This window comes from Ochotona princeps, chromosome 4 (assembly GCF_030435755.1).
Source record: "Ochotona princeps isolate mOchPri1 chromosome 4, mOchPri1.hap1, whole genome shotgun sequence".
In the NCBI taxonomy this organism is placed as follows: Eukaryota; Metazoa; Chordata; class Mammalia; order Lagomorpha; family Ochotonidae; genus Ochotona; species Ochotona princeps.
In genome coordinates this window covers 75,526,183-75,632,040 of record NC_080835.1, presented here as the reverse complement: position 1 = coordinate 75,632,040, position 105,858 = coordinate 75,526,183, and the positions used below count along the sequence as shown (strand labels likewise).

The 105,858-nt window shown below is 44.1% G+C and overlaps 1 protein-coding gene and 1 non-coding gene across 6 annotated transcripts; one reads left to right on the top strand and one right to left on the bottom strand.

Annotated features, from left to right (window-relative positions):
- Nucleotides 1-25,806: 25,806 nt before the first annotated feature.
- Nucleotides 25,807-89,876, bottom strand: USP28 (ubiquitin specific peptidase 28). Of its 5 annotated transcripts, none has more exons than XM_058663894.1 (26): nt 89,761-89,876; nt 68,781-68,858; nt 65,285-65,417; nt 60,436-60,541; nt 59,133-59,292; nt 55,922-56,008; nt 55,125-55,262; nt 54,086-54,159; nt 53,062-53,138; nt 51,810-51,958; nt 49,956-50,083; nt 47,790-47,885; nt 44,433-44,612; nt 43,811-44,031; nt 42,404-42,474; nt 40,349-40,577; nt 36,007-36,201; nt 35,368-35,507; nt 35,005-35,190; nt 33,898-33,993; nt 32,002-32,180; nt 31,821-31,899; nt 30,329-30,408; nt 29,706-29,829; nt 27,477-27,672; nt 25,807-26,435 (listed from the first exon to the last, which is right to left on the bottom strand). In XM_058663894.1, exons 1-26 carry the CDS (start codon nt 89,815-89,817, stop codon nt 26,260-26,262), a joined length of 3,435 nt encoding a protein of 1,144 aa, XP_058519877.1. In that variant the 5' UTR covers nt 89,818-89,876; the 3' UTR covers nt 25,807-26,259. The 5 variants fall into 5 exon arrangements, with proteins under 5 accessions (XP_058519877.1, XP_058519880.1, XP_058519878.1 ...); XM_058663897.1 differs by having other exon boundaries at nt 35,077-35,190; nt 89,761-89,856; XM_058663895.1 differs by having other exon boundaries at nt 53,062-53,135; nt 89,761-89,856.
- Nucleotides 89,877-101,687: 11,811 nt separating this feature from the next.
- On the top strand, nt 101,688-101,794 carry LOC118759573 (U6 spliceosomal RNA). Its single transcript, XR_004996273.2, has one exon. It is a non-coding gene; the product is annotated as a U6 spliceosomal RNA (small nuclear RNA).
- The last annotated feature ends 4,064 nt before the right edge of the window (nt 101,795-105,858 follow it).

Below are 105,858 nucleotides of genomic sequence, written 5' to 3'. Positions count from 1 at the left end.
GATTAGAACTGACATTCATATGAGATCCCGGCATGTTCAAGGCGGGGACTTTAGCTGCTAGGCCACTGTGCCGGGTGTATGGCTTCAGTTTTAACCCAGATCTCAGCGGCCCTACCCAAGCTGTGGCTGCAGGCAAGTGTCTCTAAAAGCAGCAATCGCATTCCTTTGCTTGCCCCACAAGCACTGGCAGATTCTTTCCTGACTACCCCACCCTGGGTCTTCCTCGGGCATTTTTGCAAGTACTAAAGGAGCCTCACATTGCTCATGAACCTGTCTGTCAGCTGCAACACCCTGCATATCCACCCTGTGTTTGTCTTTTTTGTTTTTGTTTTTGTTTTTTTTTTTGAAAGTCAGACATACAGCGAGGAGGAGAGACAGAGACAGAGAAGAATATCATCCGTCCATTGATTCACTCCCCAAGCGGCCACAATGGCTGAGGCTAAGCCAGGAGCCAGAAGCTTCTTCCAGGTCTCCTATGCGGGCACAGGGTCCCAAGGCTTTGGGCCATCCTCAATTGCTCTCCCAGGCCACCAGCAATGAGCTGGATGAAAGTGGGGCCACTGGGACATGAACCGGTGCCCATATGGGATCCCAGTGCATGCAAGGCTAGGATTTAGCCGTAGGCTACCGCGCCAGGCCTTCCATGCTGTTTTCTAATGACCATTTATCATTTGAAGAGTCATCACAGACCCAGCCAGCAATTTCCCCTGGAGGACAGCTGTTGTCATTGATCAATCCCCATTGACCTCAGATTGGTCACTTCACATACAAAGGCCTGCTGCAGCCCTCACAGGGCTGGCCAGACCCCTCCCGCCCCAAGCTGGTGCTGCACTTGACAGCTTGGCCCTGAGGTCCCAGGATACCCCTCGCTTATCCATGAAATAGTGCCACCAGCATGAGATAGTTACTGCTCCAGCAAGACTGCACGCACCAACCCAACAGCAGGCAAATTTGCCACAGCACTGCAGGCCAGTTCCTGCTGTGGAAGGTATCATTCTGTCCTGAGGAAGTGGGATCTGCACAGCCACAGCTTTGCCTCCAGCAACTCTGACCTTCTGACCCAAAACAGTTTCTCCAGAAACTCCCTTTTCGGAAAGTATGCTCTTATATACATATCCCCTTGACAAACAAGGGGGCTGGGAGTGGAGCACAGCAGTGAGGACCCGGCTGTGGAATGTTCACATCCCATGCTGGAGGGTCCGGTTGGAATTCTACATCTGCTTCTGACCCGTTTGCCTGCTAAAGCGCCTCTGGGAGACAGTGGTGATGGCTGAAAATTTTGGGTCCCTGCCACACATCTAGAAGACATGGATGGAGTTCCAGACCCGAGGATTCAGCCTGGCTCAGAGCTAGCTACTGCAGCAAACTAGGGAAGGGAGTGAACCTGAAGTGGGGTGATGTGTGTGTGTGTGTGTGTGTGTGTGTGTGTGTGTGTTTCTCTTTCTCTAAATAAGTGTGTGTGTGCATGTATATGAATTTCAAATAAATAAATAAATAAATATATTTTTTTAAGAACAAAACATATCCAAATACATCTGAGTACAAAGAGGTGCAAAGCTCCAAAGCTGAGCTGAATACAAAGCTCCAAAATGTATTTTGCCTTTCTCTGGTAAGACAGAAAATTGCTCCCAAGGACTGTTTTCTTAGCTAACCCTTCTCAATGCTTTCAAAAGCCTTTGGATCAAGTTTCAGGCAGAGATGAGGTTCATATATCCAAATGTTTTCTTGCCACGACAGAGTCTTCAGGAAGGAACCATTTCATCACTCATCCATCTGATTGTTAGTCTTCCATTTAACAATGATTTATGAAGCACCTAACAGCTGCCTGACCCTGTGCTAGGAGCCAAGGATATAATAATAAGATTGAATGTCTCCCTGACCCCTTTTCAGACAGGTAAGGGAGAGAGATAAGGCGTATAAAACCCTTCAGATCAATGTCAAGTGCAACTGTGACTATCTGACTGGTTTGGCCAGGTGTATAAGATCATGCAGTTAGAGGAATGTGGCCTAGTCAGAGGTCACAGATGGACGCTATGTATCCTAAGAAAGGAATTGCTCTCTGGGAAATAAAGGAGAAGAGGCATGTGTTCTATATGAGGAAGAGAGAAGCAAATATGCGAGGTGAGACCAGTGAAGTAAGGAGCCAGACCTTGCAGGGCCTAACAGGCCACAGTAAGGAATATTGCCTCCATTCTGGGGCCCATGGGAAGCCACATACATGTGCAGGCTTAGCAAGAGCTCACCCTCCACCCTCCATTGACAGCGGCACTCAACTGCTCCTGTACTGCCAACAGCCTGGCCCCGAGCAGTTTTCCTATTATACAGTTGTGTAAAGCTTGAGAGCTTACACACGACCTCTACGCATCTTGACAGTTCCATTAAACACATCCTGAGATGTTTTGTTTTTATGTATCGTATTTATTTGAGAGCTAGAGCGAAGGCAAGCAAGAGAGAGAACGAGAGCTTCAGTGCCCTGCTTCCCCCCGCAAGGCCACAGTGGCCAGGGCTAAACCAAAGCTGCCATGTCGGAGCTCAAGCCAGGTCTCCCACATGGGTGGCGGGGACCCAACTGCATAAACATCACCTGCTGCTTCCCAGGGTATGTATCAGCAGGAAGCTAGAATCGGAACCAGATCTGGGATTCAAATCCAGGTAATCCGATGTGGGCTGCAGGCAACCCAAGAGGTGTTCTAAGCACTATGTCAAACATCTGCCAACCTCCAACCTAATTTTTTTTTTTATATGAAGAGAGAACATAGTAATACTATATTCATTCTGCTTGATGAGGAAATCCAGAGTGGGACAATTTAGGCAACGTGTTCAAGATGAGACTTTGGCTGAGTTAGGACTTGAACCCGAGTGTCTGATGCCAGGACTTCAGTGCCATGGGGTAGGTTTCCTGGATGATCTACCAGACCAAACAAAACACTAACACTGAAACAAACTGGAAAAAACCAAAGACCTATGAAGAAAATTTTCCTCTGCACCAATGTTGAAGTCTAAACAAAGTCTTTGTTGTCAGGCAGTTCACCTGCTCCTGCCAGCATTTTACAATCCACACTAATCCAATAGTTACAGGTGTTTCTGTATTCCTATCAGCAGGTGATTTTAGAGTCCGGGGCGTTGGGTGGGGGGGGAGGTAGAGGAGGACAAAAACTATAGGCTAAGAAAATGCTCTGCCTTCTCAAGCTCCTTATAAAAGACACAATTGCGGCTCAACGTAGTAGCCTAGCGGTTAACATCCTCTCTTTGCACACACCAGGATCCCATATGGGCGCTGGTTCTAATCCCAGAGGTCCAGCTTCCCAACCAGATCCCTGCTTGTGGCCTGGGAAAGCAGTCAAGGATGGGCCAAAGCTTTGCAACCCTGCACCCTTGTGGGAGACCCAGAAGAGGCTCCCATGGATCAGCTTAGCTCTGGCTGTTGCGACCACTCGGGGAGTGAATCAAAGACGGAAGATTTTCCTCTCTTTCTCTCCTCTCTGTATATCTGACTTTGCAATAAAAATAAAATAAATCCATTTTTTAAAAAGACACAAATGCATTTTGTTTTCAAATGAGCAGAGGGTAACACACAATTATTAATTCACAAATAGCCACACACGTCACCCCTAGAAGCAGTGGTGCATCATGGTTAGAATCCACTTTTAGAGAAAGAGTTTGAGGAAAGAGACATGATGTAGTCAAAGCTGCCACTTTAAAAAAATTTACTTGCTTAGAAGGGGGAAAAGAGAAACAAAAATAGCATTGGGCCAGGCGTGGTGGCCTAGCAGCATATCTGACTTTGCAATAAAAATAAAATAAATCCCATTGTGTGCAAGGAGAGGATTTTAGCTGCTAGGCTACCACTCAGGGCCCCAAAAACTGTTATTATGAGCAAAGTATGAGAAGCGAAGTCACACAGGGAATGACCACAGTTGATGCCGTTAGCACTGTGTGTCAGTCACTGCTACCCTGTCCACCTGCCTGTCTTGGGTCCGCAATTTCCACCATCAGTGGTGAAGACATGCTGCAAGATCACTACTGAACTCCTCTGTCACTCTTCTGAACCTTGAACAGGCCAAAAGAGAAAGTCCTAAGGAGACGTGACATGAAGAATTCCCTTGGAATAGGAGGAAAGGCAGAAGTGGTTATGTGGGCTTGTCACCAGGAGCCGTGTCTTAATCATCAGGGCAGTAAAAAGGCCAGGAAAATGTTTGCTTACAGCCACTGACTCTAACAGGAAACTGAAAGAAACTGGACTTCCCTTTCTATCAACCATTGCTGTTGTTGTTATTATTATTGCTATTTAAAAGGTGAGAAGATCAAAGGTATAAACACGTGGAGCATGTTCAGGGATGCACAGGCTCTTCAGGGCAGAGGTGGCACAGGGGGAAATGTTCTGCCTTTCATTCTGTGTCCACAGGAAGAGAGACATGGTCTTCATATGACCTTGTGAAGGGAAATGATTTCATGATGGTGACCCAACTGACCTTTTTTTTCTTTAAAATTTATTTTATTGAAAAAAATTATCTTTATTGAAGAAAATTATTTATTTTATTGAAAAGGCAGATTTACAGAGAAAAGCATATACCTAGAAAAAGATCTTTCATCTGCTGGCTCACTCACCGTTTGGCTACAATGACCAGAATGGAACTGATTTGAAGTCAGGAGCTTCTTCTGTGCCTCCCATGCAGGTGCAGGGTCCCAAGGCCTTAGGCCATCCTTTGCTGCTTTCCCAGGCCACAAGCAGGGAGCTGGATGGGAAGTGGAGCAACCAGGACATGAATCAGCAATCACATGGGATCCTGGTGCTTTCAGGGTGAGAATCAACCAAGTGAGCCATTGCATCAGGCCCAACTAATAGGCTTTTTAAGCTGTCCCTTTTTTTTCCCCCTCATGGCCCCACCTGTGTTTACAAAGTGTGGAATTTTGCAGCCTCAGAGCCATGTCTCATGGGTGATCTGTCCCTCATTTTCTCCAGGGAAAGCTGAACACACAGGTACTAAGAAATGCCAGCCTTCACATCCCACAGCACACAGCAGAGAAGTGTCCAGATTGATTCGGCAGGTGCATCTTCCTGAAAGGATACTGCAACATTCTCTTCCTGTGTTCTCACTGAGGGATGGATGGGAAAAGGGCCTTGGAGACCCAGCCATAGGTCAGAGTCGTTCCCAGGAAGAAACACTGGGCCTTGAGGCACATGCCCTCGCACTGCTTCTAGGTTGCAGGAACTCCCAGGGCCGATGCTTGCTGTGAAAGCCTGATTTGCTCACAGGGGTCTAGAAATGTGTGGCCCGAATGGCCCACTGCCACTAGGGCAGGACAGTAGCCTCACACAGCCCAGTGGCTGCTAGGAAGGCCATCCCAGCAACATCATCCCAGAGGGTGACCAGGGCAGTAGCTGAAACACATGGGAAGAAGTCAGCAGGAAAAACCAAATGCCACCAGGGATTGAAACATGGAGGCTTCCTATTGGGTTCTCCATGAAGCCCATAAAACACCCCACAAAAGCTAATGATTGGGCCCGGCAGCGTGGCCTAGTGGCTAAAGTTCTCGCCTTGAACACGCCAGAATCCCATATGGGCAACGGTTCTAATCCCGGCGGCTCCACTTCCTATCCAGCTCCCTGCTTGTGGCCTGGGAAAGCAGTCAAGGAAGCCCAAAGCCTTGGGACCCTGCACCCGTGTGGGAGCCCTGGAAGAGGTTCCTGGATCCTGGCTTCAGATCGGCATAGCACGTGCTGTTGTGGCTCACTTGGGGAGTGAATCATCGGACGGAAGATGATCTTCCTCTCTGTCTCTTCCCCTCTCTGTGTATCTGACTTTGCAATAAAAATAAATAAATATTTAAGAAAAAAAAAGCTAATGTTTGGGGTTTTGTCCTAACACAAGATAGCGAATTCAGAGAATATTACAAAATGTTCTTTTTTAAAAAAGTGAAATATTCTTTGCCTGCTTCTCCCATGCACTCTCCCTGGAGGACCCAAGTTGGGGTGAAAAGAGAAATGGAACAATGGAAGGCTTTCTTGGCTCTTCCTTACTGCTGCTGCCTGAACTTCAGGGAAAAACCTGAACTAAGGGCAGGGAGAAGTACCCACACAGATGGTTGAACCTAAACTGTGGCTATAAACTGGGCTGAACACTACTTACTACTGACAATGAAGCTGTGAGTTTTTTCAAGATGCTATCAAGCAGCAGAGCAACTGAAATTCAAAAGTTCATACAAAACCAGCAGTGAAAACAAAACTGAGTTTTGAGGGTGAGTGTTTCATGTAATGATTAAAATGTCTTTTGATGGGGCCCGGCACAATAGCCAAGTGGCTAAAATCCCCACCTTGCACACGCTGGGATCCCATATGGGTGCCAGCTCATGTCCTGGCAGCCCCATTTCCCTTCCAGCTCCCTGCTTGTGGCCTGGGAAAGCAGTTGAGGACGGCCCAAAGCCTTGGGACCTTGCACCTGTGTGGGAGACCTGGAGGAGGCTCCAGGCTCCTGGCTTTGGATCACCTCAGCTCTAGCTATTGTGGCCATTTGGGGAGTGAATCAGCAGACGGGAGAGCTTCCTCTCTGTATATCTGACTTCCCAATAAAAATAAAACAAATCCTTAAAAAAAAAAAAAAAGATGTCTCTTAAGGTGCCCAGATCCCATATCAGAGTGCATGAGCTTGAGTCCAAATCTGCTTCTGATTCCAGCTTCCTGGTAATAGGCACCCTGGCAGGGAGCAGGTGATGGCTCAGGTACTCGGGACCTGCCACCCACCTGATAGACACGGACCAAGTTATGGACTCCTAGCTGAGGACTGATCCTACTCTGCCTGGTGGGGGTATCTGGGGACAATAAGTCACTGCATGAAAGATCTTGCTCCATCTATTTTTGTTATTGAAGTAAGCAGAAAAAAATTTTTTTTAAGATTTATTATTATTGGAAAGCCGGATATACAGAGAGGAGGAGAGACAGAGAGGAAGATCTTCCATCCGATGTTTCATTCCCCAAGTGAGCTACAACGGGACGATACACGCCAATCCGAAGCCGGGAGCCAGGAACCTCTTCCAGGTCTCCCACACAGGTGCAGGGTCCCAAAGCCTTGGGCCGTCCTCGACTGCTTTCCCAGGCCACAAGCAGGGAGCTGTATGGGAAGTGGGGCTGCCGGGACCAGAACCGATGCCCATATGGGATCCCGGGGCTCTCAAGGCAAGGACTTCAGACGCTAGACCACGCCGCCGGGCCCGAAGTAAGCAGAAATTTTAAAAAGTAAAATTACAGTTAAAAAATATAAAGCTATTCCCTTCTGGTACCCTTACTAAGTTTAGGCCATTTAATAAAGTTATTAAAGAACAGGAATGTATCTAAATCAGGAGAGAATCAGATAGGAGATGTTGTAATGCTTGAGCAATGATTATGTCAGTATCGCTCTCTTCAAATCAGACTGGCTAATATCAACCAGGCCTTGTAACCCCGTGTACCTATTTTATGCCCCAATTATTTAGAACTCACCTATGGTCCCTGCACAGGCTAGGACAACACTTCAAAATCTTGCTCTGTGTTAAACTCTCCTATGGGAACTGTGTCTGGAAGTCTACGTTACTCTGAGTCATTACTACTCCCCTGTTTAAACACAACTACAAGGCTAAATATTTTCTTGGGTTGTAGACCACAAAAACAGGTCCAGCTTGTATTTAAACTTACATGCATCAGATTTCATTGTCAATATTCTCTCCATGAGCCACCTTTTGTCTCTCTCTCTCTAGATGTGTGTGGGCGTACGTGTAAGGCAGAGAGACACATACAGAGATCTTCCATCCACTGGCTCACTCTCTGAATACCTACAACAGCTGGAGTTAGCCAGCCTGAACAGGAGAACCTGAAACTCCATCTAAGTCTCCCATGTGGAAGGCAAAGACCCAAGACTTTAAAAAGCCAGAGTTATAGGGAGACACAGAGAGAAAAGGCTTCCTATTGGCCAGCTCTCTCCGTCAATGACTGCAACTGTCAGGATTGGGTCAAGCCAAAGCTAGGAGTCTAGAACTCCATCTGGGTCCGCCATACAGGTGGCAGGGTCACAGACATTTGAGCCATCTTTTGCTATTTTTCCCAGGCCATTAGCAGGAAGCTGGATCAGAAGTGGAGCAACCAGAACATGAACTGACTCCCATATGAGATGATGGCCTAGCAGGCGGTAGTTTTACCTACAATGCCACAATATTGGACAAGACATCCAATTCTTTAAATATATATTTGTTTTTACTTGAAAGGTATTTTTAAAATTATTTTTTATTAGAAGGGCAGATAAACAGAGACAGAGAGAAAGATGTTCCATCTGCTGGTTCACTCCCCAGATGGCCACAATGGGCGGAGCTGAGCTGAACTGAATCCAGGAACAAGGAGCTTCTTTCAGATCTCCCACATGGGTACAGGTAACTAAGGACCTGAGCCATCCTCAACTGCTTTTCCAGGCCATAAGCAGGGAGTGGACGTAAGTTGAGCAAATGGGACATGAACTAGCACCCATATAGGAGACTGGCACTTAAGGTGGAGGATTAGCCTGTTGAGCCATAGCACTGACCCCTAAAAGGCATATTTTACAGAGAAGGAAAGACACAGAGAGAGGTCTTCCATCTCTCAAATGGCCACAATGGCCAGACCTGAGCCAATCTGAACTCAGGAACCAGGAGCTTCTTTCAGGTCTTCCACAAAGGTGCAGGTTTCCAAGGACTTGGGCCATCTTCCCAGGGCCCAGGGCATAAGCAGGGAGCTGGAGAGGAAGTGGAGCAGCCAAGATGCCAACGGGTTACCAAAGGGGATGCCAACACCCACATGAAGGGTTAGCCTGAAATGTGATCACACCGGCCATTAAAGCCCCAATTCCTTTTTGTTTTCTTAAGATTCTTTATTGGAAAGGCAGACATACAGAGCAGAAGGTACAGAGAGGAAGATCTTTCATCCAGTGGTTCATTCCTCAAGTGGTCTGAACAGCCAGAGCTGAGCCAATTCAAAGTTAGGAGCCCGGAGCTTCTTCTGGGTCTCCCATGTAGGTGCAGGGTCCCAAGGCTTCGGGCCATCCTTGATTGCTTTCCCAGGCCACAAGAAGGGAGCTGGATGGGAAATGGACCAACCGGGATTAGAACCAGTGACCATATGAGATCCCGAAGCATGCAAGATAAGGACTTTAGTCATTAGGCTACCATGCCAGGCTCTAGAGACCCAATTCTTAAGCCACCACTTGCTGCCTCCCAGATTGGGCCTTGGCAGGAAGCTGGATAAGAAATGGAGGGAACCTGTACTTGAACCAAGTACTCCCAAATGAATGCCAGTGTCCCAAGCAATGATGAAACAGCTGTGCCAAACACCTGCCATTGAAACCCATCTTTTAAGAGACATGCTGACTCAGCATGACTTATAAAGCAAGAAGCCGTGATAACTTCTGAATGTAGCAGAGTGCGAGTAACTTTGTGAATGATGGCACTTGAAGGTCATCAGGAAGACTCTTCCTTCTGTTAAGCATCTAACCACTCATCTGGGAGGATGCATGGCGTGACAACGCTACCTCACTGCAGACAGAAACCTGGCCATCCTGCCATGCAAACTATAGCAGCAGAACTAGCACACATTGAATTTTCTTTTCTTTTTTTTTTTTAAGATTTTATTTTTTTTATTGGAAAGCCAGATTTATATAGAGGAAAACAGAGATCTTCCATCTACTGGTTGACTTCTCAAGTGGTCACAATGGCCTAGCTGAGCTGATCCAAAACCAGGAGCCAGGAGCTTCCTCTGCGTCTCCCATGCAGGTGCAGGGTCCCAAAGCTTTGGGTCATCTTCTACTGCTTTCTTAGGCCACAAGCAGGGAGCTGGATGGGAGGAGGAGGAACCAGGACACAAACTGGCACCTGTTTGGGATCCCAGTGCATGCAAGGACTTTAGTCAATAGGCTACTGTGCCAGACCGCCACACTGAATTTTCAAAGTTCACCACTGGTAGATCTTGGGTACTTTTGTGCCAACTTTCAAATTTTATGTCATCTAAGATCTTTAGACAGTTTCTATCACTTAGCAGTCGTCAAAGTCAGTATTCCTAATTTACTTCTATTGCCATAAATTCCAATCCTGCTGGCATAGCAGGAACATCCCAGGTTAATCGTATTTTTAGAAAGGAAAGAGATCAGTCCTTGAACAGGTTCTGTTCTCCTGTCAGTAAGCAGCTCACCTGTCAACACAATGAAGGGGTGGAGGAGTCATGAACAGCCAACAACCTAAATGCCAGTGGAGCTATCAGGCGCGTTGGAACGAAAACAGGAAAATGTCCTTCTAGAACTTGTGAGCCAGAGCCACTTTGACTTATAATAGATAAATGAGTCTGTTTATTATTCAACAACTTTAAAAAAGCAATGGGCAGAATTTTCTTTTTAACGTTCAGGAAAAAGTAACATACTGCTGGAACACCACAGAACTTAAATTTGTGAACAAACCTTAAGAAATAGATATGTCCATTCATGAAAATTAAAGGCTGATGATATGGAACATGGTACATTCTTCTGTATCTCCGTCAAACTTGCGTAAGTTAAAACACACTAATTCATCCAGTATAGAACCTGTAATACCTGAAGCTTCTGCAGACTTGTAATAAAACCACAGAATTCACAGTGTTGGTCACAATGTAAAAGCCACTTCCTTAGGCATGCAAGGGCTCAGAAGGCGTGGCTCTCAGCTGTGATTGTACCTGAGACTGCCTGTGATGCTCGTTAAACATAAAAGCAACCAGCCAGGCCTCTAGGCTTCGGCAGTAATGTTTCTTAAAGTGACACAGATAGGACCCAGTGCGGTAGCTTAGTGGCTAAAGTCCTCGCCTTGTACGTGCCAGTTCTAATCCCAGCAGCTCCACTTCCAGCCCAGCTCCATGCTTGTGGCCTAGGAAAGCAGTAGAGGATGGTCCAAAGCCTTGGGACCCTGCACCCACATGGGAAACCTGAAGAAAATTCCTGGCTCCTGGCTTCAGATCAGTGAAGCTCTGGCCGTTGTGGCCATTTGGGGAGTGAATTATTGGATGGAAGATCTTCTCTGTCTCTCCTCCTCTCTGTATACGTGACCTTCCAATAAAAATAAAATACATCTTTAAAAAAATTAAATGACACAGCTGACTCTGGGTTAGGAACCACTGCCAGGAAGCTTGGATTTAAAGCAGTCCAAAAACTTACAAGGGAAAAATAAAATAAAAGATGCTTCCTTCGAAAGATTAACTAATAACTGCCTGAAAATGCTAGCCAAAAAAGAAAGACACAAATCTGTACATCAGCCACTATTTGTGTGGAAAGAAGGAAAGTACTGCAGATTCCAGAGTCATTAGGAAAAAGATGCAATTATGAACCTCCTGCCAAATTTTAAACTTTAGACAAAATGGACAAATTTTAATATCTCCCAAAAACTAAGTAACTGGAAAAATATCTGAAAATTCCATGTATGAAAGAAACTGCATCTATCATTAAAGCATTCTAGCAAAGCACACAAGAACAAAAACTCCAGCCTCAAGTGGTTTCAACCATGAATTCTCCCCAGTATCATGGCACCCATATAGGATGCTGGTGTTACAGGCAGGTAGCTTTACCTGCTTTGTCACAATGGTGGCCCCTTGTCATCACCTTTATGTTTTTTCCCTAAGATCTATTTATTTTTTATTGGAAAGGCAGCTTTATAGAGAGAAGGAGAGCGAAGATCGTCGGTCTACTGGTTTACTTCCCAAGTGGCCACAAGGGCTGGAGCTGAGTCGATCCAAAGCAAGGGGCCAGGAGTCAGGAGCCTGGAGCTTCTTCCAGGCCTTCCATGGGTGCAGGATCCTGAGGCTTTGGGCCATCCCCTACTGCTTTCCCAGGCCACAAGCAGGGAGCTGGATGGGAAATGGAACAGCCGGGACATGAACTAGTGCCCATATGGGATCCTGGTGCGTGCATGGAGAGGATTTAGCCACTGAGTCATCACACTGGGCCCAACTTTCCTTTTTTCCCTCAAATCCATTTTTACATGAAAGGCAGACAGAGACCAAGATACAGACAGGAGAAATCTTCCATCTGATGATTCATTTCCCTACTGCCTGCAATTCAAGCACTTTCCAGAAGAGTAAAATTAAAGGTCAATTTCTTACATGAATAAGCATGCAGAAATCCTGAATGAAATGTAAAGGGAGAAATTCAAATTACACATAAGAAATACATCATAGCTTCTCGGCCTTTTGGCTAAGATCAAGTGAGGAAATACGTCATGAACAGACTTTTGTTGTGACAATGCTTGACTGACTTAACATCTGAAACCAACAGCATAAAGGAAACATACTATATTTAATCATTTTAATATATATATATTTTTATTTCAGCAGGGTTTATTTTTCTCTCATGTTTAACTGAATCAACTTTGCCATCTTACAGATTCTTTAATTAATTTTTTAAATTATTAATTATTTTAATTTTTGATGATTTTAACATAGTTGATTGGGCTGATTAGGGTCAAGGGCTGCAGGAAGGTGGGTGAGATCATAATGTCCATATTCTCTTTTTTTCTTTCCTGTATCTGGAAGAAGCGGAGGGACAAGGACAGAAGCCACACCCAGCCTCCCAAATGCCTCTATAACTCAGGATGGAGGACAGCCACCCGACACCATCCCAGGGTCCTTGATGTGGGGCATGCACTTTGCAGTTAGACCATGGAACCTGCAATTCTCTCCATGATTGGGGTTCTGGGTCCAGCAATTCAGTTGGGGGGATGCCCATAGAAACTTCATCTAAGGTGATCCCAGACCTGATTCTTGTGTTTGCACAGACTCCAGCACAGTCCATTGCCCCAATCGCCTTATGCATATGCGGGTGGTTGCAATTGTTGGGTCAGTTCTGCCTCCAGCCCTGTCTTCTACACAAACCAATGGGTGTTGCAGTCATTGGTCCTGCCCTCCATACACTCGGCCTTCACACAAACCAGTGGGACCTGCAGCCTAGTCAGAGAGACCCTCAATAATCTCTACTAGGCCCACCCCCTACCCTGATTCCCATGTTTGCCAGTATGTACAGCAGACTGGTCCAGTTTATCCCATATCAGCTCTCATACATATTCATACATTCAGCTCTCATACATATTAATGGGCATTATAGCCTAGTTCAACCCAACCAGCCCCCCTATCCAGCCCATACACTTGCTGGCAGGTGCTACTCTCTGTCTAGTCATGCCTACCCCAGTCTAGGTTCTCATGTTCACCAGTTGGAATGGCAACCGAAGGAAGGTGGCCACTACTTCCCTACTGAGCCCATTCCCAGATCTTGTACTCTCCAGGTGGTTCTACATTAACTTCACAGAATTTGCCCCCCATGCTAACATCTGCCAGCTTATGCTGCAGCAAACCCCCATCTAACCCATACTCACTCTGACTTATGTATGCACCAGTAGGAACAAGTCAACTCAGCCTGGATTGCCCCGATCCAGCCCACAGGAGGTCAACATGTATTGTAGCCCTGCCCAGTCTTGTCTTCCCCCTTCCCAACTCTGATGCTCTCCAGTGGAAGGGGTGGTTCAGCAGGAGAGCCTTCCATAGACCCTCTACCAGCTTTGTCCCCTCCCCACATAGGTCTCACGTGTGCTGGTTGTGTGCTGTTGCTCAGTCTGGCATGGTCCACCTCTCCTCAGCATTTGCTGGAGGATGCTGTAGCCTGGCCAGGCCCGGCCCACCCCCAATTCCAACTCACATTGGTGGGGGCTACAGCCTAGCCCTGCCTAGCCCTGCCCAGCCAGCACCCAGTACTTCCCTCATGTGAACTGGCTTGTGTTGTGACCCAATCCAGCCCAACTCACACTCCATTCTGGTGATCAGATTTGCCAGCAGGTGATACAAACTGGGCCAGCCTGATTCACCCCCAACCTGTGCTAAATGTATGCCCATGGGTACCATTCTTCGGCCTGGTCTCGGCTGCTCCCTACTGTAGTTCTTGCTCTCACCGGCAGGGACTGTGTCCCGACAGAGGAGTTCCCCAAGCTCCTCCATCAGAACCTCTCCTAATGCCAGACCTCGTGCCCATTGGTGGGTCTATGGGCCAGCGCTCCTTAGTCCACCTCCTGTCCTAGCAAGAACAGTGGACTTTCCTGACTGGCCTTCACCTATTCTGGTTTTTACTGTTGGGTGTTACAGCCCAGCCAAGCCTGATTCACACCCAGACGCAGCTCACACATGGCTCAGCAAGGACTAAGACCTAGCCCAGCCTGTTCTACACCTACCCTGGTTTTCATGAGCACCAGTGGGTGCTGGGGTCTAGTCCAATCTGGTGCACCCCAAACCCAATCCACACTTTTGCCAAGGGACACTGCAGCCATACACAGACTAGACAGCAGCCCCCATTCTGGCCTTCACACTCACCAGTGGGAACCCCAACCCAGCCAAGATGTCCCCTTAGCTCCCCAACCAGGCCTGTTCCCAGCCATAGATCTTGCGAGTGCCAGTGGTTGCTCTGACCCAGCTTGGCATAGCCACACATGTCTTGGCCTTTGCCTTTGGATGTTGTAGCCTGGACTGATCTGGCCTGCACCCAGTCCCAACTCTTGCTGGAGGTTGCTGTAACCTGGCCCTGCTCAGTCTGCTCCCATCTCTGGCTCATGAAAACTAGTAGGTGTGACAGCTAGCCCAGCATGACCTGTGTTCCAGCCTGGTTTCTGCACTTTCCAGTGAGCTAAGGTTTGCTCAGCCTTGCCCAATCCACCCCCTTCCAAAACCAACCCACACATTAGCCAACTGTTACAGCTACCTTGCCCAGAACACCCAGCTCCCAGGATTGGACCACATACTCACCAGTGGAAGATATGACCCACTAAGGGAGTTTCCCAGGTACCCCCACTCAACCCACTCCCAGACCCAGACCTCATGCGTGCCAGAGGATACTAGGCCCTTGCCCGCCATAGCCTGCCCCTCCTTCTTGGCTGGTGTAGAGCTGGTGAATGTTGCAGCCTGGCCCACCCCACACCCTATTTTAGGATGCACACGTGGGTGCTGCAGCCTGGACCTGCCCAGACTATTCTTGGTCCTTGTATCCGTGAGAGTTGGCAGGTTCCATGGTCACACCTAGTTCAGCCCTTCCCCACGCCAACTCTTGAGCGAACCAGTAGGACTTGTATTTCCACAGGGTTCTGGCCCACACAATCTACCCCCCAGACCTGGTTCACTCACGTGCTGGTTAGTGTCATGGCCTTGCTTAATATGACCCTTCCCCTGTCCAGACTTTTAGTCAGCTACTGGAATGAAGCCCTGCACCCACATGGGAGACCTGGAAAAAGCACCTGGCTTCAGATCAGATTAGCTCCAGCCTTTGCAGTCACTTGGGGAGTGAACTAGAAGATAGAAAATTCTCCCTGTCTCTCTTCTGTATGACTCTGCCTTTCAAATAAAAATGAAATACATTAAAAAAATTAATGAACATGTTGTCAGTAGTTATTTTGAGTTAAGGAAATGAAAGGTGAAAGGAGTCTGACATTTACATTACTTTACTTACATTACTTTAGGGCTTCAAAATCAAAAACATTTTTATAATTGTTCTTCACTATTGTTCATCTCTTTATGTGCCTAATTTAAACATTCAACTTTAAAATATAATAATAAGTAAAGATGGGGCTAGCACAGCAAACCAAGTTTCTGCTTGCAACACATGGCACCCTGTATCAGAGGACTGTTCTGCTACTGTGTGCTGTTTCTCACTCAGTTTTCTGCTGATATACCTGAGAAAGTAGCAGGAGGTGGCCAAGGGCTTGATGCCTGCCACCCACACGGGACACCAGGAAGGAGCTCCTGGCTCCTGGTTTCAGCCTGGCTCATACCTGTTTCTGGCAACTGGGAAATGCACCAGAAAATGGAAAACCTCCCTCTGCCTCTCAAATTAAAAAAATAATAATTTTAAAAAGATTTGCATTTATTTTAATTGGAATAAAATAAGGTTTACAGAGAGGAGAGACAGAAAGATCCTCCATCCACTGGTTCACTCCCCAGGTTGCTGCAATGGCTAGAGCTGAGCTAATCAAATGCCAGGAGTCAGGAACTTCAGCTGGATTTCTCACGTGGATACAGGGCCCCAAGGCTTTGGGTCGCCCTTGACTGCTTTCCCAGGCCACAAGCAGGAAGCTGGGCGGGAAGTGGAGCAGCCAGACATAAGCCGGTGTCCATATGGGATCCTGAGCATGTGAATGGCAAGGATTTAGCCATTACACCATCACACTAGGCCCAATAAATTAAAAAACAAATAAAACCCCTGTGAGATAGACATAAACCTGAATAGCTAAATTTAAAATATTGAGTAACTGGAAATTCTTATAATTATTGGTAGGCAGTTAAGCTGGTATTAACAACCTTGGAAAACTGGCAGTAGTTAATAAGTGTATCTATATACATATGATTCCATCAGCCATTATTCCTGCTAATTATATCCCAACATAAACTCAGTTGTGTGGGGCCCGGTGTGGTAGCCTAGCAGCTGAAGTCCTTGCCTTGCATGCGCAAGGATCCCATATGGGCACCAGTTCTAATATTGACCACCCCATTTCCCATCCAGCTCTCTGCTTGTGGCCTGGGAAAGCAGTCGAGGATGACACAAAGCCTTGGACCCTGCACCCGCATGGAAGACCCAGAAGAGGCTCTTGGCTCCTGGCTTCGGATCAGCTCAGCTCCAGCCATTGCGGTCACTTGGGGAGTGAATCATTGGACAGAAGATCTTCCTCTCCATCTCTCCTCCTCCTCTCTGTATATGACTTTTCAGTAAAAATAAAATAAATCTTTTTTTTAAAAGCTTTATTTTATTTTCATTACTAAGTCAGATATACAGAGCAGATACACTTTCCCAGGCCACAAGCAAGGAGCTGGATGGGAAGTGGAGCTGCCGGGATTAGAACTGGCGCTCATATGGGATCCTGGCGCATTCAAGGCGAGGACTTTAGCCGCTAGGCGATGGCGTCGGGCTCAATAAAAATAAATAAATCTTTTTGAGAAATTCAGTTGTGTGTGCCAGAGAAGACATGTGTATGTATTCATCATAGCATTAGGCATAATAACCAGAAGTCCACTCAAATGAAAACTTGCAGAACAGATTGTGACAGAGACATACAGTGAACCAAGTCCAGAGTCCCCCACAGCCATGTGAGCTCTGGCAGTGCCCACTCCCCCTCTACCCAAGAGAGACCCAGAAGAGGTTCCTGGATCCCAGCCATTATGGCCACTTGGGAAGTGATTCAATGGACGAAAGATCTTCCTCTCCATCTCTCCTCCTCTCTGTATATTGCCTTTACAATAAAGATAAATAAATCTCAAAAACATATATACAGACTGGGGGTGGGGTGGGCCAGGCAGGCTAGCAGCACAGCCAATCTAGCTGCCATCTGGGGTGCCTGTGTGCCACACTGGCATCCTTGAAATTTAATCTTGCCATTAATTCCGAAGGACATGGGTCCCTGACACACATGGGCACCTTGGAGAAAGTTCCTGGCTCCTGGCTTTGGCTTGGCCCGATCCTGGCTGTTGTGGGCACATGAGTGAACGAGCAGATGAAAGACCTCTGTGTCTCAGCCTATCAAATAAGGTCAAGTTTAAAAGACCAAAAAGCAAAAAACCCATAGGCTATGAAGTCAGACCAACCAAGGATTAGTGGCTTACTTCCACTGCTAATGAGATCTTCGACCCTGGAAAAAGTACCATCCCTGTCATCCCATGGAGGTTATTAACAAATGAAATAACTGAAATTACTGAATACTGAAACATGCTACTCAGGAACAATAGTGAAGCACAGCCTTTGTTCTGCCGTGAAAACACGGCTTGGAATGCCAGCACCCCGTATTGGAGCGACAGGGTCTGACTCCGGATATCCCCCTTTCTGCTAACATGCTCTCTGGGAGAGCCCAGTTCATGCCAGAGTAGCTGGGGTTCAGCTACTCACACATGTGAGATCTGGACTGAATTTGCTGGGTCCCAACACTGGCTCCCATCATTGGGGGAATTTAAAGTCAGTCAGTAGATAGGATGTTCTAATCCAGGCAGCCCTGCTTCCCATCCAGCTCCCTGCTTGTGGCCTGAGAAAAAAGTCGAGGATGGCCCAAAGCTTTGGGACCCTGCACCCACATGGGAAACCTGGAGGAGGCTCCTGGCTCCTGGCTCGATTGGCTCAGCTACAGCTGTTGCAGCCACTTGGGGAGTGAACCATTGGATGGAAGATCATCCTCTTCACCTCTCTGTATATGCACCTTTCCAATAAAAGTAAACAAATCTTTTTTTTAAAGTAATTTACAAAGTAAAAGGCAAGTGGAAAACTGAGGAATTATAAATAGTGAAATGAATGCATTCGTAAGCTAAAGGACAAACTTGAATCAAATCCTGGCAATGCACTTTAAAACACAAAGCGCCTCAGAAAATCCACGCCACATGGCCTAGCACTAATTAAATCAAGGTGCCAGAAATTGTTTTCCGGAAAGCCTTTTTGCTTTTTAACATGTTGAGTCAGGGGTGGGCATTGGTGAGTGGTTAGCAAACCAGAGTGGCTGGCGGCAAGTCCTGGCACTGCTCCACCCCCAGCTTCCTCCTGAGAGGCAGCCCATGGTGCCGGAGTCCAGCTCCAGCCGAGGTTCGGAGCTCGGGAAGGGTGCGTGGATGAGGCGTGAAGAGAGAAAGAAAGGAGACGGACCACCAGATTCCTTGATCGTAGTGGACAAAGCGAGAAAGCTGTCCGCTTTATTTATACAGAGGCAGTACAAAGTTTTTTCTTAGGGGCATATTAACACAGCTTCAGGGGGGCACAATTTACAACTTCCTGAGGAAGGATTGAGGAAGGATTCCACATTCCTTGCTTATCTTGGCTTGCCAGTCTTCATCTGCTCTCCTCAGGTCTGGGCTATAACCTAGGCGCCATCTGTGTCAACCAGACCCCTACCTTGAATTACGTATGAGTTAAAAGGACTGGGGCCTTGGTCTGTGGGGATCAGGGTTATTGACATTAGTTGGCCATAGGTCTGTAAGCTCACAGTTTGTTAACCAAACAAGTAAAGCAAGGGTAAAAACGGCGGAAAGAATTGCAGTTAGCAATGAGCTAAGTTACTCTATTTAAGTTTCAACTCTACAATGGATGAGCGAGTGTTTCCAAAGACAATTCTACAAATTGTTTCAGTATTAGGCAAGGCATTATCCATTCCAACGTTGCAACCAAGAGTTTTTCAGTAGACAACACATCTTATGCAGTAATACACTCCTAATACAATTCTTGTTCTACAACTTATCTATCACTAAATGGGAGAAATACATCAAGAGAGAAAAAACATGAAGATCTAAAACAAAAAGTTATAAACATTACATTCCTCTACAACTGCAGGCTCTACAACTTCATAAGTGATCAAACAATAATCAAAAATATCTCTTTATGATGTTAGTGAAATCACCCTATATTTCCTTTAGCTAAAAATTTATGAAAACAACTAAAACAGCTACATTTTCTATATTCTAAAGAATTGCAAGGACAGGCTAACCTTTAAGACCACAGTAACTATATTTTTTGCCTTAGCAGGATAGGCTTCAGGGTTACAGTAGCTATATTCTTCGTCATAGCAGTATGGCCTTTAGAGTCATAGTAACTATATTCTTTGTCATAGCAGAATGACCTTTAAGGTCACAGTAACAGGATAACTTTAGAGTTCCTCTTATCAAGCCATTCCCCGGAAAGCATGATAAATATCTGGGCCAGATTTTATGGCAATGGGTAAACAGCACAGAGTTAATTATACTCCTGTGTGTAGTTAAAGGCCCACTCACCAGGACATCCTCAGTAACATTAACTCTTAAGCTCACATTGGTTGTAAAAGCCATCTCACAGGGGCAGACAATGCCTCAATAGATTACATAGTGGGGTGGTTGAGAGTCCATGCGAGGGGGAGTGAAAACTGCGTCAAGGTGGTCAGAGATGAATCCACTTAGCCCTGCTAAGCAGCTGGTAGCTCCCCGGGCCCTGCCAGTCAGGGAGCTGTTCTCTTCACACCTTCGTGTTATACACACCTACTGCATGGCCTGCATCATTTCCCCCTTTCTTATTAAAATTAAGCTGAAGGATGCGCAGTTCTCTGCGAGTGGCTTGAATCATGGAGCTCAAACGTCGGAAGATGACTGGGCCAAGAAACAACACAAAAAGGAGAACAATTAGCGTGATACCCAAATTAGTAAAGAATGAAGAGAATGTCTTATCAGAAATAAAAGATGAAAGAGATTGTAAAAATTGATTGGCAATGCCTCTCGTGGAAATGGCCTGAAGTTGAGAGTGAGAGATGGCAGAAATCTGGGCATGTAATTCCTGGATGCTAAGAGTAGTAGAGGTACTATTCCATACACCTTGGAGATGAGTTTTAACATCATTCCAAGAGATGTGTGAGTCATTATAAGGGAGAGGAGTGACACAGATCCACTTGTAAATACTGTGGCAAGTTGCACCAAATCTAGTTTTTAAGTGTTGAATTTCATTGCCAATATAGATCACTGCCTCTTCTAATGCATTTATTTTAGCTTCTAAATTTTTATCAATACTTTCCTGGGTAAATAAGGCAAGGCTAACATTACGAGACAGAGTATTAACATGATGAGCTGTATGCACTTGTTGTGTTAAGGCAGTCGCTGAAGCTGCAAGAGATCCAATAAGGGTAATAAAGGCTGTGAGACCTAAAAATAAGGAAACCACAAAGCGTTTAGGACGGGATAAAGCTGTAGAAATTGATTCCAAGGCATAAAGAGCGGCATCATCATACCATGGCTCAGTCAAGTTTACAGGTAACATTACATATGAGGGTTTTTTCAAAATAACAAAAGTACCAGGTGTCAGGGAAGAATTAAGACAATTAGTAACAACACACTTAGTACAACTTACTGTGTATACAGAGCCCTTTCTGGTAATGGAGAGGGAACCTAAGGGTCCCTCTGTGAGGATAAGGAAAGGGGAGGGAAGGCAAGCACGTATATTTTTGGAAACTGGTGTTTTAAAGGGGCGTCGAAAAATGACTGAATCTGTTGCTGCAAATAATTTGTATAGATGAGGTTGAGGAACAGAATGGTTAGAAGGAAGAAGTAAAAAAATAGGAGCTATCCATCCAGGGCTATACCAGTGATTAATTATTGTGGAAGGTGGAAGAAGGTCGTTAGACCAATTAAAATGCTTTGTCAGCATATTTAAATATGGAAGGAGATTATTATGAGGAGTAGAGGTGGACCATTCATATATGAGGTTGGTATCATTAGGTACCTGAAAAGAAACAGTTTTGTCAGGAAATACACACTTATACCAGGTTGGGTAGCCTGTGTAGGGATCAATATGCTCCCAGGCATGAGGAAGGCCAGCAGGGGGTTGACAAGCTGCAATATACGAAGGAGCAGAAACAGAAGGGTGAGCTTTGGCACCTTTAGGTCTCAAAGAATCTGTAACAGAAGCAAAACTAAGAATCCAGAGCAGTCGTGTCTGTTCCCAGGATGGCAAGTGACTTGAGGGTTTTTGAAGTTGATAAGGATTAGAGTTAGGGGAATCTGCAATGACAAAGCGACGAGTTAAAGCAACACAGCCGGGAGTAGGGAGGACACCTGGGGACGAAAAACAAATGGGTAAAGCATCTGCATGCCCTTGATAGTCAAAGGGTTGGGAAATCCTGTAGGTAACAAAGGAGTCCTGACCGCCTCCCATGAGGGAGGAGTCAGAAGTAAATACCTTAATCTCCTGATAATTCCATGTGGTTGGGTGAAGTAAGGGGGGGTCAGGAATATAGGCCCGATATTGTTGGGCATCAGTCATGGGTAGGAAACCCACCTGAATGGTAAGGATGGCAAGCATGGCAACAAACAAATTATCAGGAGTACAGGGGCGCTGTTGATTAATTACTAGTCGTTGGGCTGAAGAGGTTAGGGCTTTGATCTGGCCCCAAGTAGGAGGAGAGACTCGCCGCGTAGAGGCTGCTTGCGGATGTGAGGGAGGAGGAGGTTGAAGTTGTAAACCAGACATGAGGATCGGGAGGAATTCTTCAGTGGCTGACAAGTCAGGCTTTTCAGGCGCAGTGTTGTCAGGAGATGATGACTCAGGCAGGCGTTTCACGAGCATCTGAGGTGGAACTATTGGCAGGAGTGGCTGTTGCTGACGTCTCTTGCGGGACCGAAGCCTTGGTCGTGGCAGAGGAGGCCCCGGGATTTGAGGAAGGTTGGACATGGTGTCTAATTAGTCGATCTGGAATCCAAATTGGTGAGTCTGAGTCCTGTGGGAAAACACAAGCATATCCTCTTCCGGAAGTTAAGAGGAAATCAGGTCCTTTCCACTGGCCGGTAAGGACATCTTTCCATTTCACCAGAGGCTTAGGGGAGGATCCAATATGAGAACAGTGTCTAGAGAATGAGCTCTCACCATTTTGGTCCAAATTAAGGTGGTTAAGCACAAATAAGGCATGATTTAAAATATGTTGAGGTGATGAATGTTTGAATTCACCCTGTTGTAATTTAGATATTTGAGTTTTTAAAATCTGGTTAGAACGCTCAACTATAGCTTGACCTTGGGGGTTATAAGGAATTCCAGTGGAGTGAGAAATAGAAAACATAGAGCAAAATGATTGAAATGCCTTAGAAGTATATGCTGGAGCATTGTCTGTCTTTATGGCTTTAGGGCAGCCGAGCACTGCAAAGCAAGCGCATAAATGCTGTGTAACGTCTTTAACTGCTTCCCCAGTTCGAGCCGTAGCCCAAATTACATGTGAGAAGGTGTCAACGACAACATGTACATATGCTACTCGCCCAAAACTGGCAATGTGGGTAACATCCATCTGCCATAAATCATTAGGCCGTAAACCTCTCGGGTTAACTCCCATCTTAGGAGCGGGATGCACCTCAGGACAAACTGCACATTCTCGCACAATGGCTCGAGCCGCCTCGCGGGGCAGACGAAACTGGAGTCTAAGTGCAGTAGCATTTTGATGGTGAAGAGCATGATTTTCTTTTGCAGCCTGAACTGTGCCCACAAGTGTTTTAGTTAGAGAGTCAGCAAGTGCATTGCTCTCATGCACCGGTCCGGGAAGATTAGAATGGGCTCTCACATGTCCAACAAAAAAAGGCAAATTTCTTAAATGAATTTGGTCCTGTAGCTGAGTAAGCAAGGCAATGATGGCAGTGTGGCTGCCAGTTAAAGGGGTAGTCTCTATATGTGGGAAAAGAGTAGCAATGTAAGATGAATCAGTATAAAGGTTAAAAGCAACATCCTTCAAACGTTTAAATGCCTCAATAACAGCACAGAGTTCCACTCTCTGGGCTGATTTCTCTCTAGTCTTAAAAGAAAATTTTTGAGAATCTATAATTAAAGAAGCCATTCCATTCGATGATCCATCTGTAAAGACTAAGGAAGCAGGTTGAGGCACAGGAGTTGAGGAGCAAGTTTTTTGAAATATAACAGGATGGTCTTTAACAAAATGTAAAAGGGGATTTTTGGGTAAGTTATGTGAAATTTTACCCACAAAGGTTAAGAGAGCAATTTGCCATGTCTCGTCCTCTGATATTAAATAAGTAAGCTGCTCAGAACTATAAGGAATGATTATTTCATCTACATCTTTACCAAACAATTCCTTACTCCTATAACGTCCTTTCGTGATTAAGGTAGAAACTAAAACACAGTAAGGAGTAATAACCTTTTTATGCATAGAAGGAAGATGCAGCCATTCTAAAGGTCCTTGTTGCCACAAGCATCCAGTTGGAGTATGAGCAGTGGGCAGAATAATTAATTGCCAAGGGAGGTTATAGTCAATTCTAAGAACTCTGTTTTGAGATAATTTAGACTCAAACAATTGCAATGCCCTTTTTGCCTCATCTGTCAATAGTCGTGGAGACCGTGGATTAGAGTCTCCTTTTAATATATTAAACAAAGGCTGAAGATCAGCAGTAGTTAATCTTAAATAGGGACGTAACCAATTTATATCTCCCAGAAGTTTTTGGAAATCATTAAGGGTTGTTAAATTATCCATCCTAATCTGTAAAGTCTGGGGTGAAATGAAATCAGAATGTATTTGTCGTCCTAAAAAATTATAAGGAGGTTGTACTTGAATTTTTTCAGGAGCTACTATCAAGCCATGATTAGTCAACACTTCGATTAATTGAGCAAGGGCTGTTTGTAGAAAAGCTCTGTCCTTGTGAGAAATTAATATATCATCCATATAGTGAATAACATAAATTGTTGGAAAGTTCTTTCTAAACTCCTGTAGGGCTAAATCCACAAATTTTTGGCACAAGGTAGGACTGTTCCTCATCCCTTGTGGCAAAACTTTCCATTGAAATCGTTGAAAAGGTTGTTTTAGATTAGTAGAAGGCAGGCTAAAAGCAAATTTAGGCCTGTCACTAGGATGCAGAGGAATAGTGAAGAAACAGTCCTGTAAATCCACAACAATGACATTATCTCCCCTTGGAATAGCAACAGGGGAGGGCAAACCTGGCTGAAGCGCTCCCATGGGCTCCATAACAGCATTAACTTTCCTTAAATCCTGAAGCAATCTCCACCATGGGGCTCATTATTTGGGTTTCTGCCATCCACATGGGGAGCCCCAGATGGAGTTCCTGGAGGCTGATGTTAGTCTGGCCCAACCACAGGTGTTGTGGGTATCTGGAGAGTGAACCACTGGTGGAAAGACCCTTGTCTGTCTCTCTGCCTAAATAAATAAGATGTACCTTACAGCTTAGAGGGAGGCAGGGTGGGGAAGCAACAACACAGCCTTGCAAATTCCAAAGCGGGTATACTTACAGTCAATGCAAATCGCAAAGGTGGAAAAGAACTCATTCACCACTAGGTACTGCTCAAGAATCAACCGGCCTGTTCTTACTCCAAGCGTGGACACTGTCATCCCCATCAAGTTTCTCAACTCATCAATCTTTTTTTTTTTTTAGTATGCATTTCCAATCTTTTTAAGATTTATTTATTTTTATTGGAAAGACACATTTAGAGAGAGGCGAGGGAGAGATACAAAAGATGTTCAGTCCATTGATTAAACTTGCTAAATGGCTACAACAGCCAGAACTGAGCCGATTCAAAGCCATGAGTGCAGGATCCCAAGTCTTTGCGCCATCATCCAGTGCGTCCCAGGCCACATACAGGGAGCTGATGGGAAGTGGAGTAGCCTGGACACAAACTGGCACCCATATGGGATCCTGGCACTTACTGGGGGATGATTAGGCAATTGAGCCTTTGCGCTGGGCTCAGCTTTTTCATTTTGAAGAAAAAAAATTAAAGAGACAAATACTCACCGATTCCATACATTTCCAAACTGGGAAATATAAATAAAGACCACAATGCACACCAGAGGCAAAACAATATCTTTATTGCACATTTATAAAATCTGCATAGTTGGATTATTTTTCCCTCCCACAATTTCTCGATTAATCTTTAAAATTTGGTTAAAACACAATTTTCAATTAGTAATCTTTTAAAAATGGTCAACAGGGGATAGTTCTCTCTACATATACATATACATATAGACATATTTTTCTTTTTACAAATCCACATCCCTTAGTTTTAAAAAACAAAAAAAGGAGAGGGAAGAACCAAAAGGTTTTTGGGGGGCACCAGTAGCCTTAGACACCTGTCTGAAAATTTCCAGATACTAGAAATTTTTGTCTAAATAGTTAACAACTATTAAAACACTATCTTTAGTCAAGTTTCACGATGCTATTGTGTCTGAAGTTTTTAATGTTTTCCTTTCTTTCACTGAGAACTGACTGTGAGGTTTTCTGGTTCATTTAAAAATATAAAAAACAGAAGAAAGGAGAGACAGCGTGAAGGGAAGCTCAGCGCCCCCGCCTGTGACCCCAGCACCCACTGTGGACTCTCCCCGCCTGGAGCCAGGCACGGCCATCCTTCCCATCTCTTGTAGCTATGGGTTTTTACATGTCATCTGTGTTTGACAAAATAACGAGTGGCTGCTCATCTGGTTCTGATGAGTCACTCTTCTACTCTGCTGTCAAAAACGTTTACATCTGCAAGATAATTAGAAAATTGGCAGGAGACTTACAAAAACACAAGCCGTTTGGAGGGTTCAAAGGCATTTCAGGTCTTCTGGCATCGCTCAACACCTTAGTATACTGGCTCTTATCTTTCCCAATAAAATAGCTTTTCTGATTCTGTACCCAAAAGTACAATTTTGTTTTTAATCCTTCTTTAAATACGCAGCATCACTGGGGCCCATACTGGGACCTCATTTGTCCAGTCTTCCCCAGGTGAGCACTGACAAGAGGCATGTTGAACATGTGGGAGCTTATTTCACTGTTACAGTTGAAACGCCTTGAATTGACTCCATGACAGCTGCAAATCGGCTGCAAAGGTCGTAGGGGGAATTGGGTCGAATAGTTGGAGGCTCCTTCAAGACAATGATTTCTGCAGAAGGATCTAGAAGCCTGGGCAGAAACTCCCCTAAGCATAGCTGCAGATTTTCTATGGAAGGAAAATGGAAGGTTACATATACAGCCAAATACATCTCTGGACAAAAAGCAATATGCCTATAAAGGGTATATTATAATATATAAACTATACAGAGGGTCTTTTAAAATGCCATGATTCAACTCTAATGGTCAAAGCATTATGCTGGCCAAATAACAACAGCTTATTTCTTCAGGCACAAGCAAGACTAAAAGACCCACTTGCCATACGCACTCCATACCATCCCTTGTTGGCAGACCAACATTGTATACACACTTCATATGGAGAGGTCTTCAAACCAATTTTCCTTTTAAAATCTGAGAAGTTGGATATGACACTCTGTATTGTAAATATCATGGTGGCATTTTTCTTGATGATAAAACAGACCCGTGTATACACACAGTACTGAGAAAAACTATATAGCACACATTCTCTAATTAAAACTAAAAGCATTAAAAGGAAATATGTAATAGCTAGTTCTTATAGAATTTATAATAACTCAAAATACTGGAACAAGCCAGTGAAATAAGAAGCTGACAGAACTTGGATCAGAATACACACCAAGCTTCCAGGTCCACTCCTCACCATGTTCTGCACAAGCAAGGGTTAATCCATGTGTTAATTAATTCACTCATCTCAAAATCTTCACAAATTATATTTTTATGTTCGCAACTTCAAGCCACAAGAAAATTTACATCAGACACCTCTACGCAATTATACTGTGCATAAACAGGCTTTTACATTTGAACTGTAAGAGGATTCTGACTTGGACAGAAGGCAGGGAGAGAAACTGGACATGCCTGGACAGCGTGTTGGCTGCGCACGGGGCTGCTTCTGTAGTCAGAGGAGGTTAGGGGTAAGTGGGCAGAGGCCCAGGCACCCCACTGCTTATTATAGTAGAGCCAATCTATTGTTAACTTACTTGTATTTTGTGTGCATGTCTAGGAGGGAGACGACATGGTAAGTGCTCTAATTTCTTAAAAAGGTTTAATAACCAGTGAGACCACTATAATTTCTTTAATTTTTAAAATCTTAGATTTTTTACCAACAACATACCTGCAATATCTTGCCCAAGGTAGGAGCACCAATGGTTTCTCATGACCTCAATGGCATCCAGGTCATCCTTGGAGATGTCGTTATTAATGATGAGGTGAATGCAGGGAATGATAAGCTCATTCATCACATTAATGCCCTCAGTAACAGAGTGGTCATCATTTGTTTCAAAGAGAGAAGCTGCTTTAGCGTTTAGCTCCTACAGATAAAAGATAATTACATATTTAATAAGAATCTATTAACAAGTGGTTTCCAAACCACCACACATTGGAGACACCTGAGAATCTTCACAAACTACTGATGCCTGGTCTCTACCTAACACCTGCTGACTTAACCAGTATGCAGGTGACCTGAGTGTTGGGATTTCATCAGTTCCCAAAGAGATTCTTTTTTTAAAAATTTATTTTATTTTTATTGCAAAGTCAGATTTGCAGAGAAGAGAGACAGAGAGGAAGATCTTCAGTCCATTGATTCACTGCCCAAGTGGCCGCAATGTCCGGAGGTAAACCGATCCAAAGCCAAGAGCCAGCAGACTCCTCTGGGTCCCCTGCACTGGCACAGGGTCCCAAGGCTCCTCAACTGCTTCCCCAGGCCACAAGCAAGGAGCTGGATGGGAGGGGGGACTGCCAGGATTAGAACTGGTATCCATTATAGGATCCTGGGGCATACAAGGCGAGGACTTCAGCTACTAGGTTACCACACCAGGCCTGAACATCCCTATTTTGTGGAGCCCCTAAGGTGGTCTGCAAGCTCTGACATGCAGGACCACACAAGGGGATGACAGTTAGTGATGGGAAGAATCTGAATCTCCGTCACTGCACTAGGTAGATGCTGACTGGGGTATTCAAAAGGTCAATTTGTGTTTGGCGATTTAAAAAGAAGTGCATGGGCCCCGTGGTAGCCTTGCATTCGCTGGGATGCCATATGGGTGCTAGTTCATGTCCCCACTGCTCCACCTGCCACCTAGCTCACTGATTGTGGCTTGGGAAAGCTGTCGAGGAGGGTCCAAGGCCTTGGGATCCTGCATCCATGTGGGAGACCTGTAAAAAGCTCCTGGCTTCGGAATGGCTCAGCTCTGGCCACTGCAGGCACCTCGGAAGTGCATCAGCAGATGGAAGATCTTTCTCTCTGTCTCCTCTCTGTAAGCCTAACTTTCCAATAAATAAATAAATAGATAAATAAATATTAAAAAAAAACAAAACTGCATAGGCCTAGCGTGATGGCTGGATTGGTTAATCTTCTGCCTTGCAAGCTCTGATCCCACATGGGTGCAGTTCTGTCACCAGTGCCCACTTCCCATCCAGCTAATTGCTTATGGCCTGGGAAAGCAGCGGAGGATTGCCCAAGTCCTTGGAACCCTGCATCTACATGGGAGACCAGGAATTCCTGTCTCCTGGCTTCAGATGCGCTCCGCTCAAGCTGTTGAGGCCAGTGGAGGACTGGACCAGTAGATCTTTATCCCTCCTCACTATAAATCTGCCTTTCCAATAAAAATAAATGAATGTTTTAAAAACACACTCATATATATAATACAAACATGAGGCTCTAACAGTTTGGATCATTGAAACCTGCAACGCCCTTTTCCTCTAAGTTGTCCCGTCCCATACATAACTGACATCAAACTCAAGCATGCACCAGGACATGCTCCATCCTCACTGGTGCACAGCAATGATGCTCATAGAACAGCAGGACCAATTATTAGGGCACAAGCCTTGTTCCAAAAACTACACTGACAAGTTGCTGATACCCTACTTGCTTAGTGGGGAACAATGAGGAAGCAGGCCTCCTTCTAACACTTTCACCTGCTTCTCACCAGGCATAGACAGCTGAAGGACAGGAGGACCTGTGCTCGGGGAGCACAGGAGGCAGCAGGGGGTAAGCTGACCCAGGTGGAAATACAGGCAGGGTGGAGAATATCCAGCCCTTGGGCTGCAGAAGCCCACAAAATCATTTCAGCAAGCTCTGCCAAGAAAATGGCAGATGGACTCCCAAGTTCACTAACACTGTAACAGGCTGATTTTTAGGCTTAAGGTTCTGCATGGCCCCACACTTGACTCAAGAGTAACCTAGAAGGACCTGCTGCAATACCAAAGTGCTTAGCAGAGTACGGGAAAATCTAAAACTTACTGGAGGTGATGACTGTGTTACAGTGCATCAGACTTCAAGCAGCAGAGGGCACACACACACACACACACACACACACACACCCTCAGCCTTTACAGCAATACAGACCAGCAGGCATTTTCTTCGGTACAAAGCAATCACGGACTCCTTCACACCGCGGCGAGGCCCTTTGGTCAACAGGGCAGCATTACTCTGGTAGGCGTACACCAGGTAGGACAGGGCCTCTTGGTACCTTGGAAATGGAAGATACACAATGGCTCAGCCCTCTTTTGCCAAAATATAGGGCCTAGAACTCACAGCACCTTACTAGGAGAATCTGCTGGGCTACAATCATGGAGAAGGCTAAAAGACCAACAGCATTGTGTCCTGTGAAAAGCTCGAGGGCAACTACTGCGGTCAATGTTCCATCAAACGACCAGGAGACCTGAGCCCAGCCCCCACACTCCGGGGGGGGGGGGGGGGCTCAGTCTTCCTCAGCTTAGATCAAAGCAGCCAGCTGGCTGCTCTCTAGAGATGCCAGCTCAAAATTTACATTCTGGGTTCATCTTCATTTGTCAGAAACTCTTACGCTGTGTCTCCATGTGGTAGCCAGAGCAAAGTGGAAGCACTGGAAGGCACACAGGGACATGGTACAGCTGGGATGCAGTCCACTGTGCGTGGGTGGGCCCTGGGGAGCAACAGTGAATGTCCTGACCTGACAGATACTCTTAGAGAAATCAAAGGCAACATACTTTCCTTTTTGATAGAGTTCCAGGCCTGTCAGGAGGTACACAGACACCTTTCGGAACAAACTATAATCTTCATGCCACTTCTGAAAAGAAATTAAGAGCATCTGAGTAAAATAGGCTGCATTTCCCACTAGGTGAAATTTTAAATTCAAGACCAGTTTATTGAGCACATCTGGCCAGGCATAAAAACAGCAGACACAAATTTTCAGACAAAAACAGTTCAACGTTTAGAATAAAAATCTCTCACTGGCTTTAATTATTCTTACTACTATTTTTTTTTTAAGTGTTTTGTTCCTTCACTTGGGAACAGAAATACTCATTTCACATAAGCTTTAGAATTTCTCATCCCAATTCTTCATATCATGGTCACCGTCAGTCATTGCAGGCTTGAATGACCAACCCCTCAAGGGTTGACTACCTAGACCCCGGGGGACAGAAAGGCCTAGGACCTTTCCCAGCTGGACAGATTGACATTCAGGCCCACAGTGGGCTTTATGTAGAATACAAAGAGCTTTTGTAGCTATATTTGTGGGTTTTTCTTTTTTTTTTGATGTATTATTATTGGAAAGCTGGATATAGAGAGGAGGAAAGACAGAGAAGAAGATCCTCCATCCGATGTTTCACTCCCCAAGTGAGCCACAACGGGACGGTGCGCGCCGATCCGATGCCGGGAACCAGGAACCTCTTCCGGGTCTCCCAAGCGGGTGCAGGGTCCCAAAGCTTTGGGCTGTCCTCGACTGCTTTCCCAGGCCACAAGCAGGGAGCTGGATGGGAAGTGGAGCTGCCGGGATTAGAACCGGCGCCCATGTGGGATCCCGGGGCGTTCAAGGCGAGGACTTTAGCTGCTAGGCCACACCGCCGGGCCCTGAAGCTATATTTGTGTTTTAATGCCTTCCAGAAACTGTATCATTTAAAGTAAATCAAAAGCATCATCTCAAGGACTGTAATGCCTGGGACAAAGCTGAAGTGGGGAGTACTTACACAAAATCAAAGGGGAATTCTCTTTAGTAAACAAAGAGAAATAAAGAGTCCTGCTACTCTCAGGAAAAGAAGAGATCCTGTATCTATTCTTTCCAGGTTTTTGGGGGGCAAGGGTAGAAAAAAAACAGCCTCGGAAAACAGATGTGTCAGTTCTGTCTCAGGAATTAACAATTACTTTGCACTCAGCTATATGTTGGCAATGAAAATACTGTTCAAACGGAGACTATGATGGGCTATGTCAATCAGTGGATTCTCCAACGACCGCATCGTGCTTGGAGTGGTAAGAGTGGCAGCAATTCAGAACTGTTGAACTATCAAAACCACTTGAGCAAGACCCTCAAGCATGCCCCACATCTGGGACCAGGGGTGGATGGGAGACTGGGTGGGGCTTCTCCCTCAAAATCCCCTTTTACATCTTCCTGTAGTGCTTGAACCTTTTTACCCTAATTATGTCAAGATTGTAAAAAAAAATTAATTAATTAAAAAAATTACTTTGCAGACTTAAAGACATCACCTTGTACTCTTCCATATTCATGTCATCTGGACCAATTTCCTTTAGTTTGGCTTGAGCCACCTTCATAATACTGATTGATCTGTAACAGGACAAGGTTGAGGAGAAAATCAGAGGGCACAATGGCACAAAAGAGGGTCCAGAGCTCGACGGAGCAGGAGCCACCAGAGCTGTCCCGTCTTACCTTTCATCATAGCTAAGGTTTTTATCTGCAAACTGTTCCAGAAGAGTCCGTTCCACTACCCTTTTGGGGGCTTCATTTTGGAAAAAGTAAACCAGCACATGCTGAAGTCGAGGGTCGCTGTGGGAGGTGGGGGTCTCCTTGGCGAGCTGATAGAGCCTGGAGTATTCTTCATGGAATGCCTGTTACAGATAGAACAGATGGTCAGAAAGAGGCACAGAACCCCTCTGTGGAAAAGCTCACACATGAGGGCTGCAGACACTGCTCCCCAAGAAATGACATGGGCAGCTACACATCTATGTACGCTACTTGCATTTCACAAGGAGTGAAACTCCTCTAGCATTCTAGTGCCAAAGGAATTCATTTTTCCCATAAGGTTCTCAGTATGGCATGTATTTAGCCATTTCAGATATAGTCTTATTTATTTATAATATATTTTTATTTTGAATTATGTGGTACAATTATGTATAGGTTGGGATTCAGATATATTCTCAAGCCCAGTGACCTGAATTGCAAAAATCCAAACAAATGGGCCTGATGCGGTGGCCCAGCGGCTAAAGTCCTTGCCTTGAACGTGCCGGGATCCCATATGGCACTGGTTCTAATCCCGGCGGCCCCACTTCCCATCCAGCTCCTTACTTGTGGCCTGGGAAAGCAGTCAAGGATGGCCCAAAGTCTTGGGACTCTGCACCAGTTTGGGAGACCCAGAATAAGTTCCTGGCTCCTGGCTTCGGATCAGCACAGCTCCAGCCATTCCAGTCACTTGGGGAGTGAATTATTGGATGGAAGATCTTCCTCTCTGTCTCTATACCTCTCTGTACATCTGACTTTGCAATAAAAATTAAAAAAAAAAAAAAATCCAAACAAATGCAACTTTGTTCAAATATCTTCAATTTTATTACAATATTCAAAAAAGTAAGCCCAGTGCAATGGCTCAGTGGCTAGGATTCTCTCTCCCTGCAGATGCCAGATCCTGTGTGGGTGCTGTTTTGTGTCCTGGCTGCCTCATTTCCCTTGCAGTTTCCTGCCTGTGGCCTGGAAAAGCAGTGGAGAATGGCCCAAAGCCTTGGAACCCTGGAGGATGCTCCTGATTCCTGGCTATAGATCAGCTCAGTTCAGCTCTAGCCATTGTAGCCACTTGGGGCATGGACAGTAGACAGAAAACCTTTCTGTCACTCTTTCTCTTGTGAATCTGACTTTCCAATAAAAACGAATAAATCTTTAAAGAAAAAAAATAACAGGGTGCAGCGGAGTAGACTGGAGGCTAAAGTCCTTGCCTTGCATGCATCAGGATTCCATATGGGTGCTGGTTTGTAACTCGGCAGCCTGGCTTCCAATCTGGCTCCCTGCTTGTGGCCTGGGAAAGCAGTAAAGGACAGCCCAAGGCCTTGGGACCCTGCACCCATGTGGGAGACCCAAAAAGAAGCTCCTGGATCCCGGATTCCGACTGGCACATTTCCGGCTGTTGCATCCACTTGGGGAGTGAATCAGGGGATGGAAGATCTTCTCTGTCTCCCCTTCTCTCTGTGTTTCTGCCTTTCCAATAAAAATAAATAAATCTTAAAAAAACAAAACAAAAAAACAATATCTGCAAAATTAAGGCCTGCTTTTTTATGTGAATGCCCTCACGTTACAGAGGCACAATCTCAGGGCCTTAGTAACAGGTAGCTCCCTAACAACAATGTGCAACCCTCAGGGGCAGCTGCAATGGAGTGGGTGAATCTATCAAAGGGAACAAACGCACAGCCTGCTAGCGATCTGGACAGGTAGAGGTATATTCCATTTTACCTTAAATGAGTAAATTCCCTTTAACCCCATTTTCCCTCCATCTTATAGAAAATTCCTGCCCCAATATTACAATACCTGGGTTGTAAGGGGTAGAATTTGAGAGAGCGATACCTTGATAAGCCCTGCTTCAGACCCATCTCGGTCGAAAGTCTGACGGGCTTTAGCTATGGCCAGGATGACCCCTTGCATGGCAGGGCTCAGCATCACCTACCACACGAGGACATAGGACAGAGAAAAGGGAGAGAAGAAAGGTTCAAAAGACAACTGTGAGAAGAGCAAGGTGTAGATGATGGTGCTCAAGGGGGGCAGAGCAGGCCGCTTCTCAGTCAGCAACAACGGTGCAAGTCAGCTTTCACACACCTACCCCCTGTGGCATGCACGGTCTGTAGCCCTCCACGTTAACAGCAGAACCTTAGCAATGCATGCGTGTCCTACGCGGCACGTTCTATTCAGACAGTGAAGGAAGTTGCGTGTCCAAAGATATCTCCAATAGGCACTGCTGAAGAATTAGCTTAAGTTACAGCTCTCAGCAGGGAGATGTCTGAGACAACATTTCCAATGCAGGTGTACATTTTAAATACAGAAGTGTTTTTTTTTTTTTTTTCAAATTTTAGGAGGAGGAACAGGAAACCAAAAATAATTTGGAAGCAGAAGAATTATACAAATATGACTCCAAAATGAAAACCTTTCAATAATTTTGTTTAAACTCTAAGTTTGCGAGGCAGGTTTCATGACCGAGCGCAGCACAACTGGGCAGGAGATAGGCTACAGATAACTGGGATCCTATAGCCTCTTCTAAATCTTGAGAATTAGAAATGTCAGCAACTTTCATCCATACTTGTTTTGGAAGAAGAATCACTGACGAATACAAAATTGACTAATATAAAATACAAAGATTTCCCACTTAAAGTGAGAAGGCAACTTTTTGTTCATAATACCAAAAAGTAACAATTGTGGTTTCCCGTGCCTTCTGGCCTCTGTGCTGGCCTCCATAAGGATCAGCCTGGGTAGATACATACACACCAAAGAGGAAGAACAAGGCCATCTTTTAAACAGTAACCAAGGTCAAAGCCAGACAGGCCTCCTTGTCATTTCACTGCATCAGTGAGAAAATACTAGCTACAACCAGACACTTACAAAAAGGAAAGTGTGCTTAGTCACAAGAGAGGGAAGTCAAGACTGAGGACAGACAGCTACTTCCTGCACTTTTCTCTGTACCTCCTCATCATATCCATCTGCATCAGATCTAACCAGAATCCTTCCCACACTGGGGATCTCCACTTCAGAGACCTCAGAATTAGGCTGGGCAGCAGGCTCTGCGTCAGGTGCTTTTGGGGGCTGCTCTGACTGCTCTGCAAGGGTTGTTTCCTGGGACATGGGCTTCTTAGGTTCAGCTTCCTTAAGCTGTGGTAGCAGAAGGCGGTAAGAGAGAGAGGGAGAGAGAAAGAGTAAGAACAGGAGAAACAAAGAGGCGTTGGTTAAATGCAGCAGAGATATGGAATAACAGAAATGTGAGAACGCTGAAAGTTACTGCTGAAAACCCAACCTTCTCAACAGTTTGGGCTTCCCTGCCCAGCTCACCTCACTCAGCGCTGCTTCCACGCCACTCTTTTCATACGCATGTGCTGTGTTTGCAATCGCCTGGGCAGTCTGTTCCTTTACAATCACGGCGTGCTCAGAAGACAGGCAGCGGACCCCATGAGCAGAAGTGACAGAAGGCTCTGACAACAAATCGTACAGAGGAATCAGCATCTGAGGACACCTCAGTCAAGAAGAGGATGACAAGAGGCAAGCAGGATGAACACAGTTGGATATACAACCCTACCCTTCTAACATACTTTTTAAACTCTTTTATAAATAAATATCCTTTAGAGAAAAGCGATTGTAAGACATGGTTACTTCGGCAAGAACCCGAAGTACAATTCAAAGTACGCCCACCTATGCTGCATTTCTTTATGCCAATGGCCATCTGCCTTGAGGAAGATCGAGTTGTCATGAAGTCTACCTATCAGACCCACCACAGTTTCTCCATTGCTGGGCAATAAGCATAACCACACAGGTGGCCAAGTCCTTCAGATATGATCCTGCTCATCAGAAGCCACAATCTACAGCTACTATTAATTCCATCAGGTAGGGCAACAGTAACTACACAGGTGTGAAGGCTGTAGCAGCAAGCAGCATGAATGTTACTACACCACTGAGAATGTCCTTCTCAGACACCTGGCGATGCGGAGAAATCCTGTGATGTGGAGCTGCTGGATGATTCCATCTGAGGGATTTTGCAAGACTGCTCTTCTTCCCACTCCTCTACTTCCTGCTCAAATCGCCAGTTATCTTCCTGGATGTAATGCTTCAGTTCAACAGACAGCGCTTCCACCTCCCCTAACATCTGGTCGGACTCATCTGGGGCTGTCTCTGAGGAGAAACAAAGGGACACATCACCTAGGAACCAGAAGGCCAAGAACAGGACGGTCCACCTTTGGTCTGACCTCTAACTAAAGCACATAAATACAAACAAAAATCCTGACAGTATAAGGCCAAAAACCACAGTATACTAATAACAGGGTAACAGTGCCTGACAGTTTGGAGGGAGGCAGTCATTAAATAACCTGTTAAATCAACTCATGAAGGCATGATAAAGAGTAGGGATTTGGAAGAGAGGTCCCTAACATGTCTCAGAAATTTAGAAAATCCACAGATCTAACAGACATTTTAACCCAAATATTACCAGTTTAACCACTGTGCTCATTATTTTTAAGAATTCCCATTTACCTAAAGAAGATCAGGGATACAGCTGAAGCCATTTACACAGCCTCAAGTTTCTTTTTTTTTTTTTAAAGATTGATTTTATTTTTATTACAAAGTCAGATATACTAAGAGGAGGAGAGATAGAGAGGAAGTAGAGCTGCCGGGATTAGAACCAGCAGCCATATGGGATCAAGGCGAGGACCTTAGCCACTAGGCCACGCCGCCGAGCCCCGAAATCTTTTTTCTTAAGGATTTATTGCAAAGTCAGATATACAGAGAGCAGGAGAGACAGAGAGGAAGATCTTCCGTCCGATGGTTCACTCCCCAAGTGACCACAACGGCCGGTGCGGCGCCAATCCAAAGCCAGGAGCCAGCAACTTCCTCCAGGTCTCCCACGTGGGTGCAGGGTCCCAGTGCTCTGGGCCGTCCTCCACTGCCTTTCCAGGCCACAAGCAGGGAGCTGGATGGGAAGTGGAGCTGCCGGGACTAGAACTGGTGCCCATATGGGATCCTGGAGCATTCAAGGTGAGGACTTAAGCCGCTACGCCATTGCGCTGGGTCCCCAGACTCAAGTTTCAAACAAGTACCATCAGAAAGCACTGTAAAATAATGGGTAAATGGTAAGTAATCTCTGGCTCAAAGTTTTGAAAAATGGCAAGGATATCAAAAGCATATCAAATCTCATTTCTCATCCTGTGATCAAGTCACACCTTTACCACAGTAACACAGTCACTTATGGATGTCCTCAGCCAGATGTTTCACAGCGCAAATGTCAGTTTTCATTTGCTTCTTTCTTTTTAATATGTATTCATCTGACAGGTAGATTTAGAAAGAGAAGAAGAGACACTTACTTCATCTGCCAGGGATGGGAGACGCTGAGGCCAGGATCCTATAACTCTTCTAGGCTTCCTGTATGGGTGCAAAGACCCAAGCACTCGTACCATATTCTTGTCACTACTTCCCCAGGCACAATGGCAGGGAGCTAGATCTTGAAATGGAGCAGATGGAACGGGAACCAGCACTATATCAGGTGCTGGTGTTGCAGGTTGCGGATCAACCCCCTGTGCTACAACACCAGGTTGCACTTCACTTGCTTCAATGACCCATGAATGCAATACTAAAGTTTGGATGTACTACCTACAGCCAGCCCAGTCATTGGTACAGTACCTCCCACAGGTTGATGTTCGTGCTTTCACAGTAGATATCCAATCCTGAAGCTCAATCTCTAGGTGATCATTCTCTCCATCCCAACTAGCAAATCAGATACTATGTTGCATGGGCAGAATGCCTGGCCCATTTCTTTTCTTGATAACAAATAAGTTTGGACACTCAAACAAAAGCTTTCTATTTTCTCATATGTACAATACTGGTCTCTCACAGATGATGTGGCAGGAAGGAGAAGATAATCTAAACTGGAATAGCACAGAACTGGAAATCAGAATCAGATCTGAATCTGGGCCTGCCATATGGTTACTGTGTATGACTAGCCAGCTGCAGAACTCCATGGAGCCTGTTAGTTAATTGTAAAATTACGGTAATAATAATTTATCCTGCACCAGAGGAATAGTCTGAAAGCACGCATTAAGGATTAATGTATCAATACAAATGATCAATACCATCAGTAATAACAAAAAGTATGCACAGGAGAATCTTTTTTTAAAAATGTAGTTATTCGGGTGCAGCACAATAGCCTAGTGGCTAAATCCTCTCCTTGTATCCGCCGAGATCCCATATGGGGAGCCAGTTCATACTCCAGCTGCTCTACCTCTCATCCAGCTCCCTAGTTGTGGCTTCAGAAAGCAGAAGAGGACAGTCCAATGCCTTGGGACCCTGCACCAACATGGGAGACCCAGAACAGGCTCCTGATTCATTCAGCCCCAGACACTGCGTCCACTTAGGCAATGAACCAATGGATGGAAGTTCCTTCTGTTTTTCTTTATCTCTGTATAGCTGCCTTTCTAACAAAAAACAAATCTTAAAATACACATATATAGTTATTCTTTAATTCTGGCACAAAGGCAAAGCAAGGTCACGTTCCACCTGCAGTGCTGGAATCCTTTATGGATCTTTCAGGTGCTTCACTTCAGACTCAGCTCCCTACTAATAGCCTAGCAAAGCAGCAAAGGATGGCTCAAAATTTGGGCTCCAGCATAAATGAAGCAGACCCAGAAAAAGATCCTTGCTCACAGCTTTAGACTGCACCAGGCGGGTGTGGCCATTTGGGGGATGAATCAGAGGATGGAAGATCTGTCTCTCTAAAATTCAGGTAAAAATAAAGAAAAAAATTTTTAAATGCAGTTACCACTCAAAAGGCACAAAAATGTGTGTACAAGGATGCCACTTAAAAACCAGAGACTACAAGCCTAGCGGGGTAGCCTAGTGGCTAAAGTGCTCACATTACACATGCCCGGATCCCATATGGGCACTGGTTTGTGTCCTGGCAGCCCCCACTTTGCATCCAACTCCCTACTTTTGCCTTTGAAAGCAGTCAAGAACAGCCCAGCCTTGGGACCCTGCACTTGTGTGGGAGACCCAAAAGAGGCTCCTGGCTCCTGGCTTTGGATCAGCGAGCTCCAGCTGCTGCAGCCACTTGGGGAACAAATCAGTGGAAGGAAGATTTCCCTCTCTGTCTCTTCCCTCTCTGTATATTTGACTTTTCAAAAAAAATTTAAATCTTAAAGAAAAAAAAAGCAAACAAGCAGACTGCTAGATGTGAAAGGAATGAAAGAGGTACAGAATTGAAGTAATAAAATATACTATTTAGGGGAAAAAAATAAGAGGGGGTGGATAACTAAAATCTGGCACATACTTAGAAAGACTCGTTAAGTCCAACTGGGCCCAGTATGGTAGCCTAGTGGCAGAAGCCCTTGCATTGCATGTGCCGGGATACCATATGGGCACTGGTTTGTATTCATCCTGCTCCACTTCCCATCCAGCTCCCTGATTGTGGCCTGGGAAAGCAGTAGAGGATGGCCCAAAGCCTTGGGACTCTGCACCCACGTGGGTGACCCAGAAGAGGCTCCTGGCTCCAGGCTTTGGATCAGCTCAGCTACAGCCTTTGTAGCTGCTTAGGGAGTCAATCAGTGGACAGAGGATCTCTCTTTCTCCCCTTCTCTCTGTAAATCTGACTTTCCAATACAAAAAAACTTTAAAAAAAAAGACTATTCTCTCTCTCTCTCTCTATATATATATATTCACACTATATACATATATATACTGTATATATCATAATACATATACTAGTATATATACTTTTTTTTTAAATAAATCTTTTTTTTTTTTAAGATTTATTTATTTTATTACAAAGTCAGATATACAGAGAGCAGGAGAGACAGAGAGGAAGGTCTTGCGTCCGATGATTCACTCCCCAAGTGAGCGCAACGGGCCGGTGCTGTGCCGATCCGAAGCCGGGAGCCAGGAACCTCTTCGGGGTCTCCCACGTGGGTGCAGGGTCCCAGTGCTCTGGGCTGTCCTCGACTGCTTTCCCAGGCCACAAGCAGGGAGCTGGATGGGAAGTGGAGCTTCTGGGACTAGAACCGGCGCCCATATGGGATCCTGGGGCATTCAAGGTGAGGACTTTAGCTGCTAAGCCATGCTGCCAGGCCCAATGTACTAGTACATATACTTTTATAAAATAAATCTTAAAAAAAAAAAAGACCACCTTAGCAACTTCATAGTGTACACTTGTTGGGGGCCAAGTTAGCTCTCTTATGACATTTGTACTTTAAGTAGTTTATACATAGTAGAAAGCCATAAATTATAAAAAGGAAGTAGAGCTCATGCCCAATCTCTGGTTTTGTTAAGATATCTTTACCTGCACTGAAGTGTGGTAGCTTGTCGTTAATATACATCAGACAGTAAGCACTAACGTTTCTCAGACCCCCATAGGAATCTCTTTCAAGTTCTTCCCAGGAAGATTCGGTAACAGAGATGTCATTGTACTTGAGCCAGATCTGTCGGGGCTGATCATAGATATAGGCCCAGTAGTGTCCAGCGTTGGCTTGACCTTCATGAACAAGAACCGCATGCAAACGATAAGGCACCTGCAAATGAGAACATCCCTGTAAAGCAAGCCATTTGCTAAAATGTATTTTAACAGAATACTAGATTGTTTCCTACCATCAAGCAGAGAAAAATGACTCTTTACAAATGTGTTTCAAATGGAGCTCACATAGAGACATCTCGTTAATCCAAGAAGAACTAACAAAATACAACTTCAGAGTCTATCAATTTTGTCTCAATTCCTCAGTCTTTAAAGTGAGACATCAGATGATTTGTCTGAAGATTCTTTTAACTATAAACTATGCCACAAATCTAAACCAAAGACGGTCTAGACCCATTTATCCTTCCAAATCAAAACTCAGTTTGTCTAAAAAGACCACCTTGAGCACTCTATGTTGAGAAAATATTTACTCTATTTGGAACCCAAAAACAAGTTTAGTAGCTCTCTTGTGCTAAGCTTGTTTGAACTGGAGCCAAAATGAAAGATAGCCACAGGTCCCTTATGTTTTTTCTTGTGAGTGATCACGCATCTATTTGTAGGATAAAGATCCACTTAACTACAAACTTGCTATGTAGTTTTTCAATGTGGAGAAAAACAGTAATGCTTGCCTGTTAAGTTTTAGTGAAAGTAAGGAAAGCCCAGTCATCAAATCAAACCTATACTACCTTGAATGTTGCTACTAGCAGTAGAGATTTTTGAAATAACACAAAAAGAATGGGGAAATCAAATGATTTACACTGCGCACTCGTTAGGCAACTAAACACTGCCTCGACGTTATTCTAAAAACAGAGTTCTCTTCTCATCTTGCCTATTCTATCTACTCACACCACAGACACTGCATGGACATGCCCTGACCACAGCCTCTTTTCCCCTTCAGTCCCAGAATGCCAAAATCAACAAAGACTTACAGGAAAGCCACACTAGGCTCCTCCCTCTTGGCATCAGCCTGGCCCATCCGCAGCTGCTACAAGCATTTCGGGAATGAACCACTGGAGGGGAAAATCTCTCCATGCCTCTCAAAGAAGTAAGAATCAAATACGTGTAAGATTTTTTTTTTTTAAAGTAAAAGATTATCTGCCCTAACTTCCTTTCACAATTGCAATGGAGAATGACCCAAAGCCTTCGGATCTTGCACCAGTGGGTAAGACACTTGGAGAGTGAACCAGGGGATGGAAGATCATTCTCTCTGTCTTTCCTTTGTAAATTTGCTTTTCCAATAAAAATAAATCTTTTTTTTGTTTTTTTTTTTTTGAAAAGATTTTATTATTATTATTGGAAAGCCGGATATACAGAGAGGAGGAGAGACAGACAGGAAGATCTTCCATCCGATGTTTCACTCCCCAAGTGAGCCGCAACGGGCCGGTGCGCGCCGATCCGATGCCGGGAACCAGGAACCTCTTCCAGGTCTCCCACGCGGGTGCAGGGTCCCAAAGCTTTGGGCCGTCCTCCACTGCTTTCCCAGGCCACAAGCAGGGAGCTGGATGGGAAGTGGAGCTGCCGGGATTAGAACCGCCGCCCATATGGGATCCCGGGGCTTTCAAGGCGAGGACTTTAGCCGCCAGGCCACGCCGCCGGGCCCATAATAAAAATAAATCTTTAAAACAAAACCAAACTTGACAGTTTACTATATAACAAATAATAAACACATGGCGGAATCAAAATAATGCTCCAATTCCACTACTGGTTAAAGCCATTCTTTAGCCAAAAATGAATAAACAAAAAATAATCAATTTCAATTTCAAGTTCAATCTGATATTGTGTTGGAGATTCTCATCCATTTTCAAAGAAATCAACGAGATTCACTTTTTTTTCTGATCTAACATTACCATATGTCTTGACCACTTCCCCATCAATTTTTTATTCTACCTGGCGAAGTAGAGGATCACAGTACATCTGCTCAATAGCTTGGGTGGTACTAGCAATACAATTCTTCAAATCTGTTAAAAGAAAAAAAAAAAGGACTTTGTTAGATCACCTTGCTCTGTGCCACAAAGGCTGCTTCTACTAAGCAACAATGCTGCTTTTCCGTACCAAGTATTTAAAATAACATCACCATCTTTCCTTAAACCACAAAGTAGTACACAGTTTAATATTCAGTACTCTATAAAAGGCTCCTATAAAAGGCTCCTATCTCAGTATAATCACATTAAGAACTTCAAAAATTATCTTTTATAATTGACATCAAATTGTGAAAGTACCAACTATCTCTGCCTAAGGTCTCTTAGGAAATACCTTACTGCATTGTTCATTTGGCTGGAAAATATGTGAGGACACTAAAAAAACAACTCGTGGAAAACAAACTTTAAAAAAAAAATCCTTGGGCCCAGCAGTGTGGCCTAGCAGCTAAGTCCTCGCCTTGAATGCGCCAAGATCCCATATGGGCGCCGGTTCTAGTCCTGGACGCTCCACTTCCCATCCAGCTCCCTGCTTATGGGAAAGCAGTGGAGGACGGCCCAGAGCACTGGGACCCTGCACCCACGTGGGAGACCTTGAAGAGGTTCCTGGCTCCCGGCTTCGGATCAGCGCAGCACCGGCCCGTTGCGCTCACTTGGGGAGTGAAACATCGGACGCAAGACCTTCCTCTCTGTCTCTCCTGTTCTCTGTATATCTGACTTTGTAATAAAATAAATAAATCTTTTAAAAAAAAAATCCTTGAAATTCATTGTAGTTTTTCATATTATGGATTTTAAGACCCTATTTATGTCAAAGCTACAGTTTCTGAGAGTAGAACAAAGGGCAGAGTTAAATTTCATCGAATAAGAAATTGGGGAGAATCTATTTTACTTGCCTTCTTGCTTCCTAGGTAAACGCGAGAAGGCCCACAGTCTGTGCTTATGGCAACGAGGCTGAAAGCCCATTCAGAATACGGCACCATGACATTCACTTTTATACTATGTGCACTGCTTAAAGACCCTCAGAAAAGCATGTTTCACATACAAAATACTTTAAAATTAGAAACCCAGGACAACTAAACTTGACATTGGGTCAGTGTTTGGGTTATCTACAATAGGAACAGAAATCACTAGATTGAGACAAATCCCAGCAGAAAGATAATGAGCACCTAAACTTTGAGAAATTCCCAGCTAGTCTGAGCAAGAAACACAGGAGGGCTCTTTCTCCCACAGGTTAGTGGGGACATGGCCCGAACTTATGGAGTCCTTACAGCCACACTTACCAGGCCACATGAAAATCATGGCAAAGGGCAGCCAACCTGCCCTACTTCCAAATAAAAGCAAAGATCAAGACTAGGTGACCAATGATAGAAGAGCCAACCTTGTATATCTTGTTCAATCTCACTCCTCCACCTCTGCAGACAGGTCTTCACAAAGTTCATCTCCTCATCTGTGACAGTGCGAGGAGCGGGGTGCTCGGGCATCTCCAGGGAAGATCGAGAAGATGCCTGTGTCTTACTTATTATCTCAGACTTGAGCGGAGAATCTTCAGGAGAAGAAAAGGGACTTTCAGCATCCTGAGAAGAGCTTTCTGAACTTGTACTGAAGGAAGACAAAAATCAAGTTCATATGATAATTTCCAGACACGTGGCAAGTTGCTCTATGTAAAAGTACAGATGACATTTAGTGATTGTTAAATCTGTATAGTACCGAGCCAAACTTCACATGAATTATGTATTCCAGATATTAATTACTATCTTCACTGTACTGATTACCAACCTAAGCATTAAAGAAATCAAGTAACTTAGCAAAGTTCACCCAAACAGAAGCGACAGACCAGGCTTTAAACCCAGCTCTGGGTTCATGATCTCTAATCATCCAGCATGAAGCCTTCTTATAAAGACAACATCCTCACCAGCGAAGAGAGCTCACAGCTCCCTGAGCTCCATGCACTGAGTGTGGACTAGGTGGAAAGAGCTAGCGAAAAGACCTATTTTCATTACCTTTCCTTGGTGTGCAGGTCAGAACCTGGGCAGTGCACTGAGGAGAGTGGTAATGCCACACATGCGTCACTCTGCGGTGGACAGCTTTCCGAGGTGGGTTTTGTACTGGCAAATTCAATAACGTATTTCAGCATGTCTGGCAGTGGGAACCGGGCTGGGCCCGAGCCGTACTTCACATACCTAAGAGAAAAAACAGTGGTACTCCACCAGCTGTGTCTGCCTTCTACATGAAGATTTGCTGACAAAAGATGAGTTTATCACATGTACAGCCAATGGAGGAGCCTATACAAAGACTATGTAACATTTACCAAGGCATTCAAATAATTTATGGGGAAAAATCTACTGAACTACAAAAGTAAAAAATTACTAACCCTATATTTTGATTTATGACAGGAAACATTTCAAACAGGCTACTAAGCACAACCATGCAATTTATACTTTTCTCTCAAAGTCATGTTCTGGTCACAAAAATAAGAAGTTTCTTCCAGTAAGTACATATTGCTAGCAACCAAATCAGAAAACAATTCTGATGAATGAGCGCCAAAAGGTTTCTTTCCTTGCTGACCTTTATTTTTATTTCAAAGACAAAACTTTCATCTGCTGGTTTACTTCCCAAATGCCTGTAGCAGCAAGGGCTGGGTCAGGAGGAGCCTAGAATTCTATCTATGTGTCCCATTTGGGAGGCAGAGTCTCGAGAATCTGAGCCAACATCTACGTTTGTTACCCTTTAGACCAAAAGGTTTAGAACTGAGCAAAACAAAATAATCAAAGCTGAAAGAGGAAAACTCTGGAAACACTATATGCTATAGCTTAAGACAAGTGGCAAGTCTGTCTTCTCCAGGGATATAAACACACTATCGTTCATACAACCACTAAATCGCATAGACTAGGTATAAATTATGGAAGATTTCTTTAGGATGAATAAAGTATGGACCAAAACAATACCTATTTTAATAACATCCAATATCACTCTATTACCACAACATTACATTAGATTCATTAAGGAAATTTAGTTCAAATGATAGTTCAACAAAGTAAGTGATTTAAACTGCTAGTATATATAAACTGATAATTACTAGATTCCAGAAACACTAAAGAAAGAAAACACGAAAAAAACTTGGAAGAAAATTGTTCCTACAGCAAAAAGATATTATAATTTTAAAATGTGAGGGTATACAATAAAGGAGAAAATTAAGTAGAATCTGCATGCCAGAATCATGGCTTTTATTTAAGAGGATTGCAGATATGTAAACGTAAAAAAATTTTTTCCAAATTCAAGGCTCTTACTGCTGCTATTATCAGCTTCTTTCAACCCTCATCTGCAATGCAGTACTGGCACTGTAATGGGATCTAAGTCAGCACTGTATAGATAGCTCTTCCCAAATTTGCAGTGTTCAATATGATACTGATATGAAATTCCAGGGAAATTTTTTCTGTAAGAAATTTATCTTCAATTTTATAACAAAGCCATTTTCATGTTCTCCAATTGAATTTCTTTCAGTGACTTTTTTAAAATAAAGGTTTGAGGAAGAGACAGAGAGAAAGATCCGTCTGCTGATTTACTCCCCAAGTGGCTGCCACGGCCGGAGCTGAGCCCATCTGAAGCCAGGAGCCCAGAGCCTCTTCCGAGTCTCCAACGGGGGTGCAGAGTCACAAGGCTTTGGCCATCCTCGACTGCTTTCCCAGGTCACAAGCAGGGAGCTGGATGGGAAGCAAAGCTTCCGGGATACAAACCAGTGCCCATATGGGATGCCCTTGTGTGCAAGGCAAGGATGTTAATCGCTAGGCTATTATGCTGGGTCCCATTTTTATTCTTAATAGAAAAAAACTAGTACACAGACTTTGAATGAAAATGTAAACACAAAAAAGTTTAAGTTAGTTCATTATGTAATCTTACCACCATATTTCATTTCTACTATGTACCGATATCCCTATCTATCTTCCCAGGAGTATGTCACAACCAAACAAGACAGACCTCAAACAAACAAATGACTATTTTACAACAAAATTAATACTAAAGAGAATATCCCTATACTCTATTTTAAAACCTAAGTAAGTCAGAATATTTGGTTGGTTAGTAAGCACTTCGTAGTTATTTGGCTACACAAAAGCAATTAAGATCCTCTAGCCTTACAAAGCTTCATTGAAACCTTTAAAGTAAAATTCTGTCACACTTAGAAATCCTGTACACAACTTTGAGGACAGCATCTGAGGAGGTGGCTTGCAGCTCAAGGCTCCACAGTGCATCTTGGTAAGTACTTGGTGAGCCAGAGAAGCGGGTCTGACAATGACAGTGACTGGGCCATCTGGAACCTGGTATGGAAAGTGCTATCCTTTAGGGAAATTAATGACCCAGCAATACAGTGGGTGAAGGTGGGGTGGAGATATGTGGAAAACAATTAAGCAGATAAAGAGGGAAAATGTCATTGTAATGTATATGATTTCCCTTATAAATGCGAAACCAATGCAATCCTACCTAGACTAGAAAGAAATAATACTGACTCTTCCTAAAGAAATCAAGGCGGTTCCACAGAAACAGTCAAGCGCAAAATGAACAAAGCAAAAAATCCTCTGAAGATAAAGGATCTTACAGTCAGAAATACTGGCCCTTTTAATCAGCACACCACTCTAGGCAGAGTAGCAATCTTTTCAGCATTCTTATACAGTTTAGAAACTGCTTTCCCAAAGCAAGTGGATTGGACATTATGAAAGCTCTCTCATGCTGGTGACAATGACGGCAAGGGAGTAGAAGAAGAGGCCGTCAAATCAGAATTCTGGTTCTCCTGAGCACACGGCCAGTAGCTAACCATGTCTGCGATGCTGCTCAGCCTGACCGCTGTCTGCCTCTGAACAACGTTAGCGGATCTGAAAGGCGGCTTCACACTTCACTACTTTTTTTTCCGGCTATTTCATATAACACTCTAGGTATTACATACTGAGTTAATTTTAAATAAGCAAATTATCTCATTTGAACGATTTACTCCTTATTTTCTGTATTTTTTGTTTTTATTAATATCAACAGGACAGATATCATGTAGTTTATAGATACAATCCTACCAATGTACTATTTACCCACACCCTCCTTTCTCTTTTGTCAATGTTTATAATAGATTTTTAACTTACGGTAAACTACAGGGTTCTGCACTGCTTTTTAATATTCTTATTTTCTTAATACACAACTGGGCATATATATGGGATACCAGGTAATACTTCAACATACAATTAATTACATTGTGGAGGGTTCAAACTAGGATAAACTTGCCTATCTTTTTATTTACATTTTCTGTGGCAAATTATCAAATATACATTTTTTAGGTTTTCTGAAATATATCTTTTACATGTCTAAGTACAACTCACCTTTCCAGTTTTTGCTGAAGAACTTTTATTTCTTCTTTCAGCTTTCGAATACATTCCCTCTTACTGCGAATAAGCTCCTTGCTTCTGTACATGTACCTAAGCAAATGGTAATCCCACAAACATTAAATTCTTTATTGCCCATAATCACATCAAACAAGATACAAGGAAACTTTTTCAATCTAAGTAGACACTTTATTAAAAAAAAAATACTCATACAAATGATTCAAAAATCAAGCACATTAAAAAATACTCAATATCATTAGTTTTAAAAACAAAAACACAACAAACCATAGAAATCAAAGATATTCCATATACCCACTAAAAATGCCCAAAATTAAAGTGATCTGTAGCTACAATCACAGGCAAGGATTCTTTTTTTCCAAAAAAAGGTGAATAGAAATAAAATATAAGTTTATTTTGCCATATTTTTGAAAGCTATACAATTTTTATGATACATATTTTCCAAAACTTGGTGAAGAATCCTCATACACATGGATTTCAATAAGTTTTCTGCACCAAGTTTTCCCTCATGTATTCTCTTTTGTCTTGAGAGTGTCTTTCTCTTTCTTTTTTAAATAATCTTAGTTGATTAGGGTACAAAGGGTCAAGGGTACACTCCGACGGTACAGGCAAGGATTTGTAGGCAATAAAGCTGTTGGATACTGGTGGAAACAGTTCAAGCATCTCTCTTTCTCTCTCTTCTTAAGATTTATTGTTATTGGAAAGGCAAATCTACAAAGAGGAAAGATCTTCCATCTGCTGGTGGCTGTAACTGAGCCAATCCAAAGCCAGGATCCAGGAGCTTCTTCCAGTCTTCCAAGTGGGTACAGGGTCCCAAGGCTTTGGGCCATCCTCCACTGTATTCCCAGGCTATAAGCAGGGAGCTGGATGGGAAGTGGAGCATGCAGGACTCAAACTGGCACACATAATGGATCCCAGTGCTTGCAAGGTAAGGTTTTAGCCATTGACTCATCACACTAAGCCATCATATTTTTCTTAATAAAGTTAAACATATACTTGTCATGTAACCTTCATATAACCTAGCAATCCTATTCCTAGTATTTTATCCTACACCACAGTCTGTTAATGTTCATGGTAACAACTTTATTAGTAACGGTGAAGACTGGATTCATCTGAAATATCTGCTCACTCATGAAGGGAAAAATTATTGTCACAAACCTACAAGAAAACATTACTCTACTATAAAAAGGATATATGCACCAACATGGTTGAAACCTCAAAACACTATCCTGAGGTAAAGCTCATAGCCACAAGCATGTACTCACTAAATATTAATGTCACTAAAGTGAAATGGCAAGATTACTGGATCAAAAAGCAAGTGAGTGGCTGCAAGAGCCTGAGAGCAGGAGCCAAAACTGAATGCAAAGATCTAACTGTCACTGCTGACAGCTATTTAATTACATAATGTACCCATTGGCTACATACTTAATTGTGAAATTTTTGGAGTATAAGCTTTCCCTCAATAAATCAGAATTTGAAAAAATAAAAGTCTGTAAGTAGCAATGTAAACTTGTCAGGATCTTTTCTCTCCTCAGGAATACACACATATTCAAATTAGAAAGAAATGTAAGGTCCTCCCCTTGCACGTGCCAGTATCCCATATGGGCACCGGTTCTAATCCCGGCAGTGCCACTCCCATCCAGCTCCTTGCTTGTGGCCTGGGAAAGCAGTTGAGGACAACCCAAAGCCTTGGGACCCTGCACCCACGTGAAGACCCAGAAGAGCTCCTGGCTCAAGGCTTCGGATTGGCTCAGCTCCAGCTGTTGTGGTCACTTGGGAAGTGAACCATTGGATGGAAGATCTTTCTCTCTGTCTCTCCTCCTCTCTGTATATCTGACTTTCCAATAAAATAAATAAATCTTAAAAGAAAAAAGAGAAAAGAAAAAGAAATGTACCGTGGCTATTCCATACACTGTTCCTTACATCTAAAATATCAGCTTTCCTCTGAAGCCCAGTTGCTCAACTGCAGTCCAAAGAGAAGTAGCCCTTAGCATCTCTCAGAAACACAAACTTAGACCACAACATTCCATGAATCCAAATCTGCATATTTATGAAGACCTCCAGGAGACTCCTTGGCCTAGTATACTTAATACTTGCTCATTCTAATGCTGTAGTAGCCAAGAAGACAATCAACCAGGAACTCACCTGTCCATATAAATAATCTGAGGAAATTCCAGCTTATTGTGAATTTTCTCTGGTTGCCCAAGAGACTGATTGAACTCAAATCTTGAGAGTTCAAACGTCAATACTGGAGGTAATTTTGTAAACCAGCGCTAAGTGAGGAGAATAAACAGGAAAGAAAGAAAATAAGCATTAAGACATGACGGTGGTCGCATTTAAAATACTCATCAAATTCCTCTTTCGGTATGGGATTAATCATATTCAAATCAAACTCATACTAGAGCATGTTTTTATCCTAAATACTAATGAAAACAGACATCTTAACTCATATTCTCTTAAAGAATATAGTTAAGCATTCCTCAAGACTCCCAACTTAGCTAATGTGTCAAAGTATTCTTTATTCCACCCTTATCCTTACAAAAATCCACCCTTGAATGTGGGAGCTGCAAGGCACCTACACAACTGATTGAGTGTCATCACCATTCAACAGGGTTTGGAACCCGAGGACAACATCCAGCTGAAGCACAGAGAGAAATTATGATCTCAACAGCACATCAGCAAGGAGACAACTGTCTTTATGAATCATTCAAAAACACTAATGTGGGCAAGTATTCTGTACCATTTATTCAGTCTAGGAAGTCTAACTGGAATCCCCTTCATGTGTAAAATGGAAACTTAAAATACCAAAATGGGCTACTTTGACTCGAGTTTCTGAGACCAAAAAAAACAAAGTCTAAGAATTTTAAGACTATACTGATGTCCTGTAAGGACGAATCAAATACACCTACAATCAGTAATACCATAAAAGTTTCAAGGATAGAATGCACTAGCTTATCAAAGAGATTTCCAACTGTCACTGTTAATGGGCAAGCAAACACTAAGCCAGGAAATGCATTCACCTGTGTGCCACAGATTCCTACAGTGGAGGGTCCCCTTTGCCAAAGGTGCAGACAGTGAATTCAATAGCCTGTTTGATGACTTCATGGCTCAAGCTAAGCAAGCACCAAGACTGTGTTTGGTTCTCTTTTCAGAAAGAGATCCCATCCTTGACTATGCTGGTCCAAGCAGCTGGTGGACACCCCTTCTCTGCTGTGAGCAGGTCAGCACAGGTGGTAACCAAGACAGGCCTCCTCTTTAGGCACTAGTTCTTTCCTTGAAAAGCTCTGTTGAGATCCAACACTGCTCAATAGCTAAAGTACTTTCACATGTCTCATGTTTCGGCTCCTCACTTTAACTCTGGAAAGCTCTTCTTTTTATCCTATTATAATCACTGAGTTTACAGTTTTGTGCCAAAATGTCAGATGAAAGAAAAATCTAAACAGTGCAGTGTTGAAATGATGCCACAAATGCCACTAATTCTTAACCCAATTGGAAATCCGAGGTGTTCCTGTTTCGCTCTCCCTTTGATCTGACCTTTTCCCTTCACATCCTCCTCCCACAAAAATAAAGGAAAATTAAAATTTAAAAATTTTTAAAAAGCAAAGGCAGAATTTACAACTGAGAACAGTACACACTAAAGAGGGAAAATATTCTGAACGGCATACCAGAGGTTTTAATCACTGAACTTTTACCCTCTGCAAATATGGAGGCAGTGGGTTCTCCCTACTCAGGGACAGGTAGGCTTCAACAGAAAGAGAGAAACTTCATCATACTTTAAACATCAGAAGCAGCACACAACTTTCACATGATTAACTCTAATTCAGCACCAAGATTGACTAACATCAAATGATGAGACAAGACAAATTCAAGTTCTGTTAACTAAATACAAAGTTATTTATATTTAAATAAATATAAGAGAGGGAGATTAGCTTGCCCAAAAGCACAGTCTGACTTAACTGGCTCTGTCACTAGCACAGCAAATAAAAATATCCAACCTACCTCTTGTCCATACTTCACTGAATGATCAGAAGGAAGTAGCTCAATGTCTCCTTCCACCATGGCCCCTTCCAAACACTCATCTAAGTTGCGATAACCGTTTACCTGAAGGGGATACTGGCCAAAGGTCTCATTGTTACAGAAGGGCTTTCCTATGCAGAGAGAGAGACAAGCTGATTTTTAACCACATCCCTACAGCAACCTAAAAGTCTGTGTATTGGCTGCACAGAGACAACCTTTTCTCATACTGCACTACCTTCTGAGAACTAGCTAAAAATACATGAAGTGAGCTTTGCATCCTCTAATGAGCCCGTGAGTCCAGACACTGGCCATGAAACAGCTAGCTAATGGCACAGGGAAAAAAAAAAAAAAAATCACACATGCCTCCACCCCTCTCAACAGACTCTCCAATCGAAGATTTTCACACCACCTACAATTCAGTCTTGCCAAATAAAGCTTTACCTGAATTTGGCCAAGCATCCAGGCTTAAACATCAATTCACAGAAAGAGGAAGAAAGAGAAATATATTCAGAGTATGCTAAATATGGATCAAGGGAATAGGAGAAATACTACAGAACCAACAAGCCAGTTCCTTCAGAAAAGACTCTTAAAGGAGAAAAGGGTGGTGGAGGGGGGAGGGAAGAGGTGCCAGACACCAAGAGAGACTTTTAAAGATCAGCCTGTCATAAATGAACCACACTGGTTCCTGACTAAAGCAAACTTCAAAAATAAACTCAATTCTCTAACTGCAGGGAATAATGCTGTTCTAGACATTTGATATTAAAAAGGCTATTTTCCTGAGTGGTAGTGGTACTAGATTATGCTTTAAAAACAGGAGCAGAAGGAAGAGTTGCCATGGTGAGCTGGGAACAGCTGGCTGTGTGTCGGTGGTGGCTGGGTGCATGGGGCTTGCACATGCTCAAAATTCTCTAGTAAAAAAGGATGCTATGCCCAGCATGCAGCTTAGGTATTCTGTCAGAAAACTTACCAGAGACAAAGGAGCATCCCTGTGCATCTGACACTAACACTAAATGTGTGCTCTGCAAACATACAATTTAACGAAACAACCCCAAAGTAAAGACTGCCCACTGCACAGAAGAACAGGATTCAGGAACTCACAGAGTCCTGATTACACAGGCATCAAGAGACAACACCAATAGTCAGACCTGGGTTTCTCTGACAGTGCCCATTAAGGAGATACAGTAAGAAAGACATGGTCAAGGTCTAGAATTAACATTCAGTATATACAAGTTACCTTCACGAATCCCTTCAGTCAGGAAAGTACCATAGAATAGCTGCACCATTGGGTTTTCAGATTTATTCCTGGGACTGCTGCTTTCAAAAAAGGGGAGACAACTATGTATGAGCTACATGTTTCACAAAACCCAAGCCCATCAAAGCCAAATCAGTGCATCTTTATCAATCGTCCAAGAGCCAAGTATGGACTAGAATAGGAAGGAACTGGACAGTTCAAACATTCATTGAATAAGCATATGCCTGACACTGTATTAATGACACAAAGATAAGACATGATAACTGGCTGTAAGGTGCTCAAGGTCTCAGAGAGGAGTCATCCATGCAAACACATACATCTATATGTAATCACTACATACACCTATGTCCAATGCCAAATGTATAAAAGGCACAGAAGAAACTCCAATGTGCAGTTATTGCAAATAAATAAAAAACATTCTAAGTGGCACAACAGAAATGGAACTAAGACAGTTTTTCTCTACAAATTCATCATAAACTGTTACTAACTATGTAAATAGGTATTTACGAAGCTGCTTTATGATATACGTTTATACCCAGAGTCAACACTTTACCAGCTTCTCAGTATGTGTACTAGGTGAGCACTTCACATATTCCTAGCCCTGAATTTTACTTATACCATGACCAAAATAGTGTAACTTCCAAGTACACTGCAGAGGTAGTCAAGATTTAATTCTATGCAGCCACATAGCATCACTCTGTTCACATCTAGGACTTATTTGACCTTTTAGAAAATACATTTTACAGCCCAGGTTATGACTTTAGCAAAGTTGCTGGCTCCAGCCCTTTCAGTCAAAACTACTCACATGTCAATGTTCCTGTATCTGAGACAGCAACAGTCAAAGGGAAAGGAGATTCACAGTGAGGTCGGGCCCAGGGATTACCCCACGACGCTTAGGGAAAACCAGCAATTTTTCCCTTGAAAAGTGTAACTTCTCCCCACAACCATAATTCTCACTGGCCCACTGTGAGTCAGAAGGATGCACAAACAAACCCTCAACACTCACTTAACATTAACAGCTAGCTGGAATGCGTCCTCTAGCCAATCCAGGAGCTTGTGTGTGAATTCACTCACATCTTGCTATAAGAGAGGCACAAATTGCAGAAGAGTTAGATGTAGCACTGTACTTACTGGAAGAAAGATTTGCCCGTACCCCACCAACGAACTAAGATTCTGCTACTATGACCATGCAGGAGGGCCGCATAGTGTGACGCTATAGGACCCTCGAATCTAGCCAGTTCTGGACACGGAGGTGTCTTAGGCAACTTTGCATCAAGTTGTGGAAACAAGGAATCTGGAACTCCATCAATTCCAGCCACATCTTTTTGTGACAAAGCCAAAAAAACAAAAACAAACAAAAAACCAAAAAACAACAAAACAGACACACACACCCAAATCTTCCAATTTCACCTTTTGAAAGAAAAAGCCCCAAAGAACAGACTAGAGTCCTCTAGGGCACTAAGAAAGGAAACCTTTATGAAATGTTTTGAGAATTTTGCAGAATGTTAAGAGAAAAAATGTCAACATTTATATGACAAAGACATTAATATAAACAACTCAGTGTTTTAATAGGAGACAGAAAAAGCATTAACGTCTACAAGAGAAAAAGCATTCAGAAAAGCTGCAACTTAGGTTTAGATAACTTTAAAAATAGCATTTTATCTGGACCATCCCAAAATAAAAGACACAAAGACTCTACTATTCTCAGTGACCCCTCCATCACTCTGTGAGATCTTTTCCATCCTCTTTCTACTTCAGCAACCCCTGTATAAGTCTACTATTCTTTCTACATTTTTTCTTCTTGGGATTGCTACCTTTGGGTATGTGTGTGCATGTTGTCTGTCTCTACTTCCTCTCTCTTGTACACATGTTCTCTCTCACCACCCGGTTTGTAAGTAAAATAAAGAGCAACAACTGGCCAACACCACCCTGCTTAGTCATATGTCCAGCCTGGTACACTGTTGAAATAAAGCAGGAAATTCCAGGACTGTTTATGACAGACCACTTGAAATGGAAGAATCCCAGGGAACTGGCTTCTTTTGTACCTGCTGCTCCTCAGATGATCGGAATGCTCCCTTTAGCAGGTCCACAGCTGCTGAAGGGTCTACAAATTTTCGATTTGATCCCATCATCAGAGCAAACAAATACTGAAGTTCTTGCATAAACACAATATTTCTCTTTTCCTGTAGAAAACATATATTTTATTTGAAAAATCAGAACAGAGAGAGGAGTTGCCATAATCCACTCTCTAGTTTCTGCTTACCTGGATCTAGGTCAGAACCAGGCCTCAAGCTATCTCATTGTACCCCAGACCACTGAAGAATCCCATCGAGAAGTCACTGAACTGTGACTGCTTCAATACCAGAAATTTCTATTTCCATTTCTTGAAGCTGACATCCTCCCTCCAACTAGGGAAATCCATCTGACCAAGGTGATACCTTGGAGAGGATGAGTTCACTGGAGGGAGGTGACACCCACTGGCAAGAGACCACCATGTTGGCTGGGAAGGCCCAGGCCGAGAAGGTGCAAGGCTATCTGTTCCACACCACAAGCTGACCACAAACGGAATACCTGAGCACAATCCAAAGAGGACAGATGTTCTGTGCTGCCCTCACCCCACCCAGAAGCGGCTCCTCTTGCTTTCTCGAACTGTTCTTTGATTTTACACGTACTTAATTTTACATATTTGCAAATACTTATTTTGTCATTAGAAAAGAGAATCATTGATAAATGAAAACAAATATTTGTACAACCTTGTAGTTTCACGGTTATCAGTTTCGGTAAAAAATTGGGAAGCCATTGTGATGAAACATAAAAAAAAAAACCCACAACCCCAACTTACTGTGTGACTTCGACAATTTTCAAGTATATTCTGGGGCAGATTATAACTCAGAACAAGTCTTCGAAATTCAGGCAACTGAAAGAGAGACTGGCAAAAAAAAAAAGAGCAAGAAATGGATTCATAGCTTCTTTGCAAAACAGGTGTGCAAATAAAATCCAATTCTTTAACTTTCAATCCTAACCATGAATCCAGCAATTTTTTATTATTTCTAAAGAAACAACAAATGTTGCACATAAAAATGAGCTGAAAGACTGTCAAACCTTTTAGGTAAAAGACAGATCTAACAAGAGGAATCAAATTATATAAATTATAGGAGAACTTCACTTAGGTTTAAAAGATGATCACAGTGCAAGAAATTTTTGAAATCTGTTTTTAAGGAAGGGTCTTCACATAGTTCATGATAAATGTATGATGAAGAACTGTGGACTTCAATATATTTTTTGGTACCAAAATTCTTTTTTTTCTAAAAGATTTATTTTTCTTTGAAACTCAGAATTAGAGAGACACAGATCTTCCATCTGCTGGTTTACTCCCCAGATGGCCACTACAGTCCAAAGTCAGGAACCTGGAAATTCTTCTGTGTTTCCCATGTAGGTGCAGAGTGCCCAGATCTTGGGCTATCCTCTGCTGCTTTCCCGGGTCATACGCAGGGAGCTGGATCAGAAGTGGAAGAGCTGGGACAAGAACTGGTGCCCAAATGGGATGCTGGCCAGACAAAAGAGGATAAGCATGCATTACCACTGCAACAGTGCCCTAAAACTATCTTTTAATTCTCCTTTCCCAGGTGGAAGAAGATAGGCAGGCTAGAAAGGAAAATCCTGGAGCTTATGGAAGTGTATCATAAAAGCAGAATCTGAAGTTTGCATGAAGCCGACTACTACACACCAGTGAAAATGAATGAACAGTGCTATCTACAGTTTTTTTTAATCAATAGATAAAACTAAGAAATACATTTTTTTCCTGAGAAAGTTTCAGAGAGGGCCCGGCGGCATGGTCTAGCGGCTAAAGTCCTCGCCTTAAACGCCCCGGGATCCCATATGGCGCCGGTTCTAATCCCGGCAGCTCCACTTCCCATCCAGCTCCCTGCTTGTGGCCTGGGAAAGCACTCGAGGACGGCATTGGGACACTGCACCCGCGTGGGAGACCCGGAAGAGGTTCCAGGTTCCCGGCTTCGGATCGGCGCGCACCGGCCGTTGCGGCTCACTTGGGGAGTGAATCATCGGACGGAAGATCTTCCTCTCTGTCTCTCCTCCTCTCTGTATATCAGGCTGTAATAAAATGAATAAATCTTTAAAAAAAAAAAAGAAAGTTTCAGAAAAACAATTATAGTGTTTATATTAAGTTTAACACTATATAAAGTAGTATTACATATTGTCTGGGGACTTCAAATGTGTAGTTATGTCTGCAGGGCAGGAAAGATGTGACAATTTATTTCTTCAGCTAAAAGCTGAGTATAGCAGAGTTTGTTATTCCACATTCTTTCTTAAAAATACTATATTTTCAGGCCTGGCACGACAGCCTAGTGGTTAAAGTCATCACCTTGAACGCACTGGGATCCCATACGGGTGTCAGCAGCCCCACTTCCCATCAGCTCCCTGCTTGTGGCCTGGGAAAGCAATAGAGGATGGCCCAAAGCCTTGGGATCCTACACCCACATGGGAGATCCAGAAGAGGTTCCTGGCTCCTGGCTTAGGATAGGTGCAGCTCCAGCGGGTACAACCACTTAGGGAGTGAATCAGCAGATGGATGATCTCCCTCTCCACCTTTCCTCTTCTTTATATATCTGCCTTTCCAATAAAAATAAATAAATCTTTTTAAAAAAATACTGTATTTTCTACAAGCCTGACAATACTGATATTCTACCTCTCTGGTGAGAATTTTTAGCATTTTCATAAAATCACACATTTTCATTATAAAATCACACATTTTCTACTATCTCTTCATCAAGTTAATTTAAAAAAAAAAAAAACTGAATGTAATTCCCCATCCCAACATCCTCCAACAAAGAATTGCTGAAGTTTCCTCTTCCAGCTCTGGAAGCAGTACATGAATGACAGGGAATAAAATGCCTTCTAGCTGTACCCAGAACACATTTTTTCACTCATCATCACCAGGAATTCTTTCTCTGCTTCTGCTGTGTTCACTGCATCACCTAACCCTGACCGTTCTATGCAGATGGTACTCCTCCCTTTTCTGGCAGAACACTCTCCAGCTCCTACTGATCACTACCTGATCCATGCTTCATTTACTGCCTCTGCCTGCTCCACGCTTTGCAATGTAAACTCCATGAGACAAGGGGCGTTGCTTTATTCACTGTTGTTTCCCCAGGGCCAAAAATAGTGCCCGGCTCATAGCAGGCTGCAAGCAAAGGGAGTGTAACACGGGATGATTCCATTTTTGGCCTGAGCAGCTGAGTAGCTGCCATGAACACTCTGATAAAAGACTTCAAGGCGGGGATCAAGGGAGGCACCATGGCCATGTCACGCTGGAGATGTCTGAGATGCAACTCTGGAGCCATCACTCTATGTGAACCCATCTACTGCTCCTAGCCGTCCTCCCTGTATTGACATTAATCCCAAGAATTGTATCTGCTATCTAGATCTTTTTCTGAGCTAAATATCCCCACTGTTAACTACCCCATGGCATATCTTCCTATGGATGCCTTAAATGGACATGTCTAAAACTATACTTAACTCCATCCTTAACACACCCAAATCAATCCCCCTCCACTGTCAGATGTCACTATCATTCACATAGTTACTCCTGCCGGAAAACTCTGAGCCCTACTTCTCAACTCTTTATGGCATATATCCTGTATCCAGGCACAATTCACATCCCACAGCCTGATCTCCTTTCCTGACGTCTTATCGTCCTTTACTGCCTGGATGCCCAGGACAACTTCCACAGTAGAATTCATTTCTACTCATTTGCCCTCACTCTGCTGGAATACAGAATTCTCTAAATGCTGGCAGCAAAAATTATTCAACATATTTACAACCACACAAGGTTGCGATATTGGTACCACCCAACCTGGGAATCGGAGCATGTAACGTAAACATAGGAAAACAAGTCAAACACCATAAAGTAGTCATTGGAAAAACTCCTCAGATTTATATTTTAATTCAATGTACAGCTATGTTTTACACATTTCAACTTAGTAAACAACAACATTATTTCCAGAAGGCACAACCATTTCTCTAAAGTAACATACCTGAATAACAGCACTAAACCAGCATGTATTGCCAACATTTTTCAGCCCCACTGGCCACCCGTCAACTCTTCTCCAATCATTTGGGTTGGGGTTTTCTCCCCAGACTTCACAGCGTTTTCGCTTTGAGCGTTTTGTTTCTGCAGAGGCTGCCTCGTGCATCCTGTAGGGTACCAAGACACCACACACCAAAATTAGCAGAGTTAAAAGAAAAATACATTCTAAGGAGGATGCTGTTAATTTTTCAGACATAATTATAAACATCAGAAAAAACAATCTACTGGATAACCACTGGCTAGCTGGTAATGACAAGATGTAAGAGGAAAGCAAGGCTTACATGCAAAAATTCCTTTTTTTTTTTAATTTTTCATCTGTATGTAACAGAGGTTATGAGCAACAAGGTCCACAAAGTTTTATCCTTCAATAACAGCAATCCATCTAGCATCTGTCGATGAAAGGGGGCAGGGGAAATACTGTGCCCACAGGTAAGAGTCTCTAACCTGGTCAGCACACACAGCCAGGTCTGTGTCCCTGAAGGAAACCTTTCCGCAGTGTCCAGACACTGACAGACCACAAGTGGAACTGGATGTCTGTAAGTAGCACCAGACAACCAAGGAAGTCTCAGTTTAATACATATATGCCCCTGAGCACTTCTGGGATATTTAGAAATACCCAGTAGCGCACTCTCCAAGTTCATGAAAGGAGCATGTATCTATCAGATACTCTGGACTAGGTTAACAGTTTTGGTCCATCAGTCATGTGAACAAAAGTTTGCAGGCTTCAGTTCAGACTACAGTCAGCAACAAGACTCTGCTTACACCTATTTTTTCAAAAGTGAGCCAAAGAGTCAGCCAGGGCTATTTCAAAGTTTCTCACAGAAGACATTTCATTTAGGAATCATTCAGGAAGCCTGGGAGTAGCCACTGGGTTAAGATTCTGATGGGATGCCCACATTCCCTATCTGGGTACCTGCTGTGAGCCCCGGACACTCTGCTTCTGATTCAGCTTGCTGTTCATGTGTCGAAAAGCAGCAGATGTGGGCTCAGGAACGTGGGTCCCTAGCACCTTCGTGGGAGACCTGAATGAAATGCTGGGGTCACAGGTTTGGCGTGATCCACTTCTGGCTACTGCGGGCATCTATACCTGCCCACCTCTCTGCCTTTCAAACACAGTGAAAATTAACAGAATAAATAACTGCTTTTAAAGTAGAAGCTTCAAATTAGGAGCTTGGCAGAATTATTCCTGAACAGCATTCATAGACCTCTGATCACATCACAATGAGAAGCAAAGACAATAAATTAAACACCTGCTAAGATCTCGTCCATCAGATGGAATCTTGGGGGACTCCAGGAGGCTCAAAGCAATGGCAGCCTGAAGATCATCTTTGTTATCATGTGTAAGGTCTATTACTTCTGTAAGACAAATAGATTCAATTAGTGTACAGCAAGAAACACTGCCGTTCAGTCTGTGGTCTAATAAAGGTAAACATTCATAAAATCAGAAATAGTCCCTAGTTCTCACCACAAACCCATGTTAACAACTTTATTATTCTACACAGAAGCAAATGAATAACTCACAGCTACACTGTAGCTATGCAGTAGACTTTAGTACAGCAGTAACAAGCTGCTAAAATGCAAACACCTTCTTTTGCCATCTCATTCCAGAAATGTGTCCACATTGTATCTACATTAGACTCTATCATTGTGGAACCTCAGTGAACTATGAAACATTCAGGGACAAACATTTTCAATCTCATATAAACTGTCCTTCAGAGCACAGGACACACCTGTTTTGTAACTTCAGCATAACAACTAACACATTTCAAAACTAAGTATGTACAGCAAGAAAAAAAAATGATAAATTCATGAGATTGAAGGAAAAATAAATAAATAATCAAAAAACAAATCCAAACAGGATTATCAGCAAATGAAGTTCAAGCTGAGTTTGTTGGAGGAATAACGTTAGAAAACTGACCATTAGGTTTCAGCACAGCAGCTTTATGGTTAAAGTCCTCGCCTTACATGCCAGGGATCCCATATGGGCAAGGGTTCATATCCTAGCTGCACCACTTCCCACTGAGCTTTCTACTTGTGACCTGGGAAAACAGTCAAGGATGACCCAAAGCCTTGGGACCCTGCACCTGTGTGGGAGACCCGGAAGAAGCTCCTGGCTCCTAGCTTTGGATTGGCTCAACACAAACTGTTGTGGCTACGTGGGAAACGAACCAGAGGGCAATATGACTTTCAAATAAAAATAATAAATACTGGTCAATAAAAAATTGACCAGTAAAAGCCACTGTCTGTAGAGCTAAGGAAAAAATCATTACCTCACCAGAAAGAGATAACAGTATCTGCTTTCAGGATAAAAACTCTAACCCAACCAGGAATAGAACATTCTTGAGCTGAAAGGACATAGGGGAAACCCATGACTAGCTTCATAGTTAATGGGAACATGTCCACTGCTATGTTGGAAAACCTGTCATGAAACCACAATCAACCCCAAGACTTCTCTGACTTCACAAGGCACAGCGACATCTCTCCACTAGCCAGCAAGCAATCAGTTCTTTGGCAGGAAGCGGCAGCCAAGTGTCCTCTCATTCAGCACGGTTCTGACAATACCTATAAGCACCCAGAATCACACTCCATAGGCCAGGGGCTCAGTCGAAGCTCACTGAAGATGCCAGTTGTAATGCCAGGTTGTTCTACCTGTGCAGCTGAGTCCTTGGCCATAAACCCAGGTTCCCACAACCCCAATTAATATGGGAGCCCACGCTGCTCAGGCACACACCATCTGGGAATCTCTGGATGTTCTGCTGCCCAGAAGCTCTGAACCTGTGCTATGGGGTTTTCAAGGAAGTGTCACTACATTTTGAATGATTGAGTACATCCTTGGACACTGGTGATTGGCTTACCCTTCATCTCCTCACCACTCCCTGGAGGCTGAGAGGAGCCAGGTCCATCCTGAAGCCATCACTGTGAGGGCCAGCCACCAGTCCACACCTTAGCACAAACAAAGATACCACTGCTACAGGAAGTCCATGGATCATAGGGGCTGTGTGCCAGGAAACAGACACAAAGACCAAGCACACATTTCAAAATATCATCAGTACGTTTTCTTTCACACCAAGAAAATTGTCTACCATCACCAGAAATTGTCTACCATCACCACTTTCAATCATCATGATTCTGGAAGTGCTGCCTATTGGGAAAAGAACTACAAAAAGACAAAGACAGAAAAATGAGAAGCAAAACTGCTCCGATTCACATATGATGGTCACCTACACAGGAAACCCAAAAGAATCTACAAAAATGTAACTGGGTAAGGACAAGTGAAATGAAAATTCTGTACATCATCAATGACAACATTTAATTTTTTTAGAAGTCATACAAGACTACAGCAACCAACTGCAGTAATCAATACTGTGTGCTACTGGCATAGGTTAGACACACACAGATAGAATCAAATTTCCTTCACATTTACAAACAACTGATTTTCCACACAGGTACCAAGAGAGAAAGATTATCTTTTCTACTGATGATACAAGAGCAACTGCATATCCACATGCAAAAGAATAAGCCCTACTGAACACCACACATAAAAAAACCAACTCAAAATAATCAATCAAGACATCAAGGAAGAAAATAAAAAGGAAAGAGCACTGGTTAGTCATTTCAGACAGGTGTCCAGCTGAACCGTCAATCTGGTTGCCGGCACACGTGCACCCGTATGCATGCTGATCTTTGGACTGGGCCATTGCAGTTCACCAGCTCTCATTAACCATTCGGGAACCCCCACCCCCCGCCTCCCCGCCACTGCCAAGATAGAAACAATATGCTTTGTTATAAGACAGCCTTTTGTTACAAGACAGCCTGACCCTTGTGGGTGCAAATCACAATAACCTCCACCCCACTGTGATTCTAGGCTTCAAATGCAGACACCATTTGGTTAACAACCTTGGAGCACAGTTTCAAGGCTGTTTGAATTCATATTTTCCCAGATTTAAGTCCCAATTACACTCAAATAAACACACTTTTCTTTGTTCTCAATCAAGCTGAAGGCACGGGCACCAGCAGGATCCAGAGCAATCTTCCCTGGTGGCCAGAACTCCATTTGGACTCACATCAGGTACAGCCCCGAAGTCACTGCCCTCTCCAGCCCTGGGCATGCTGGGATACAGGGTAAGTCCTCCTGGATTCCAACATCCAACTCGCCTCTGGCTATGGTCTGAACCTTTATTTTGTAGTTTGAACCTGTATTTTGTAGTTCTGCTGTTTCTGGAAATTTATCTCTCTCTCTCTCTTTTTAGCCATTAAGCAAAAGGATTGGATTTTTAGCTTAGATTTTGTTTTTTCTTTTAAAGATTTATTTATTTTAATTGCAAGGTCAGATATACAGAGAGGAAGATCTTCCATCCAATGATTCATTCCCCAAGTGACTGCAATGGCCAGCACTGTGCCCATCTGAAGGCAAGAGCCAGGAGCCTCCTCCAGGTCTCCCACATGGGTTGCATAGTCCCAAGGCTTTGGGCCGTTCTCAACTGCTTTCCCAGGCCACAAGCAGGGAGCTGGAAGGGAAGTGGGGCTGCCAGGATCAGAATCGGCCCATATGAGATCCTGGGGCATTCAAGGGGAGGACCTCAGCCACTAGACAACCGCGCTGGCCCCTAGATTTTGTTTTTGATGCCAAGCAAAAAGTTAGGGTTTAAAAAACTGAGCTTGGGCCCGGCGGCGTAGCCTAGCGGCTAAAGTCCTCGCCTCGAACGCCCCGGGATCCCATATGGGCACTGGTTCTAATCCCGGCAGCTCCACTTCCCATCCAGCTCCCTGCTTGTGGCCTGGGAAAAGCAGCTGAGGACGGCCCAATGCATTGGGACCCTGCACCGGCGTGGGAGACCCGTAAGAGGTTCCAGGTTCCTGGCATCGGATCGGCGCGCACCGGCCTGTTGCGGCTCACTTGGGGAGTGAATCATCGGACGGAAGATCTTCCCTCTGTCTCTCCTCCTCTCTCTGTATATCTGACTTTGTAATAGTAATAAAAATAAATCTTAAAAAAAAAAAAAAACTGAGCTGGATTGGAGTGGAGCAGGCAGAACTCAAACCAGTGCCCATACAGGATGCTGCTGTTTTAGGCGGTATCTTGATCATCTATGCCACAGTGCCAGCCACAGCACTAGTAAGTTCTACGTTACTTGGGAGAATCTCAAGCAAATAAAACTAGTTTCACATTGCTGGTATAGATACAGCTTTCTGCTAGTGGACCTGGGAAAGCAGTAGAAGATGGCCCAAATCTTTGGGCCCCTGCACTCACATAGTAGACCCATCTGAAGGTCCAGGCTCCTGGTTTTAGCCTGGCCCAGTCCTGGCTGTTGAAACCAGTTGGGGACTGAATCAGGGAATGTAAGATCTCTCTCTATTTGCTTCTGTGCTTCCCTCTCTGAACTCTGCCTTTCAAAGAAATAAATAAAATCTTAAAAATATCTATATCTTGCTGACACATAATTAATCTGAACATTCTACAATATTAACTTCAACAAAATACTCATGTATTTTACATGGATGACGACAGCCTACCATCCACTTGCTGTAAACATAACTCGAGACAGTGGGTGGTGAGTTTTCATTATGTCAGAACACAGCTAAACACATGTGGGCTTGAAGGTAGGCGCTGCATGAGCCCACAAGGCCTTATCTTTCTGCTCTCTTCACTCACAACGCCTCAGCCTTGCCATACTCCCACCTTCAGGCCTGGCATGTCTTACTCCCTCTCCTTACTTGCGCTGTCTCAAAAGGTTCATCCTATTGACAGCCAATCCTAGCACTTCTGTTTTCACTTCTTTCACTTTGTCCTTCATCTTCCTCCACAGTACTTATGTGCTATATAATTTATTTGTTTCGTTGTCAATCTCCTCCTACTAATAATATATGAGGCAAGGATTCAAGACGCCTGACACATCCCTGGCACTATTAGCTAATTAGTTTATCAGCTAAGTGAAAGCGTTTCAGTACTTGGAGCTGTGGCTGGGACGGATTAATGGCTCGACAAGCAGCTATCTCTACTACTACTTCCAAAGGAGTGACGTGATGACCAGCACACACAGACATTGACTTCTTACTTTCTGCCGACTCAAGAGAAGGATCCATACAGGACATACTCACTTGCTAGGACTTCTGTGTTGGCACCACTCCCCTCAACCTCAGAGGGCTCTGTGGCAACAGCGTCTGGACTAGGCTCCTTAACTCTTTCATCAGTGAGAAGGCTGACTGCCTGGGTGATGTCACCGTTACTGGCCTAGAAAAAAAAAAAAACAGAGAAATGTCAAAAGTAATATATCATAGAATTAAAATAGTACATCTGTTTTCTGGTTCTATCTCCTCTCTGCCACAGTAACATACTAATTCAGACCAAGTTTAATTTTAGGGCAGAAGGTAGTAAGTGACAGTATGGTGGAGAACAGGTCTAATACACCTGAAGCAATCAGTCCTCTAATTCAGGCATACATCTGGCACAGTGGTTAGGATACTGCATCGCACACCTGCAGCCATATCGGAGCACCTGCTTCCAATTCAGCTTCCTGTTAATGTGCAGCATGGGAGGCAGCAGATGATGGTTCAAATACTTTTGTCCCTTCCCCTAATATGGGAGACCAAGAAGAGATTGGCTGTTGCAGGCATCTGAAGAGTGAACTAGCAGTTGGAATATCTTTCACTGTTTCTGTTTCTCTATTTTTCAAACAGCAAATGCCCAACCCCAACAGATTCAAAATGAAGTGAGCCTCTGTAATAAAAGAGCCAACAGTTAGTATATTTTGTAGTGGTGACAACACTTGGGGAAAATTTCTAACACATAGAAAAGTCAACTGAATAAACCCCACATACCCATCATTAGCTTCAAACAATGATCATGTCACAGGCACATTTATTGCCTAGTCTTTCTCAATTGATTTGAAGCAAATCACAGGTCAATATTACAAAATATATATCTTTCAAAAAATATAACCTTCATGTTACTGTCATAGTTTGGCAGTAATAACAGCTTTTCAATAACAAATAGCAACTGCAAACTTTTCCTACTCAAACACGCCTTAGTTTGTCGGTGTAAAGCAGCAGGAATTTAAACTCTACATGATACAAATGGTTGATGTGTTTCATTTCCATTTTTTTTAAAGATTTATTTTATCTATTTGAAAGGCAGAGTTAGAGATATTTTTCATCCGCTGGTTCACCTCCCAAATGGCCACAATGGCCAGGCCATTGTGCCAGAAGCTTCTGTGTCTCTCACTTGATGTAGGGCATCAAGCACTTGAGCTATCTTCTGCTGCTTTTCCAGGCCATTAGCAGGGAACTGGATTTGAAGTGACGCAGCCAGGACTCAAACTGGGGACCCATATGGGATGCCAGCAGTTTTATCTGCTATGTCACAATGCTGGCTCTACTATGTCCCTTTTTTCTTAAGATTTGTTTATTTTTATTAGAAAGGCAGATTTACAGAGAAGACAGAAAGATTTTCCATCTGCTAGTTCACTTCCCAAAAAGCCATAATAGCAAGAACTGATCCAATCTGAAGCCAGTGTTGCAGGGTGTGAGCGAGATCAGACTAGGATTTCTTAAGGAGTCTTTATTAACCAAGCTTGGTGAGAACAAGACTCACCAGAAATGGCAAATCACAAGTCCATATGGCAATGCAGTCAATCCAACAAATAGCCATTACCCTGAAGTTCATCCGTTAAATTGAAGACCCATGTCCCAGCTTCCCCAACAATACAAGCTATACTAAGAGACATGTAACAAATAACCTAGGTATACTTACAAAGCTGTAGACATTCACCTTTCCTTGTTTTTTCTGCCCACATTCTTTTTTTTTTTGAAAGATTTATTTATTTTACTACAAAGTCAGATATACAGAGAGGAGAGACAGAGAGGAAGATCTTCCGTCCGATGATTCACTCCCCAAGTGAGCCACAACGGGACGGTGCACGCCGATCCGAAGCCGGGAACCTGGAACCTCTTCCAGGTCTCCCACGCGGGTGCAGGGTCCCAAAGCATTGGGCCGTCCTCGACTGCTTTCCCAGGCCACAAGTAGGGAGCTGGATGTCTGCCCACATTCCATTACTGCTAGGCCTCACCTCTCTTGGAACTCCGGATAGTAAACACATTAGAAGTACACAGCATTTTAGCATTGCTATCTTTACTGTCCCACCAAAGCAGTGAACACAGGGTGAAGAATACAGACAGAGAGGGGCCTTGCTCAGGGGATACCTGTCCTTAGTCTGTCCTTTGGGAAACCACAGAGCAAGCAGGTACTGGGGAGGCCAAGAGTCAGAGTGCTAGTGAGCTGGAAGAACAGGACCCAGAGAGAGAGCCCCTCCCTAGCATGGATCTTTATAGGGGTTTGCGAGGGGAGTGGTTACACACCAATGCAATACCACCCCCTCTCAGGTGATAGGTGAGAGTCACAGGTGGGCAGGAAGGAACACCCAGGTGGTGTTTGGGGAGTGGCTTCCAAGCTCGGGACCCTATTGGTCCCTACCACACCAAGAGCCAGGAGATTCTTCTAGGTCTCTCATGGCCTCCTCCCTCCCCCAGGGCAGGGTCCCAAGGCTTTGGGCCAACTCTGTTGGCCGCAAGCAGAGAGCTGGATGGGAAGTGAAGCAGTCTAGACGTGAACTGACACCTATATGGGACTCTTAAATTTTGCAAGGGAGGATTAGCCACCGAGCTATTATGCCAGACTCCCTTCCCCCAAGTGCTACCTAAATCTTTCTCACCTGTTAGACTGAACAGAATTAGGTGGGTGATCTCTATTCTCATGTAGATGTTTAATCCTAGTCTAGTCTTATGCTAATGGTAAATGGATTAATGCTAAAGGTTGCTGACTCAGGCCCGGAGGGGATACTTGATTTAATTATGGCCTCTGGCAGGTGTGGCCAAAGGTAGGCCTTTTTGTCACCAGAGGCTTGCCCTTAGGAGGCAGCACTTACAAAAGAGTTAATTAAGCCAAGTTCAGCCTAGCCTCCCTCTCAGCTTCCTGGCTCATGGTGTGATCGTCCTTCAGAAGTTCATTCTGCCACTGCCAGCCTACACCAGTGGCTAGACTAAAGGGTCACCCAATGGTGAACTGAGTACCTCCAAATCATGAGCCAAAGCAAGTCTTTTTCGTTCTAAGAAGCACTTCCCAGCAACTTTAGTTAAGGTAATGATGAGTTCTGATGGGTATTTGGTCCAATGGTTAAGATGCCACTTGGAATACATGCCATACTGGAGTCTGTGGGTTCAAGTCCTCACTGTGTGTGATACAGCTTCCTGCCAAGGAGTACTCTGGAAGGTAGCAGATAATGGTTCAAGTACGTGGCTCCCTGGAGACACACACCTGGGGAGTAACCCAAGGAATGGCAGCTCTCTGATTTTCAAATACATATATACATACATAAATTAAAATTTAAAGAATAACAAACAGGTGAACACACCCATCCAAATTTGCACTGCCTCATGTTATCTGACAGGTTAAAGGTACAGGGTCATCTGGCCTGTAGATCTTCTGTCCCTATGCTGCTTTGATTCAATTACCTTGAAAAATTAAATTAAAAAAGTATCTTGATCTATGATATGGGCAACTGTTTCATAGCCTTTGGCTAACAGGAATCTGAAAACCAACCTTTAGCGCTTCATGAAGAAAGGAAGGGTCCTGAATGCCTGTGATTTCTCTCAGTTGGTTTAACAGCATCTGGCAGCTCTACATTTGAGAAAAAAAAAAATCATAGACATACATCAGAAAGGAAAAGTGGGCACATTTAAAGCATCCTGGATAAGCGGGCATAACACTTGCATTTTTTTTTTTAATCAGCAGAACTGACAAGTTCCAAGTTAACAAGATGGTGTTGGTCAGACACATTCTGAAATGCCAAATGAGGTCCCCTTTATAAAAATTAATTAATTGGACCAAAAAAAAAAAAAAAACCCAAAACCCTAAACCTCTAGCCATGCATGAAAGCAATGTGAGTAAACAGTACAGCTACATATCACGAAACATTTCTTGCCTCCCTAGCTGATCCAAGTGCCTTGGGGTCTTCCTTCTACGAGCAGTGCGCAGGCAGCAGGCCACAGATGCGAGCCAGGGAATCCACTTGGAGGTGAAGACATGCTATTTTAAGATTCACTGCACATGCCGTTTGTGTGTGTCATCCTTCACTGACAGCAAGTTCCCAATCATGGCATTAGCAAATGATCACTACCACCAATACTGTATTTCCCACTTTAGGTTTAAGGACTTAAACTGAATATCAGAATTTTCTGAGTTATTAAATAAAATTTATAATTACACAGAGAATGCTCTCTCTTCTTATAAGGAAAAATCAAACTTGCTAACTTCCAGCTACCACAAGGAGAGGTTCCAGCCCCTTTTAGCCTAAAACTATCACCCCATTTTGTTTTCCCTTGCACAAAGCTATTCTAATTTCAATTTTCAACAACTGTCCAGCCCAATCTGAAATTTAATGATTCTTCAGATGAATTCTGAAAACAAGCTAGCTCAACACTAGTTCTGTGAGAAAAAAAAAAATCTAACTAACATCATTGCTAGGGTTATGTCAAAGTTAAGTTATGATTCACTACCCAGTATTTCACCATTAATTACCCCTCAGTTAATACACTGGGACAAAGTCCACATTCATGGGCAGCTGTAATAGAAACAGGATCCTGCATTCTTCAGCAGCTGAGGGCCCAAGGCAACACAGCATCACACAACTAGAAATAACTGGCTAAAACAGCTCTCCCCAGCCCTCAGGCCTGGCAAGCTAGTCACAGGCTCATCACTGGCCAGAAGGGTAGCTTTGCTACAGAGTTCATCAGCCCTGCTGGCTAAGCTCTGCCTGTGCACTGGGAGAGACTGGGTACCACGCTGCAAGGTGTCAGGATTTAGCCTTGCCAAAAGCTGAAAACATAGCACGTGACTTCGAAAAAAAGTATTAAAAGATTTTCGAAATGAATTCTAATTCCTCTTTAATTTTACCACAAAACTATGTGTGGATCTGTATGTTTTAGTCATAGGCCAAGTTTTCTGAAAGATCAAAAAAAGATTAATACATCTCACAGGGGGGAATAACTGGAAAGAGGAATGAGCAGCATATCAATATCAAGCTGGACCCAAGAAGGTAAATCACATCTTCGGGCCTGGTGCGGTAGTCTAGGGGCTGAAGTCCTTGCCTTGCAAGTGCCAGGATAACCCATATGGGAGCTGGTTCATGTCCCGGTGGCCCCGCTTCCCTTTCAGTTCTCTGCTTGTGGCCTGGGAGAGCAGTGTAGGCTGGCCCAAGGCTTTGGGACCCTGCACCCATGTGGGAGGCCTGGATGATTCTCCTGGCTTTAGATCGGCTCAGTTCCAGCCACTGCAGCCACTTGTAGTGTGAACCAGTGGATGGAAGATTTTTTTGTCTGTCTCTCCTTTTCTTTGCAAATTTGACTTTCTAATAAACACAAATATTAAAAAAAAGATGGTTTGTAAAGAAATAAATTAGATAAGCTAATCACATCTTCATTTGGAATTACTCTGTCTCTATAGTAATCAATACCTAAGATTTACAGAAAACAATCCCAGGAAAAACAATAACAAAGAAGCACTGCTCACTTCTGGCCACCTGCTGTTCTAAACACTACAAGTAGTAACTAATTTATCTCCTTTGACTCTCAAATAACAACCGATGAGACAAATCTTCTGCTCATTTGACAGAAACCTGAACACAGGCTACTGCTAGCAGAGAGGCGGGATTGGATGTGAACCCAGACCACCTGACTCCAGAGCCTGCATACTAACCAATATGACCTGCAGTATCTAAGAAGACAAAACAATGCAAATATTATTATTCTTCTATTTTGACCTAGATCTTTGTATCTTAACAAGCTTCTCTATTTTTTAAAAAAATTTTGCTTGCCTTTTTACAATCACAAGTTTGATTACTTAATAGTACAATCTGTTCTAAACAAGCTATCATGAGGAAGTAGAGATAAGTACCATATCTGACTAAGTCGAAAGTGTCACTGGTTATAAACTAAGCAAGGAAAACTACAATTCCCTAATGACAGTCCTAGAGACATATGAATCGGCCACACCCCTTTTTAAGGCTGCAAATTCTCTCATTTGTGTTGAAGACTGAGGCACTTTCCCCCACTTCCAGGTGCACTGCCTGCTGTGTGACAGGCAAGTCTTCTGTGTTTTTCAGCAACAAAACTGAACAGAATTCAATACAGCTATGAAATACTCCTTTACAAGTCACACACACAAACCATGATTGTACCTTTGCAAGAAAATAGGAAATTACAGTTTTTCCTATACATTCTTCCAGCAATAAATATTTTGTTTCATATAAAACCAAATTTATACCCTTGTATTTTCATGTCTTTTTTTTTTCAATGCTAAATCACAGTGTACGCTTCTAAAACACACTCTAACTGACAAGCAAACTAGGTGGTACTAACACTGCTGGTAACTTGATGTCATCAGTTATGCCCAAGAGCACACATACATGTGCAGAAAATGACAACCATATCTGCTATTTGGAGAGTAGCAAATGTAAAAGAACATTGCCAGTAAATATGAATCAATGAAACACAGTATTAACATTACACATTGGCCTAGCAGCTAAAGTCCTCGCCTTGAACGTGCAAGGATCCCATATGGGCGCCGGTTCTAATCCCGGAGGCCCCGCTTACCGTCCAACTCCCTGCTTGTGGCCTAGGAAAGCAGTCGAGGACGGCCCATAGCTTTGGGATCCTGCACCCACGTGGGAGACCTGGAGGAGGTTCCTGGCTCCTGGCTCTGGATCTACACAGCACCGGCTGTTGCACTCACTTGGAGAATAAATCATTGGATGGAAGATCTTCCTCTCTGACTCTCCTCCTCTCCGCATATCTGACTTTGTAACAGAAATAAATAAATCTTTAAAGAAATTACATATTTGGGCCCGGCGGCGTGGCCTAGCAGCTAAAGTCCTCGCCTTGAACTGCAAGGATCCCATACGGGCGCCGGTTCAAATCCTGGCAGCTCCACTTCCCATCCAGCTCCCTGCTTGTGGCCTGGGAAAGCAGTTGAGGACGGCCCAATGCATTGGGACACTGCACCCGCGTGGGAGACCTGGAAGAGGTTCCAGGTTCCCGGCTTCGGATTGGCACATACTGGCCCGTTGCGGCTCACTTGGGGAGTGAATCATCGGACGGAAGATCTTCCTCTCTGTCTCTCCTCCTCTCTGTATATCTGGCTGTAATAAAATGAATAAATCTTTAAAAAAAAATTACATATTTTACTAATCATCTGCATTTGGCCTTGGATGAAAGTTAGTCACACTTGAATGTTCTCACCTTCTCTGTCCACTCAGGACTAGGGAGTAGTGGATACCACATCTGTGTATGTAACACATTCTTCAGTTTTCCTTTTTAGGAAACTACTGGGAAGAGGTTTGTTTTTTTTTTTTTTTTTTCATATTTTAAGCTGTACAAAACTATTTGTACAGCTCCAGGAACAATCCTGCACATGGTCATTTGAACCCAGATTACTTACCTTGCCACTGTAAGCTCATTCCTTCATTCCATCCATACCCCCACAGCACAAACCCTTCTACCCAGTACCTTACCTCAAGCCCTCATTCTCTCATGCCCAATCAACTCTAATAACACCTACTACCTTGTTAAAGTACAGAAGGCCAAATGACAGGCAAGGGTTATACTTCTCCATACAGTTTTTCCAGGCATACCGTCCACATTATTCTCTCCTTTTCTAACCTCCCGCATTCAAAGAATCAGAGCTTGTGAATGAATGGACTTACTCTACCTGGTATTTCTCGTTACATGGTTCCCTCAATTGTTCTAAAATTAATTTTTTAACCTCCTTTAATACAGCAATCATACAACAAAGAGCCTAACTTTAGTCATTCATCCAACTGTACTGGCAAAAATGGTAACTAAGGGCCCAGCACAGTAGCTTAGTGGCTAAAGTCCTAACCTTGCACACACTGGGATCCCATATGGGCAACAGTTTCTGTCCCAGGGGCTCTTCCCATCCAGCTCCCTGCTTCTGGCTTGGGAAAGCAGCAGAGGAGGACCCAAAGCCTTGAGACCCAGCACCCACATGGAAGAAGCTCCTGGCTCCTAACTTCGAATCAGCCTAGTTCCGGCCATAGCAGCCACTTGGGGAGTGAATCAGCACAGAGATCTTTCTCTCTGCCTCTCCTCCTGTCTCTCCTCCGCTCTGTATGTTTGACTTTCCAACAAAAATAAACAATCTTTAAAAAATGGTCACTAACACTTATTTTTAGAGGTTTGTAATGAGTCTACTTTTTTTAAGATTTATTTATTTTCATTGCAGTCAGATATAGATAGAGGATGAGAGACAGAGAGGAAGATCTTCCATCCGATAATTTCCTCTCCAGGTTGCTGCAATGGCCGGAGTTGAGCCCATCGAAACCAGGAGCCCAGAGCCTCTTCCAGGTCTCCCACACGGGTACAGGGTCCCACGGCTTTAGGCCGTCCTCTACTGCTTTCCCAGGCCACAAAGCGGAAGCTGGATGGGAAGTGAGGCTGCTGGGATTAGAACCGGCGGTAACTAATATTTATTAAGCTCCTACCTAGTGTCCGGAAACAGGTACCCTCTATGCATGTACACACAGTGCTTAGGACACAACCTTTTACAGGTAGACACTGAGTAAACTAGGAAGATAAGGTTTACAAAACTTATTTATCATCTCACGTTTAAGTTAAAAGACAAATCAAAGACAGCTACTAAAAAATTGAATAGCAAAGTTCACAAGTATTTTTTTTAAAGATTTATTTATTCCTGTTGGAAAGGCAGATTTACAGAAAGGAGAGACAAGGAGAAATACCTCCGTCCACTGGTTTACTCCCCAAGTGGCCGCCAATGGCCAGACCTGAGCCAATCTAAAGCCAGGAGCATCCTCCAGGTTTCCCTTGTGGTTGCAGGGTCCCAAGGTTCTACTACTTTTTTCAGGGCACAAGCAGGGAGCTAGAAGGGAAGTGGAGCAGCTGGAATATGAACCAGCACCCATATGGAATCCTGGCACGTGCAGGGTAAGGATTTAGCCACTAAACCATCCTGTTAGGCATGCAAAGCTCCTAAGTATTAAGCACAGATATAATTTCTACAACATGCTTCAGCTTCATAAATATTGAGCTAAACCTACATTTTCAGTAAAACCCATTCTCAAAATCTCAATAAGTACTATATACTAAATGACAGTTTCATAGTAACAAATTGAACACATCAGAATCCTACTCCACAACTGAGTAACATCGCATAAAGTGGATCTGAAAATTAGCTCCACTGTTAACTGCACTGCTGTGGATAAAGAACACACCCAATGTGAGACAAGACAAAGCCTGTGCTCCTGTCACAAAGAAGCAAATAACTTACAAGAGCTAACAAGTCTGCACTTCCGTAACTAAATTCACGTTGTTTCCACAAAACAAAAATTGCTCTCTTTTCCTGCCCAGAGGCAGTGAATAAAGACAGGCACACACACATCTCCGACGGAGGGAGTCAGAGCTACTCAGTGGCTTGGGTGCCATCCAGTGCAATTCTCAGGACTGATAACTTCTTAGAGACAAGTAACTCGCTTCACAACAAGCAATGCAAAGGATGACTCAGATAATGAAACAGTTATTAAGTTTTTCTAACAAATTAAAACTCTGGTCAAATAAGGCAAAACTACTAATCTTTGAAACTTCTAAGTATTGTGTCGATCTTTCTAGATTATTCCATCTCTTCAGAGATGTTACTGTCTTTATTTTGTTTTGTTTTTATTAGAGATGTTACTTTCATCACCCTGATACACAGTACAAATTTCCTGATCTGGAATGTCTATTCTTCCAAAGACATTTCTATATTTAATTCTGGACAACCATGAAATGTTCCTATACACCAAAGAACTACAAGGTGTGCCCATGATAAGATAAAGATCTTGTGCCCCTCCCAAGATAAAGATCTTGCTCATTTTAAAATAAAACTTAAATACTCAAGCAAAACAAACAAAATTGAGAGGAAGAATTAAAGAAAATACATGCCATCAATCAATTCCAGAAATACTGTCTGGCCAACAGTGTCTTAATAATACATTCTGATACCACTGCTAACATTTTCAAACCTGAAAAAAACAAAAAACAAAACAAACAAGGAATGGTTTACAAAAGACTCTGGGGTCTTTTCAAAGTTCCTTCCAAAAATAATTCCACATTGGTCCAATTTATTCAGAGGAGAAACTTAAAGAGACATAAGAATGCAACTTTCTAAAATCAACCATTAGTAGTAGTTCTTTGCAGGTACTACTAAATCCTACATCTGTAATGTGCTATTTGATAATTTATGTGAATGATGGAAAATTTGGTATGTAAGTATATTTATTTCAGTTTATTAACAGTCTTAAATGTTTCTTTAAAAGCATTAAAATTTTTTAACATTTAAATACTATTATGTGCTACACAGATTTAAAATTAAATTTAGGCTGGCCCAGTGCGATAACGTAGTGGTTAAAATGCTCACCCTGCACGCGCCAGGATTAGTATTTGGGTGCCGGTTCGTATCCCGGCGGCCCCCCTTCCCATTCAGCTCCCTGCCTGTGGCCTGGGAAAGCAGTTGAGGACGACCCAAAGCCTTGGGACCCTGCACCCGCGTGGGAGACCCAGAAGAGCTCCTGGTTCCTGGCTTCGGATTGGCTCAGCTCCAGCCGTTGCAGTCACGTAGGGAGTGAACCATCAAACAGAAGATCTTCCTCTCTGTCTCTCCTCCTCTCTGTATATCTGCCTTTCCAATAAAAATTAATGGATCTTTAAAATACTTAAATTAAATTAAATTTAAAAATCAAGAAAACAAAGAATCACTTTTTTTCAGATTTTTCATCTTTTTTCCCATACGCACTGCATAAGGAGTTCTCACAGCATAAAAAGATACTAAGTGGAAAGCAAATCTCCCTCTTCTTCCTGCTACCGTTCCCATTCCCAGAGGTGACCTATTATCAATAGTTCTAAGGTGTCTTTCCAGAAATTGTTACATATATACATAACAATACATATATGTAACAATTCATCATATATATGAAGCATTTTTCATACTGTTCTTAATGTTCAAAATTCTGCTTTTCCTTAGTCTGGAACACAGCATCTTTTGATTTCTTTGAATGCATGGCCTGGCCAAAAATGAGAAGACTGGGACACCACTATACTGTTATTTGATATTCAGAAGCAGGAGAAAAAAAATCTCAAAAAATAAATATAGACAGAAATCTTCAGAAAAACATCTAAACCCATTCCACCTGCTTTAAAATGGTAAATGCCAGCCTACCTCATTCCAAGAGATAAAGACCAACCCAGGCCAAACGCAGCGAGAGAACAGCTAAAGCTCAAGGTACTCCCTCACAGAAACCAAGGCTTGAGTCCCCAAGGATTTCAGCACCAGACCATAGCGTCCCTCCAACCAGGACTTGTGTCCAGAGAATCCCAGAAAACAACTCTCGTTCTCTTCCCCAAAGATCTGTCTGCTAAATCAACATTACAAATTAACTACCAGCCGTGAACCCAGAAATTTCAACCAGGTCTCCCACATGGCAAGGAGCCAGCACCTACCACCTCCCAGCTGCATTCCCAGGGAGCTGCATCAGCAGCACCTGGGACTCAAATTTGCACTTAGATATGGGATGCAGGCCTCCCAAGCAGCAGCTTAAAACACTGTTTCAGGGCATTCCAAGGCAGCCTAGTGGCTAAAGTCCTCACCTTGCACGTGCCAGGATTCCATGTATATGGGTGCTGGTTCTAATCCCGGCTACTTCATTTCCCATCCAGCTCCCTACCTGTGGCCTGGAAACGCAGTAGGGGAGAGCCCAAAGCCTTGGGACCCTGCACCCTCGAGGGAGACCTGGAAGAAGCTCCTGGCTCCTGGCTTTGGATCAGTTCAGCTGCAGCCACTGGGAGTGGCCACTTGGGGAGTGAACCAGCAGATGGAGGACCTTTCTCTCTGGATCTCCTTCTCTCTGTGCATCTGCCTTACCAATAACAAATAATACTTTTAAAAAAAAAAAAAGCCAACAACTGAGAGACATTCAGGTTCATAGATTAGAAAACCATATTAGGATTCTCCAAAGAAACAGAATCAACTTAGAGACTAAGCATCCTTAAACAAAACGCCAGCACCAGAAATGTTTCAGATTCTGGGTTTCCCCTACCCGAATTGGGAATATTTTCACAAACTTTACTGACTGAGCATCCCTAAATTGAAAAGTCAAAATCACTGAGGAAGTTACAGACTTTAGAGCATTGTAAATTTCAGATTTTTATTTGATTAGGGATGCTTAACCTATACACAGAAACTTGTCACAAGGATTTATAATAAACACCTGGATCACACAGCAACGAAGGTTGAAAAGTTCTAAGATCGGCAGCTGGTGAGCTGGAGAAGCCAGAGACCAGGGGTGGCATTCTAGCCCAGGGGTAAGGTCCCCAAACCAAGAGAGCCCATGATGTAAATTGCAGAAGGCAGGAAAAGACTCCTCCCAGCTCAGGTAGTCAGGCAAGAATCCCTCTTCCTCAGGCTTTCTTTACTCAAGACTTGCCCAGATGAGGCTCATCACATCAGAAATGCTAGTGGGCTTTATTCTGTGTCCTGTTTTCGATGCTAATCTCATCCAGACACACCCTAAGAGACACTGGGAATAGCATTCAAGCAAATGGCAGGATATCTTGTGGACCAAACTAGCATAAAAAATTACCATAGTAATATCTTAATATTGAGAGGACAATACTCCCTAAAGAGCTTGACAAATTCAATGAAAACTGTATCAAAATCCCAATGGCCCTTTTTGCAATGGAAAAGTAGATCCTCAAATTCATACAGGAACTACAAGGGACCCTGACAAGCCAAGAAAATACTGAAAAAAATTAAAGTTGAAGGACTCCTGCTTCCAAATTACAACACTTAGTGCAAACCTACTATTAACAGTAACATTGTAGATCTGTCATAAACGTAGATACAGATATGCAGATCAATGGAACAGAACTGAGAGCCTACAAATAAACTCATAGTCGATGCTCAATTAATTTGCAGCAAGGTTGCCATCTGTTACGGTTTGGATGTGCTCTGACTACACTCCCCAAAGGTTTATACTTGGGATCCTGGAATCAGGATGGCAGTGTTGGTAGATGCATGCTCCTCTAATAGGTAGGACAAGCTAAGGGGAAATTGTTGCATTATTCACAGAGCTACTCTCAGAAGGAATTAATGTAGTTCTTTTGGGACCCTGGTTAGTTCTCCTGAGAGAGTAGTTATAAAACACAAGACCGGTTCCTCCGCACACTCAGCTTCCTGACTCACCATGGGATCTCGCCCTTCTTGCACCTGCTCAGGCCATGAGGCCATCTGCCATTCTGTGTCTAAGCCAAGGAGCCCTCCCCAAAGGCCAAATGCATGGGACCAGCTGACCTTGAACTTAGCCTCCCAAACTCCTGAGTTAAATAAATTTCTTCTTGCTGAGTACTCACCTGCGGAATTCTGTTACATGGAAAATCAATGATTACATTACTGTAGTCTCTTCTACACACACAGCTGGCACAACTGTAAGTCATGAATAAAGAACGACACAGTATACGTAAGCTAATTAAAATTGAATCCACAGGGCTGGAAACGACAGCCTAATGGCTAAAGTCCCACCTTGCTTGTGCCAGGACCCCCCCCCCCCCATGGGTGCTGGTTCTAATCCCAGATGCTCCATTTCCATTCCAGCACCCTGCTTGTGGCCTGGGAAAAGCAGCAGAGGACCACCCAAAGCCTTGGGACACTGCACCTATGTGGGAGACCCAGAAAAAGCTCCTGGCTCCTGGCTTTGGATCAACTTAGCTCCAGCTGGTGTGGCCACCTGGGAAGTGAACCAGCAGACATAATCTTTCTCTCTGTAATCTGACTTTCAAATAACTAAAAAAACAGGTTAAAAAATGGACAGGCTTGAAATGGTAGCCTAGCGGCTAAAATCCTTGCCTCACAAGTGCCAGGATCCCATTTGGGCACTGGTTCTAATACTAGCAGCCTCGCTTCCCATCCAGCTCCCTGCCTGTAGCCTAGGAAAACAGTGGAGAACAGCCCAAAACCCTGGGACCCTGCACCAACATGTGAGACCCAGAAGAGTTTCTGGGTTCCTGGCTTTGCATCAGCGCAGCTCCAGCCGTTGCGGCTGCTTGGGGGAGTGAATCATTGGATGGAAGATCTTCCTCTCTATCTCTCCTCCCCTCTGTATATCCGCCTTTCCAACAAAAATAAATGAATCTTAAAAAAAAAAAAAAAAATGAACCCACAATCTACATCTGAGAACTAAAACTAAAAAATTCTTCCAAGAAGGCATAGAAGAAATATTCACGATCCTGGACTTGGCAACCAATTTTTAGATAAGTACAAGTAGCAAATTAAAAAAACAATAAACTGATTCTCATCAAAACTAAACATCTTTGTCCATCACGAATATCACTGAGAAAATTAAATGGCAACCTTGGAATGGAAAAAATGTTTTCAAATAATTTATTTGAGAAGGATTTAACATCCAGATTCCATAAAGAACTCCCAACAAACAGACCAAGTAAACTGATTTATAAATAGGCAAAGAACTTAATCAGATATTTCTCCAAATACATCAGTGGTTAATATGTTATGAAAAGATAGCACCATTTACCATGAGGAAAATGCAAGTTAGAGCATTTCACACCCATGAGAATAGCAATTATTAAACAAAAACCTACTGGTAGTACCTCAAAATGTTAAACACAGGATTTTCATGTGATTTAGTAATTCTAATCCTAGATATATATCCAAGAAAATGGAAAATAAGCACTCAAATAGTTTACATACATGTTCTTAGCAGAACTATCAAAACAGTCGAACGTTGGACGTAATTCAAATGCCCATCACTGGAAGGATGATAAACAAAGCATGGTGCAACCGTCCCTCTTCATTCCTCAGGGATGGGTGCCAGCATGCCAAAGGAGGCCAAAATCCTCCGGTGCTCAAGTGTCTTGACATATAAAATGACATGGCATGGGAATGGCACAGTAGCCTAGTGGTTTAAGTCCTCGCCCTGCGTGCACCAAGGTCCCAAATAGGCACCAGTTTGCATCCCGGCTTCTCCACTTCCCATCCAGTTCCCTGCTTGTGGCCTAGGAAAGCAGTTGAGGACACCCTAAAGCCCTGGGACCCTGCGTCCGCTTAGGAGACCTGGAAAAAGCTCCAAGGTCCTGGCTTCAGATGAGCTCAGCTCTCATCATTGTGGCCTCTTGGACAGTGAACCAGCAAATGGAAGATTTCTCTTTGTGTTTCCTTCTCTCTGTAAATCTGCCTTTCCAATAAAAATAAATAAATAAATAAATAAATAATCTTTGAAAGAAGACATGGCATTTACACATAGCCCAGGTATAACCTTCTGCATACTTTCAATTATCTCTGGATTACTTAGAAAATCTAATAAAATATAAATGATATATAAATAAAACTATTATTTTGTTTAGGAATAAATAATGGTGTGGGATCTAGGAACGGTACTGGGGTACAACATTTCAAGCCAACTCTTAGATGCTTGCATTCCATATCATGTCAGGAGCTCCGGCTGCTGTGCTTCCAATCCAACTTTCTGTTATGCAACTGCAACTAGGAGCAGCAGATAACAGCCCAAGTACATGGGTTCCTGCCATCCACATGGGAAACTAGATGGAGTTCTGGCTCCTGGCTCCTGACTCTGGCCTGCCCAAGCCCAACTATTACTAGGCATCTCTCTCTCCCTTTTCCCCTTTCCCTCTCTGTCACACTACCTTTCAGTTTTTTTTTTTTTTTTTTAAAGGCTGGTCCAGCACGATGGCATAGTGGTTAAAGTCCTAGCCTTGAACGCCCCAGGATCCCAAATGGACGCCGGTTCTAATCCAGGCAGCTCCACTTCCCATCAAGCTTCCTGACTGTGGCCTGGGAAAGCAGTCAATGGCCCAAAGCTTTGGGATCCTGCACCCGCGTGCGAGACCTGGAGGAGGATCCTGGCTCCTGGCTTCAGATTGGCTCAGCTCTGGCCATTGCAGCCGCGTAGGGAGTAAACCATCGGACGGAAGATCTTCCTATCTCTCCTCCTCTCTGTATATTCGCCTTTCCAATAAAAATAAATGAATCTTTAAAAAAAAAAAAGGCTGTAGGGAGGCAGAACTAGCAGAAAGTTGAGAAAAGTCTGACATGTCCAACAGACACAGATTCCTCCCTCCCAGAATATTTTCGATCCCTGGTTGGCTGACCCTGCAACTTTAGAAGCTGCACAAACAGAGGGCCAACTGCATGAAAAGATAGCAAAATATTACTCAGCCACTAAAACAGATGTTTAAATCAGCTGGACTAAAACAACTTGGATGAGGGTCTGTTGCAGTGGCTCAGTGTGGCTAAATCCTCACCTTGCATGCAGTGGATTCCATATGCAGGCCAGTTCGTGTTCCGGCTGTTCCACTTCAAATCCAGCTGCTGCTTATGACCTCGTAAGTAGTAAAGGACAGCCCAAAGCTTTTCAAAAATGTGAGAGACCCAGAAGAAGCTCCTGACTCTTGGCTTCAGATCAGTTCTGTTCTAACTACTGCGGCCACTTGGGAAGTGAATCAGCAGATGGAAGATCTTTCTCTGTCTCTCTCCTTCTCTCTGCAAATCTGCCTTTCCAATATAAACAAATCTTAAAAAAAAAAATAGATAAGCCTTAAAATTGATAAAAATTCACTATATGCCAAAAGCCATATATTAGGGGCTGCACCATGGCACACTAGGTTAAACCTCCACTTTTGTTAACAATATCTCAGTCGGACACCTGTTGAGTCCTGACAGCTCTTTGACTCATGACTTTAGCCACTAGGCCATCACACCAGGCCCTGTTCTCATAATTTTTTACATTTCACCTAGGTAAAACTGCAGGACAGCTCTGTGAAGTGTCTCTGAAAAGGACTAACTTGCTAAATAATTTGCCTAGCACCACTCAGATATCTATTTTTATTGGAAAGACAGATTTACAGAGAAGAGGACGGAAAGATCTTCCATTCATTCTGCTTCACTCCCCAAATGGCTGCAACGGCTGGTCTAAGTTCTTATGCCCCTGCACCTACGTGAGAGACCCAGAACAAGTTCCTGACTCCCACCTTCAGATTGGCCTAGCTCTGGCAGTAGCGGCAATCTGGGGAGTGAACTAGTGGATAGAGGATCTCTTGTCTCTCCCTCTATAACTTTAACTTTAGAATAAAATAAATGAATCTTAATTCTGAAAAAAAAAAAGTACTAAGAAATAAAGAAGCACCTCATAAGCTTTCACAGCACTGGTGATAATGAAGTAATGCATGTAGAAGTTATCATGAGTATGAAACAACTCAAAATATAAAGAGGTAAGAGCCTGGCACCAAGGCTTAAGGCTAAATCCTCACGCTGCGCACGCCAGGATCCCATATGGGTGCCAGTTCAGATCCCAGCTGCTCCACTTTTCTTTCCAACTCCCTGCTTGCGGCCTGGGAAAGCAATAGAGGATGGATGGTGCAAAGCCGAGGAACCCTGCACCCATGTGGGAGACGCTGAGGAAGCTCCTGGCTCTTGGCTTCAGATCAGCTCAGTTCTGGACATTGTGGCCATTTGGGGAGTGAATCAGCAAATGGAAGATCTTTCTGTCTTTCTCTCTTTAAATAACTTCCCATTAAAAAAATAACAGGCACCAGTGGCCTAGCAGCTAATGTCCTCGCCTTGCACACGCCAGGATTCCATATGAGCACCAGTTCTAATCCTGGCGGGCCCCACTCCCATCCAGCTCCCTGCTTGTGGCCTGGGAAAACAATCGAGGATGGGCCAAAGCCTTGCGACCCTGCACCCATGTGGGAGACCCAGAAGAGGCTCCTGGCTTCAGATGGGCTCAACTCCAGCTGTTGTGGCCACTTGAGGAGTGAATCATTAGACAGAAGATCTTCTTTTCTGTCTCTCCTCCTCTGTGTGTATCTGATCCCGGCAATTCCACTTACCATCCAGCTCCCTGCTCATGGTCTGGGAAAGCAGTCGAGGACAGCTCAAAGCCTTGGGACCCTGCACCCGCATGGGAGACCTAGAAGAAGTTCCTGGCTCCTCGCTTCGGATTGGCACAGATCCGGCCGTTATGGCCACTTGGGGAGTGAATCATCGGGCGGAAGATCTTCTCTGTCTCTCCTCCTCTCTGTATATCTGACTTTGTAATGAAAATAAATCTTAAAAAACAAAATAAACAAACAAACAAACAAACAAAAAACCACCTTTGAGCCTGGCACTTTCACAGCAGCTTAAGCTGATGTCTGTATTTCATAATAAGCAATGGTTGTTTAAGCCCTGGCTGCTCCAATTACAATGCACCTCCCTCAAAACACATCTGGGAAAGCAGTACATGGTTGACATACTGCCACAATGTGGGCGACCCAGATGGAGATCCTGGCTCCTATTTCAACCTAGCCAAACTCAAGTCACTGTTGCTATTTGAGGAGTGAACCAAGAGGTAGAGCTCACTCCCAGCCCCTCTTCCTCTCTCTTTCTCTAACTCTACCTTTCAAATAAATCCGGAAAGGTTTATACTGACAAGGCTCTCAAGCAGGCAGCCTGGCAGATGATGATGTAAAACCACTGACTCAGCGCTCTATTACCCAGTCTGAGCTGCCTGGCCAGCTTCTCGGTAGGCCTTTGGGCAATCAGCCTTACTCTGCTGTTGTTATTGTTATTATTTAAGATGTATTTTACTCAAGAGTTCCAGAAAGGGAGAAATTTACCATCTGCTGGTTCATTCCCAAAATAGGTGCAACAGCCAGAGCTGGGCAGGCCCAAAATTGGGAACCAGGAGCTTCAAAATTGGGAGCCAGGAGCTTCTTCTGGGTTCCCCATATGGGTACAGGGATACAAGGATTTGAGCCACCTTCCACTGCTTTGCCAGGCCACATGCAGGGAGCTGCATCAGAAGCAGAGCAGCCAGGACTAGACTACTCTGCCGTAGCAGGAGAATAAGCCGGCTATGCCACTGCACTGGTTCCGTTCAGCCCTCATCTTGCTGAAATCTAGACAAGTTCCCACTGCCACCTTGTAACAGCTGCTGCTGTCATCTCAAGCTCTGTACTGAGATCTGGGAACCAACCTTTCCCAGACTCCTGTCAACTGAGAGCTCACTCTGCTTAGGTCTGTACTTCATACCGAGTTTGGAAAAAAATGTGTTAGAAACAGGTGGTTTATAAAAGTTTGTTCTAAAAGTAAACAATGTAAGAAGGAGACACACAACAGCTGGACAGGGCAGCAGGGGATTTCACTGTTTCTCTAAGGTTGAGGACAGTACGGGCTCAGGAGCATGGAAAATGGTTATTTTATCCAAATTTCCCACAGTTAATGTGCAAATGAGTAATCCAAGGAATTCTGTCAAAAGGTAGAACTGAACACAACAGGTAGGGGTGGAGGGCTGGTGGGTTTTTCCTTGCTTTTACTCACACCTTGGCACTTTTAACCTGCCAACACAGGGTCAGAGCAGACAGCTGGAACAGATGTACCCAAATGCCCCACACAGCAGTACAAACTGGCTCCAACACACCCAGCTTTTGATTTTCTACATCCTAGCTGATGTGGCTGCTGCTCATCTGTGAACCAATGTGAATAGCAAGGGACTGGAAAACAGTGAAGGTTTGAGTTCTGGCTGCTCTGCCTCCAATCCAGCTCCCTACTAAGGAGCTTGGCAAGACAGCAAGTGACCGCCCAATTCCTTGTGTTCATGGTAGAGATCTAGATGGAGTATTTGGCTCTAGGCTTTTGCCAGGCCGGGTCTGCCTGTTGTACCATCTGTGGAGGGAACCAACAGATGGAAGAACAGAAATGGAGCAGCCAAAGCTTTAATTGGTGTTTCGGTATGGGATGCTAGTACCTTAGGCAGTAGCTTTACCCTCTACGCCACAGCACCAGCTCCACAAACTCATCTTATAAAAAGGCCTCTAGAGATTTTCAAATCTTTCCCCAGTAGGAACCGCTGATCTAGAGTTATCTCTGAGAAATAAAAGGTCAAGTGGGAAAGGCTCTATTTTCCACTAAAATAAGAGATGCTACAATGAAGGACAACACATGAGGCACGAAGTTGCTTTTTTTTATAAAGATTTATTTTTGTTGGAAAGGCAGATATATAGAGAGGAGGAGAGACAGAGAGGAAGATCTTCCGTCAGATGATTCACTCTCCAAGCGGCCGCAATGGCTGGAGCTGAACCAATCTGAAGCCAGGAGCCAGGAGCTCTTCCAGGTCTCCCATGTGGGCTGCAGGGTTCCAAAGCTTCGGGCTGTCCTTGACTGCTTTTCCAGGCCACAAACAGGGAGTTGGATGGGAAGCAGGGCCACCAGGATAAAAACTGGCACCCATATGGGATCCTGAGGCGTTCAAGGCGAGGACATTAGCCACTATGCTATTGCGCCGGGTCCGAGACAGAAAGTTGTTAAACAGGTGTCTACAAAACCAATACCCCATGAGCATTAGCTCAGTTCTGGCTGCTCCACTTCCAATCCAGCTCTCTGCTAATTCACCTGGGAAAGCAGCAGAAGATGCCCCAACCACTTGGGCCCTTGCTACCCACATGAGAGACTTGCATGGAGTTCCACGCCCATGGCTTTGGCCTGTCTCAGTCCCAGTGTTACACAGTCATTTGGGGAGTGAAGCAGGGAATGAAAGATTCTCGCTCTCTCTTTCCCTTTGTCCCTCCTCGCTTCCCTCTCTCTCTTTACATCCCCAAATCTGCGTTTCAAATAAGTAAAATACATCTCTACATCTCTAAAACAACAAAGGTCAGCTACCTAGAAAAAGTGCAGGAGTTTTACAGGTTAACACATTGAGGGAACAGGGGTGTGTGGCCAGCATTATGGCACAGCACATAGAGCCACTGCCTGTGGTGCCACCAGCATCCCTAATGAAAGCAGGTTCAAGTTCCAGCTGCTCCACTTCCCCTCCAGGTCCCTGCTGATGGCCTGACAAAGCAGTGGAAGATGGCCAAGTACTTGGGCCCCTGCACCCATGTGGGAGACCAGGAAGAGGCTTCTGGCTTCTGGCTTCAGACCAACTGTGCTCTAGCTGGGTCATAACGGGAATGAACCAGCAGATGGAAGATCTCTGTTTCTGTCTCTCCCTCTCTCTGTGTAATTCTGCCTTTCAAATAAATGAAAACAATTTTTTTAAAAAGGAAGCTAATAAGTTAGGACAAGATTTCTAGAGAAGGCACAAGGAAAGAAATGGGAAGGGTCTGAGCCAGGACAAATGGGCTTGGGTTCTTCAAGTCAGAGTTGCTAAGGTTCAGCTCTGGCTGCTGCATTCCCCAGTTGAGTGGCACTGGACAAATTATTTAGCAAGTATAATCCTTTTAACAGACACTTCACAGAGCCATCTTGCAGTATCGAGGTGAAATGTAAAAAGTTAGGAGAACAGAGTATGCTGTGTAGTGCCTGCTCCGTGGAGGCTAGCTGCAACTACTGTGGGCGTCATTGTTTCCTTGCAAAGTACTTCACTTTACAAATGGTCTAAACTTCTTTGATGAAACAACACATGGAAACATTCTGCCTGGAGAGATACTATTTGTCAATTGGTGTCTTCTGGTGTATTCATTGTGTGAGTACACCTGCTTACAGCTGAGAAAACAGTCGTAAAAGCCAAATAATCACTGACTAATGTTCCTAAGCTCACAATTAATGAGACAAGGTTCCAGGAAATAAAAGTCAGCAACTAAATAGAAAGCAAAAATGGCATTGAATTTACACTGACACTAGCAAGTTTTTATAGGACTGGCATAAAGAATATGCAATGCAGGGTGCCTGCTGTTTGGGACACCCATCCCCCCATCACCACTGCCTGAGTTCAAGTCCTGCCTCCAGCCCCAACTCTAGTTTCCTGCTCATCTGCACTCTGGGAAGCAGATGTTGGCTCTAGTACTTAGGTCCCCTGACACCCATGTGGTAAAGTGGATTGGGTTCGGATTTCCTGGCTTGGGCCAACCCGACCCTGGCTGCTGTGGGCAACTGGGGAGTAAATTGGTGGACAAAAGAGATCTCAGTGTCTTTATGCTGTTCAAATGAATGAAAATAAATAAATTTCTTAAAAACTGATGCTATTCCCCAGTAGTGCTGTCAATAATCACAGGTTTATAAGCAAACTGTCTTCCAGCTGTTTATCCTAAACTTTGCTTTTTTTTTTTAATCCAAATCAAGAACTGATTAGAGGGCCCAGCCCAATAGCCTAGTGGTTAAAGCCCTTGCCTTGCATCCACCAGGATCCCATATATGTGCTGGTTTGTGTCCCAGCTGCTCCACTTACCACCCAGTTCCCTGCTTGTGGCTTGGGAAAGCAATAGAGCATGGCCCAAGGCCCTGGGACCTTGCACCTGCACGGGAGACCCAGAAAAAGCTCCTGGCTCCTGGCTTTGGAATGGCTCAGCTATGCCCACTGCAGCCACTTGGGGAGTGAGCCAGCGAATGGAAGATCTTTCTCTTTCTCTGGATCTTCTTATTTCTGTGTATCTGTCTTTCCAATAATTTTTTTTAAAAATCTAAAAAAAAAGAAATTGCTATTTTAAAATAATTGATTAGAATAGAAAACAGACACCTGTTGCTAAGTAATCGCTTTAGATACGTAAATGTCAGTCTGCAGTCTGAAGGACAGGGTGATTTCACCCAGTGTCCACTGTCAGATTCCAGTACATGCTGAGAGCAGGGTTCCTGAGGACTATTTTGTCATTAAAATTCTTGTAATGCTATAAAGGGCTCTGTCGTCCTGGATATAAGCAACCAGAAATGGAAAGCATGTATATTAGGTTTTAAACAGGTTTTAAGTATGTGTGTGTTGGGGGGCAGGGGAAGCTAGCACTTTCAACAATTACAATTAATTGTCTTCCAAAGGCAGGTGGAACCACCTCAGAGAATTCAAAATGGAGAATCGATTCTAATGTGACAGAGAAATTACTGAAACTTTTCCCACTAAGATGGCCGAGGTCCTTTCCCCAGGGTAAGTCTCCCCAACCTGGAAGGCTAACTTCAAAGGTTTTTACATTAGCAAAATTAAAAATGGCAAGCATTGTCCAGCATTTCCATCTTATCATCTGTCAGTGCAGGGCAAATCACTGGAAGAGCAGTAAATGTCATCATGCTGCAGGTGGCCAGGAATCAGGGGACTCCAGCCAAGCAAGTCCTGGGAGTGTCAAGCTGTCCCAAAATAGCTCTGACTTACATACAAATGCCCATGAAACACCTCCCACGTGAACTCAACAGCAGGGCTGGAAAGGGGTCACTCCTCAACCTGAGGTAGAGGTAAGGACGGCTCTGATGTGATCAGCACACGGTCTTAAATGACAGCATCCCAACAAATTTAAACATGACCCATCCGCTCTTAAAATAGTCACTTCTCTCAATCACTAATAGGGTCTCAAAACCAGACTCTGCCCACCTGTTTTCAACTCACTGGCCTCAAATAGAACTGATGTCTGAGACCAGACAGACAAATCCTGAGTCACATTCCAAAAGGCTCCAAGTGATAACATCGAGCAAGCAGTACCATTTCCGTTAGAAATCCACCCAAGAAGCACCATCCCACACAAGCGACACAGAGGTGTCCGTTTTCACCTGAGTTTTAAAAAGTTGTTGTGTCCACGCTACACACTACGTGCGTTTTGTGCGTTTTGTGCATCAAATGAATTTAAGAACAGCCTACGATACCTGCGAGAGCTCTGGGCAGAGATTTTTTCCCCGTTCCTTTCAGGACTCGAGGGGCGATGAGGTAGCGTTATAACATTCCAAAGTAACTTTAGAAGAAGTTCTCCCATTGCTCGCCTCTCTAGTTTCTGCAACGCAGCCTTTGGATTCCTCTGCCCCCACCCACCTAAACCAGTGTTGAGCCCAGAAATCCAGGTATTGATTTCGATCTCCTTGCATTCTCCCAGTACCTGCTATTCACCCCGCGCTTCCTCCTCCTTAAAAAAAAACCCAGCGCGAGCGAGGAACGCACTCTGCGCAGGAAAGGGAGTGAGATGGAGGGCACCAGTAACTCCCCCCCCCCAAACCCGGGCTTTTCTGCTATCTGCATGATAAACCTTGGATTTTACGGGCGCAACCTTGAGTCCTGCCCCAGACGCTTTAAAAACAACACCGCCATAAAACTGATTGAAAAGCCAAAGGCAAAACAAAAACGCCCCAGGTTTGCCCCTAAAGGAAGTTTCCCTCCCCCTCGGGTCGGAGTCCGGGAGCGCTCTCAGCGTCCCCGGATCCCACAACCCCACGTGCAGCGCCCTTTTCTAGCTGGGATTCCCAACACCCAAGCCCCCTCCAACTTCAGTCCGCCCACCGACCCAAAGATTAAAAAAAAAAAAGTCCTCACGCCGCCGCCCCGCGCCCGGGAAGGACTCGAGCCTCCTCCCGCGTCCCCATCCGCACCCGCGCCCTCGCAGCCCCCTTGCCCAGGCCGCCCCGCGCTCACAGCCCCGCAGGCCTGCGCCCCGTTCTCGCTCCCGCCCGGGCCCCGCACCCTGTCCCCTCGGGCCCTGGATCCCGCCCGTCTCCCGCCCGTCTGCCGCCCCACACCTTCCTCCTCCGCGCCCGCACCCACCGAGCCGTGGCCGTCCGCCGCTCCGGCCGCTTCGTCCTGCTGCAGCTCAGCAGTCATGGCTGAGGCGCCCCTCGGCGGGTCACCGGCCTCCCACCGCCGCCGCCGCCGCCGCCGCCGCCGGCCCGCAGCACGAGGCTCCGCCCCCGCCCGCTCCCTCCACCCCTGCTCGGCCCGGGCCCGCCCCCGCCCGCCGCACGCGCGCAGGAGGCCCAACCCACACGGCCCGCCCCCGCCCGGCGCGCGCACGCACCGCGCGCGCCCGACACCCGCGCGCTCTGCGTGCTCCCGCGCACGCCGCACTCCGTCCTGGCGCCGGCCACGTGACCCCGGCTAACGGTCGGCGGCGGGGCGGGCGGGAAGCGGCGACTGCGGGTCCCCGCCATACATGTGGGCCTGACTCCCGGCTCCCGCTGCCTGGGAATGGGCACGACTTGATACCTCCCGGCCGGGTGGCCATTTCCAAGTCCAGGGACACCAACAGTTGTCGCTGTGTTTACCAGAAGCAGTGCAGTCGGCTCGAGGGAGCGGTCTGTCCACCATTAACAAGCGGATCCGCGACCCGGTGACCCAGGCAGAATGGGGCAGTTTGCCCCCTTTCCCGTTTTCAATGCAGGCTACAATTTTTTTGTATTACTTTGTAAAGTTGGAGCTAGACGCTTTTACAGTGTATAAAAAGCCCAGGTGCTCCCAGTTGAGTTTTCAGTAAAATTGGTGGAAACGCTGGCCGTTCAACCATGTTCCACTTTGAGATGGAAATGGACAGTGCCCGTTTCCTGTGCCCTTTGGGACGATATGGTCACACACCTTGTGACGATGGAAGGAGCAAGTGTAGCGCCCAGGGACCTAGGTTGGGGCTGGGGCTGCACTGGCCAGCTGGAGTCACCCGTGGTCGGCAAGGATATACCACCTCATAGAATCTTCCACACTTGGCAGGCCGAGCCTCTGGTTTCTCTCTGATGGTTACCGGACCGTGTATGCTGTGCTTTCTCTTTATCCTGTCGTGAGTAATCAAAAGTTGGGTTGAACCAGTTGTTTTCTGAGTCTTGCTCGTTTGCAGCATTGCTTATTTCCATGCTGCTAGAAAGTTCTATTTTTGTATTTTCTGTATCTCAGGAGCAACCCTTGTGTGTGGTTGGCCATTTATTTTGGGAAGTTGCTTATTTAAAGTGAGTGGTTTTTGAAAGCTGTAACTGTTTAACTCATGAAAGCTAAAAGACTGTCAGAAACCTCCTATGCCCAGCTCTGAAAGAGGTATATACAAGTCATGTGGTAAATAGAGACCCTGAATTTTCATTAAGCCTCTTTTGTTGTGTTTATATACAAGATTCATAGCAAGGGGGGTCCAGCGTGGTGACCTAGCAGCTAATGTCCTCACCTTGAATGAGCCAGTTCTAATCCCAGCGGCCCTGCTTCCCATCCAGCTTCCTGTTTGTGGCCTGGGAATGCAGTATTTGGGACCCTGCACCCACATGGCAGACCCGGAAGAGCTTCCAGACTCCTGGCTTCAGATTAGCTCAGCTCCAGCCATTGCTGCCACTTGAGGAGTGAACCATTGGTCGGAAGATCTTCCTCTCTGTCTCTCCTCCTCTCTGTATTTCTGACTTTGCAATAAAAATAATAAATAAATCTTTTTTTAAAAAGATTCATAGCAAAAAAAAAAGAGCCAGTCCCTTTGATGTGAGGGCTGTGGAAGTCATAGCCCTTTCAACCCCTTTTACCCTCACATAGTGCTTACATACTGCCAGGGACACCGTGTCCAGTCATGGGCTGCATCGGTGCCTAGGCACTAATTGGTGAGCTTCACAGTGATCAGATGTGCGAAGTGGATATCACGGAATATGTGCTGTTATTAGCAAGGATGCTACTCTGCAGGAGTTTACAGGACTTTCCTCGTGACTAATCCGAAGTCATGCTCTTGGCCTCAGCCTCCATGTTGTTGTAGAACCAGTTGATTTCTGAGTCTTACTTGCCGCGTTGCTTTTGGAGACATGGCAAGAGCCCTCCTCAGTCCCCTTAAGGGATCATCCGTGGTGGCACGAGAGTAAGGACATTGTTAGCCAATAATCAGTTCAAGAACATTTTGGGGCGAAATGAAATATTAATAAGGAGTAGCAGTAAATAATTGAGCTAGTGGGATTTTTTTTTCCTAAGATTTATTTTTATCGTAAAGTCAGATATACAGAGAGGAGGAGAGACAGGAAGATCTGGTGCCCATATGGGATCCCGGCGCTTTCAAGGCAAGGATTTTAGCTGCTAGGCCACCACGCTGGGCCCTGTTGTTGTTTCTTAAGGAATCGTTTACAAAGTGTTTCCCAGAGAAGATATTTTTTTTTCTCCCTTTCCTGGAGAACTTTTTGTGCCAGTAGTAAGTAATTTTTTAGGTTCAATGAATTTCTGTGTGTCCTACAGACTTACCTCAAACCCCAAATATAGTTTGTATTTTAATGAAATTGTCTCACTTAAGTGTTGGTGAATGCTTTTGTGAAGTGAGAGGATAAGTTAGACAAGTGTTAAAAGAATAGAAAAAGCAAGCACGGAGCTGGGTTTGTCCTCTGCCTTATTGTGTAGAAAGCTGTGGTCAGTGAGCCACTCCACATGAAAGCTGACGGCTTAGGAGCTGTGTGTGGTCTCTGACTTGCCAGTTCCTTTCCAGAAATGATCTAGTCAGAGACACCCTGAGCTTCAGTCTCTTAAACAGCAGGGAAATAGTGAAATTCCAGCCTTCCTGAAGTGTGTGCTTCAGGCAGGGTAATTTGTAGAGAACTGAAATAATTTTCAATAAGGTTAATGAGTTCATCTTTGAAGTTATTTGGCTTTGGTATTCAAAATAACTTACTATCCTCTTTTTGTTTCCTTAGAAAGTAGAGACATTAAAAGTTCTGAAAATTTGATTTCACAGGCCCAGCACAATGGCTCAGTGACTGAATCCTCGCCTTGCATATGCTGAGATCCTTTATTGGCGCTGGTTCCTGACCCAGCTGCTCCACTTCCCATGCAGCTCCCTGCCTGTGACCTGGGAAAGCAGTAGAGGAAGGCCCAAGGCTTTGGGACCCTGAACCCACATGGGAGACCTGGAGGAAGCTCCTAGCTCCTGGCTCTGGATTGACTCCATTCCTCTAGTCGTCGTGGCCACTTGAGAAGTGAACCAGTGGATGGAAAACCTTTCTGTCTCTCCTCCTCTGTGTAAATCTGCCTTTCCATTGATAAATATTTTTTTTTAAAGATTTATTTTTTTTATTACAAAGTCAGATATGCAGAGAGGTGCAGAGACAGAGAGAGGGAGATCTTCGGTCCGATGATTCATTCCTCAAGTGACCGCAACGGCCAGTGCTGCGCCGATCCAAAGCTGGGAACCAGCAACCACTTCCGGGTCTCCCACACGGGTTGCAGGGTCCCAAGGCTTTGGGCTGTTCTCGACTGCTTTTCCAGGCCACAAGCAGGGAGCTGGATGGGAAGCAGGGCTGCCGGGATTAGCACCGGCACCCATATGGGATCTTGGCACATTCAAGGCGAGGACTTTAGCTAGGCCACGCCACCGGGCCCAATAAATAAATTAAAAAAATTTTTTTTCACTCTTAAAAATTTGTTTGAAAAACGGTGAGGGTGGGTTACATAAAGATCTTCCATCTGTTAGTTCACTCCTTATAAGCTCGCAATGGCTGGAGGTAGGCCAGGCCAGAACAGGAGTCCAGAACTCAACTAAGGTCTCCCACAACGTGGCTGGAAACCACACAGGCTTGAACTGCTGTCCCCCAGGTGAACTCCAACAGGAAGTTAAACATAAGCTTTAAACCAGGCATTCTAAAACCATTGTATCGAACAACTACCATTTTGTTCATGAAATTCTCAGTCCAATATTTCCTTTTATAAAAATTTTGCTTCTTTTTATTATTATCATTTTATGATACAGTAACATAGATCATGGGATTTCCCTTATCCCCTCCCCAATTCCCTCCCGCCTCGCTGAGTTCGCCTGTATAATTACTATAGTATAGTTCTTCATACACAATCATATGTCCATCATTGCAGGCATGGACAATGGCAGAGAGTCCAGCTTCCTATTGTCAAGATATAATAAACAGTTTCATTGGGAATCTATCTTTGTCTGAAAGGAGAGATGCATACTACATTGTATCATCACCTCTGAATATGATAATCTCCATTACACAGTTACTATATATCCCCTTAAATGAAAAGCCACAATACAAAATCAACAAGAAAAAAGATAGAAATTTACAATGCAATGAAGTTAAATAACATGCTGCTAGATATGATAGTCTCCATTACACAGTTACTCTACATCCCCTTAAATGAAAAGCCATAAATCATAATCAACAACAGGAAGAAAAAAAAATTAACAACGCCATGAAGTTAAATAACATGCTACTGAATGACTAATGTGTCATTGAAGAAATGAAAAAGAAAGTCATTTGAAGAAATGAAAAAGAAAGTGATTTGATTTTTCTTTTAGTTTCATCTCTTCAAAACACCTTCTTCTCATTAAATTCTTCAGTGACTTATAGGTCATACAGTAGCATTTTCTTCAAGAAGATTCTTGACTTTCTTTTTCAATATTTCCTTTTTTAAGAGGGCAAATGGAGCAGCCAGCACCCTGACATAGCTGACTAGGCTTCTGCCTTGGGCACCAGTTCTAGACCCTGCTGTTGTAATGTAGTGAGGTAGGCAGCTAATTCAGGGTCCCTAGCTTGGAAGCCACTCCCCAAACACCACCTAGCTGAACCTTCCTGCCCACCTGTGACTCTCACCTATCACCTGAGAGGGGGTGGTATTGCATTGCTATGTAACCACTCCCCTCACAAACCCCTATAAAGATCCATGCTAGGGAGGGGCTCTCTCTCTGGGTCCTGTTCTTCCAGCTCACTAGCACTCTGACTCTTGGCTTCCCCAGTACCTGCTTGCTCTGTGGCTTCCCAAAGGACAGACTAAGGACAGGTATCCCCTGAGCAAGGCCCCTCTCTGTCTGTATTCTTCACCCTGTGTTCACTGCTTTGGTGGGACAGTAAAGATAGCAATGCTAACATGGTTTGTAGTTCTTTTTTATATAATTTTTAAAGATTTATTTATTTGTATTGGAAAGGCAGATAAACAGAGGAGGAGAGACAGAGAGGGAGATCTTCCGTCCAATGATTCACTCCCCAAGTGACCATAGTGGCTGGTGCTGAGCCAATCCGGAGCCAGGAACTTCTTCTGGATCTCCCACATGGGTTGCAGGGTCCCAGAGCTTTGGGCTGTCCTCGACTGCTTTCCCAGGCCACAAGGAGCGAGCTGGATGGGTAGTGGATTAGTACCAACACTCATATGGGATCCCGCACGTTCAAGGCGAGGACTTGAGCTATTAGGCCCAGATGCTTTGTATTTCTAATTTGTGTACTTTCTTTTTTTTTTAATTATTTTTTAATAGTCTTACTTAGTTGATTAGGGTACAAAGGGTCAAGGGCTACAAGGTAATACAGTGGGTAATACCATTGTTTCCACACTAATATCATTTTTTCCCTGTATTTGGGGTCAGGGGAGAAACAAAGGGAAAAGTCCCACCCATCCCAGATCCCCAACAGAAGGTGCGCTCTGAGGGTCCTGCTCAAGCAGTTTTGATAGTTCAACAGTTCTGGATTGCTGCCAATCTCGCCATTCCAGTCGCAATGAAACCTATTCAGAGTCCATTGGCTGACATAGTCTCTTCATGGTTGGGTTTCTGAAATCAGCAGTTCAGTTGGAGGGATCTCCAAAGAAACTTCATCTGAGATGATCCCAGACCTGATTCTTGCATGAGTTTGTTAGTACAGGGTCCAACACTGTCCATCACGCCAATCAGCTTATGTACATGCTGGTCGTTGCTATTGCTGGGTCAGTTCTGTTTCCAGCCCTGTCTTCCTTGTGAACCAACGGGTGTTGTAGTCCAGCTCTATCCTGCCCACTTCATACTCGGTCCTCATGCAAACAAGTGGGAGCTGCAGCCTACTTGGGGCGACTTCCCATAACCCCCACCAGTTCTGCCCCCTCCCCTGGTTCCCATGCTTGCCAGTATGTAACGCAGGCTTGTCCAGTCTGTCCCACATCCCATTTAGCTCTCATACATGTCAATGGGCATTGAAGCCTAGTTCAATGCCGCCAACTTACTATCCAGCCCACACACTTGCTGGCAGGTGCCTTTCTGTCTAGCCACCCCTACCCCTGTCCTGGTTTCCATGCTATCCAGTGAGAGTTGTAACCCCAAGGGAGGTGCCCACTATCTCCCTATTAGGCCACTCCCACTCCCAGATTGTGCACTCTCCAGGTGGTTCTGGCATTTGACTTGACAGAATTAGCTCCCAGTGCCAGTCTCTGCCAGCTGATGCTGTGGCTAAGCCCAACCAACCATCACCCACTCTAATTTTTGCTTGTACCAGTCAGAACAGGCAGCCCACCATGGCCCTTCCCTTATCTAGCTCACATGAGGCCCACAGGTGTTATAGCCCTGCCTAGTCTGATCTGCCCCCATCCTGACTCACGCTTTCCAATGCAAATAGTTGTCCAGTGGGGGAGCCCACATTCCCCTGTCAGCTTTGCCTCCTCCCCCCGGTTTTCACATGTGCTGTTTGGGTACTGCAACCACATCTGGTACGGCTCATCTCACCTTGGCATTCCTTAATGTGTACTGGTATGGGTTGCAACCAAACCTGGCCCAGCCCACACTCTGTTCTGGTGCTTGGATTCGCCAGTGGGTGATGTGAACGGGTTCAGCCTGGTCTCCCAACCCATGCCAAGTGTATTCCAGTTGTATAATTTCCATAGTCTGTTCTGGGCTATTTCCTATTGTGCTTCTTGCACTTACCTGCAGGGACTGTGTCCTGCCAGAGAAGTTGCCCAGGCTCCTCCATCAGAACCTCTCCCAGTGCTAGATTTTGCGCATACTAGTGGGTCCATGAGCCAGCCCTACTTAGTTCACCTCCTGTCCTAGCAGAAACAGTGGCTTTTCCTGACTGGCCTTCAAAACCCAATCTGGTTCTTACTGTTGGATGTTTCAGCCCAGCTACGGTTCGTCCATACCCACATACAGCTCACACATGGTAAAGTAAGGGCTGAGACCTAGCCTAGTCTGTCACACATCTAGCCTGGTCCTCCAGAGCACAAGATGGTGCTGGAGTCTAGGCCGGTTTGGTGCTTCCAGTCCCAGTCCACACTTGTGCTAAGTGAGATTACAACCATATCCTGATCAGAACACAGCCCCCATTACAGCCCATGTGCTCCTTGGTGGGAAACTCAACCCAGCTAGGGTGTCCCTTTAGCTCTTTGACCGGGCCTATTCCCAGCCTTAGATCATACACAGGCCAGTGGTTGCTCTGACTCAGCTTGGCAGAGCCCCCTAACCTGTCCTGGCCCCTGCCTTCAATGCTGTGGCTTAGGGTCCCTGGCTCATGCAGATCAGTAGGTGCAAGGGCCTACTTGGCATGACCTGTGCTCCAACCTGATTTCTGTTGTGTCTTGTGAGTTAAGGTTTGCTCGGTCCTGCCCATTCTGCCCCCTTCCAGTTGCAGCCCAGCCCACCCTATATCCTGTTTTAGGATGCACATTCAGGTGCTGCTGCCTTGACCTGCACAGACTGTTGTGGGTTCCTTTACCCGTGAGTGATGTCAAGTGCCATGGTCATACCTCGCTTAGTCCATTGCAACCCCAGCTTGCGAGCTAACTAGGGGACTTGTATTTCCACAGGGTTGGGCCCACACAACCCTACAGAATCTACCCCCAGACCAAGTTCTCTCACATACTGGATAGTGTCTTGACCCTGCCAAATGTGACCACTCCAACACCCCACCACCCAGTCAGGTAATGGTACCCAACTCTTCCAAACAGGCCCCCATCCATAGCTTTGGTGTGAACTGGTGTGTGGCCATCAGTGATGTTCTATGCTAATAGCCCGTGTCTGGATTCCTAATTGGGCTGGTGAATCAGTCTAACCCAAATTATCTTGTGGATACTTCCCTCCAAACCAACTGTCTCAGTCCCCACGCATGCCTGAAACGTTAATGACCCTGTCACTGGGAATCACCCAAAATTCACCTCTCACCAACACTAAAACTGGCTTTATTCATGGGTGTCCCCAGGCAGTAACTACATATCTTAAAAACCCCAGAGTTCACAGCTGGGCAGCCAGCAGGCAAAGCCTGGCACCACTTGATGCACTGGCCGCCCAAGGCCAAGAACTCGTTCACTGCCTTCCGGCAGTGTCTTTGGCTTGAGTCCCCAGCATTGGGTCCGACCCAGCAGGGGCACCCCCCACAGCCGCCACACTGCAGGGAGCTGCAGTTACCCCCAAAGGCCTGAACCCCTCCCAAACTCACCCAGCTGCAAGTTCTTAGCGGCAGTAATTTGTGTACTTTAAAGAGTTTTAGGAGAGGAGAGGAGAGGCCTAGCAGTATTGGAATGTGGACAGACAAGCCAGGGAAAGGTGAATGCAGCTTTGTAAGTGTGTCCAGGTTATTCACTGTATGTCTCATATAATTTATAATTATATAATAATTATATTTATGTTGCTGGGGAAGTAGGGACATAGGTCTTGAATTTAATGGATGGACTTCAGGGTAATGACCATTTGTTCCTCTTGGGCTTACGATTGACTGCATTGCCATATGGACTTGTCATTTGCTGTTTCTATTGGGCCCTGTTCTCATCAAGCTTGGTTAATAAAGTCTCCTTAATAAATCCTAGACTTGTCTGGTATGATCTCATTCATACCCTGTAACAGTGCTTCCCATCACACTCCCTGTTTATGGTCTAGGAAAGCAGAGGAGGTTGGCTCAAGCTTTTGGGGCCTAGCACCCATGTGGGAGACCTGGAAGAAGTTCCCAGCTTCAGACTGACCCATTTACAGCCATTTGGGGAGTGAACTAACAAGTGGAAGATCTCTCTCTCTGTTTTTTCTTCTCTAACCCTGCCCCTCAGATAAAAATAAAATTCTTTTTTTCTTAAAAAACACAAAATGAACAATAGCATCCAAAGAGATAGTAAAATAGGGAACTAAAATAAGACCATAGTACAACCATGTTCAGAGACAATTTGACATTTACTACTAAGGTTTCAATTTTTGCATGCCTCATTGCCAACAATTCTAAATACCCTGCAAACATTTTCACTGGAATGTATGTGCAAAAATCTTCATAGGACTTTAATAAAAGGGGAAGCAGCCTGAGTGCATATCAACAGGAAAATTGATGAATTGTCATATAGTCATTCAGTAGAGCACTACAGAGTAGTGAAAAGGAATGAATTGTATGTATGCAATATCTTAGCGGGATTTCAAAACGAAATAGATAGTATCTTAGGCAAAAAAAAGTGTCACAGGTGACATACAACAACTTTATACATTTACAAAATATGTGTTGCCTCAGATGATAAACATTGTTAAACTACAAGTTAAAATGAAAACAAAATTCTGAGTAGTAGCTCTGAGGGCAGGCATGGGATGCTAAACGGCATTGCTGACTTTGTACATAATGGTAATGAGCAATAATAAAAACAAAAACAAAAAAATAATGGTAATGAGCTATGTGTATCAGGTGGCAGACCGGTGCAGGTTCATTGACATTTGCATACGTTTTATGTAATATTTACACATAATGAAGACAAAAGGCCCAAAGAACATAATTCTTTTTTAAAAAGATTTATTTATTTTTATTACAAAGTCAGATACACAGAGAGGAAGAGAGACAGAGAGGAAGATCTTCTGTCCGATGATTCACTCCCCAAGTGAGTGCAACATCCAGTGGTGTGCCAATCCGGAGCCAGGATCCAGGAACCTCCTCCAGGTCTCCCACACGGGTGCAGGATCCCAAAGCATTGGGCTGTCCTCGACTTCTTTCCCAGGCCACAAGAATAGAAGGGAGCTTTGGACCTGGCCTTGGACTTACCACCCTTACCCAGGATCCTGATAAAGCCCAGCAGCTCTACACCAACTACACTTTCCCTGTTCCAGTGAGATGGACTTGTTTCCCTGGGGCCTGCTTCAATGCTGTGTGAAGTTCCATAACCCCAGTTGATCAATCTTACACCCCAGTCTGTAACAACAATGAGTGCTAGGAACAGTATCAAGTGACTCTACCTCAGCAGTACACAGATCATAGCATGGTGAGCTTTGGTCCTAGTTATAGAGTACACTGGTCTCAGTGAGCTGTCAGCTCTGGATGTCATGTAGAATCACAGTATTGGTGCTAAATCAAAAGCCTTGGCCTACCACAACATCAGAAAGTGGCTCCTAGGGACAGATTTCCTCTTTTCAGGAACTTCTCCCAGGTTATTCTGCACAACATGCTGTGAATTTGGAACAAGTCAGCTTGGGGGAATGTTGTAGAACTATGCTGGGGTCCATGCAGTGGACGTGGGGGACATGAAGATGTGAAGAGTATTGATTGTTCCATTGCAGGCAGGGCTGCAAGGCATTTCCTGCTGCACAGCAGGGCCCAGTGGATGTCTCTACAGTCACCTGAATGTAGCTCCACCTTCCTTTGTGTGGACACCAGACCACCCTGTGGAAGAATTCTAATCCATTCAGGCATTGTTTGCTACTGTGGAGTTGGCTTTTTACTCAATGTGAACTTGGAGGTCAATAATAGTATCTAGCAAAAGGGCCTTTTATTATTCATGCTGTCTCAGCTGTGCCTATCAACCTTACACTAATGAAAGGATCTGTGTTCAGGATTTCATTCTTTTGTTGATCTTTCGGTTCTCCTTTTCTTTGTGATATGAGATTGAGTTGTAGAATAAGAATTATAGCAGAAACTTCTATTGTTTTTAGGTGAAGCAAATGGCAGAATTATTCTTGGATATATTCACTTGACTATGCCATCAAAAGTCCGTGCCAGAGCTTGTGAGGGTTGCTGTATAAATACAGGAGACAGCTTTCTTGCATTTGTCCATTATGATCATGAAATCCTAGTGGTCCATTTATTTCCTCTTTACGCCTAATCCACACACCCTTCTCGAGTTCTGAACTCAGCTGGAGCTGGACTCCGGCAGAACTGAACACAACAGCAGAGCTATGGCAGACCTCAATTTAGCATGCTGTCACTGAAATAGTATAAGTAATCAAGTGCTCAAAGAAAATAAACTGCTTAAAATTTTCTAGCAGAGCTGGCCTGGTGCAGTGGCCTAGCAGCTAAAGTTCTTGCCTTGCACAAGCTAGGATCCCATAGTTCTAATCCCGGCAGCCCTGCTTCCCATCCAGCTCCCTGCTTGTGGCCTGGAAAAGCAGTCGAGGATGGCCCAAAGCCTTGGGACCCTGCAACCCGTGTGGGAGACCTGGAAGAGGTTCCTGGTTCCCAGCTTTGGATCGGCGCAGTACTGGCCATTGCAGTCACTTGGGGAGTGAATCATCGGACGGAAGATCTTCCTCTCTGTCTCTCCTCCTCTCTGTATATCTGACTTTGTAATAAAATAAATAAATCTTTTAAAAGAAAATTTCTAGCAGAGTAGCTACATAGGATGCTGGATTATTACTGCTAATGAATGGATGACATAATATACCAAACATTACGGACTTCCAGGGAATCATGATATAATCCAACAAGCAAAACATGGTACCAGAAACTGACCATCTGGAATTGATAGTTTGAAATTATTGGATGAAAATTTCAAAACAGTTATTTAATGGAAACACAACTGAATGCAAAGGGGACCCAGAGAAATTAATATTCTAACAGAGACTTGATAGATGGAAGTAATTAATATCAGAATTTCTCCAACTGAATATATACTAAGTGAAATTAAAAAGTGCAATATAAGTCATCAGTGGAATAACAGAAGAGTGATTTCAAACTATTTGAAAATAGAGTTAAAAAAAAAACTAAAGAAAACATTTGGCTTTCTTCAGCAAGCTGGACAGCATGGAAAGAACAAGTAATATACAAGTAATACTGATTTAAGACAGACTTCAGATGCTCGCTTCAGCAGCACATACACTAAAATTTGAACAACACATAGAAGATCAGCATGGCTCCTGCACAAGGATGATATGCAAATTCATGAAGCGTTCATATTTTTCAGGGAAAATCACAGGATCTGTGGTCTGATATTGGAGAATAGGTGTCAGAACTGGGTCTCTCGCTATGCAGTGATGACATGTTCAGATGCACATGGGGGACATGACAACCTGTACACTGAGGCTTGCAGAGGACATCTAGTACCACAGAAGGCAGAACACATTGGACAGCTCTCCCGGCCAAGCTTTGACAGCAATTGTCTGGGTGAGTCGACACTCTAAGGTGGACTATATCAACCAAAGGACCTTGGAAGGATTTCCTCAACCTTGGAGCAAGGAGATTAACAGCATCTCAGAACTATCAAGACAACTTAAGCAGTATCCTCAGACATGCTCCACATGAAGACCCTGTTTATGATAGTGGGTGACCACCCTCATCCCCAAGGACTGATGCAGCTGGGCTGCTGGGAGCAGCCCTCTCCTCTTCTCTCCCCACTTTCCCCAGATACAGGAAACAGTTGTCTCATCCATTTTCCCTCCAATCCTTGATCTTCCCCCACCTTAATCGGTGGTCTACATGAGCATGCATCCTTCTTAACTGTAAACATCATCAAAAATAAAATTTATTCTTAAAAAGAGGGACTTCAGAATGGCAAGGGGGTAAAAAGCATTTTCAAAGAAATAAGAACAGAAAATGTCCCAAACTCAAGATGCATTTACCAGCGATAGGAAAGCTAAAGAATCCCAGTCAAGTGAGCCCAACTGAGTCTACGCCAAGACATAATCATATTTTTCAAGGTTAAAGATAGAGGATTACAAATGCTGCAAACAGCGCACTGCAGACTTCTCAGGAGAAACCTCACAGGGCAGGAGAGCCTCAGTGCTAAAGGAAAAACAACGAATAAAAACCTCCAAGAATACTGCAACCAGCAAAGTTATCCTTCAGACAGGAAGTAGAATTAAGGACCTTTCATCACCACCCTCCTGTCATAGAAGAAGTACTAAAGGGAATTCCTCAAACTGAAAGAGACACAAATGAATAGGAATAAAACAGAACATATAAAACTCAATGACATTATATAGATAAATTCAGAATCCTGTGGTAGATAACCATATTTTGAATTTGTGGAGAATATATATATACACACACATATACAAAATATATAATATATATATTATATATACATTTACTATTTTAGTTATATATAATATAATACATATTATATATATATATTTTTTTTAATTTGAAAGATATACACATAAGAGACAGAGAAAGATCTTCCAACCATTGATTTATTCCCCAAGTGGTCACAACAGCTGGAGCTGAACCAATCCTAAGCCAGGAGCTTACCAAAAATAAGGAGAATCAAAGTACACCACTAAAGAAAATCACTTAGTCACAATTAAAAATTATGAGTGGGAAAAAGACAAGAATTGGAAAACAAGTGTAAAAGTGGCAGCAGTACGACCTATAATAATAAGCTTAAGTATTAATGAACTAAATTATTCAATTAAGAAATTTAGAGTAATTGTATAGTTTTTTTTAAAAAAGATTTATTTATTTTTATTGGAAAGTCAGATACACAGAGAGGTGCAGAGACAGAGAGGAAGATCTTCCGTCCGATGATTCACTCCTCAAGTGACTGCAATGGCCAGTACTGTGCCGATCCAAAGCCGGGAACCAGGAACCTCTTACGGGTCTCCCACGCCGGTGCAGGGTCCCAAGGCTTTGGGCCATCCTCGACTGCTTTCCCAGGCCACAAGCAGGGAGCTGGATGGGAAGCGGAGCTGCCGGGATTAGAACCAGCACCCATATGGGATCTTGGCACGTTCAAGGCGAGGACTTTAGCTGCTGGGCCACTCTGCGCCAGGCCTGATCGTATAGTTTTAAAAAAAATGACTCAAGGATATGCTGCTTACAAGGAACTCTTTTCACTTAAAATAAAAAAGAAAAATATTCGTTTTTCTTTGAAATAGTGTTACAGAGAGAAGAGAAAGATATATTTTTCTTCCATCTGCTGGTTCATTCCCCAAATGGTCGCAACAGCCAGAGCTGAGCCTATTTGAAACTGGGAGCTTCCTCTGTGTCTCAAAGGCCCAAGGAATGAGCCATCCTCCTCTACTTTGCTGGGGTATCAGCAGAGCTGGATTTGAAGTGGAACAGCAGGGATACAAACAGGAGCCCAAATGGGGTACTACCACTGCAGACAGAGGCTTAGCCTACTGTAATGTGTCACCAGCCCCAATTCATTTCACTTTTATATTTTTAAAAAGATTTATTTATTTTTATTGCAAAGTCAGATATACAGAGAGGAGGAGAGACAAAGAGGAAGATCTTCTGTCCGATGATTCACTCCCCAAGTGGCCACAACGACTGGAGCTAAGCTGATCCAAAGCTAGGAGCCTCTTTCAGGTCTCCCAGGTGGGTGCAGGGTCCCAAGGTTTTGGGCCACCCCCTACTGATTTTCCAAGGCACAAGCAAGGAGCTCTATGGGAAGTGGGGCTGCGGGGATTAGAACCAGTGCCCATATGGGAATTCTGGCAGATGCAAGATGAGGAATGTCTTTAGCCATTAGGCTACTGTGCTGGGCCCAAAGTGGGTTACTTATAATAAAGCATTCCAGCCTGCAGGAGGAAATAACAGTTGTAAATATACATGCACCCAGTATCAGAGCACCCAAATCACAAAGCAACTACTACAGTCCTAAAGAGATAGACAGATTCCAGTGCAATAATAGAGGCTGACACCCACTTTCAGAAATGGACAGAAAATGGATAAACACAGTAGAATTTCACCCTAAATCAGTCAGATCTAACTGATATTTACAGAACATTTCACTTAGCAGCTGCGAAACACACATTCTTGTCAACAAGACATGAAATGTTCTCCAGGATAGACCATCTGGTAGATCACAAAACAAGTGTTAACAAGTTTTTAAAAAGACAAATATCAAGTGTCTTTTCTGACCATAATGCCATAAAATCAGAAATCCCTAACAAGAAACAGTTTGGAGCAATACTACATAAGTATATGGAAGTCAATTTGTTTCTAAACAACTAATGGTTCAAGGAAGAAACTGAGGAAATTTTAAAATTTCTTAAAGGAAAATGGAAAAATAACATTCCAAATCTCAGTATATAGCAAAAGAAGTACTGAGATGGAATTGTACAGCAGTGAAGGTCGGCGTTCAAAAAGCAGGACGGTCTCTTATAAATAGCTTATTACTGAACCTCAAGGAACTGGAAAAATAGGAACAAATCAAGTCCAAAATTATTAGAATAAATCTCAGAAAACAAAAGAGGTATGTAGAAACAGAAAAGGAAATACAAAAATAAAGTGAAGAACTAGTTCTTTGAAATAATAAACCAAATTGGCAAACTCTAGCTAGATTAAAGAAAAAAAAGATTCAAATACATAAAGTTAGTGATGAAAACAAAGACTTCTTGACTGACTAAATAAATAAGACTGACAGAATTGAAAAGGAGTGTTACAGATCAGCATGAACAACAATCTTAGAAGAATTGGGAAGATTCCTGGATATATGAATTCTGCCAAAATTGAATGAAAATAAAATAGACAATATGACCAGTGAGAATGAATAAATAAAAAAATAGGGTGAGCATCTGGCATCATGATTAAGATGCCACTTGGGACTCCTGCAAAGTTCCTAGGTTTAAGTTCCAGCTCTGCCTCTGATACGGTTTGCTCCTCACCGGTACCCTTTGGAAGCAACAAGCTCCAACATGGGATATCCAAAATGAGTTCCGGGCTCCTGGCTTTAGGTTGGCCGAGCCCCAGCTTTGTACACATCCGGGAAGTCAGACAGAGAGTGGACAGCTCTCCCTCTCCAGTCTCTCTACCTTTCAAACATATAAAAAGGTCTCTCATCAGAGGGGAATGAAGAGAGGAGGGAAATGCCAATTTTCTTAGAACTGTGTCTAAGCTCTTCAATACTCATTAAAAGTTAAAATTGAGCCCTGCCTCCCTCATGGGATGGGATCTGGATACCCAGATGGTATTCCTGGCTCCTGCTTTCAGTCAGGCCCAGTCCTGGCTATTGTTGACTTCAAGAGAGTGGGCCAATGGATGGAAGATTCTTTCTAATTCTCTGTGTCTCTCTTTCAAG

Excerpts from the sequence above, each read along its gene's own strand:
- USP28 (XM_058663894.1), bottom strand. The coding sequence starts at position 89,817 with ATGACTGCTGAGCTGCAGCAGGACGAAGCGGCCGGAGCGGCGGACGGC. Across the intron at positions 44,032-44,432 it reads GACCTGCACACCAAGGAAAG|TACAAGTTCAGAAAGCTCTT; the intron begins GTAATGAAAATA and ends GTCTTCCTTCAG. Across the intron at positions 33,994-35,004 it reads CAGATGGATATGATGAGGAG|GTGATGCTGAGCCCTGCCAT; the intron begins GTACAGAGAAAA and ends CTCGTGTGGTAG.